The sequence below is a fragment of the Salvelinus fontinalis genome, chromosome 2, assembly GCF_029448725.1.
Source record: "Salvelinus fontinalis isolate EN_2023a chromosome 2, ASM2944872v1, whole genome shotgun sequence".
NCBI classification, from domain to species: Eukaryota; Metazoa; Chordata; class Actinopteri; order Salmoniformes; family Salmonidae; genus Salvelinus; species Salvelinus fontinalis.
This window is the reverse complement of record NC_074666.1, coordinates 86,365,921-86,510,099: the sequence shown is the minus strand read 5'-3', so window position 1 is coordinate 86,510,099 and position 144,179 is coordinate 86,365,921. Positions and strand designations below refer to the sequence as shown.

General features: G+C 40.8%; 8 protein-coding genes and 1 pseudogene across 11 annotated transcripts; 7 read left to right on the top strand and 2 right to left on the bottom strand.

Moving 5' to 3' along the window:
- The first annotated feature begins 3,884 nt into the window (after positions 1 to 3,884).
- Positions 3,885 to 4,432, top strand: LOC129867542 (UNC93-like protein MFSD11). Its single transcript, XM_055941017.1, has 3 exons — positions 3,885 to 3,924; positions 4,008 to 4,133; positions 4,236 to 4,432. Exons 1-3 carry the CDS (start codon positions 3,912 to 3,914, stop codon positions 4,430 to 4,432), a joined length of 336 nt encoding a protein of 111 aa, XP_055796992.1. The 5' UTR covers positions 3,885 to 3,911.
- A 13,389-nt stretch (positions 4,433 to 17,821) lies between these two features.
- Positions 17,822 to 29,208, top strand: LOC129830349 (lysine-specific demethylase 8-like; annotated as a pseudogene).
- A 15,471-nt stretch (positions 29,209 to 44,679) lies between these two features.
- Positions 44,680 to 49,114, top strand: LOC129830324 (uncharacterized). Of its 2 annotated transcripts, none has more exons than XM_055892827.1 (11): positions 44,680 to 45,008; positions 45,401 to 45,441; positions 45,651 to 45,748; positions 45,861 to 45,987; positions 46,088 to 46,254; positions 46,383 to 46,534; positions 46,623 to 46,767; positions 46,863 to 46,956; positions 47,076 to 47,154; positions 47,563 to 47,639; positions 47,769 to 49,114. In XM_055892827.1, the coding sequence occupies exons 3-11, from the start codon at positions 45,694 to 45,696 to the stop codon at positions 48,886 to 48,888; spliced, it is 2,016 nt and encodes a 671-aa protein (XP_055748802.1). In that variant the 5' UTR covers positions 44,680 to 45,008; positions 45,401 to 45,441; positions 45,651 to 45,693; the 3' UTR covers positions 48,889 to 49,114. The 2 variants fall into 2 exon arrangements, with proteins under 2 accessions (XP_055748802.1, XP_055748793.1); XM_055892818.1 differs by having other exon boundaries at positions 44,680 to 45,237.
- A 6,363-nt stretch (positions 49,115 to 55,477) lies between these two features.
- Positions 55,478 to 64,460, bottom strand: LOC129830332 (UNC93-like protein MFSD11). The gene is made up of 13 exons (XM_055892841.1): positions 63,902 to 64,460; positions 62,905 to 62,960; positions 62,637 to 62,744; positions 62,394 to 62,473; positions 60,326 to 60,422; positions 60,156 to 60,214; positions 59,817 to 59,964; positions 59,576 to 59,625; positions 59,351 to 59,416; positions 59,142 to 59,267; positions 58,865 to 59,039; positions 58,596 to 58,731; positions 55,478 to 55,688 (listed from the first exon to the last, which is right to left on the bottom strand). Exons 1-13 carry the CDS (start codon positions 63,989 to 63,991, stop codon positions 55,533 to 55,535), a joined length of 1,347 nt encoding a protein of 448 aa, XP_055748816.1. The 5' UTR covers positions 63,992 to 64,460; the 3' UTR covers positions 55,478 to 55,532.
- On the top strand, positions 64,455 to 68,194 carry LOC129830339 (ubiquitin domain-containing protein UBFD1-like). Its single transcript, XM_055892853.1, has 7 exons — positions 64,455 to 64,560; positions 65,360 to 65,647; positions 65,759 to 65,967; positions 66,097 to 66,162; positions 67,391 to 67,496; positions 67,589 to 67,671; positions 67,825 to 68,194. The coding sequence occupies exons 1-7, from the start codon at positions 64,545 to 64,547 to the stop codon at positions 67,933 to 67,935; spliced, it is 879 nt and encodes a 292-aa protein (XP_055748828.1). The 5' UTR covers positions 64,455 to 64,544; the 3' UTR covers positions 67,936 to 68,194.
- Positions 68,195 to 93,189: 24,995 nt separating this feature from the next.
- On the top strand, positions 93,190 to 95,074 carry LOC129830302 (recQ-mediated genome instability protein 2-like). The gene is made up of 2 exons (XM_055892784.1): positions 93,190 to 93,557; positions 93,651 to 95,074. Exons 1-2 carry the CDS (start codon positions 93,266 to 93,268, stop codon positions 93,800 to 93,802), a joined length of 444 nt encoding a protein of 147 aa, XP_055748759.1. The 5' UTR covers positions 93,190 to 93,265; the 3' UTR covers positions 93,803 to 95,074.
- A 96-nt stretch (positions 95,075 to 95,170) lies between these two features.
- Positions 95,171 to 97,766, top strand: LOC129830311 (stannin-like). Of its 2 annotated transcripts, none has more exons than XM_055892796.1 (2): positions 95,171 to 95,419; positions 96,056 to 97,766. In XM_055892796.1, exon 2 carries the CDS (start codon positions 96,167 to 96,169, stop codon positions 96,428 to 96,430), a length of 264 nt encoding a protein of 87 aa, XP_055748771.1. In that variant the 5' UTR covers positions 95,171 to 95,419; positions 96,056 to 96,166; the 3' UTR covers positions 96,431 to 97,766. The 2 variants fall into 2 exon arrangements, with proteins under 2 accessions (XP_055748771.1, XP_055748779.1); XM_055892804.1 differs by lacking the exon at positions 95,171 to 95,419 and adding an exon at positions 95,444 to 95,591.
- Positions 97,767 to 101,347: 3,581 nt separating this feature from the next.
- Positions 101,348 to 112,148, bottom strand: LOC129830286 (zinc finger CCCH domain-containing protein 7A-like). 2 transcript variants are annotated; one of them, XM_055892750.1, is made up of 23 exons: positions 111,976 to 112,148; positions 110,931 to 111,043; positions 110,520 to 110,559; positions 110,211 to 110,414; positions 109,940 to 110,098; positions 109,754 to 109,834; positions 109,608 to 109,661; positions 109,455 to 109,491; positions 106,962 to 107,353; positions 106,566 to 106,845; positions 106,196 to 106,221; positions 105,928 to 106,072; positions 105,437 to 105,595; positions 105,096 to 105,301; positions 104,223 to 104,323; positions 103,839 to 104,020; positions 103,464 to 103,537; positions 103,204 to 103,340; positions 103,008 to 103,113; positions 102,758 to 102,866; positions 102,500 to 102,633; positions 102,222 to 102,385; positions 101,348 to 102,109 (listed from the first exon to the last, which is right to left on the bottom strand). In XM_055892750.1, exons 2-23 carry the CDS (start codon positions 110,996 to 110,998, stop codon positions 101,920 to 101,922), a joined length of 3,048 nt encoding a protein of 1,015 aa, XP_055748725.1. In that variant the 5' UTR covers positions 110,999 to 111,043; positions 111,976 to 112,148; the 3' UTR covers positions 101,348 to 101,919. The 2 variants fall into 2 exon arrangements, with proteins under 2 accessions (XP_055748725.1, XP_055748734.1); XM_055892759.1 differs by having other exon boundaries at positions 106,599 to 106,845; positions 111,976 to 112,147.
- A 553-nt stretch (positions 112,149 to 112,701) lies between these two features.
- On the top strand, positions 112,702 to 115,722 carry LOC129830295 (phospholipase A2-like). Its single transcript, XM_055892771.1, has 4 exons — positions 112,702 to 112,832; positions 114,212 to 114,380; positions 114,992 to 115,098; positions 115,545 to 115,722. The coding sequence occupies exons 1-4, from the start codon at positions 112,796 to 112,798 to the stop codon at positions 115,691 to 115,693; spliced, it is 462 nt and encodes a 153-aa protein (XP_055748746.1). The 5' UTR covers positions 112,702 to 112,795; the 3' UTR covers positions 115,694 to 115,722.
- Positions 115,723 to 144,179: the final 28,457 nt, after the last annotated feature.

The window sequence follows — 144,179 nt, the reverse complement described above, 5'->3', positions numbered from 1 at the left end:
AGTATGACAATTCGGTACTTTTTCCACCAATATATGTATCACACATTGCATACTAAGTGCCTGTTAATGTTTTGGTTGCTTGTAACTGTTTATAAATAAAGCAAATGTCTTTTGTAAACTTTTTTTTAAAATTGGTTAAAGTAACCTACTTTATGAGTCCTCTGTGGCAACGAGAACGTACAAACACAATCTGATTTTTTAAAATTAAACCAACAGGTGCGCTTACTTGTGCTTCTTCGGTTTGTGTCTCCCAAAGTGTTGGTAAACGTCACTGGGCAAGTGCAACACTTTCATTTTTACTGGGAATTGAAGTTCTAGATTGCACATTCAATAAATATCAGAGGTTTTTGTGTGGGACAACAACGTGCAATACACATTATGCTCAGGAGATGGTGCTAAAATACAACTGTAGGCATCAATTTAGATCAGAATGAAGGTAACAGTAACGTTGATCATACAATATAAAGCACTCTAATTAAACTCCTATTTCAACTATTCCTTTCTAAAGACTGTCAGGTAGCACCTATACTGTTGCGATTCTCCTTTTCTAATATGCAGGAAACGGATATGTTAACTCAGTCCAAGCAGAGACGTTTGCATCATGATAATGCACTTCTCTTTTTTTCCCACCATGGCAATAGATTGCGTGTGCTGTTTTCTATTGCAAGTTCTTTCTGGTACTGTACGTCATATAAAGCGATTGAGTCAATCATAATAATAAACATGTTAACAATATTGAAAGGACAAGATACTCCATCAAGGATTTTGGACACACTGACAAACAGAACATATAGCTCTATCCTGGCAACTCTATGGGGCCTGTAGCTGTTAGCTCTATCCTGGCAACTCTATGGGGCCTGTAGCTGTAGGCTCTATCCTGGCAACTGTATAGGGCCTGTAGTTGTAAGCTCTATCCTGGTAATTCTATGGGACCTGTAGCTGTAGGCAGAATCCTTGTGGAGATACAGAACACTTTCAACCTGTGTGTTAAAAGTCCTTCTCCATGGCGCTGTGTGTCTTTGAAAGAGAAAGCTTGTGCTTCAGGGTGTGTGTTGCACAGCGTGATTTCATCCACAGAATCATCTCGTTGGTTTGACATGCTGGATGAAAGTCTCACACATGGGAATTGATGGAGAAGTCATTAGTACGTGAAATGCTGAATAATTTGTTTTCAAATCCCTCTATCACTCTTTCATTACAATTGCTTGCTAAACATGGGCTGAAGATTAACACAACGATACCTATTTGGATGCAATAGCAATGCATATTTTTGCATAAATTTTCTTCAGACTTGATTTCTTTCATGCTCTGATTATTATAATACGTATAAAATAATTCATGGTAGAGAACAACACAAGGTATTATACCAAATGTGGGATCATCCCAGCAGGTGATCCAACATTAAATTTACACTATACATACAAAGTAAGTGGACACCCCTTCAAATTAATAAATTTGGCTAGTTCAGCCACACCCGTTGCTGACAGGTGTATAAAGTTGAGCACACAGCCATGCAATCTCCATAGCTAAACATTGGCAGTAGAATGGTCTTATTGAAGAGCTCACTGACTTTCAATGTGGCACTGTCATAGGATGCCACCTTTCCAACAAGTTAGTTCATCAAATTTCTGCCCTGCTAGAGCTGCCCCGGTCAACTGTAAGTGCTGTTATTGTGAAGTGGAAATGTCTTGGAGAAACAACTGCTAAGCCGTGAAGTGGTAGGACACACAAGCTCACAGAACGTGACCGCCGAGTGCTGAAGCACGTAGTCATTAAAAATCATCTGTCCTTGCTTGCAACACTCACTACCGAGTTACAAACACTGGGAGCAACATCAGCACAAGAACTGAGATTCGGGAGCTTCATGAAATGGGTTTCCATTGCCGAGCAGCTGCACACAAGCCTAAGATCAACATATGCAATGCCAAGTGCCGGCTGGAGTGGTGTAAAGCTCGCTGCCATTGGACTCTGGAGCAGTGGAAATAAGTTCTCTGGAGTGATTAATCACGCGTCACCATATGACAGTCTGATGGACGAATCTGGGTTTGGCGGATGCCGGGAGAACACTACCTGCCCGAATGCATAGTGTAAAGTTTGGTGGAGGAGGAATAATGGTCTGGGGCTGTTTTTCATGTTTCTGGCTAGACCCTTTACTTGAAGAGAAATCTTAACGCCACATCATACAATGACATTCTAGACAATTATGTGCTTCCAATTTTGTGGCAGCAGTTTGGGGAAGGCACTTTCCCATTTCAGAATGACAATGCCCCGGTGCACAAAGCGAGGTCCATACAGAAATGGTTTGTTGAGATCGGTGTGGAAGAACTTGATTGGCCTGCACAGAGCCCTGACCTCAATCGCAATGAACACCTTTGGGATGAATTGGAATGCTGACTGTGAGCCAGGCCTAACTGCTCCCAAACTCACTCTTATGGATGAATGGAAGCAAGTCCCCGCAGCAATGTCCCAACATCTAGTGGAAAGCCTTCCCAGAAGAGTGGAGGCTGTTATAGCAGCAAAGGAAGGACCAACTCCATATTAATGCCCATGATTTTACAATGAAATGTTCGACGAGTAGGTGTCCACATACTTTTGGTCACGTAGTGTATATTTCACTTCTTTGTGAATATGCCTAATCCAATCCAAAATTCTCTACATGCCTCTGGAGTCTGCTATTCTCTTATACATGCCATTAATTCCTAACACATTTGTAAATTGAGATGTACCCATTTTTTTGTTTTCGGAATAATGATTTGTAAATTGTAAGTAGATCAAATGCCATAGTAATTACACAGTATTATAAACTGTTATCAATATGGGTACGGCAGATCAAATCAAGAAGGAGCACATGACCTGGATGCATGTTAAAGAGTATTGAGTCTGTCTTGTCAGTTGCTGAGCTTTGGACAAAGGTTACCATGGTTATGATGTCTGAAATGGAGCTTGTTAATGATTTACATAAAAGGGAAATGCCGGGGTTATGTTCATTATCTCTGATCGCAAGCAAAGCAAACATTTTACAAATGGGAGAGCTAAATGAGAATTCTTAGGGCAGATGAACCGAATTGTTTGATAATGTTAGTTTGTGCCAAATAAAATAGACACATTTTCCCTGAATAGTTCCCCGATAATGCATTTTGATCAATTCAAATGTCATCAAATAGCAACCATCTCTATTCATTACATCTGCACTTCCTAATCAGCCTCTCTCACTTACTCTTTGTATCCCTTTCATCAGTGCTTTGGACAGCTCAAGGACAATTCCTTGTGGAGAACTCCGATGCTTCCACCATCAATAGGAACACAGGGATGTTTTGGGCCCTTTTACAGTGCAGGTATATTAATAGTATATTTTAATGGTAGGGTACATAATAATGGCAGTCATTTCCATTATTTGGTGACCTACACAATGTTTTCTTTTTCAGCATGTTATTTGGCAATCTTTACATTTATATTGATTGGAATGGAAGGATAGAAATATCAGGTATGTGCATGTGAAGATCATCCAATGGGAAAATATGGCACTGTGTTGGTGTCTCTGTTTTAAATGGTGGTTATTCATTCTGCTATGAATTTGAATATCACAGTATTGAAAATAAATATTGTTTGTCTTGCTAATTTGATCATTTTCCATCTTAATGTTTGGCAGGTATAAGCAAAGAGCCAACTCTGCAGTACAAGATGCAAAGTCAGAATTTAGTAAGTTAATGTAGCTTCATAGGCACATTTGTTATTATACAATCAATCATTGATCTATTCCTTTGGGTTAAAGGACACCTCCGTTACCTTGTTTATGTTGTTACACTGTTTTACTATCCTGTTAGTCATCCAAAGCAATTCCTTGTGTGTTTCCTTCAGAGACAATCCTGCAACTACTTAAAACCAAAACCATATTGCTCCTGAGCTGTTGCATGGCATACAGTGGTAAGTAGATTGTACTGCACAACCAAAAGTCCAGACATTTCCCTCAGAGGAATAGTGTTTTTAGCAGTGTGTTGTCATCGTAGGTCTGGAGCTATCTTTCTACAGTGGTGTGTATGGGACATGTATCGGGGCTACAACAGAGTTTGGAGCGGCAGCTAAAGGCTTGATTGGGATCTCTGGAATCGTGGTGGGGATTGGAGAGATAGTTGGTAGGTTTGTGTTGCCCAGTGTAACTTTTACCCATCACTCTTATGTTGGTGTTACAATCTAACAAGGAACTAGTTTGACAGTAATCTGATGTGATTTGTCAGGTGGAGGCGTATTTGGACTAGTATGTAAGAAGAACCGCTTCAGACGGACATCTGTGGTCTTCCTGGGGATGGTCGTCCATTTTGTTGCCTTTTACTTGATCTACCTCAACATCCCAGATGATGCCCCTGTGGTTTTAAAAACTAGCACACTGAACAAGCCATATCTGACACCAAGGTATTGTTTTAATATAATATAAATACATCTTCAAATTCATCCAGGTAACCCCTGGGAGAGCTTGATACAGCTGATCGTTTACTAAAACATATGTACCAGCAATTGATACTGTGGTGCGCTGGGTGTAGTTCATTGCAGTATAGTTGATTAATAACTTATGGCTGTTTAGGTATGCATAGGCCGATGTACACTACCGGTCAAAAGTTTTAGAATACCTACTCATTCAAGGATTTTAAAATCTTTTTTAAAACTTCTACATTGTAGAATAATAGAGAAGGCATCTCAACTATGAAATAATACATATGGAATCATGTAAACTCAGAAAAAAAAGAAACGTCCCAATCTTTCAAAGATAATTTGTAAAAACGCAAATAACTTCACAGATCTTCATTTTAAAGGGTTTAAAAACGGTTTCCCATGCTTGTTCAATGAACCATAAACAATTAATGAACATGCACCTGTGGAGCGGTTGTTAAGACACTAACAGCTTGCAGACGGTAGGCAATTAAGGTCACAGTTATGAAAACTTAGGACACTAAAGAGGCCTTTCTACTGACTGAAAAACACCAAAAGAAAGATGCCCATGGTCCCTGCTCACCTGCGTGAACGTGCTTTAGGCATGCTGCAAGGAGGCATGAGGACTGCAGATGTGGCCAGGGAAATAAATTGCAATGTCCGTACTGTGAGGTTTCTAAGACAGCGCTACCGGTGAGAAAGGACGGACAGCTGATCATCCTCGCAGTGGCAGACCACGTGTAACAACACCTGCACAGGATCGGTACATCCGAACATCACACCTGCGGGACAGGCACAGGATGACAACAACAACTGCCCGAGTTACACCAGGAATGCATAATCCCTCCATCAGTGCTCAGACTGTCCGCAATAGGCTGAGAGAGGCCGGACTGAGGGCTTGTAGGCTTGTTGTAAGGCAGGTCCTCACCAGACATCACCGGCAACAACGTCGCCTATGGGCACAAACCCACCATCGCTGGACCAGACAAGGCTGGCAAAAAGTGCTCTTCACTGACGAGTCGCGGTTTTGTCTCACCAGGGGTGATGGTTGGATTCACGTTTATCGTTGAAAGGAATGAGCGTTACACCGAGGCCTGTACTCTGGAGCGAATTCGAATTGGAGATTCATCGGACTGAGCTTGTTGTCATTGCAGGCAATCTCAACGCTGTGCGTTACAGGGAAGACATCCTCCTCCTTCATGTGGTACCCTTCCTGGAGGCTCACCCTGACATGACCCACCAGCATGACAATACCAACAGCCATACTGAGTTTAGTAACCAAAAAAGTGTTAAACAAATCAACATATATATTTTATATTTGAGATTCTTCAAATAGCCACCCTTTGCATTGATAACAGCTTTGCACACACTTGGCATTCTCTCAACTAGTTTTATGAGGTAGTCACCTGGAATGCATTTCAATGCCTTCTTAAAAGTTAATTTGTGGAATTTCTTTCCTTCTTAATGTGTTTGAGCCAATCAGTTGTGTTGTGATAAGTTAGGGGGTTATACAGAAGATAGCCCTATTTGGTAAAAGACCAAGTCCATATTATGGCAAGAACAGCACAAAAGAGAAACGACTGTCCATCATTACTTTAAGACATGAAGGTCATTCAATACGGAACATTTCAAGAACTTTGAAAGTTGCTTCAACTGCAGTCGCAAAAACCATCAAGCGCTATGATGAAACTGGCTCTCATGAGGACCGCCACAGGAACTTAAGATCCAGAGTTACCTCTGCTGCAGAGGATAAGTTCATTAGAGTTACCAGCCTCGGAAATTGCAGCCCAAATAAATGCTTCAGAGTTCAAGTAACAGACACCTCAACATCAACAGTTCGGAGGAGACTGCGAATCAGGTCTTCATGGTCGAATTGCTGCGAATAAAGGACACTAAAGGACACCAATAATAAGAAGAGACTTGCTTGGGCCAAGAAACATGAACAATGGACCAGTGAGAATTTGTCCTTTGGTCTGGTCCAAATTGGAGATTTTTTGGTTCCAACAGCCGTGTCTTTGTGAGACGCGGTGTGGGTGAACGGATGATCGCCGCATGTGTATTTCCCATCGTAAAGCATGGAGGTGGAGGTGTTATGGTGTGGGGGTGCTTTGCTGGTTACACTGTCTGTGATTTATTTAGAATTCAAGGCTCACTTAACCATCATAGTGTCACGACTTCCGCCGAGGTCGGCCCTTCTCCTTGTTCGGGTGGTGTTCGGCGGTCGACGTCGCCGGCCTTCTAGTCACCATCGATCTATTTTTCAGTTTCGTTTTGTTTTGTCTGTATTGTAGACACCTGGTATCAATTCCTTCCATCATGTTCCCTATTTAACCACTCTGTCTTTCATTGATTTTTGTCCGTGATTGTTTGTACGTTAGGTGTTGATGTCGATACGTGTTCGTATTTGTTTCTTTCCATTGTATGGAATTGTGCACATATTTTGAGTAAAGACTCTGTGGTTTTCGCTCAGACCTGCTTCCTGCGTTTGACTCCAAACATTCTCCTCACACAACCCTGACACATAGCTACCACAGCATTCTGCAGCGGAACACCATCCCATCTGGTTTGCGCTTAGTCCAACTATCATTGGTTATTCAACAGGACAATAACCCAACACACCTTCAGGCTGTGTAAGTGCTATTCTACCAAGAAGGAGAGTGATAAAGTGCTACATCAGATGACCTGACCTCCACAATCCCCCGACCTCAACCCAATTGAGATGGTTTGGGATGAGTCAACCCGCAGAGTGAAGGAAAAGCAGCCAACAAGTGCTCAGCATATGTGAGAACTCCTTCAAGACTGTTGGAAAAGCATTCTAGGTGAGCTGGTTGAGAGAATGCCAAGAGTGTGCCAAGCTGTCACCAGGGAAAAGGGTGGCTATTTGAAGAATCTCAAATATAAAATATATTTTGATTTGTTTAACACTTTTTTGGTTACTACAAGATTCCATATGTGTTATTTCATAGTTTTGATGTCTTCACTATTATTCTACAATGTAGAAAATAGTTTTAAAAAATGAAGAAAAACCCTTGAATGAGTAGGTGTTCTAAAACTTTTTGACTGGATAGTGTATCCCTTGTGTGGTTATACTGTAAGAATAACTAGAGTGAAGGACGATTGAAGGCCTTCTTGTGTCGGCCTATTTAGCCACACAAACATGCATTATTGTTATTTTATAGCTGTATGTACCAATTATTTTATTACATTAGTATTCGTTAAGAACTCACAATCTAAGACACAATTCATACATTATTGTGACAGAGTAGTAACACAAAGTCCACTCTTTGTATTACTTTCAACAAGTTTTTGTTTTCTTCTTTCCTTTGCCAGTCCATTTTTGCAGCATTTGCCTTCTTCTACAGTGGCTACTTGCTGTTGACATGGCAACTGCTCATTATGGTCATCCTGGGTTTCACTGGAACACTCTGCTTCTTCATGGTGGAAAGAATACAGAACTTCTCTGTAGACCTACAACAAGAGTATTAGGACCTGACATTTCAACACTGGCACAGTCATGTATGTCAGACTTACATTTCTAGGTTTTTTAACAGGAAAGATACCTTGCACCTTCTGTATATAGATCAAGGTCGTCTCAGCAGGTGTGTTGAAGTTAAGCTTGAGGATACAGGGGGAGGGGGAAGCTCTCTGACACACTTCTTTTCTACAATGTGCATCACTACATTAGAGCTTTTACTCTACTAATATTAGATTGTTTGATTTTCTTGTCATCTGGTGCCCTTTCCACCATAATGAGACCCCACTCTCATTTAGCATGTCTATTCAATAGAGCTATGAAACTATCCTCCTGGCCTCCTCATAAACACACAATCCTTCCCAGATCATCTAACTGCGTTCCCATCGCAGTCTCAGGCAGCTGGCCCATTTCCATCTAATAGTCAGACTAATCGCCAAGGGAGGAATTACAACTAAATTAAGGACTACACAAATGTTCTAGTTTATTGAAGGCTGTAAATGGATGAGCCAAGCTGAGGCTATCCTCCCTATTGTGTTGTCAATATTTGTTGAATTTTGTGCTGCTCCATACCACTTAAATGAGACTTTATGGACATTGATCGAGGGAGTTTGATGAAATAGCATATTCTGAGGAAATACACTGTGCTTAAAGTCATCCTCCATTCTAATTTTCACCTCATTTAAAACCTGATTTCCTTAACATAAGGTTGTCCAAGTATGACATAACACAGCGGGGGGGGGTTCCTCTTTTGTTCTCTATTGCTTCCCTACTTGCTTCCCTAAGGGGTGAGGCCGACGACATCACGTCTGACCATCAAACCAACTCTTTGAATGCCCTACTCCCTGAAGGTTGCAGTTGTGTCTAAAAAAAACAACATTGTTTTTACCCTTCAGTGTGTGTACTTTACTGTATACTTGGGACATCGCTTTTCAACAGAAAAAGTTCAAAATTCGCTGGAGGACATCTTTAAGCATGGGTCTGTTGACTCAGTCTCTGATGTTAATTGAAAAATAATAGCAGTGGGGTAGAGGGGAATTGTCACGCCCTGGCCTTAGTTATCTTTGTTTTCTTTATTATTTTAGTTAGGTCAGGGTGTGACATGGGGGAAGTATGTGTTTTGTATTGTCTAGGGGTTTTTGTATGTTTATGGGACAGTGTTTAGTCTAGGTGTATGTATGCCTATGGTTGCCTAGTTTGGTTCTCAATTAGAGACAGCTGTCTATCGTTGTCTCTGATTGGGAGCCATATTTAGGCAACTATAGTCATTAGGTAGTTTGTGGATGATTGTCTATGTCTATGTGTAAGTTGCCTGTGTCTGCACTTGTCATTATATAGCTTCACGTTTGTTGTTTAGTTTTAAGTGTTCTTCATCTTCTTTGATTAAATATGTGTTCATTTCACGCTGCGCCTTGGTCCTCCTCTCTTTCACGTAACGACGATCGTGACAGGAATTGATCTAATCTGCATCACATTTTTCTGTGTTGTCTTATCATGTACTTTGTACTTGAAGCATTTATGCACATCATTAGATCAAAACAATATTGTGTATTTGTCTCACACTTCCCTTGTGAATAGAGTATGACATCAACATGTATCTAATCTGCAGATCATTAGCCATCACAAACAATATTCATTTCACTTTTGGAAATTGTATATTAATTTCTGGGTGCAGTAAAGCATGTATTAAATAAACACTGACTTCTATTTAAGTAGCAAGTCATATTTATTTTACGGGGCAGAACGACAGATTTGTACCTAGTCAGGTCAGGGATTTGAACTTGCAACCTTTTAGTTACTAGTCCAACACTCTAACCACTAGGCTACCCTGCCACCCCAATATAACCTGGGCACAGGAGGTTGGTGGCACCTTAATTGGGGAGGACAGGGTCGTGGTAATGGCTGGAGCGTAAGAGGTGTAATGGTATCAAATACCACTTCCGGCGCCGACAGAGATGGTCGCCTCGCTTCGCGTTCCTAGGAAACTATGCAGTATTTTGTTTTTTTACGTGTTATTTCTTACATTGGTACCCCAGGTAATCTTAGGTTTCATTACATACAGTCGGGAGGAACTACTGAATATAAGAGCATCGTCAACTCACTATCATTACGACCAGGAATGTCAGGCCTCTCCCGAAGCGGATCCTGTGTTTTGCCTTCCACCCAGTACAATGGATCTGATCCCAGCCGGCGACCCTAAACAACGACGCCGTAAAAGGGGCAAACGAAGCGGTCTTCTGGTCAGGCTTCGGAGACGGGCACATCGCGCTCCACTCCCTAGCATACTACTCGCCAATGTCCAGTGTCTTGACAACAAGGTTGATGAAATCCGAGCAAGGGTAGCATTCCAGAGAGACATCAGAGACTGTAACGTTCTTTGCTTCACGGAAACATGGCTCACTCGAGAGACGCTAACGGAGTCGGTGCAGCCAGCTGGTTTCTTCACGCATCGCGCAGACAGAAACAAACATCTTTCTGGTAAGAAGAGGGGCGGGGGGGTATGCCTTATGATTAACGAGACGTGGTGTGGTCATAACAACATACAGGAACTCAAGTCATTCTGTTCACCTGACTTAGAATTCCTCACAATCAAATGTCGACAGCATTATCTACCAAGGGAATTCTCTTCGATTATAATCACAGCCGTATATATTCCCCCCAAGCAGACACATCGATGGCCCTGAACGAACTTTATCTGACTCTATGTAAACTGGAAACGACACACCCTGATGCTGCATTCATCGTAAATGGGGATTTTAACAAGGCTAATCTGAAAACAAAACTCCCCAAATTATATCAGCATATCGATTGTGCTACCAGGGCTGGTAAAACCCTGGATCATTGTTATTCTAACTTCTGCGACGCATATAAGGCCCTCCCCTGCCCTCCTTTCGGAAAAGCTGACCACGACTCCATTTTGTTGCTTCCAGCCTACAAACAGAAACTAAAACAAGATACTCCAGCGCACAGGTCTGTTCAACGCTGGTCCGACCAATCTGATTCCACGCTTCAAGACTGCTTTGATCACGTGGATGGGGATATGTTCCGCATTGCGTCCAACAACAACATTGACGAATACGCTGATTCGGTGAGCGAGTTCATTAGAAAGTGCATCGGCAACGTAATACCCACAGCAACGATTAAAACATTCCCAAACCAGAAACCGTGGATTGATGGCAGCATTCGCGTGAAAGTGAAAGCGCGAACCACTGCTTTTAACCAGGGCAAGATGACCGGAAACATGACCGAATACAAACAGTGTAGCTATTCCCTCCGCAAGGCAATCAAACAAGCTAAGTGCCAGTATAGAGACAAAGTAGAGTCGCAATTCAACAGCTCAGACACAAGAGGTATGTGGCAGGGTCTACAGTCAATCACGGATTACAAAAAGAAAACCAGCCCCGTCGCGGACCAGGATGTCTTGCTCCCAGACAGACTAAATAACTTTTTTGCTCGCTTTGAGGACAATACAGTGCCACTGACACGGCCCGCTACCAAAACCTGCGGGCTCTCCTTCACTGCAGCCGAGGTGAGTAAAACATTTAAACGTGTTAACCCTCGCAAGGCTGCAGGTGCAGACGGCATTCCCAGCCGTGTCCTCAGAGCATGCGCAGACCAGCTGGCTGGTGTGTTTACGGACATATTCAATCAATCCTTATCCCAGTCTGCTGTTCCCACATGCTTCAAGAGGGCCACTATTGTTCCTGTTCCCAAGAATGCTAAGGTAACTTAGCTAAACGACTACCGCCCCGTAGCACTTACTTCCGTCATCATGAAGTGCTTTGAGAGACTAGTCAAGGACCATATCACCTCCACCCTACCTGACACCCTAGACCCACTCCAATTTGCTTACCGACCCAATAGGTCCACAGACGACGCAATCGCAACCACACTGCACACTGCCCTAACCCATTTGGACAAGAGGAATACCCATGTGAGAATGCTGTTCATCAACAACAGCTCAGCATTTAACACCATAATACCCTCCAAACTCGTCATCAAGCTCGAGACCCTGGGTCTCGACCCCGCCCTGTGCAACTGGGTACTGGACTTCCTGACGGGCCGCCCCCAGGTTGTGAGGGTAGGTAACAACATCTCCACCCCGCTGATCCTCAACACTGGGGCCCGACAAGGGTGCGTTCTGAGCCCTCCTGTACTCCCTGTTCACCCACGACTGCGTGGCCATGCACGCCTCCAACTCAATCATCAAGTTTGCGGACGACACTACAGTGGTAGGCTTGATTACCAACAACGACAAGACGGCCTACAGGGAGGAGGTGAGGGCCCTCGGAGTGTGGTGTCAGGAAAATAACCCCACACTCAACGTCAACAAAACAAAGGAGATGATTGTGGACTTCAGGAAACAGCAAAGGGAGCACCCCTCAATCCACATCGATGGGACAGTAGTTGAGAGGGTAGTAAGTTTTAAGTTCCTCGGTGTACACATCACGGACAAACTGAATTGGTCCAACCACACAGACAGCGTTGTGAAGAAGGCGCAGCAGCGCCTCTTCAACCTCAGGAGGCTGAAGAAATTCGGCTTGTCACCAAAAGCACTCACAAACTTCTACAGATGCACAATCGAGAGCATCCTCTTGGGCTGTATCACCGCCTGGTACGGCAACTGCTCCGCCCACAACCGTAAGGCTCTCCAGAGGGTAGTGAGGTCTGCACAACGCATCACCAGGGGCAAACTACCTGCCCTCCAGGACACCTACACCACCCGATGTCACAGGAAGGCCATAAAGATCATCAAGGACAACAACCACCCGAGCCACTGCCTGTTCACCCCGCTATCATCCAGAAGGCGGGGTCAGTACAGGTGCATCAAAGTAGGGACCGAGAGACTGAAAAACAGCTTCTATCTCAAAGCCATCAGACTGTTAAACAGCCACCACTAACATTTAGTGGCCGCTGCCAGCATACTGACTCAACTCCAGCCACTTTAATAATGGGAATTGATGGAAATTTATGTAAAAATGTATCACTAGCCACTTTAAACAATGCCACTTAATATAATGTTTACATACCCTACATTACTCATCTAATATGTATATGTATATACTGTACTCTATATCATCTACTGCATCTTGCCATCTTTATGTAATACATGTATCACTAGCCACTTTAAACTATGCCACTTTATGTTTATATACCCTACATTACTCATCTCATATGTATATACTGTACTCTATACCATTTACTGCATCTTGCCTATGCCGTTCTGTACCATCACTTATTCATATATCTTTATGTACATATTCTTTATCCCTTTACACTTGTGTGTATAAGGTAGTAGTTGTGGAATTGTTAGGTTAGATTATTCGTTAGTTATTACTGCATTGTCGTAACTAGAAGCACAAGCATTTCGCTACACTCGCATTAACATCTGCTAACCATGTGTATGTGACAATTAAAATTTGATTTGATTTGAAATACATGGTTTCCATGTGTTTGATGCCATTTCATTAGCTCCATTCCAGCCATTATTATGTGCAGTCTTCCCTTCAGCAGCCTCCTGTGAACTTGGTTAATGCCATGACTGGCGTTTCCCCTAAATCAGTCACCCATGCAATGTTGGACTATTCATTTCCTAAACAATCTGGTAAAACCAGGCAATGTATATTCAATTATCTAACAAAAGTGTTCACAGTGTTAAACTATTTTCAATTTGCTTCAGTCCACTGAGCATGCTACAGTTTGTGCAGGTTATCCAGCCAAATCAAGCCTGGCTGCAACAGTCCAAATAAAATCAATGCAACATTGATAGATGGATCTTGTGAGGCTAGAGCTCTGGGAGGTCGTGAGCAGATGTGACTGGGTAAAAGAGCCATGGGTTGGCTGGGTTTACACAGTGTGGGTGTACTGTGACAAGATGTCACCAACAGGACATTTCTTTCATGAAGTTCAGTTTTTGTAAAGGGAAGACCTTCCATTTTTCACTGTCATCCATGCTTTTATTTGCAAACTATGACACTTGAAATTAAGGATGATTAATATACAATTATATTACTATAGCATGGAACTAAATGGCATGTAAAATAATGTTCAACTATTTTAATTTAAAATCCCAAATGAAATCCCATGCACGGATGCTCCTCGTCTTCAGAAATGACTGCCAAAAAAGCAACCAAATACCCAGGGCTTTACAATGATGGTGAAATTTGGAGAAAGTTTGTGATTAAGTGCGTTAAAACCTTCCTAGAAGTAATGGGCTGAAGGAGGGATGTGTCAGAATGCTGCATTTTGGCACTTTAGCAAGCCTTTATTCATATAAAAAATGTGATATAACATGCTTTTAAAATGATATATTGGTGCACGATTTCTACTTAAAATATCAAAGGGACACAAAAGGCACTCTTTTTGTGGAACGACCCTACTTACTTTTGAAAAACGTAATCCTTTTCGTTCCTATGTAGAATATAAGGCTTTCACAAGAGCCTATCTGCCTATCTTCACAAGAGCCTATCTATCTTCACAAGAGCCTATCTGCCTTTTGGGGGGATGGTTTTCCATGACATGCTTGATTTCCTTCTCCACAGGTCATTGTCAGGTATCTTTTGCTTCAGAATAAGAATATGATTTCAAACTACAGGCAGAAGTTCAACCTTGAAGTCAGAAGTTTACATACACCTTAGCCAAATACGTTTAAACTCAGTTTTTCACAATTCCTGACATTTAATCCTAGTAAAAATTCCCTGTCTTAGGTCAGTTAGGATCACCACTTTATCTTAAGAATGTGAAATGTCAGAATAATAGTAGAGAGAAGTATTTATTTCAGCTTTTATTTCTTTCATCACATTCCCAGTGGGTCAGAAGTTTACATACATTCAATTAGTATTTGGTAGCATTGCCTTGGGTCAAACGTTTCGGGTAGCCTTCCACAAGCTTCCCACAATAAGTTTTTGGCCCATTCCTCCTGACACAGCTGGTGTAACCGAGTCAGGTTTGTAGGCCTCCTTGCTCGCACACGCTTTTTCAGTTCTGCCCACAAATTTCCTATGGGATTGAGGTCAGGGCTTTGTGATGGCCAGTCCAATTCCTTGACTTTGTTGTCCTTAAGCCATTTTGCCACAACTTTGGAAGTATGCTTGGGGTCATTGTCCATGTGGAAGACCCATTTGAAACCAAGCTTTAACTTCCTGATGGTGTCTTGAGATGTTGCTTCAATATATCCACATAATTTTCCAACCTCATGATGCCATCTATTTTGCACCAGTCCCTGCTGTAGCAAAGCGCCCCCACAACGTGATGCTGCCACCCCCGTGCTTCACGGTTGGGATGGTGTTCTTTGCTTGCAAACCTCCCCCTTTTTCCTCCAAACAAAATGATGGTCATTATGGCCAAACAGGTCTATTTTCGTTTCATCAGACCAGAGGACATTTCTCCAAAAAGTACGATCTTTGTCCCCATCTGCATTTGCAAACAGTAGTCTGGCTTTTTTATGGCGGTTTTGGTGCAGTGGCTTCTTCCTTGCCGAGTGACCTTTCAGGTTATGTCGATAAAGGACTCGTTTTACTGTGGATATAGATACTTTTGTGCCCGTTTCCTCCACCCTCTTCACAAGGTTCTTTGCTGTTGTTCTGGGATTGATTTGCACTTTTCGGCACCAAAGTACGTTCATCTCTAGGAGACAGAACACGTCTCCTTCCTGAGCGGTATGACGGCTGCGTGGTCCTATGGTGTTTATACTTGCGTACTATTGTTTGTACAGATGAACATGGTACCTTCAGGCGTTTCGAAAATGCTCCCAAGGATGACCCAGACCTGTGGAGGTCCACAATTTCTATTCTGAGGTCTTGGCTGATTTCTTTTGATTTTCCCATGATATCAAGCAAAGAGGCGCTGAGGGAGGCCTTGTAATACATCCACAGGTACACCTCCTAACCGACTTGCCGAAACTATAATTTGTTAACAAGAAATTTGTGGAGCAGTTGAAAAACGAGTTTTAATGACTCCAACCTAAGAGTGTGTGTAAACTTCCGACTTCAACTGTACATCATATAGTCATCAGTGAAATTGCCTAAATATTCAGAGTTTTAATACTCATTAAATACTCAGAGATGCTGATAATGTTGGTTGGGGTGACAAGATAAAGAATCAAGATGCCTTCTGACATGGCACTAGTCCTGCTGCTGCCAGAAGGTGCTATTATTCCTTGCGTCTTTTGGCATTTACCTATGGCCACTCTCCGCTGGGCGTAAAAATCTAATTTTTCCGCCTTTAAGCGATTAGTGATGTACAGGTCAGCTGTTTGTTCATCCGCAATTGCTAATAACCCACCTGCAACTGCCTGACTATATGTGATAAAGTGAAAGTGTGTGGAGTAAACAGTGGTATAAAGTACTTTAAAGTACTACTTACTTAGTTTTTTGCAGTATCTGTACTTTACTTTGCAATTCATTACTTTTACTTCACTATATTCCCAATGAAAATAATGTACTTTTTACTCCATACATTTCCCCTTACATCCAAAAGTAGTCATTACATTTTGACAGGAAAATGGTCCAATTCCCGCACTTTTCAAGAGAACATCCCTGGTCATCCCTACTGCCTCTGATCTGGCGGTTAATTTCTCCACCATAAAACGCCTCCAACATCATATTAGATACGTTGTTTTAGAAAATTTGGAATTACGTCCAGTTGGCCTCACAACAGCAGACCACGGCATCTTGGTAGGCTATTTGTTAATAAACTTGTCTCTAATTAAATGCAGTTTCTCTTCATTACTTGTTGCCCTAGAAGACTAAATAAACCCTTGCTCATCAGATACTATGTTATAGCCTAGCCCACATAGATAGAATGAAAAAGGGGGCATATAATACGAACGTCTAGCAACCCAAAGGCATTGAGTTCGAATCTCGTCAACGCGAACATCTAGCAACCCAATGGTTTCAAGTTCCAACCTCATCACAGACAACTTTAGCTAATTAGCAACTTTGCAACTACATACCTCTTTTTAACTACTTAGCATGTTAGCTAACCCTTCCCCTAATGCGAACATCTACAAACTCAAAGGTTGCGAGCACGAATGTCATCACTGACAACTTTAGCATTTTAGCAACTTTGCAACTAATTACTACTTTTTAGCTACTTCGCAAATTTGTAACATATAATACGAATTGTAATTCTTAAGAGGATTACATATCATACGAAATGGATGATAGACATCCACAAATGAATACATACAATACGAAACGTAACATGTCATAGTATTTGGAGTATGTCAGATTTACGTACAGAATGATTCGAAATAATCTGAGACAAGGTTGCTTGTGACTGTTGAATTTGTATAGTGCCTCACAATCATTCCACATAACATTGTTCTGACACGTCCGTCTCTTTATTTTCAACTCTCCATTTTGTAGCTACTCTCTTATTGAATTAAACTCCGACATTGTCCTTTTTGCCTCATTGGATGGACGTTAACTATTTGTGCCCAGGTTCCCAAAAGCGTTTGGCAATTGCTGTGTATTTGGCGATTGCCTACAGTTAATCCCTCAAGTTTGTGTTTAATTACTAATGCCAGATAAAAATAAAGGAGAAAAAAATGAAGGCCCTAGACATGAATTGCACAAGAATGATACATTTATGGATTTTTTAAAATGCATTTTTTTCTCTTTATTCAACCCGTACGTGCATCACCACCAGGGATACAGTCAAATATATTTAAGCAATAAGGCACGAGGTTGTATATGGCCAATATACCAAGACTAAGGGCTGTTCTTAAGCACGTTCTTAGCCGTGGTATATTGACCAAATACCACAAAACCCAGAGGTGCCTTATTGCTATTATAAACTGGTTACCAACGTAATTAGAGCAGTAAAAATAAATGTTTTGTCATACCCGTGGTATACGATCTGATATACCACAGTTGTCAGCCAATCAGTATTCAGGGCTCGAACCACCTAGTTTATAATTATAACTAACCAGTGTTCTATCGGTGATGGGAGAAGGGCTACTATGTCACCAGCCGCTACTACAGCTGGAGGCTAGATCAAACTGTCCACTCTTCAGACTTTAGCAAGGGAAGCTAGCAGGATAGATGTATTTCGCTTAATAACGTTGTTGTTTTTTATGAAAAATGTGCTTCGTGTGCAAAATAATGTGATATTACTGTTTGCATGATCGAACCCTATCATCACGTCGACAAGGACCATCAATAATGTATTCGTTTTCTATACGGAGCTATTTTATTGCAACACCAGCGTCTACATATGTCAATAACGGTAGCTAAAAGTGTTTTGTGAATTATCTAAATTATTAGAGCGTTTACTATTTATTTGTCCAAATGTTATAATATTGCCTACCTGGTTAAATAAAGGTTAAATAAAATAAAAAATTAAAATAATCTCATTGTCGGGGTATTAAAGATAACATGTGCCCAGTGATGATACGTTTGCTTGTGGAAAAGCCATACAGTATTTCTATAGATATCTGATCCACTCTAACAATATTTGGGGATAGGGGTCTTTTTTTCTTGCTCTTACCGGACTCGAGGTTCAGGGGTCTCGCTCCCTGAAAGTCTCTGTCTCTTCAAATTTAACTCAGTGACATTATGTCACACGTGAGGAAGGATATGGAAAATTATGGTATTAATAGAAGTATTGTGTATTCATTAGAGTTAACAGATAGCAAAGGTTTTGCAGGTAGGCAGCCCTGTAATAAATACCATTTAAAATAACACAAGCATATTGCTATTACATTGTTATAACTAACTTCTTTCTAAGCAGGGTTTCTCACACACTTATAAACAGATACAGAGACCCACACACACACACCCAAGGACAGAGGGCTGACGTAAACCTTTCATAAACACTGATAAGGAAAGGCTTTGATCAAAAGAGTGCTTGGGTCCGCATTTCACGAAATAATGAGACACACACACATAACCAAGGACAGAGGGCTGACTACGCACACACAAAATCTCCTGCTTAGCTGAACATTTGATAACAAAGAACTTTTGCTATAAGACTCAGAAGGATGACGCCCAGCTCATCAGGACCAATCTGAGAAGACAACAACCTGTCCAGAACCAACCAAAGGACCAGAACTTCCAGACTCAACCTACTTTCTGTGTTGTATAAAATGTCTATGTATTTCTGTTATCTGGGCTTTTTTTGGAGGTTCTCTATGAGCCGAAGGAACGAGACCGTATACGCTTGTACCAGATATCTTCACTCTGAATAAAACTGTCACTTGTCATACAATTTACCACCTTGTCCGAATCGATCCTTGACCGGCTCGCCCTTCTCCATATCCAATTATCAACAGAAACTTGGTAGCAGAGGATGGTTTTCTAGATACCCGGTCCAGAGTGGTTGATATGGATGTGAGGGGGCGAGTTGGTGAAAGGACGGTTCACGGAGGACAGGTGAAATCTTTTGGGGGGGAGGACAAAAGTTCTGCTCAACTCGGGATACTGATCTTCTGGTCGACCATAAACAAGGTAAGCAAGACCTGTTAAATCAAACTTTGCATATTGTCGTATAGTCTATCCAAATTTCGATCAGTAAGTACCGAGTCTGGGTAAGAATTCTTGTTTAAATTTATGTGCATAGATGACATGTGAACGACAGTGAAGTGAACATATGTGGGAATAATTTGTAAGTCTTAAGCGCTATTATATAGTCCGGCTTGTGACCGGTGAGGAATAGGCTTAATTTGTGTTAAAAGCGCTATTATATAGTCCGGCTTGTGACCGGTGAGGAATAGGCTTAATGTGATAAAAAGATCTATTCGTATAGTCCGGCTTGTGACCGGTGAGGAATATAGTAAGCACTATTCAATAGTCCGGCTATTCAGTCGGTGAAGGGTAGGCTTAAAATTGGGATAGGCACTATTCAATAGTCCGGCTATTCAGCCGGTGAAGGATAGGCTTGTTCCATCCCCATTCATATAGTCCGGCTGTGATCGGTGACGAGTGGGGTAAAGTTTGTCAAGACCTATTAGTATGGTCCGGCTTGTGTCCGGTGAGGAGTAGGCTAGACTTATTCAATAGTCCGGGCGATTGTCCGGTGAAGAATAGTCTATTTGTGTTTGTAGGCGCCAGGTTGAAAAATGTTCAATGTTTAAGTGTAATGTTTCCAATGTCTAAAGTCTAAGTGTTCAACGTCTAAAGGGTAATGTTCATAATGGGAAAAATGTAAATGTTTAATGTAAAAAAATACACACTCATAACTCTTAGAGCTGTACAGAGAATGGACAGAAGATGGCAGTATTGCAGCACTCAACGGTCTCTTAGCAAACGGGAGCCTGTTTGAGTGCTGATGACAGAAAAAACTTAGAACCAATTCGGAGTAGAGAGAATACATTTAATAACTTATTTAGGTTAAATTTACAGACTAATGATATTATTGTTATGGATTGGCTGACATGCGATATAAATTTAGCGAAGTATATGGTAAGTTTACACTTTGAAATGGAAAGAGTTGAGAAGTTGATTTTACTTATAGGATAGTTTTGCTGCTAAACTTAGTTGGAGTAACTAGATGTTTTGCCTAGAGGCATGAATAAGACAGTCATTTTTGGTATTATATTGGCTAGTTGCTGCGTTCTGAATACAGGTTGAGCGCTAGTAAACGCATATCTTTATTTGAACTCTACTAATCTATTTGATAAAAGTACTAAACCTGTATATTTAACATTTGATAATGATTTACCGGGTGTGGCCGTATTAAATTATGCTAGAGAAAATTGGTTGTGTCATTTAGAGGGAAAATGTGTACATTATAGCTTTGAGATACTTTTCAAAAGTTGCTGAAAGTTATGGGTTTTGGTTTAGGTAACACCAGAGAATTCGAACAATAAGTAAACGTATTCTAAACGTGATCTGTTTTCATTATGGGGAACAAAGAACGACTCGCAACCTAGTATGGCTGGCATGAGAGTTTTTAAAGGGACAGTGTACGTTTATCACAGTTGTATGGTTAGTACATGAAACATCGGGGAAATTTAAAACGAATGATTTAAGGGTATTATCATAATTATTAGGTTTTGTTTTTGTGGTAAACGTTTTGGGTTAAGGGGTTTTCCGTGTTCCGAGAGACAAGATAATATTAGGTGTTTTACTTTCTGAGTTTTATTTAGACAAGGGACTTTGTTAAGATAAAGGGTTCTTTTAGTAAATCTAGATATAGTATGAAACACGAATGTAAGGAGGTGATGTAACCTCTTGACCTGTCTTCATTGCATTTTCGTGTGGATTGATCACCCACAGGGGAAATGTAGTGAGGATAATGAAATTGTGGTCATTTGGGAATACTAGTTTTGAGGTAAATTGATATAATAGAGTTTATAACTCTTGACCATAATTGTAGTTTTAACCACAGAGGAGTCAGGATTCTGTTTTTAAACATTGGCGATGACGGTTTTGAATGGGCTGTTATTGAATTGGTTTGAACAGGAGATATTTTAAGCCTATAGGGCATGGAAATAAAAGTGATAGAGAGCTTATTAGTAAAGAAAGGAATTTATATGGTTAGCATTTGTTTTGGTCATAAGAAGATAGAGATAGGTTTATTAAGGTTATGTAAGGACTTTAGAGATTGACACTATAAGACATGTTGTTAATTTTAAATCCATGATTTTAGATAAAGTCAAAACAGTGAGACACTTAGTTAATGTTTGGGACCAAGCTACAGACAGATAAGGGAAAGGGCAGACAGAGTGGCCCTCCCCGCACTGCTGAGACCTTGAAGGTTTGAGAGCAGAGAAGGGAGTTTTGGAAGGGGCGCCAGGACAGAGATAACAGAATGGGTAGATAACAGTTACTGAATGGAGACAAAAGGGAGAATTGGACATGTGGAAAATGAAAGGGGCGCTCCTACATAATAATGTAGAACATAAGAATATTTTACTAAGTCATTATTTAGAATAGGTAAGGTTGATACCTGGCCAGAGCCAGGTATCAAACGGGGGAGGGGTACATTGTGGTCTAGGATAGGATGGTGCCTATTGGATAATAAACAAATTTAAAATTTAAAATTACTAGCTAACAAATGGGTATAGAAGTTAAATATATAATCAGATAAAACAAATGAGAAACTGGTGGTTAACCAAACCTGTATGTCCAGGATTTTATGCGTTACAGATGAATTAAAGGAGAAGGTGATTCACTCGACCTGGGGGCATATCGCACTTGGAGGGTGAGACACACTGACACTGCCGAATGATCACAGAGTTAAGGAGAAGAACTGTTGCTAATAAAGCTCAGGGGTCAACTCCTTAATGAAGAATTCCCTGACCCCGACCTTTCCTCACTGTGTACGTTCATAGAAGTGAAAGTGTTGCTTGATCTCTAGCTGATGATGTGTTCTCTGGGAGAGGATGGGGCTTTACAGGACTGTTTGTGGTCCTGAGCTGTCTGTTTAGGATACGATGGGGATGTTACCATCGCAGTACTGCCAGAACCACCACCAGTTTCGACGGACCAGGGTTCAGCCGGCCTCCTCCACCACTTCAAGACCAAGTCCCACACCACCACCTAAGCTCTCCAATCTGGTACAGGTAATAAATGTAAAAGACATCTCAGATAGTGAACAATTGGGGACTGAAACTGGTTATGAGGAAAGGGAGAATATGTGGTTGGCCTACAAAACAATAAATAGAAAGGACTGTGTCGTATGTGGACATGCCAGACCTATTCTGGCTGCTCACCCATTTGCCCTAAGTAATGGGGAAGGTTGGATGTGCATATTGGAAAGTTTAAGCCAAATTCAACCCTGTGTAAAACTCTGAGTCTTGTGTTCCCAGAAGTCCCTCCCCAGAGGACACCATGGGGGGTTAAGGCATATGGGGGATATTACAGCTGTAACACTGGTACAGGTAGGGGTATAGACTATGGGAGGCTCCCTACTGCTACCTGCATCACTAATGCCACTATTAACTGGAGGTGTTGCTGATGTATGGTGGATGTGTGGACCTGCCAGGCGGTTGACCCCATTTTGAAAGGAAATTGTCGTTGCACAGGTGCTTTGGCCAGTCTGATACCACCATTGCCTATTATTGAGGTTATAGCTAACCAACTTCTGGGAGTTGCACATGACACAGAGACTCGGTACCAACCCAGGAGACGGCAGAACCGTGACGCTCCTTGGTCCGAGGGTACAGATAACATGCACACCAACCTGTTGGGGTCCCAATAGGGGTCCCCCCACGAATTCCAGGCATTAAACAGAAATGATGGTCTGTGGCATCTGATGCCCACCATTGGCCCAGCTATTGGTGATACTAAACAAAATGCCTGGATCAATTATCTTTAATATAATCAACAATGATTTGTCAACTACACCCACACTGCACTTAGGGGGATGGCTGAACAATTGGATGCCACCTCTCGAACTGCTAGACAGAATAGACTAGCACTAGACATGATACTGGCCAACCAGGGAGGTGTATGTAAAATGATTGGAGAACAGTGTTGCACGTTTGTCCCTAACAATACTAGTCCGGATGGGAGCATTTAAAAAAAAAAGCTCTGAGTGGGTTGGCAAGGTTATCGGTGGAGATGGAGGGTCTTGCAGGTGTGGAGGAGAGTGGACTGTTCCCCTGGCTGGGTGGTTGGTTTGGTAAGTACACTACAATGATGGTTACTGGCACTACAATGATGGTTGCTGGATTTCTGACTCTAGTTGTTGTTTTTCTTATGCTCATGTGCTGTGCTGCCTGTATCATGCCTTGGTTGAAGAAGTCTGTTACAGATCTGGCAAGGACCTCGGGTATGATGCCGTTGCTTGATGCTCCAGTTGGAGAGGCTGATACGGAATCAAGCTTTCGCAGGAGAGTGGGCCTGACAGAGGAGGACCCTTGGTTTGCTGTAGTTGATGTTGTCGAATGAATAAAAAAGTGATGTTTGTCCTCCCTGTTGTGAAGGTTTGAAGTTCCCGGGTGGCGACGAGCCCACCTGGTACAGGTTGTATAGAGGGATGGACCTGAGGGTTTAACATTTTCTCGTTTTTTGGTTACTAATGTGTGGTTGGCCACTCCAGGTGTAGTTATTGGAGTGGTCTCCTTTTTGGTCCTTGCTCATTTACGACTCAACTTACATTGATGCTATTGGTGTCCCTAGGGGGTGCCAGATGAATATGAACTGGTGGACCAAGTGGCAGCTGGGCTTGAATCTTCTGTTTGTTGGTGGTGCACCATTAATAAAAATGTTGACAGAATTAACTATATCCATTTTAATGTCCAAAAACTAGGCAATTGGACCCAGCAAGGCTTTGAGGCGGTACATGGCCAATTGGAGGCTACCAGCTTGATGGCCTTCCAAAACCGCATTGCAGTAGACATGCTACTCTCTGAGAAGGGAGGTGTATGCTCTATGTTTGGTGAACAGTGTTGCACCTTTATACCTAACAACACTGCCACTGATGGTAGTCTTACTGTTGCCTTAGAGGGTCTTCGTACACTTAATGAGAAGATGAAGCACCACTCCGGGGTTGACACCTCTATGTGGGACTCTTGGATGGATGCGTTTGGGAAATATAAGATGCTTGTTTCCTCCATACTGGTATCTATATCTGTCTTCACTGCGATACTGGTGCTTTGTGGATGCTGCTGCATTCCATGTATTCGAACGCTGACCACTAGGATCATAACTAATGCTATTGATCCCAACCAGGCAGAGAAGGGACAGATGTTTCCTATGCTTGCCCTGGAGGATGCTGAGCCAGGCTATTGGACTGATGACTAATTAAACGCCATTCATAGCTTATGTCACGTCTCTTTGGAGACGTGAAGAGAGGGAATCAAAACTTTCTCTCTGAGAAAGTTTCCCTGGTTGTTTACTTTTGCTTTTCTTACTTTTACCTTTTTCTAGTTTATGTCACGTCTCTTAGGAGACGTGAAGAGAGGGCATATGAAACTTTCTCTTCAAGAAAGTTTCTGCATATAATACTCCTGCTTGATCCCATGTTTATGTCACGTCTCTTAGGAGACGTGAAGAGAGGGAATCAAAACTTTCTCTCTGAGAAAGTTTCCCTGGTTGTTTACTTTTGCTTTTCTTACTTTTACCTTTTTCTAGTTTATGTCACGTCTCTTAGGAGACGTGAAGAGAGGGCATATGAAACTTTCTCTTCAAGAAAGTTTCTGCATATAATACTCCTGCTTGATCCCATGTTTATGTCACGTCTCTTAGGAGACGTGAAGAGAGGGAATCAAAACTTTCTCTCTGAGAAAGTTTCCCTGGTTGTTTACTTTTGCTTTTCTTACTTATACCTAGTTTATGTCACGTCTCTTTGGAGACGTGAAGAGAGGGAATCAAAACTTTCTCTCTGAGAAAGTTTCCCTGGTTGTTTACTTTTGCTTTTCTTACTTATACCTAGTTTATGTCACGTCTCTTTGGAGACGTGAAGAGAGGGAATCAAAACTTTCTCTCTGAGAAAGTTTCCCTGGTTGTTTACTTTTGCTTTTCTTACTTTTACCTAGTTTATGTCACGTCTCTTTGGAGACGTGAAGAGAGGGAATCAAAACTTTCTCTCTGAGAAAGTTTCCCTGGTTGTTTACTTTTGCTTTTCTTACTTTTACCTAGTTTATGTCACGTCTCTTTGGAGACGTGAAGAGAGGGATTTGTAATAAATACCATTTAAAATAACACAAGCATATTGCTATTACATTGTTATAACTAACTTCTTTCTAAGCAGGGTTTCTCACACACTTATAAACAGATACAGAGACCCACACACACACACCCAAGGACAGAGGGCTGACGTAAACCTTTCATAAACACTGATAAGGAAAGGCTTTGATCAAAAGAGTGCTTGGGTCCGCATTTCACGAAATAATGAGACACACACACATAACCAAGGACAGAGGGCTGACTACGCACACACAAAATCTCCTGCTTAGCTGAACATTTGATAACAAAGAACTTTTGCTATAAGACTCAGAAGGATGACGCCCAGCTCATCAGGACCAATCTGAGAAGACAACAACCTGTCCAGAACCAACCAAAGGACCAGAACTTCCAGACTCAACCTACTTTCTGTGTTGTATAAAATGTCTATGTATTTCTGTTATCTGGGCTTTTTTTGGAGGTTCTCTATGAGCCGAAGGAACGAGACCGTATACGCTTGTACCAGATATCTTCACTCTGAATAAAACTGTCACTTGTCATACAATTTACCACCTTGTCCGAATCGATCCTTGACCGGCTCGCCCTTCTCCATATCCAATTATCAACAGCCCCCAGCTAGCTAAGTTATAACATTAGTGGTTTTCAGACCAGATTGATTGTGCACTGTACCTTTTGATTGGGTCTAACAATTCTCTCTATTCCACAGCACTAGTCTATGGCAGAACTGTGGTCAGCTATCTCTGCTGCTTTGCCTGTGACGGAAGCAGAATTTCCTCTTGACTTCAGTGAAAAAGTTGAGCCCAGTGTGGTGGATGTGCTGAAACGTTGCAGGCAGCAGCTGTACACCGGGAGCGGTCGATGGAGGCAAAACGCTCAGATCATCTTGGACTTTTCCTGGGAGAAGCTCAACACAGGAACGTGGCGTGATGTGGACAAGGAGTGGAGGTGTTTTGTATTCATATGGCTGCCTGTTCAAAGTAGCTGCCCTATGCAGTGATGATGCCTCACCAGCTACAGTGCAGGAGGCCATACGGACATGTGACTTGGGCCTGCTCATGGGGGCAACCATCATGGACAATATTTTACAAACCTTTGTAAGGATCCTACAAAATGAAATCGGGAAGAGGCACTCCAATGAGGAGAATCCTAGTGAAGTAGTTAGTGCCAAGGTGGATTTCATATCTTATACTGTGTATGTTGTGGCCTGTTGCTTTCTAACCAATCAATGTGAGCCTGTGTCATATCCCTTTTGTTCTTTCTCATAATTTTCTTAAAGGCTATTTTATTTTGCTTTGCATATTGCTTGTTCTTCAAGTCAAACTGTGTGTTAGTTTATGCTATGTTAAATTCTCTTTTCTTCTCAACAGAAAATGAAGGTTGACTGTGTGTCAGTGCCTGTGGTCAAGCAGACTCTGGCAGTACCAAGGATACACTGTCCATCATTGGAGAGCTTCAAGAAAGATTACTTGGATCCCCAAAAGCCAGTCATATTAGAGGGTATCATAGATCACTGGCCAGCCTTCAAAAACCACCCTTGGAGGTACCTTTTTCTATATTTTGTGTCCTTCTCTAGTCCCTTGTCCTTACCTTCTCATAGTCCCCTAGACACCTGTGTTGATTTTGTTTTCTCCCTTTGCAAAGCATAGAATACCTGCAAACTGTTGCTGGTTGTCGGACTGTACCTGTTGAAGTGGGCTCAAGATATACCGATGAGGAATGGTCACAGACACTCCTTACAGTCAATGAATTCATCGATCGCTATATTATTGTGAAAGTAAGTACTTCCTCATGAAAAATATTACCCCAAGAATAAACCAAGGATAGATGCTTTTCACTCAATGCCTATTCCCGCTCTCTCTTACTCACATTAGGACGCATCAAGTTTGGGATATCTTGCTCAGCACCAGCTATTTGATCAGGTTGGTCATTGCCCTGTCCTGTTTTTTACATAACAAATCTGGGTGAGGATGTCAGTGTTGATATATACTGAACAAAAATATAAACACAACATGTAAAGCGATGGTTTCATGAGATGAAATAAATGATCCCATAAATGTTTCACATGCACAAATAACATATTGCTCTCAAATGTTGTGCAGCAATTTGTTTACATCCCTCTTAGTGAGCATTTCTACTTTGCCAAGATAATCCATCTATCAAGAAGCTGATTAAACAGCATGATCATTACACAGGTGCACCTTGTGCTGGGGGCAAAGGGTCACTCTAAAATGTGCAGTTTTGTCACACAACACAATGCCACAGATGTCTCAAGTTTTGAGGGAACATGCAATTGGCATGCTGAATGCAGGTATGTCCACCAGAGCTGTTGCCAGAGAATTGAATGTCCATTTCTGTACCAGTAGCCGCCTCCAACTTTGTTTTAGAAGTTGTGATACCGGCCACCAGGACAGCTGATGAAACTGAGGAGTATTTATGTCTGTAATGAAGCCCTTTAGTGGGAAAAACTCATTCTGGTTAGCTGGGCTTTGCTCCCCAGTGGGTGGGCCTATGCCCTCCCAGGCCCACCCATGGCTGCGCCCCTGCCAGTCGTGAAATCCATAGATTTGGGCCTAATGAATTTTTCAATTGACTGATTTCCTTATATGATCTGTAACTTAGTAAAATCATTGAAATTGTTGCATGTTGCGGTTATTTTTGTTCACTATAAGACTAAAATACAACATAAATGTATATTTTACTGGAAATGTAGGATACAGGCTTCTATAATCCTTGCCTCCATTTTGGTATTGTACAAATTACATTTAAAGCATACAAGTTTTTCAGTTACAAAAACAGTATTTTGTTCAATGTACTCTTCTCCAAGGTCCCCGAGCTGAAAGACGACATCCGTATCCCTGACTACTGTTGTCTTGGTGAGGGAGAGGAAGATGACATCACGATCAATGCTTGGTTTGGGCCAGGAGGTACAGTGTCCCCCCTTCATCAAGACCCTCAACAGAACTTCCTGGCTCAGGTGAGTCCAACACATCCAGCGAGTAGGATCAGACTCACAGCAATTTGGACCCTGCCAGAGATATGTGTGATACTGTATTTTGGCAATCATAATTTGGTGACTGCATGGTTTCCCTATTGTGTAACAGTTGGTTGGGAGAAAGTACATTCGTCTGTATTCCCCTGAGGACACCGAGAAACTCTACCCTCACCAATTGCAGCTCCTACACAACACTAGTCAGGTTAAAATTCAATTTTAACTCTCTTCATGCACCAGGTCTATGATCTTAAAAACAATCTAGCATTTAAGTGATCTACCTAAACTGTTAGTGCTGCATACTTTGAATGGGTGAAATTAGTCAAGAGTTTGCCATTTAAACACAAAGCTTTCTTTAATGCAGGTGGAGGTGGAGAGTCCAGACGTGGAGCGATTCCCAGAGTTTGTGAAGGCTCCCTACCTAGAGTGTGTGTTGCAGCCTGGGGAGGTCTTGTTCATCCCAGTCAAGCACTGGCATTACGTGCGTTCTTTGGAGCTCAGCTTTTCTGTTAGCTTCTGGTGGTCATGACCCATGATGAAGGATTCAGGTTGTTTTTAGTCAGAATTTTGGTTATTGCAGTGGTCTTGTAAAATGCAAGTCCTGTGCTCACGTATGTTGTGACTTAGGTCTGAATGTTATTTTCTTAATCATTAACATGTCTGTCCTTTCATTGCTTCAGCCCTCTAAGCCTCGCCCACCAAATGTTTTTAAAAACACCTGATTCTATAAACAAATTCATGGTTAAGTGTCAATGGTCATTTAAAAAGCATTAAGGTTGGAAACAAGTCTCAATTTACATAGTTCACAACTTACAACGGCGATTCATTTTGAAGAATTATGGGAAATTTGCTCAACTCAATTAACTTGAGTAGAGGAAAATAGCCTATCACATAATTAAAAGTATCCCACCTCATATCCATGACAAAGGAAAGCCAGTTGTGTTCAATCTATCAACACTTGAATGTGATTATGGCACACATTGAATGCCAAGCTACCTGCATGATTGGCGCTTGCTTCCACTCATTACTAAATTAAATGAAGGAGCAGTTAGTGTATGCTCATTTCCTACTGCATATAAAATATGGAGTTGTTACCCATTTAGTTTGATAGGGTATGCTTTTTCAAATTAGCATATTTAATTGTTCCCAAATTATTCCTGCATGCATCCGTGAGGTTATGACCTCCTGGTCCTCCGGGTCTGAGCTGTAGACCGAGGAGTGGGGGCGGGGGCCGTGTTCTCTTTGGCTGCTGACTGAGTCTTGCTCTGAGAGGACGGAGGTCTATACACATCTATAGGGAAGGGAAGGGAAAATTAAATGATATGAATGACTAGATAAGATAGGTAAATATGTTTTTTCTTAGTCTGAGTCGAAAACAGATGAAAGGGATATGTATACACAGACCTTTATACAAACTATGATAGATTGTATAGACTATCATGGTACCACTTGTGTTGCAATTCTTTGATCAGCGCAACATTATTACCTGGGATCTCATGTGGCCAGAAGTCCTCACAGGCAGGGCATCGTGGATCAGTCCTTCTTTTGAAGTATCTGGCGACACAAGGGGTGTGGATTTTGATGCCACATGTAGGATTTTTACACATCTGGCACTGAGAGGTAAAAAGACCAGATTATTACAAAAAATGAAGCATGAAACCAAATGCATTGCCTAGAAAGCCAGGCTATATCAGTGGTGTCAATCCCATTTTAAATTCAGTCAACATATTTTGAGTAGCAACTACACCATTCATGAGAAGCATATTCAACAAAACATTAGACATGCAACATTAAACATTCATGTCTACCTTCTAGCAAGTTTGAACAGAGAGTAGAGGACTGAGAAAAGTGAGTTTGGGAATCTGACAAAAAGCAGATGTTACACCAATTTGGATTTGACATGGGGTCCAATTTAGCTAGCAGGAGATACATTAGATGCAACTTATTTACTGTAATTTAAATTGAAGTTGTATCACTTTACCTGCAAGGCCACATTGTGACAGATATGGCAGACCTTGACCTGGTCTTGATACAACATACGAATATATGGCTCCAGCTCCATTATACATCGAGTGGAGAGAAAGTAGTCACCATTTTTCTGAAGGAAAGACAAACACAGATTGCAAGTCAATCAGTGGCTCCAGAAGCAAATGCATGCATAGAATGTGTCTTCAGAGACAGCACCTCTTTCAGCCACTTATCCTGAACAAGCCTGTTCAGTACATGTTCCGTTTCTCTTTTCTTTAGCTTCTTTGTTTGGAGGCTGTCGGCACAGTTAAGAATGTCCGTGGAAGAGGCGGTTCCATTGTCAGAGTCCAATCAGGTCCATCTAAAAAAGGACATGCCGGTTATTACAGAGATATTCAAATGTTATTTAATTCTTAAGTCTTATTGTCAGTCATTTACCATTTACTAAAAACAGCATAATCACTGTTTTTCGGAATAATTCCAACTCATTGTCTACATAATCAGTTGACATCCTGGTCACATCAGTTTCAGCCATGTTCACCTGAACAGGAGAAGATGTCAGCAGGAAAAATAAGAGCAGTTCATGATGACAGTAGTAGTAGTAAAAGAGCTTTGTGAATGAATTTGATTAGTGTCACTGACCAAAGCATGATACTGAAGACCATCCTCCTCAGACATCCCTTTTCTGATCTGCATGAACATGGGCTGCAGCTGGGCATTGATAACCTCGATGAATTCATCGAGTTTATCATGAGCATAGTGTGCTGTATAAAAAGGGGTACATGCGAGTGGCCCTCAACAAAAACATTTTTGGACAGTTTCTCAGACCTTTCTCAGATTAAGCCTATTCCTGGACCTAAAGGCACTTTCAATAGAGAATCTCTATTGTGTCTAGAAAACTGGACTTTTGAGTTTAAGGGTTTACCATACAAAAAATAAACAGTAGAGGACCGGGGGGCAAAATAGTATGCAGCTATGCTGTTCTTACCACTGTGAGCCTCACAGCAATGCCGGTGGAGAGCCCTTGCCTTGGCACCATCAATGATCCCATTGACCATCATGGTTTGCAGGAACCTTTTATAGCTTTCTCCCAGTGGTCGAGCCATGGTGCAAGGAAAGCCCTAGAAAAAACATTCAACAACGATTTTGAATAAGCAGCATTTGAGGGTGTGAGATTCCATTGGACCCCACACAATGTGGTTGACCAATAATTGCTAGTGCTTCGATAAGCCAATTTGCCCCTTTGCATTATAGGCTGACGTTAGCTCACAGATGAAAGTGGTTAGCTACACTGAACAAAAATATAAACGCAACATGTAAAGTGTTGGTCCCATGTTTCATGAGCTGCAGTAAAAGATCCCAGAAATGTTCCATACGCACAAAGCTTATTTCTCTCAAATGTTGTGCCGAAACTTGTTTACATCCGTTAGTGAGCATTCCTCCTTTGCCAAGACAATCCAACTGACAAGTGTGACATATCAAGAAGCGGATTAAACAGCATGATCATTACACAGGTGCACCTTGTGCTGGGGACAATAAAATACTATTCTAAAATATGTAGTTTTGTCACAACACAATGCCACAGATGTCTCAAGTTCTGAGGGAGCGTGCAATTGGCATGCTGACTGCCGAAATGTCCATCTGAGCTTTTGCCAGAGAATTTCATGTTAATTTCTGTACCATAAGCCACTTCCAATGTCGTTTTAGAGAACTTGGCAGTACGTCCAACCGGCCTGACAACTGCAGACCACGTGTACGGCATCGTGTGGGCGAACTGTCAACGTTGTGAACAGAGTGCTCCACGGTGGCTTATGGTATGCGCAGGCATAAGCTACTGACAACAAACACAATTGCATTTTATCGATGGCAATTTGAATGCACAGATACAGTGATGAGATCCTGAGGCCCATTGTTGTGCCATTCATCCATTGCCTCATGTTTCAGCATGATAATGCACGGCCCCATGTTGCAAGAATCTGTACACAGTTCCTGGAAGCTGGAAATGTCCCAGTTCATCCATGGGCTGTATACTCACCAGACATGGCACCCATTGAGCATGTTTTGGATGCTCTGGATTGACATCTACAACAGTGTGTTCCAGTTCCCGCCAATATCAAACAACTTCACACAGCCATTGAAGAGTGGGACAACATTCCACAGGCCACAATCAACAGCCTGATCAACTCTATGTGAAGATGTGTCACACTGCATGAGGCAAATGGTGGTCACACCAGATACTGACCGGTTTTCTGATCCACGGGGCAACAGATGCACGTCTAATCCCAGTCATGTGAAATCTATTAGATTAGGGCCTAATGAATATATTTCAACTGACTGATTTCCTTATATGAAGTGTAAATCAGTAAAATCTTTGAATTTGTTGTATGTTGCATTTATATTTTTGTTTAGTATAGTTATCTCTAGCTGTCAAACAGCTAGCTCGCTCAGGGTTCGTCTGTAGCTCTCCGGTAGTAATAGACAAAGTAACTCACACACACAAACCTCATACACACGCAGACTCATGTACTCACACTGATTGTACATAATATTAGGAACACCTTATCTTTTGTCTTACCCATTCACCCTCTGAATGGCACAGATACACAATCCATGTCTCACTGATTGAAATGGATTTAACAAGGGATCATAGCTTTGAACTGGATTCACTTGGTCAGTCTATGTCATGGAAAGCGCAGGTGTTCCTAATGTTTTGTGCACTCAGTTTGTGTGTATATAGATATCTCTCTCTCTGACACACATACTCACAAACACATCCAACGTTGCGAGAAGGAGTTAGCAGCAACCCAATATTTGCGACCGAAGTGTGGGTGTGTCGAAAAGAAAGGAGTGGGTGTGTGGAAAGCACTCTGCTATAGGTTACACCAAAGACAGAAGAGTATGGTTTAGAAACTGTGTTGTCAGACGGTTTTCATTGAGCAGTGTTGTTTATTTATTTTTCGTCTCTTACCACGCCGCTACCGTACATTTGACCTACAGTACCGTGTGAGTTTGGACTTTTGTTTTGAAGCCAGAGGATGAGTCTTGAGTCGGATTTCACTGTTATAAACAAATAATTTTACATTCAGTTTTTTTTTTATAAAAATGATTGATGATTGGTGTACTGTTGCTTTATGGGTTGTATGCGTGTGCTTACTGTGACTATCACCCTGATATTGGCTACTAGGTAGCTACTTCCCACGCCGTTGCCGGACAGTAGTGCTTGTCAAGCAGGAGCGAAGGGCACTGTATCCCGGTGTCGTTGCCGTTCATGCCCTTCCTATTGAGTAGTAGACTATGTATGTATCAAGGTGACATCTAGATGGTTATTGTAAGCGCTGCGTTAATTGAATCCGGTATCAGGATAAATAAAAAGCAAGGTCTGCTAACTTTCTTTAATTATGTTTAATTAACGCAAGCAATAAATGGCAAATGCAATTTTTGTATATACGGGTTCACTGTATCACCGCGCAGGGTTGAACAGGGAACTCTGGAATGTGCGCAAACAACAGTTATTATACTATGACAGCCAACCGTTTGCCTATCACAGTAGAGGCTGAGCGTGGTTTAAACTTTGCTCAGCTTATCGCTGGCACTCAGACTTGTCCCAGTCTTTTGGGTGCTCTCCGGTGTCCGCATCTGGTCTTTGGGTAGATTAGATCTGTCTTGTTCCGCTCCCCAGATGCTACACTCAAACAGTTCCTAATATGGTATTGTCCAGTGTCCTACCCTCCCTGGTTGGCCTGGAGATATGCACCCCCCCCCCTCTCCAGATTGACCACAGCTTTTGTAGCAAGTCACTCTATGTTGCTCAGTCTTTACACACATACACACACACACATCTGCATTGTTTGTGTGTGTGTGTAACAAAGCAATATTCATCTTCAAACAATATGGTAGCGGGCCATAATGCATAAACATAAATCCTAACATTATTAATATTAGTTATTTCTTGTGTAGGCTGCTATCAAAGATATGTATAACTAACACAAGATACTTCATCTGTGTCGTTTACAGTGGGAGGAAATTAAGAAGAGTGGGCAGAACAAGTAAGGAGGTGAGAAAAGCCAAGTACAAGCTAGTGAGATCCTATTGGCGCGTTGTAGCATGTATTTGCATATTTCCGTCAGGCACTTCACAAAGGAGGCATTCCCTATGTGCACAAACTCAATTCTACCTTGCACTCCTAAACAACACATTTATCTTTTACTTTGGCAAAGTGCCAAGTCTATAAAACTTAATGCACTGTGTTTGTTTTGGTAACAGAAACATTGTATTGGGATCAGATGTTTCATCGATGACAACATTTGCAGAATGTCGGCCCAGTTTCACCTTGTTCCATCCTCTCCCACTACCTGCGTTTGGACTTCCTCAACACCACATGTGGTGGTGAGAAAACATTCTAAATGGATGCTTCAGCTTTATAGCCGCTGTGACGTGTCTGGGTTACCCATTCTGGCTGTGCTGCTATCTTACATTAAATAAAAAATGGCCACGTTACCTACCGCCGGCGACAAGACCGTGATACCCAGTAGGAAGCAGGCACGCCGATACAACGTCAACCAAAACGGTCTTGAGTGGCAACAAATCTGCCCACTTAGCTGATTCACTTTCCATAAACCCACTCCTTTTGACACACCCACTCGCACATACCCCGGTTGTCATATTGGGCTGCAGCTACCCATACTTGAGCGAGAAACACACTTTTCATGCCACTTCAATAAAGATGTGACTTTTTCGTAGCAGATTAGGAGACTGAGGTTAAGGTTAGGAAAAGAGTTTGGGAAAATGCTCTCCTAATCTGCTTTGTATCAAAGTGGGCTGAAAAGATTGTGCCCCACACTTGAACGCTGTTGTCCCATGTACAGTTGAAGTCGGAAGTTTACATACACTTAGGTTGCAGTCATTAAAACTCGTATTCAACCACTCCACAAATTTCTTGTTAACAAACTATAGTTTTGGCAAGTCGGTTAGGACATCTACTTTGTGCTTGACACAAGTAATTTTTCCAACAATTGCTTACAAACCGATTATTTCACTTAAAATTCACTGTATCAAAATTCCAGTGGGTCAGAAGTTTACATACACTAAGTTGACTGTGCCTTTAAAAAGCTTGGAAAATGTCAGAAAATTATGTCATGGATTTAAAAGCTTCTGATTGACATAATTTGAGTCAATTGGAGGTGTATCTGTGGATGTATTTCAAGGCCTACCTACAAACTCAGTGCCTCTTTGCTTAACATCATGGGAAAATCAAAATAAATCAGCCAAGACCTCAGGAAAACAATTGTAGACCTCCACAAGTCTGGTTAATCCTTGGGAGCAATTTCCAAACGCCTGAAGGTACCACGTTCATCTGTACAAACAATAGTACGCAAGTATAAACACCATGGGACCACACAGCCGCCATACCGCTCAGGAAGGAGATGCGGTCTGTCTCCTAAAGGTGAACGTACTTTGGTGCGAAAAGTACAAATCAATATCAGAACAACAGCAAAGGACCTTGTGAAGATGATGGAGGAAACAGGTACGAAAGTATCTATATCCACAGTAAAACAAGTACTATATCGACATGACCTGAAAGGCCGCTCAGCAAGGAAGAAGCCACTGCTCCAAAACCGCCATAAAAAAGCCAGACTACATTTTGCAACTGCACATGGGGACAAAGGTTGTACTTTTTGGAGAAATGTGCTCTGGTCTGATAAAACAAAAATAGAACTGTTTGGCAATAATGACCATCGTTATGTTTGGGTAAAAAACGGGGAGGCTTGCAAGCCGAAGAACACCATTCCAACCGTGAAGCATGGGGGTGGCAGCATCATGTTGTGGGAGTGCTTTGCTGCAGGAGGGACTGGTGCACTTCACAAAATAGATGGCATCATGTGGCAGGAAAAAAATGTGGATATATTGAAGCAACATCTCAAGACATCAGTCAGGAAGTTAAAGCTTGGTCGCAAATGGGTCTTCCAAATGGACAATGACCCCAAGCTTACTTCCAAAGTTGTGGCAAATTGGCTTAAGGACAACAAAGTCAAGGTATTGGAGTGGCCATCACAAAGCCCTGACCTCAACCCTATAGAAAATATGTAGGCAGAACTGAAAAAGCGTGTGCGAGCAAGGAGGCCTACAAACCTGACTCAGTTGCACCAGCTCTGTCAGGAGGAATGGGCCAAAATTCACCCAACTTATTGTGGGAAGCTTGTGGAAGGCTACCCGAAACATTTGACCCAAGTTAAACAACTTAAAGGCAATGCTACCGAATACTAATTGAGTGTATGTAAACTTATGACCCACTGGGAATGTGATGAAAGAAATAAAAACTGTAATAAATCATTCTCTACTATTAATCTGACATTTCACATTTTTAAACAATAAAGTGGTGATCCTAACTGACCTAAGACAGGGGTTTTTACTAGGATTAAATGTCAGGAATTGTGAAACACTGAGTTTAAATGTATTTGGCTAAGGTGTATGTAAACTTCCGACTTCAACTGTTTATAAAGACATTAAACGCTGGGCCGTTTCTTTACCGTTTTTCACACTGCGTATTCATATACTGTATTCTTCACATTGCTCATTCTAATAGTTTTTATTTAACTAGGCAAGTCATTTAAGAACAAATTCTTATTTACAATGACGGCCTAACCCGGCCAAACACTAACCCGGACGATGCTGGGCCAATTGTGCGCTGCCCTATGGGACTCCCAATCACGGCCGGTTGTGATACAGCCTGGAATCGAACCCATAGTGACTGTCTGTAGTGACGCATCTAGCACTGAGCAGTGCCTTAGACTGCTGCGCCACTCGGGAGCCCCATAATATACTGTATCTACTACTGTACATTGCATTTTGTTAGCGACACTGGATTCTCGACATAGCTCACTGTAATATATCTAATGCTGTATGTTACATATCATTATTTATAAATGTATTTTTGGTTTATATACAGTGCCTTCAGAAAGTATTCAGACCCCTTGACTTTTTCCACTTCGTTAGGTTACAGCCTTATTCCAAAATAGATTCAATCGTTTTTCCCCCCTCAATCTACACACAATACCCCATAATGACAAAGCAAAAACCGGTTTAGAAATTTTTGCTGATTTATTTTTTTTAAATAAAACTGAAATATCACATTTACATAAGTATTCAGACCCTTTACTCAGTACTTTGTTGAAGCACCTTTGGCACTGGTTACAGCATCAAATCAAATTGTACTTGTCACATGCACCGAATACAACATGTGTGACGCTTGGTATTCAGGCCAAAGAGTTCAATCTTGGTTTCATCAGCCCAGGTAATCTTGTTTCTCATGGTCTGAGTGTCTTTAGGTGCCTTTTAGCAAACTCCAAGCGGGCTGTCGTGTGCCTTTTACTGAGGAGAGGCTTCCATCTGGCCACTGTACCATAAGGCCTGATTGGTGGAATGCTGCAGAGATGGTTGTCCTTCTGGAAGGTTCTCCCATCTCCACAGAGGAACTCTAGAGCTCTGTCAGAGTGCCCATCGGGTTCTTGGTCACCTAGCTGACCAATGCCCTTCTCCCCCATTGCTTAGAAACATCTCATGGATGATCAAAGGAAACAGGATGCACCTAAGCTCAATTTCTCTCTCATAGCAAAGGGTCTGAATATCTGTTTTTAATTTTTAATAGATTTGCTCAAATTTCTAAATACCTGTTTTTGCTTTATCATTATAAAGTATTGTGTGTAGATTGCTGAGGATTTGTATTTATTTAATCAATTTTAGAATAAGGCTGTAACGTAACAAAATGTGGAAAAAGTCAAGGGGTCTGAATACTTTCCGAAGGCACTGAATGCATAGATTGCATATTGATTACGATGACCACGTTTACATGCGCACCTATATCCCGTTAAATACAGGATCCTCAAGTATTCTGTTTTTGAGTTGACGCATATTAACATCATATCCTGTTTTCAATAACCTGAAAAAGCTTATATTGCAGTTATGACAAACCCTGGATAAGATGCCTAGGATAAACTTATCTTAGATGGGATTCTGTGGCATGTAAACATCTTATCCCGTTTACTGTTTTTTTGACAGATGTATTCCTAAATATTTAACGAGTGGTGGGCCGTCAGGGCCTGCAAGGCCTTCTCTGCTGGCCTAAACATCATCAGAATATAATATTTTTTTAAATATATTTTCCCACAAATATGTATTAAATTATTCCCCAGAGTAAGAGTTATACTCTTCATTTCATAGCTTTCCTCTTGGTTGCACTGCTTCCAGCCCCAGGTTGAGATTTGGAGGGCTGGTCTTTATGTTAGATCTTTTATCCAATAATATTCAGCCATCATGTGTTGCCAGGGGTCTAAAATCTGCCCTCAGGCCTTCAGAATCAACAGTGCGGGCGCTTGTAGCTTATAGTGAATGGAAATGAAAATTTAGTGTCAACCAATCAGCTTTAGAGTTGGCTATTGTACGCCTGCTGGCTGGCTCCAGTGTTACACAGGAGCCAGCTAGCAGGCGTAGTGCATGCACGTCTTTTGATTGGATTACCAATATTGAGAGGCAGGTCCTATGGAGATCTAGGAAACTGAATTCGATAAACAAATTAATTTGCGTACTACTAAGCTGTTTTTTCAACCCACAATGGCGGAAGGAGGAGAAGATATCGATTTGGTCGAGGATATAATTATAACGCCATTCTCAAGACGAACTTTTCAAGAAAAGTTAGACATTGTAAGGAGAGGTCGCCCGACGCCACAAAGCCTGTCACAGGCGGGAAAGGGGTTCGTTCGCTCGCCACTTTCAAAGTTTCAACTACGAGCGCTGTCAATGGCTCACAGGCTCCTTGGCTCCGAGAAGCACTGCAAACTGTACTGCTGGGAATGCCTATTATTTGCAAGTGATCGATTTGGTGTTTGGAGCCACACTGGCTTTGCAAACTTGAGTTGTCTAACCAAGGCAGCAACGAGACACCAAAGTACGGCTGGGCACTTACAAGCAATGGTGCTTTTGAAAACTTTTGGGGACACCGGAGTGGATCTACAGCTCAAAGAACAAGCGCGCAGGCCAACGGAGCGGAACAATGAAAAGGTGAAGGGAAATATTGAAAAGACTCATTGATTGTGTCATGTTTTTGGGTAAACACTGTTTACCCAAAAATGTCAATTTCAAGGTAACGCAACGCCTGGTTATACTGCGTTTCTGTCTAAATGTATAGTGTCTAGAGCCATGGCATCATAATGATGGTAATAAGAGGTGGATTAATTTGTGCGGGACTGTGTAGTACCTCACTGAAGGCCCAGGCCCCAGGCCCACGGCACGCCACTGTATTTAACACAGTCCTTTACAGGAATATTTTCTATTTCTTTATCATCAGAGTCAAATAAACATCAGATTTCACATTTAGAAACATTCAGTTTTAATCCTGATGCAATAGAAAATGCAGTTATAGCATTAAGGGCATGGGCGACCTGGTCTTTGTCTCTTAAGAAAAGAGTAGTATCATTAGCCAGTTGGGAAATTTTGATTTCTTTGTTAAAAATGGTTAAGCCATACAAATTTACATTATTCAGAATATCTAGAGATAGAAGTTCCACCACCAAAATTAATAAAAATGGCGAAATTGGGCATCCCTGTCGTACACTTCTGTTGATACTGAATCTTTTTTGAAGTATTAAAGTTTAGTAACACAGAACTATTTATATATTTTGTAAAACATGCGAATTACTTTGATAAAATGTTCACCAAATCCAAAACGTTTAAGAGACCTAAAGAGAAATTGATGTTCAATTGTGTCAAAGGCTTTACAGAAGTCAAAAAATAAGACAACCACATCTGAGTCAATTGCATCTGAATAATCTATAAGGTCCAAGACTAAACGAATGTTAGAGCTTATGTGACGGCCCTTCATAAATCCTGTTTGAGTCTCATTTATAATGGTATCTATTCCTTTCTTTAATCTTTTGGCATGAACCAAAATATTTAATAAAGTAATTGGTCTCCAATTGTCAATGAGAGAAGGGTCTTTATCGGGCTTCGGAATCAATGAAATAAGGCCCGGTTTCATAGTGGAGACCATTTCCCCACTTTTAATGAAATCTTGAAACATATAAAAAAATGGGTCTTCTAGTAACTCCCAAAACTGTCTATAGAATTCAACTGACAGGCCGTCAGGGCCAGGTGATTTCCCTTTTTTCATTGAATTCAGAGCCTCTCTAATTTCTTCAATTGACACAGGTGAATAGCAAACTGAGTGGAAATCATCCTCAATTACAGGGACATAATTCTGAATGTGGCAAATGTAGCTTTCACAACCATCTTCCTGAAATTGAGAGCTGTAAAGGTTTTCATAAAAGGAATTGACAAATTATGATATTGTAATGGGATCTTTGCATAAAACATCGTTAATTTTGAGTGCAGTTATACATTTTCTTTTGTAGTTTCTCTTTTCAAGTGCAAAAAAGTAACTAGTGTTTCTTTACCTCTCTTCAATCCATTTTGCTCTTGACCTTACAAACACACCCTTTGTCAGATCCGTGTAAAGCTGTTCTAATTCTAGTTGTAAAGACATTAATACAGACTCCTCTTCTTCAGATAGATTATCTTTCTTTAGAAAACTGTCAAGCTTGCTCATCATCTCTTTTTCTCTAAGGATCTTTAATTGCATCAGCTCTTGCTGGCCTGCTGTTGCCTGTGCACGTGCTGAGCGCCTGCTGCTGACGTCACTCATAACGCACTTTTGCTGCCAGGCACGTGTGCTGTGACTGAGTGTGTGACAGAGAAAATCTTTTTGTGTCATTTAGAGGGAAAATGCGTGCATTTTAGAAGTTTCAAAAGTTGCTAAAAGTTCTAAATAAAATTTTGAAAGTAGCTAAATTTGTTGCTAGGTGCTGATTGAAAATAAAGTTGCCAGGGTAGTCTGAAAAGTTGCTAAATCTAGCAACAAAATTGCTAAGTTAGCATCACTGCTTCTACTTGTCAAAAGTTAGCTAGCTAGCTTAGTTTAAGCGGGTTGTACGTGAGACTTGCACGCAGTGTTGCCAACAAATTTTCAGGGGAAGATGCTAGAGGCAGGTCGATTGGTTGATAAAAGTTGCTAAATGACGTTATTACGTAATAACGTAAAGCTGTGTCATTATGTAGAATACACAATAACGTTATTCAAATTGACTGGCCATCTCGGCGAAAAATATGATTTGACATTTGTTAGTTTAGATTTGTTTGTTTATTATCATATATTTTTATTTCTAAAAGTACTATAAACACAACATATTTTATATGATCACATATTTGTATTTTTAAACACAACACATTGAATTATTGAACAATTACATTTTATTTATTTTCTTTTTAACTAGTAAACCTACACATTCTGAACAAATATAGTTTAAAGCAGTGTATTGATAGTTAGTTAACATGCTACCTAACTGATCAACAATTATAGGTACAAGCTAATAACAGGGTATATATGCTATCTTATTGAACAAGGAACTTAACTCAAATAATGATGTGTGCGCTAGGCATCTCCCTCCAGCTCTCTCCAGGTTGCTGTGCTGCTTGGCTGGCTAGCTGCTCAATGGTTTCCTCCAGATATTGCCACTGTTCTCGCACACACTGCAGTACACACTGTCACCATCAGCTGTGTGTCTCCACCAGTTCCAGAAAGTCCACTCCTTGCATACGTACTGTAAATATGATGAATCATAGATTGGCACGCAAATCCTCTTCATCTTCACTGTCCAACTGCATTGTCACGGAGCCGAAACCAGCAGTAGAGGACGGAGTGGCCTTAAAGCTGTATGCTGCTGTGGTACCAAACTGCTGCAGATCTTCACTTGGTAGTTTATGCTGGTAACAGGTATCACCAGCCAGCTTCAGTCCATACCGCACCACGAGTATGGAGTTGAGAGTGTGCAGTGACATTCTATTTCTTAACTTTGACTTGATCACACTCATTTGAATGAACAGCCGTTCAACCTCCGCATTTGAGTGTGGCAAGGAGAGGGCAGCGAGTGTAGCTTTGCACAGTTCTTCAAATGGATTTGACCCGGAAGAGTCCGTGTGGTTATTGACTTCACTCCAAAACTCGACTGTATTTTCAGTTGAGTCCCACCTAAACAGATAGATGTTTCTCCATTGGGAAACAATTTTATCAATTGTTTGGGGCTGGTATGTCACGTTCCTGACCTTATTTCCTTTATTTTGTCTTTGTTTAGTATGGTCAGGATGTGAGCTGGGTGGGCATTCTATGTTATGTGTTTCTATGTTTAGGTTCATTGTTAATTAGCCTGATATGGTTCTCAATCAGGGGCAGGTGTTTTTCATTTCCTCTGATTGAGAACCATATTAAGGTAGGCTGTTCACACCGTTTGTTTGTGGGTGATTGTCTTCCGTGTCAGTGTTTGTACCACACGGGACTGTTTCGTTTGTCTAGTCTGTTCCTGTTCGTGCGTTCTTCGTTATATGTAAGTTCTCATGTTCAGGTCGGTCTACGTCGTTTGTTATTTTGTAATTTATCAAGTGTGTTTCGTGTTCGTCTTGTTTAAATAAATTCAACATGTATTCATCACCAGCTGCGTTTTGGTCCGATCCCTGCTCCTCCTCAGACAAGGAGGAGAACATTCGTTACATGGTATCCCAGTAGCTCAGCTACTTTAATAATTTCAATGGTGCCTTTATTGTGCGTTTCCTTAACACTGAACAAGGCCATGTTTCGCAAGGCTTCGAGGTTGTCTGGGAGCTTTGCTTGCAGCTCCTTGCTTAAAGCAACAATGTAGTTGATGCACTGTCTCCGAATGCCCTTTTTGTCCTCTGGCGCAAGACTGAGTTGGTACACCGTGCTCTCGAAAAGGTACCCAAGGTATGGTGATGGACTGAGATGTCCATCAATGGCATCCTTCAGGACATCAATTTTTCCCATATGGTTGACTACTCTGCTGCAAATTGATGTTAAGAGGTGTACCAGATTGTCCAAAAGCTTGACAGGATCTGTTTGCTCTCCCTCAAATGACTTCACTGCAACTTGTACATCGGACAGGATTATCTCAAGAATGTCAGGTAAACATAATTGGTCTTGTACATGTACATTTAGCAACGCTCACTGGCCTTGGTCAACTCAAAGTGGAGTTTCAGTTCTTCCCACTGGCTCAATATACGAGTTACCGCAGGCTCAATAGATAGCCAATGTGTGCACACACTTTGGTGATCTGCAGGGGTTTCTGGACACAATTAATGGTGGCATACACTGCTTTGTACGCCTCGCGCCGTTTTGGGGAAATCGAAAACCAGTTGTAGGTTTCCCTGATTAAGTACTCAACACTCCTAGGGATGGTTTCTTTGGATGCTGCACTGACAGCCAAATGTAAAGAATGGCACACACAGAGGATGAATACCAAATTGGGCAATGCACATTCTTCCTTTGAAATCTTGTGCACCCTGTTGTGCACCTCAGTCATCACAGACGCATTATCAGTGCCAATACCCTGAAGATTCTCTTTTTTAAGGTTACACTTCTCAAGAAACTCAACTACCGCCTTTGCTATTGATCTGGCATCACCCCCCCCCCCCCCCCCCCCCCCCCTGACATCAGTGGCCTCATCCAAAAGGAGAGTGAACTTCTCATCCCCCACATCTGATGTTACTCTTTTGAGAAAATAAGGAGCCAGTACTCCCATAATCATTTCTGTGCACTTGGTGCGGTGCATTTGGAAGTTTGTTGCTGCCACAGAATCTGAAAAGGCAGCTTTGCAAGCCATACCTAAATGGTCGCATGCTAGCAGCGAACAATGGCCATTGCCATAGTAGCTTCTGCTCTTTTGCAGTTATCCACTTTCTTAACCAACTGTGGTAATGTAGACTGCGTTGTGGGGTTGTACAGTTTTGATTTATTTATATGCTTTGCTGTAAAAACAATGTTTTTTGATGTCATACATTTTTACAAGCATATCTGATTTGCAGTACGCACAGTATGCCCAACAATCATCCCCAATTACTGGCTTCAGCCACCCTTTAAATTCAGGTACAGACTCCCACTCTTTTCTGTACTTCTGGCTGTACAATTTTGATTGAGACATGTTGATTGATGTTGTAAGTTCTGTTCAAGATCAAACATTTGTGACCAACTATATTCATTGAGTTTGTCTCGTCGAACGCATACTACTGCTGCTGCAGTCAGCCAACAATGATTTGCAATTTGCTGAAATTACTGCTGGCCTGATGCTGCATGTGCACGAGCTGAGCGCATGCTGCTGACGTCACTCACAATGCACTTTTGCAGCCAGGCATGTGTGTTGTGACTGAGTGTGTGACAGAGAAAACTCGTTTTTGTGTCATTTAGAGCAAAAATGCATTTTAGCGTTTGAGTCACGATTCAAAAGTTGCTAAAAGTTCCAAATACATTTTTTTTAAGTAGCTAAAATTGTTGCTAGGTGCTGTTTGAAAAAAATCTAAAAACTTGCTAAATCTAGCAACAAATTGCTACATTTGCATCACTGCTTGCACTAGCCTACCACTTCCTCTGTAGTTACGTTTACGGTGTTTCTGGAAAACCATCTTGAAGCCAAGGTGCTACTGCCCCCAGGCGGACTGGTAGACCAAAAGCGTCTCAAGCAAAAAGGTAAACAGTACAGTAGCTATGATTTAAGATTGGAAACTATGTGGCTCGGTGTTCCATGTCTTTATCTGAAAACGGACTTCCCGGCAATAGATCAAGTTGCAAAAAGATTGCAATATTATTACGTTGTCATTGATGGAATTCGAAGTTGGTAATCAACCATAAAACAAAAACAAAGCGTACGTGCGTGCGATATGGTCATACAAGGAAGGGGGTGAACTTCCCATGAAAGGTGTGTCCTATTGGATCTGTAATTTCCAGTAAGCAATTCGTAGTTGTCAAAACAGCAGCTCTTTCTATTTATGTAAAGTGACAAATGATTGTTACCACTGTAGATCGTATGAAGACTATATACTGTATTATAGATTCATTGTTTTTTGTTTGTTCTTTTAAAGGAATGAGTACTTCCTCAAAATTATAATTTATCATTGTGTGGGTGAGTGACTTTCGATTTGCTATATCTCTATGTAATCAAGGGAATGTAGTGGGAAAGTTAGGTCTATTAACAAAAGCAACAACTGCAGACCCACAAAAACCGTATTACTGTATTAATAGTCACTTCTTCACATTTAGCCTACATGTAGCCTATTTTAATGTGCAGGAATTTAAACACTAACATGAAACATTTTCTCTTTCTGATTTCAGATTGAATTATACTGTGTGGTTTACTCTAAAGTATTCAGCAACAATGTTTCTATTGATTATTATAGTTACAAACTTTGGGACTTTGATAGCTGATGATGGTAAGCAGTCTTTTGAATATAGCCTATAAACATGTAAGTAGATTTAACCACAGTATTTTTGCCTGATCATGATTAACTTTTGACAAGCTTTTTGTTTGTTAATTACTTGTAGCAATGAGTGACAGAAATCTTCAATGCTTCAACGATTATGACAAAAGTATGGTTTGTCATTTTACAACTGACAAGTCTAAGTGTGCTGAATACAACATGACATTGAAATTATTGGGCTCACAAAATATGTAAGTATATGATTGTTTAAGTTTTCTATTGTCGATGTTAATCTCACCAAGAAGTCATATTTCATTTCAAAACTGCATTATAATTCAACTTATTTCCCAGAGGCCAGAATGATTGTACTTTCAAGGAAAAGGAGAGGTCCAATGATGTTTCCAAATGTGGATGCTCTATTGATCCAATGGTCCTTATTATTGGGGAGGAGTTTAATGCAACACTTTGGAATTCTGGGAAGCGCCTAAATTCCAAAGTCCTCTGTATCAAATGCAGCAGTGAGTTGCATCTACATATGCAGATTGCTATTTGGAAATGAATTACTGTTATAAAGAATATTGCATGAAATTAAACCATTCTTTAATTGATTGATATGTCAAACCATCCCTATCATTGCCCTATACAGTAAAACCCAAAACTCCCACCGTTCAAATGGTGAAACCAACAGAAAATGGGAATTTCCTGGTCAAATGGAAGACAAACTACCCTGATGATGCACCATTTTCTAAGGACTTGATTGCCGAATTGAGCTACAGAAAGAAAGGAGAAACAGATGAGGTAAAGGAGGGTGATATACCGCCATCCCCCTTTTGCTGTCACATCACAAAGACAACATTTCTTCTAGCTCTTTCCTTTCTTCTTACAGGTGTCCAAAAATGACTCAACAACTTCCCATGAATTACTTAGCAGAGACTTGGAGCCAAACACCATTTATGCTCTGAAGGTCAGAACCTATACTGACATGAGCGGCCGTTTCAGTGACTGGAGTGAAGAGTTGGACTTCACCAACCGTAAGTGATTAAATGAGATGTATCATCCATGGGTTTTCAAACCTTAATTTCACTTTCACCTTGTAGCTCATTGTATATTCTTCTCTGCTCCACAGCTGCATCATCTCGGAAAGTACTCCAGATTGTCATTGTTTTCAGTTCCATTGCTGTTATCATCATTACAAGTGCTTTGTTTTGGTGCTGTGTTAGGTAAGTTGTCCTGACATGTCTGTAGGTGACAGTATGTCTGTTTCCACAAACATTTGTTATCATACAGCTTCATATTGGCCCTATAGGCTTTCAAATCCTCCTATTTCCCCCCTCTGCAGACTCAAAACCAAGTTGTGGGATAATATTCCTAAATGTTCAAACCCAGACCTTTTGTATATGGTTCCAGGAGTACCTAAGGTGAGGCTCTATCTCCAATTATAAACTGGGTGTTTTGAGCCCTGAATGCTGATTGTCTGAAAGCCGTGGTATATCAGACCGTATACCATGGGTATGACAATTTTTAAAAATATATAACAATTTTAGAATCGTTACATTCGTAACTAGTTTAGAATAGCAATAAGGCACCTCAGTGGTTTGTGCTATATGGCCAATATACCACAGCTAAGGGCTTTGTCCAGGCACTCTGCGTTGTGTTGTGTAAAAGAACAGCCCTTAGCCGTGGTATATTGGCCATTTACCACACCTCCTTAGGCCTTATTGCTTAAATATTCTATGTTTAAATAAACTGTAGACCTTCATTACTTTCATACTGTAATTCCTTCCATTTGTGTATTTGCATTTAGTGATGTTTGTTCTCCACCACAGGTATTCTCTCCTCCCAAAATACCTTTATCCTCCATCTATGTTGATTCTTCAAAAATGGACACTGAAGGAAAAACATGGTGAGCGTATAGATGCACTATAATGAAAAGGTGTCTTCGGGTTCAGTCCTATTCGCGTGGGCAGTCAAGTCCTTGAATGAAAATAAGCTTTAATTCACTGTAAGTTGCCCGCTTGTCTTTTCTCTACAGGCCAAACCCCTCAATAGTAGATGGGAGCAGTGGAAGAGGTAGTGGCTCAGAGCTTGACTCATCATCTTCCCTGGGTTATGCCCACACATGTTCCATGAGCCCGGAGCCTAGTAATGTGCAGATCATTAGCCATCTTCAAGAGGCCCTGAGCAAAGTCTTTCCCAGCCTTGTTCCTTTGGACGGGAATCCTCAGTCATTGCTTTTAGCCCCTCCTATGACAGATGATGGTACACAAATGAACTGCCCTGAGTCAAATAGAGACATTGGTGTGTGTTCATCTGACTACAATCCTCTTCATTTCATGAGTGAGTCTGGAGGCTCTTGTGGGTTATCTTGTTACAACAATATTACCTACTCCCCCTCAGTGCCCCTCAACTCCATTCAAGAGTTAACAACAAGTAAGACATCCTCATTTCCTACGCAGCCTCTGCTCTTTTGTAACTCCTCCTACCATTCTGGTGAGGCTGAAGTGTTGAAAAATGCCCATCCACAGCTGTTTCTTGGTACTGGTCAACAAGATCTTAACTTGTCCACTAACTGTGCACCCCTCTTGCAAACCGACTTTTCATATCACCCGTGTGATGGCGCCAGTCATGATTCAGAGACAACCACATCGGCAGAGGACACCAGTCTGATCTACGGCTCTAATGACAGCAATGTGTCCAAACCTCACAATGTTATCAGTGTCGTTCCTGGATATCAGAGCTTCAGTGAGGCGGTCGGTAAGGACAATGAGAGAGGAACTGATGCCTTCATGGATGTGCCACTGCCACTTAAATGTTTAAAGGATGTGGACAGTAGCGAGCCACTGATTTACGATGTGAATCCATGTTACCACAGCCTGCCTGACCCTGGATGCTGTCTCCCCCCGAGTGATGTTGATTATCAGACTTTACAGAGCCTGGGACAAAATAGTCCACATCAGTGGGTTTCAGACAAACTGCTGAACAAGTGTTTGGAGACTGAGATCCATCAAAGCTCCATGGGGAACATGCCTCTAAATGTCATACCCAACTCACAGGGAGGACAATGTCCGATACCTGGATGTCCCTTTCTTACTGCTTTCTGTTCAGACCAAGCCATGCAAATAGACAATGACAGCTCTTATCATTGTGTGTGATTATACGGTAGACACTTTTGCACTTCACTTTACAATTTCTTTTATTTTGGGGACTTGAGCTCATATATATGTTTTTTCTATATTATACAAACAGTTTGAATACCATTCTGCCATGAAAATGCTGTAGCCTCAAGTCCAGAAATGTTCCACATTTTGGATGTACAGCTTCTGTAAATAAACATTTGTGTGTGGGAAACTGCAACAGTTAATTGTTGAAGAGATAGAACATGTCTTGCCTTTGCCTCATCTGTCTGAAACATGTTGTTCATCATCTGGGATCTATTTCAGTATTTCAGTTGAAATACTGAGCAATAACATCTAGATTACACATCAAGGTCGTCAAACTAGTCTCCAGCCTCTAAAAGTGACTTCTCTTCTAATGGCTTCCCAAAATAGTAAAATAGTCAGACAGTTTCATTGCATCTGATGTTTGATAGGCTAAATAGTGTTAACAGTACAAGCCTCATGCAAACATTGAGGTTGAATATCTGATGAAAAAAGTGGTTGGTCTACTTTCTTATTCTGCGCTGTTCCTTGAAACAAGTACATTGCAGCTTCCATGGAAATACACGCCCACAAAGTAGAGCCATCCTCTGATGTCATTGATGTGTTGCGAATCAGGTTAAACAAAGAAATTGGCTTTGTTTAGGGTTATTTTCTGAGGATTAAGTTAATGTTTTTTAGTGTTTATTGTAGAAAACAAAGACTTTTTTCTCTTCAAAGCGCTTTCAAATCAAATTTTATTTGTCACATACACATGGTTAGCAGATGTTAATGCGAGTGGAGCGAAATGCTTGTGCTTCTACTTCCGACCATGCAGTAATATCTAACAAGTAATCTAACAATTTCACAACAACAAAGGAATGAATAAGAATATGTACATATAAATACATGGAAGAGCGATGGCCGAACGGCACAGGCAAGATGCAGTAAATGGTATGGAGTACAGTATATACATTTGAGATGAGTAATGTGGGGTATGTAAACATTATCTAAAGTGCCATTGTTTAAAGTGACTAGTGATACATTTATTACATCAAATTTTTAATTATTAAAGTGGCTAGAGATTTGAGTCAGTATGTTGGCAGCAGCCACTCAGTGTTAGTGATGGCTGTTTAACAGTCTGATGTTGCGCCTTCTTGACCACGCTGTCAGTGTGGGTGAACCATTTCAGTTTGTCCGTGATGTGTACGCCGAGGAACTTCAAACCTTCCACCTTCACTACTGTTCCGTCGATGTGGATAGGAGGGTGCTCCCTCTGCTGTTTCCTGAAGTCCACGATCATCTCCTTTGTTTTGTTGACGTTGCGTGTGAGGTTATTTTCCTGACACCATACTCCGAGGGCCCTCACCTCCCTGTAGGCCGTCTCGTCATTGTTGGTAATCAAGCCTACCACTGTAGTGTCGTCTGCAAACTTGATGATTGAGTTGGAGGTGTGCATTGCCACGCAGTGTGATTACAATTGCGTCGTCTGTGGACCTATTGGGGCGGTAAGCAAATTGGAGTGCGTCTAGGGTGCCAGGTAGGGTGGAGGTGATATGATCCTTGACTAGTCTCTCAAAGCACTTCATGATGACGGAAGTGAGTGCTACAGGGCCATAGTCATTTAGCTCAGTTATCTTCGCTTTCTTGGGAACAGGAACAATGGTGGCCCTCTTGAAGCATGTGGGAACAGCAGACTGGGATAGGGATTGATTGAATATGTCCTAAACACACCAGCTTTTTCTAATCCGTGATTGACTCTAGACCCTGCCACATACATCTCGTGTCTGAGCCGTTGAATTGTGACTACTTTTTCTATATATTGATGCTTAGCTTGTTTGATTGCCTTGCGGAGGGAATAGCTACACTGTTTGTGTTCGGTTGAATACAAATGCCCTGATTAAAAGCAGTGGTTCGCGCTTTCAGTTTTACGCGAATGCCGCCATCAAACCACGGTTTCTGGTTGGGGAAGGATTTAATATTCGCTGTGGGTACAACATCCCCGATGCACTTGCTAATAAACTCGCTCACCGAATCAGTGTATACATCAATGTTGTTGTTCGACGCTATCCGGAACATATCCCAGTCCATGTGATCGAAGCAATCCTGAAGCGTGGAATCAGATTGGTTGGACCAGCATTGAACAGACCTGTTTTAGTTTCTGTCTATAGGCAGGGAGCAACAAAATGGAGTCGTGGTCAGATTGGCCGAAAGGAGGGCGAGGGAGGGCTTTGTATGCGCAAATTAGAGTAACAATGATCCAGTATTTTTCCGGCCCTGGTCGTGCATTCGATATGCTGATAAAATTTAGGGAGCCTTGTTTTCAGATTAGCCTTGTTAAAACCCCAAGCTACAATAAATGCAGCCTCAGGATATGTGGTTTCCAGTTTACATCGAGTCCAATTAAGTTATTTCAGGGCCATTGAGGTGTCTGCTAAGGGGGGATATACACGACTGTGATTATAATCGAAGAGAATTCTCTTGGTAGATAATGCGGTCGGCATTTGATTGTAAGAAATTCTAGGTCAGGTTAACAAAAGGACTTGAGTTCCTGTATGCTGTTATGATCACACCACGACTCGTTAATCATAAGGCGTACACCCCCGCCCTTCTTCTTACCAGAGAGATGTTTGTTTCTGTCGGCGTGATGCGTGAAGAAACCGGGTGGCTGTACCGACCCTGACAACATATACAGAGTGAGCCATGTTTCGTGAAACAGAGAATGTTACAATCTCTGATGTCGCTCTGGTAGGCAACCCTTGCTCGAATTTCGTCTACCTTGTCAAGAGACTGGACATTGGCAAGTAGTATACTCGGGAGTGGTGGGCGATGTGCCCGTCTACGGAGCCTGATCAGAAGACCGCTCCGTCTGCCCATTCTGTGGCGCCTTTGTTTTGAGTCGCCGGCTGGGATCCAATCCATTGTCCTGGGTGGTGGTCCAAACAGAGGATCCGCTTCGGGAAAGTCGTATTCCTGGTCATAATGTTGGTAAGTTGACGTTGCTCTTATATCCAATAGTTCCTCCCAGCTGTATGTAAAAGACTGACGATTTCCTGGGGTAACAGTGTAAGAAATATTACATAACAAAACAAAATACTACATAGTTTTCTAAGAACACGAAGCGAGGCGGCCATCTCTGTGGGCGCTGGTGAAGCTTGAATAAAGATTACCTGACTAGTGACACACATAGCGATGGTTTATCATGCAGAAAACTGTGAGGCGTTTGCCATAGTTTAACCATCAATAATAATATACGGTTGGAATGACTGAGGCATTCAGCATAATTTCTTTCATGGTATTGTGGCGATTTTGTGACAGGCTGTTTTTGAACAAAGGCCAAGATAGCATTGTGGAGACACCGGAGGGGATGGTGAAAGGCCATTTTCACAGAGCCACAGGTCTGCTATGCCAACTTGTCATGCTTATATTGAGCAAGCACGCAGGAATGCATGGTGGCATTCACAGCTATGTCATACTTCGAATGCTTTGGACAGGACATGCAAGTGATGGAAATGACTTTTCACAGGCTTGAAAAATTGAATTTTGTTGAGGATTAAAAGGCAGCTCAAAGGTTGTCTTGAAAATATGAATTTATTTAAATATTCTGTCATGGGCACCACTTTCTGTTATTGCCATTTAATAGCTCAAATACCTATGTACTTCTCTGTTGCAGAGAACGTTAAGCTTCGGTCCAGTTAGTGTTAGAAATACCAGGTGCTCAATGCACATTTCAGGACTTATACCACACATTCTTCTTTATGTTTGTTTGCAAAGGATCAAGTTGCACAATTGACTAAAAAATAGCACAAATGAAGAACACTTTAGGATTCTGATTATAATGCAATCAATACTCAATTACCTGTGAAGTACTGTGGGACCTCTGGTGCCCTCACTGGTCCAGTGCTTCTCTAAGGTCGTCATCCACCCATGATTTATGGGCCCTGCTCTTGAACTTTGCTTGGAGAACAAATGAACTGCAGTGATGTCACATCTTCCTGCCAGTGATCAACATTAATGTCCTTTTTAGAGGGAGAAAATATACATCACTTTTATGGAGTACTAACAATGAAATCACTTTTATCCGGTTCTTTTTAGCTTTCTATCTAAATTGTTGCAAGTGTAATGTTGGACATAGATGCATTTTAAGGGGAGCAATTGCAATGGAAAATATTTTAGGCTGAAAGTCTGCATCACCTTTAATATGTACCCAGTGGTGTAAAGTACTTAAGTAAAAATACTTTAAAGCACTACTTAAGTAGTTTTTTGAGGTATCTGTAGTTTACTATTTATATTTTTTGTCAACTTTTACTCCACTACATTCCTAAAGAAAATAATGTATTTTCTACTCCATACATTTTCCCTGACACCCAAAAGTACTCATTATATTTTGAATGCTGAGCAGGACAGGAAATTTGTCTAATTCACACGCTTAAAAAGAAAATCCCTGGTCATCCCTACAGCATCTGATCTGGCGGACTCACTAAACACAAATGCTTTGTTTGTAAATTATGTCTGAGTGTTGGAGTGTGCCCCTGGCTAACCATACATTTAAAAAGCAAGAAAATCGTTCCGTCTGATTTTCTTAATACAAGGAATTTGAAATGGTTATACTTTTATTTTGATAGCTAAATGTATTTTAGAAATTACATTTACTTTTGATACTTAAGTATATTTAAAACCAAAATACTTTTCTACTTTTACTCAAGTAGGATTTTACTGGGTGACTTTCACTTGAGTCATTTTATATTGTAATGACCTGACTAGATCATAAAAGAACGACTGTCCAGACAGAGGATTGAGTTTACGAATGGACGGTTTATTAAACCAACTTTACACAGGCTACTGTTTGGCCGTAGCCCACACCAAATAAATGAAAGATAACCCACAAGCCAATCGTGACCTTCTCTTGTGAAGCCCAGACGTAAGAGAGAGAACAAAGGCAAAACCTGGTCTTAACTTCCAATGCGCCATCCCCCTGCCCAACCCCCCTCCACGCCACTCCGCCAACCGCCAGGATGCCCGGCATCAGAACATTCCAGGCATTCCCGTGATTGGCAGATAGCAGGTTGATTGACATGTCGGACCCCGCGAACACAACCACCTATTAGCCTAACACATAACACACAGCTGTCTGTGCGGGTCGCTACAATATTAAGGAATCTTTACTTTTACTCAAGTATGACAATTCAGTACTTTTTCCACCAATGTATGTATCACACATTTTATATGACGTACAGTACCAGAAAGAACTTGCAATAGAAAACAGCACACGCAATCTATTGCCATGGTGGGAAAAAAAGAGAAGTGCATTATCATGATGCAAACGTCTCTGCTTGGACTGAGTTAACATATCCGTTTCCTGCATCTAAGAAAAGGAGAACCGCAACAGTATAGGTGCTACCTGACAGTCGTTAGAAAGGAATAGTTGTAATAGGAGTTTAATTAGAGTGCTTTATATTGTATGGTGAAATAAAGGTGAAATAAAAAATAAATGTTCAACGTTACTGTTACCTTCATTCTGATCTAAATTGATGCCTACAGTTGTATTTTAGCACCATCTCCTGAGCATAATGTGTATTGCACGTTGTTGTCCCACACAATAACCTCTGATATTTATTGAATGTGCAATCTAGAACTTCAATTCCCAGTAAAAATGAAAGTGTTGCACTTGCCCAGTGACGTTTACCAACACTTTGGGAGACACAAACCGAAGAAGCACAAGTAAGCGCACCTGTTGGTTTCAATTTTTTAAAATCAGATTGTGTTTGAGTCCTCTGTGGCAACGAGAAGGAACAAAGTAGGTTACTTTAACCAATTTTTTACAAAAGTTTACAATAGACATTTGCTTTATTTATAAACAGATACAAACAACCAAAACATTAACAGGCACTTAGTATGCATGACTGACAACATTTTGAAGTGTAAAATGTAAAAAAAAAAAAAAAAAATGGAAGTAAAAGGATAACATAAATGTTAATGCATATATATGTATTTTTTTAACTACTCTACTACTACAAAATAAGTTGTACAGTAATTGTATTATTACAAGGCAATATATATATATATATTTTTAAATCACTGGATAGCTCTTGTAAGCTTTGGCATGGTGGATGTTGAGAATTGTTATGGACAAAATTGTTCAAATTTAGTCTATCTATACACATTTCAACACAGCATTAAATTTGCCGGTACACATCAATATCGTTTCCCGTACATACTGTAGCTAGCGTGTTTTTGTCACTAATAACATAATTTCTGAAACTGTAAGATCATTGTATAAGCCTCAATATTAACATTTCTTCTGTTTAGTATGCATCTTAAATTCTAACAAACATCTAAAAACAATTCCATAACGTTATGAAATGTATGATGCATTATAACACTACCACAGAATTTGCAACAATGAGACTCTTAAATTACAACCCTGAGAGAAATGCATAAAAACAGCTAATACATCAGGTGAGTGGTTACAACTTATATTACACATACACAATCCTATTGGAAAAGTTTAAAAAAAATTACATTTACTCATGTTATAATTAGTGTGTTGTGCAAGATAAGTTAAAGCTAAGACATTGAAGGTGCAAGGTATCTTTCCTGTTAAAAAAACTAGAAATGTAAGTCTGACATACATGACTGTGCCAGTGTTGAAATGTCAGGTCCTAATACTCTTGTTGTAGGTCTACAGAGAAGTTCTGTATTCTTTCCACCATGAAGAAGCAGAGTGTTCCAGTGAAACCCAGGATGACCATAATGAGCAGTTGCCATGTCAACAGCAAGTAGCCACTGTAGAAGAAGGCAAATGCTGCAAAAATGGACTGGCAAAGGAAAGAAGAAAACAAAAACTTGTTGAAAGTAATACAAAGAGTTGACTTTGTGTTACTACTCTGTCACAGTAATGTATGAATTGTGTCTTAGATTGTGAGTTCTTAACGAATACTAATGTAATAAAATAATTGGTACATACAGCTATAAAATAACAATAATGCATGTTTGTGTGGCTAAATAGACCGCCACAAGAGGGCCTTCAATCGTCCTTCACTCTAGTTATTCTTACAGTATAACCACACAAGGGATATACTACCAGTCAAAAGTTTTAGAACACCTACTCATTCAAGGGTTTTTCTTCATTTTTACTATTTTCTACATTGTAGAATAATAGTGAAGACATCAAAACTATGAAATAACACATATGGAATCTTGTAGTAACCAAAAGAAGTGTTAAACAAATCAAAATATATTTTATATTTGAGATTCTTCAAATAGCCACCCTTTTCCCTGGTGACAGCTTGGCACACTCTTGGCATTCTCTCAACCAGCTCACCTAGAATGCTTTTCCAACAGTCTTGAAGGAGTTCTCACATATGCTGAGCACTTGTTGGCTGCTTTTCCTTCACTCTGCGGGTTGACTCATCCCAAACCATCTCAATTGGGTTGAGGTCAGGGGATTGTGCAGGCCAGGTCATCTGATGTAGCACTTTATCACTCTCCTTCTTTGTAGAATAGCACTTACACAGCCTGAAGGTGTGTTGGGTCATTGTCCTGTTGAAAAACCAATGATAGTTGCACTAAGCGCAAACCAGATGGGATGGTGTACCGCTGCAGAATGCTGTGGTAGGCATGATGGTTAAGTGAGCCTTGAATTCTAAATAAATCACAGACAGTGTAACCAGCAAAGCACCCCCACACCATAACACCTCCATGCTTTACGATGGGAAATACACATGCGGCGATCATCTGTTCACCCACACCGCGTCTCACAAAGACACGGCTGTTGGAACCAAAAATCTCCAATTTGGACCAGACCAAAGGACAAATTCTCACTGGTCCATTGCTCATGTTTCTTGGCCCAAGCAAGTCTCTTCTTATTATTGGTGTCCTTTAGTGTCCTTTCTTCGCAGCAATTCGACCATGAAGACCTGATTCACAGTCTCCTCCGAACTGTTGATGTTGAGGTGAACTCTGAAGCATTTATTTGGGCTGCAATTTCTGAGGCTGGTAACTCTAATGAACTTATCCTCTGCAGCAGAGGTAACTCTGGATCTTAAGTTCCTGTGGCGGTCCTCATGAGAGCCAGTTTCATCATAGCGCTTGATGGTTTTTGCGACTGCAGTTGAAGCAACTTTCAAAGTTCTTGAAATGTTCCGTATTGACTGACCTTCATGTCTTAAAGTAATGATGGACAGTCGTTTCTCTTTTGTGCTGTTCTTGCCATAATATGGACTTGGTCTTTTACCAAATAGGGCTATCTTCTGTATAACCCCCTACCTTATCACAACACAACTGATTGGCTCAAACACATTAAGAAGGAAAGAAATTCCACAAATTAACTTTTAAGAAGGCATTGAAATGCATTCCAGGTGACTACCTCATAAAACTAGTTGAGAGAATGCCAAGTTTGTGCAAAGCTGTCATCAATGCAAAGGGTGGCTATTTGAAGAATCTCAAATATAAAATATATATGTTGATTTGTTTAACACTTTTTTGGTTACTGAACTCAGTATGGCTGGTGGTATTGTCATGCTGGTGGGTCATGTCAGGGTGAGCCTCCAGGAAGGGTACCACATGAAGGAGGAGGATGTCTTCCCTGTAACGCACAGCGTTGAGATTGCCTGCAATGACAACAAGCTCAGTCCGATGAATCTCCAATTTGAACTCGCTCCAGAGTACAGGCCTCGGTGTAACGCTCATTCCTTCGACAATAAACGTGAATCCAACCATCACCCCTGGTGAGACAAAACCGCGACTCGTCAGTGAAGAGCACTTTTTGCCAGTGTTGTCTGGTCCAGCGATGGTGGGTTTGTGCCCATAGGCGACGTTGTTGCCGGTGATGTCTGGTGAGGACCTGCCTTACAACAGGCCTACAAGCCCTCAGTCCGGCCTCTCTCAGCCTATTGCGGACAGTCTGAGCACTGATGGAGGGATTATGCATTCCTGGTGTAACTCGGGCAGTTGTTGTCATCCTGTGCCTGTCCCGCAGGTGTGATGTTCGGATGTACCGATCCTGTGCAGGTGTTGTTACACGTGGTCTGCCACTGCGAGGATGATCAGCCGTCCGTCCTGTCTCCCTGTAGCGCTGTCTTAGACATCTCACAGTACGGACATTGCAATTTATTTCCCTGGCCACATCTGCAGTCCTCATGCCTCCTTGCAGCATGCCTAAAGCACGTTCACGCAGATGAGCAGGGACCATGGGCATCTTTCTTTTGGTGTTTTTCAGTCAGTAGAAAGGCCTCTTTAGTGTCCTAAGTTTTCATAACTGTGACCTTAATTGCCTACCGTCTGCAAGCTGTTAGTGTCTTAACAACTGCTCCACAGGTGCATGTTCATTAATTGTTTATGGTTCATTGAACAAGCATGGGAAACCGTTTTTAAACCCTTTACAATGAAGATCTGTGAAGTTATTTGCATTTTTACAAATTATCTTTGAAAGATAGGGACGTTTCTTTTTTTGCTGAGTTTACATGATTCCATATGTATTATTTCATAGTTGAGATGCCTTCTCTATTATTCTACAATGTAGAAAATAGTTTTAAAAAGATTTTAAAATCCTTGAATGAGTAGGTGTTCTAAAAATTTTGACCGGTAGTGTACATATACCTAAACAGCCATAAGTTATTAATCAACTATACTGCAATGAACTACACCCAGCGCACCACAGTATCAATTGCTGGTACATATGTTTTAGTAAACGATCAGCTGTATCAAGCTCTCTCAGGGGTTACCTGGATGAATTTGAAGATGGCAAAAGCAGGCGCGCTTTGCTCAGCATAAACACGCCCCAAGATGCTGTACAGTTGAGTGTTGAAACAGCTATCACCGAGTCCAAGCAGGAAACTACACAGCAATGCGATGGAGATACTAGGAAACAGATAGGAGACGCTCAACTGTGAGGGGGTTACAACAGGTCGTTTTCAACTGACATGATTTCTGATTAATATAAAAACAATATACAGCCCTGCTTTAATTGTTTTGTTTTATATTAAAACAATACCTTGGTGTCAGATATGGCTTGTTCAGTGTGCTAGTTTTTAAAACCACAGGGGCATCATCTGGAATGTTGAGGTAGATCAAGTAAAAGGCAACAAAATGGACGACCATCCCCAGGAAGACCACAGATGTCCTTCTGAAGCGGTTGTTCTTACATACTAGTCCAAATACGCCTCCACCTGACAAATCACATCAGATTACTTTCAAACTAGTTCCTTGTAAGATTGTAACACCAACATAAGAGTGATGGGTAAAAGTTACACTGGGCAACACAAACCTACCAACTATCTCTCCAATCCCCACCACGATTCCAGAGATCCCAATCAAGCCTTTAGCTGCCGCTCCAAACTCTGTTGTAGCCCCGATACATGTCCCATACACACCACTGTAGAAAGATAGCTCCAGACCTACGATGACAACACACTGCTAAAAACACTATTCCTCTGAGGGAAATGTCTGGACTTTTGGTTGTGCAGTACAATCTACTTACCACTGTATGCCATGCAACAGCTCAGGAGCAATATGGTTTTGGTTTTGAGCAGTTGCAGGATTGTCTCTGAAGGAAACACACAAGGAATTGCTTTGGATGACTAACAGGATGGTAAAACAGTGTAACAACATAAACAAGGTAACGGAGGTGTCCTTTAACCCAAAGGAATAGATCAATGATTGATTGTATAATAACAAATGTGCCTATGAAGCTACATTAACTTACTAAATTCTGACTTTGCATCTTGTACTGCAGAGTTGGCTCTTTGCTTATACCTGCCAAACATTAAGATGGAAAATGATCAAATTAGCAAGACAAACAATATTTATTTTCAATACTGTGATATTCAAATTCATAGCAGAATGAATAACCACCATTTAAAACAGAGACACCAACACAATTCCATAGATTCCCATTGGAATAAGGGTACAGTGAGAAAGTACTGTCAATTAATTAGGAAACTAACATCATGCGAGACGAGAGCAAAGGCTGGCCTTCCTCCTCATTGAGCATCTCCTCTTCTGTTGGAGGAGTCTTTCTCAGAGCCAGGAAGCTGAGTGTTCCCAGCACTGAGGTAACCATGAGACCTATAAAGATAGTCTTTCTGCTCCTATCTGAGAGGGACATCAAGAACAAAGGAAACAGTGTCAAACGGAGAACACACACCATTACTAAGTAGGGCAACAATATTGGAAGGGTATGAGTCATAACCTTAATGAAAACAAAGATGCAATTGCAAGTTTTCATTAATGTTAGCTCTATTTTCTCCATATTTTCCCATTGGATGATCTTCACATGCACATACCTGATATTTCTATCCTTCCATTCCAATCAAAATAAATGTAAAGATTGCCAAATAACATGCTGAAAAAGAAAACAATGTGTTACAATTACACCTTCTGCTCTAGGTCACCAAATAATGGAAATGACTGCCATTATTATGTACCCTACCATTAAAATATACTATTAATATACCTGCACTGTAAAAGGGCCCAAAACATCCCTGTGTTCCTATTGATGGTGGAAGCATCGGAGTTCTCCACAAGGAAGTGTCCTTGAGCTGTCCAAAGCACTGATGAAAGGGATACAAAGAGTAAGTGAGAGAGGCTGATTAGGAAGTGCAGATGTAATGAATAGAGATGGTTGCTATTTGATGACATTTGAATTGATCAAAATGCATTATCGGGGAACTATTCAGGGAAAATGTGTCTATTTTATTTGGCACAAACTAACATTATCAAACAATTCGGTTCATCTGCCCTAAGAATTCTCATTTAGCTCTCCCATTTGTAAAATGTTTGCTTTGCTTGCGATCAGAGATAATGAACATAACCCCGGCATTTCCCTTTTATGTAAATCATTAACAAGCTCCATTTCAGACATCATAACCATGGTAACCTTTGTCCAAAGCTCAGCAACTGACAAGACAGACTCAATACTCTTTAACATGCATCCAGGTCATGTGCTCCTTCTTGATTTGATCTGCCGTACCCATATTGATAACAGTTTATAATACTGTGTAATTACTATGGCATTTGATCTACTTACAATTTACAAATCATTATTTTCCGACAGCAAAAAAATAGGAACAACTCAGTTTACAAATGTGTTAGGAATTAATGGCATGTATAAGAGAATAGCAGACTCCAGAGGCATGTAGAGAATTTTGGATTGGATTAGGCATATGCACAAAGAGGTGAAATATACACTACGTGACCAAAAGTATGTGGACACCTACTCGTCAAACATTTCATTCCAAAATCATGGGCATTAATATGGAGTTGGTCCTTCCTTTGCTGCTATAACAGCCTCCACTCTTCTGGGAAGGCTTTCCACTAGATGTTGGGACATTGCTGCGGGGACTTGCTTCCATTCATCCATAAGAGTGAGGTTGGGCGCAATTAGGCCTGGCTCACAGTCAGCATTCCAATTCATCCCAAAGGTGTTCATTGCGGTTGAGGTCAGGGCTCTGTGCAGGCCAAGTTCTTCCACACCGATCTCAATAAACCATTTCTGTATCGACCTCGCTTTGTGCACTGGGGAATATTCATGCTGAAATAGGAAAGTGCCTTCCCCAAACTGTTGCCACAAAGTTGGAGGCACAGAAATGTCATTGTATGATGTAGCGTTAAGATTTCTCTTCAAGTAAAGGGTCTAGCCAGAAACATGAAAAACAGCCCCAGACCATTATTCCTCCTCCACCAAACTTTACACTATGCATTCGGGCAGGTAGTGTTCTCCCGGCATCCGCCAAACCCAGATGCGTCCGTCAGACTGTCATATGGTGACGCGTGATTAATCACTCCAGAGAACTCGTTTTCACTGCTCTAGAGTCCAATGGCAGCGAGCTTTACTCCACTCCAGCCTACACTTGGCATTGCACATAGTGATCTTAGGCTTGTGTGCAGCTGCTCGGCCATGGAAACTAATTTCATGAAGCTCCCGACGAACAGTTATTGTGCTGATGTTGCAACCAGTTTGGAACTCGGTAGTGAGTGTTGCAAGCAAGGACAGATGATTTTTATGCACTACGTGCTTCAGCACTCGGCGGTCACGTTCTGTGAGCTTGTGTGTCCTACCACTTCACGGCTTAGCAGTTGTTTCTCCTAGATGTTTCCACTTCACAATAACAGCACTTACAGTTGACCGGGGCAGCTCTAGCAGTGTAGAAATTTGACAAACTAACTTGTTGGAAAAGTTTAATCCTATGACGGTGCCACGTTGAAAGTCACTGAGCTCTCAGTAAGATGATTCTATTGCCAATGTTTGTCTATGGAGATTGCATGGCTGTGTGCTCAACTTTATACACCTGTCAGCAACGGGTGTGGCTGAAATAGACAGATCTACTAATTTGAAGGGGTGTCCACATACAGTCCTTTGTAATATAGTGTATATGACTTTATACCAAACGGTCATGTAAATCATGACAGTTCAATGTAATTTGTGCCAATATGTAATGATGTGAAGGATTCTGTATATTCTGTAGTAATGTTAACCAGATAGCAGAGGGAACAAAGGAGAGATCCCATGAAACCGGACTTACTGGCTGCTCCTATGCCGATTAGTACTGAGGTGAAGTAAAAGGACCATGTTGATGGGGTGATGAATACAGCTACGTAACCACTATGGAAAAGAATGGAACCATAACAAACAACAGCACGTGACCTTGTTATTACTAGACAACTACTTCAGACAGAAATATCAATCAACTACTGACCTGCAAATAGAAAATGAATGGGGGGGGGGGGGGGGGGGGGGTAATTCCTTTAGAATTTTTGATACTCACCTGTAAAGAATTCCACTGAAAAACATTGTAAACTGTGGTCCAATTATTGCAACAACAGTTGGAGCTAACAAATTTGAAAAGGAAAAAATTCCATAGATGATTCCAAGGCTGTTGTACAAGGACAGAAAGAAAACAGTACAGAGGAAAAAGTTTAGTGTCTGGTATAAGGGTCAATGATTCTGAAAGATGCACATTATCTCCCCCACTCATTTCGCTGGGATAATGTAGTTTTCCAATATTTAGCCTATGGTAACACCATCCAACTCACCTGTGATAACCACTTCCAGTGAAGGTATCATTGTCCAGGCTTTTAACTATGGTTTGCTTTAAAATAGAGGAGAAATGGGATATTAATGTGAATCATATGAACCTAGATAATATGTTCTCAAATATTGCTGCCACCACTACCAATGTGCCCTGTGGAGATTGACCTTTACATTTATTAATTTCAGGAATTCCTTTGGCATGACAATTTATTGACTGATGAAGAAATTGGAAACACAAGATGCGCCTGACCCAGGACTCCAACAATGCACCACTGACAAGGCTACTGAGGACATCATGTGAGCTGGAAGATGCACAGGAAAATAAACTGATGCAATTTATCATGGGGTAAAAGTTCTTAAACTTGAGAGTCAAAGGCAATGGACTTGAAAAAAGCAAAGCATGACTGCAAAATGACAATTCAAATTTTATTGGTCGCATTCACATATTTAGCAGATGTTATTGCGGGTGTTGCGAAATGCTTGCGTTGCTAACTCTAGCAGTGCAGTAATACCTAACATTTCACACAGATCTAAAAGTAACAGAATGGAATTAAGAAATATAAATAGTTATGTACCATGAATGATAAACAATTATAACATGTCTAATGTAACCACTTTTAAGATATCAAACAGCTACCAAATGTAGATAGCAGTTATCAACGGGTTGTCTCAAGTGAAATTGACTATTTAGCAAACAAAACAACTGATCAGTCAATATATTACAAACATGTCAAATGACAACAGATATTATATTTCTGATTAATTCGAGTATGTAGCCTACATGACATGTAATTTGAAGGGGAGAGGTCAAACAGCTGTCAATGTCAGATAAATTAGCTAGTTAGGAAGTTGCTGGTATCTGAAATATCATTGGGTAGGTGTGAATTTTCTCCAGTGATATTGATTCTAGCAAACAAAACAAATTACCAGTCAATATAGTTGGAATAGGCAACGACTTCAGCTTAGGTCACACAAGTGAAAGTGTGTTCTTTGACTTACTTCAATGTTTCCACAGGTGGTGAAAGCAGTGAAAATGAACAGAAATCCTAGTCCCAGAATGACAACGTTGTAAATCCTGAGGTCTGCCATGATTATATTATTCTTGTACCACCTCTTGGTAGATGTCCCAGGTCGCTACACAGCGCTCAATGCAATGAGATAAGATTATTCCAACAGTTACACTTCTTGCGTCGACCAGACATTTCTGAGATGGCTAAGCAAATACAAAAAAAACATAGAATCTAGCTAGAGACACCCACGCCTTTGTTGGACAAGCACTTTTCGGCTACTCTTCTTCAAAAGTCCATATGGTAACTTTTCTTCCGCACGCTCTCTCTGTCAATAAGTTATCAGCACGAGCCAATTCAGCATAACCCTACCATTAGCACATTTGGTAGATTGTTGTAGTTAGTAGGCTATGTATCTAATAGCTAGCAAGCGAAGTTCCTCGTGATCGCATATAATACGGCCAGGCTTTATATCGTTGTTGTGGGGGGGACAAATGCCAAATGACTTTCATTAGAAACCAAGCAAACAGTTGAGATTTATCAAACGCTTTATAGGCAATGGAAGCCCCGTAGGACCAATACACGTCAGCGCGTTCGTTTCCCAGCAGTCTCACTTCATATTGTACACAATCATCATGGCGACCCAGGATGGTAGGTATTCAAAGAAATATAATGCTATGCTTGCCACATATCTATGCGGTGCAATTTATCAATTTTCAATTCATTAATTTGGGATTTTAATCGTATTTCTGGTGTTGGTGCAAATTGAACATGTCAATTGGATTTGAAATCATATTTTCTTCATAATCCAAGGTTCGCCCGGTTATCCTGGTCACTGGCTAGCTGCTAGCCAACCATATTTAGCTAGATAACGTTAGCTCTTTCGATTTTGTTACATAGCCAAAATAACTAGAGCTACTGTTACATAAGTTGTAATTTGATTCTAGAAACCTAGGACAAGTGTAATAGTTGTAGCTATCGCCATGTTATTTTGTAGCTATCAACCTTAGCTATATTAGGCATTTATAAGCTAACAAGTTATGTTAACTAGCTAGCCAACTCTATCTGACTGCAAATGTAGCTTGGATGTGTCAGCTAACTTAGCTAGCATGACTAGGTAGCTAGCAAGTTAGCGCTATTTGCAAATAAGCTACAGTAGCTCGCTAAGAGCCACGTGAGATGTCAGATTTAGCTAACGTAGCTAAACGACCCACAGAATACCAAATAGGTCAACCAGCCAGTTGCTTGCTGCTGCTTTGTCATAACAAACGAGCTGCATGAAGTCAAACTTGCTAGTTATTACTTGGCTGAGAAGACCTAATGTGACAAACAATTCCCAAACATTGAGTTTTGACCAACTCTATGGTGTTGACATAGCTGTGCCTGGCTGATAATTCTTGTGGAGTTGAGAATTCTCAGCTAAGCTATGCCTTTCATAATCCTTTCATAGGAAATGAAGAAGTCGTAATGGAAACTGAAGCCACTTTGAAAGAGCCACAACCACTGTGTGAAAATGTTGGCGAAGGGAATGCTGAAGTATCGGAAACTGTGTCTCGGACAGATAATGCCGGGGAAAGCTCTTCAACTCAGGACTCTACTGTCAGCAATGGAGATGACAGTGATGAAGGAAAGGAGATGGTGGATCTAAAGATTATTTGGAACAAGAATAAGTATGATCTCAAAATTCCTTTAGATGGCACTGGAGCCAAACTGAAAGAGCGAATCCATTCACTCACTGGTAAGTAGTTGTTTAGGCTTGCGTACTAACTACTTGGATATGTATAACAGTCACAGTGTTGATTAATGTCTCTCAACCACTCTCTCTTTTTCTCTCTCTCTATGTTAATAGGTCTTCCACCTGCTATGCAGAAAGTGATGTACAAGGGACTGCTACCAGAAGACAAGACGCTACGTGAAATTAAAGTTACAAATGGTGCAAAAATAATGGTGGTTGGATCTACAATAAATGATGTACTAGCTGTAAATACTCCAAAAGAGGTTATTCAGCAGGAAGTTAAAGCTGAAGAAAACAAAAAGGAACCTTTGTGTCGGCAAAAAGTAGGACTTTTCAACGTCTTTTGATTTCCATATTTGTAAATAAACAACTTCTTTGCCCAAGGTATGGTCACAGGTTATGATATTTTTTATTCAACTGTGAACTTAAAATAATAATGTATTGAATTTCAGCAACACAGAAAGGTGTTGGACAAAGGCAAACCAGAGGACATAATGCCATCTGTTAAAGGAACAAAGGTGAGTATTTTCAACAAAACCCTAATGATGGTTGGGAAAGTATGCTTGTAATGGTTGTTTTACACTGAGTATACCAAGCATTAGGAACACCTTCTTTTTTTTTCTTCTTTTTTTTTATCCCATTTTCTCCCCAATTTTCGTGGTATCCAATCGCTAGTAATTACTACCTTGTCTCATCGCTACAACTCCCGTACGGGCTCGGGAGAGACGAAGGTCGAAAGCCATGCGTCCTCCGAAGCACAACCCAACCAGCCGTACTGCTTCTCAACACAGCGCGCCTCCAACCCGGAAGCCAGCCGCACCAATGTGTCGGAGGAAACACCGTGTACCTGGCCCCCTTGGCTGGCGCGCACTGCGCCCGGCCTGCCACAGGAGTCACTGGAGCACGATGAGACAAGGATATCCCTACCGGCCAAACCCTCCCTACCCCGGACGACGCTATGCCAATTGTGCGTCGCCCCACGGACCTCCCGGTCGCGGCCGGCTGCGACAGAGCCTGGGCGCGAACCCAGAGACTCTGGTGGCGCAGTTAGCACTGCGATGCAGTGCCCTAGACCACTGCCCCACCCGGGAGGCAGGAACACCTTCTTAATATTGTTGCAGACCCCTGTCCCTTGCCCCCAGAACAGCCTCAATTCTTTGGGGAATGGACTCTACAATGTGTGCACAGGGATGCTGGCCCATGTTGACTCCAATGATTCCCACAGTTGTGTCAAGTTGGCTAGATGTCCTTTGGGTAGTGGAATATTCTTGATACACATGGGAAACTGAGTGAAAAACCCAGCAGCGTTGCAGTACTTTACACAAACCGGTCCACCTGGCACCTACTACCATACCCCCTCAAAGGCACTTAAATCTTTTGTCTTGCCTATTCACCCTCTGAATGGCACACATACACAATCCATTTCTCAATTTTCTCAAGGCATAAGAATCCTTCTTTAATCTGTCTCCTCCCTTTTTTCTACACTGAATGAAGTGGATTTAACAAATTACATCATTAAGGGATCATAGCTTTCACATGGATTCACCTGGTCAGTCTATGTCATGGAAAAAGCAGGTATTCCTAATGTTTTGTATACTCAGTGTATATTGCCCTGTTTATGTATTTTTCTTAGAAATTTCCACTGGAACACTGTATCACAGTCAGGAGCTTGGAGATGGGTCGTTGTGAATTACTTCCTTGTTCTTCCACTAATGACCAGCAAGTGATCTCTCATTTGTTACACAGGAACGCTTACCAACAGTGCCTTTAGCCGGAATGTACAACAAATCTGGTGGAAAAGTTCGTCTCACCTTCAAACTGGAACAAGATCAACTGTGGATTGGAACTAAGGGTGAGATGACCCCCTGGTTTAGTTGGATTTTGTGTTAAAAGTTGAAAAAGTGTTATGGCACTCACCAATTATCTGTGTATATTCTCCTACAGAGAGGACAGAGAAAATCCCAATGGGCTCCATCAAACATGTGGTGACTGAACCCATTGAAGGCCATGAGGATTATCACATGATGGTAACACGTTTCCTTACTACAAACTGCACAAGCCAGATTGACAGTTGATGTAATGTATGTTTTTTTCCATAAACACATAGCTACTTTTGACAAAATACAAAGTAATGTATCTTATTTATGGTGCAATTAATATTCTCTCATTCACTTTCCTAGGCATTTCAGTTGGGTCCAACAGAAGCCTCTCAGTATTGGGTCTACTGGGTGCCAATTCAGTTTGTTGATGCAATCAAAGACACAGTCCTTGGAAAGTGGCAGTATTTCTAATGTGCCTCTATTATTGACAGTGAAAAACTGTGATCTAGAACAGGAACATATGAAAATGGGGATCTGGAGACAACAAGGAATCCTAAGGAACTTAACATTGAAGCAGATTAGAGAAGCAAACTGAAGGATGCCAATGGACAATTCATATTATTTGGGGTTTCAAGTGCACTATGAGGCATCATCATATTCCTCAGCCCAGTTCATCATCCATTTTTTTGAGCAAACCCAAGGGAAAACAATAAAACTAAATGTACAGAGATTGCTGATGCATTTCTCAGTTATTCTTAAATACATGCTATTACTTTAAGGGGGAAAAAGAAAAAATCTGGACTAGTATGTGGTAGCCTATGTTTATTTATTCTATGGATCAACACAAGCAAACTTGCCAAAGTTGAATACAGTTTCTAATGGTCTCAAGATATTGGTTTACTTGTAGTCATGATAAATGTTCATGTTAACAGAAATTATTGAAACATCTAATGGAATTGAAGAAGATTCCCTCAGCAGAAATAGATCACTATATAACTTGAAGTAGTAAGAAACTTACTCATGTAAGTTTTGCTATTTACAATCATCATTTATAATTGAGGGGGGATTTCTGTTGATTTTTTTTTTTTTTAAAGAGTGGGTGATGTGGTAGGGTGTGGAATAGTCTCACAGATGATTCAGAATATGTTTCTGTTAAGCATCAGGCCAGACATTGAGCATTACTGCAATCCAGTGTCGTGCTATCATGAGATCTCTGTCACATGCAAAGGGAATTAGTATAATCACATGGTTTAGATCAGGGATGGGCAACTGATGGGGGCCACAAAAAATCTGAACTCAATCATGAGGGGCTGCAGTTGCTCGTGATTCCCCTCCCCCATCACCACATTAGCAGCCTCCCTCTTGACAGCGGATATTATGTAATTTTGCTTTAGTTTATTTAGTACGGTTCTACACATTTTGCCATGGGGAATAGAGAAAATGTTGCTGTTTTAAAGCAAGTTTGCTGCAATTCTACACAGTTTGTCATGTTTCAGAGACAAGATCTTGCAATTATATATCACATTTTAATATAATTTAAAAAAAAATGCAATGGGGCAAAGAGGAAAACTTGCTGTTTTACAGCTAATTTCCTGTAATTCTACACATTTTGCCATAGGTTGGACAGAGAGAAATGTTTTTTAAATTATATCTGAGTAAGACTGACTAACAAAATCAATGGGGGCCTCCCGGACGGTAAATCGAACATGATTACTAAGTTTAGATAATGTAGCTGGCTGCTAGACTAATTTACCAATCTACATTTATTTAGCTGAAATGGGCTATGTGAGTGACTATCAGTGACTGACATAGCAAGAGAAAAACTAATGCTCAACCAAATGTTGAAATTGCACCTTGTGTATTCTACTATTCTAGCTTGCAACAGCAACTTGAGACACCCACTGAGTTAAAAATAAAAAATACATTTGATCCGAGGGCTCATCCCTGGTTTAGATGCACTATGCTATTCCTACAGGAGAGGGCCACAATGTCACACTTTTACATTTCTTGTTGATAGCAATATCAACTGCCGTGGGTATAATTTTTCAGAAATGCAAAGGCCTTAATGTATTTATATACAGATAAGAACCAGTAACTGCAACATTCAAATACTTTATTTTATTTAAAGTATTTAATAAATATACAAATACTAAAAAGCATATGAAGTCCAAGTTTGCTTTGCATTTGCCAATGTCCATTCAAATTTCCAAAGCCTAAAAATATATTTTTTCAAATCTGCAAAAAATATACAGACACTTTAAAAGCAAATAACTGAAATAAGTTGTTTTGGACTGACGTTGTAGTGATATTAACTGGTTATACCTTAGCTAGTAATAAGGTCATCAACTGAGCAGATACTGAACTAAATGTCAATTAAGCAACCAGCTTATAAGAGCATATCAGTGTTGTCTGGCATTAAAAAAACATATCATATTGCAACTATCTCTTGGAGTTGTCAGAGAACCGTCAATTTAAACATTGTACTTGACATACTTACAATTATGAATGTTATAATGATAATATTACATTGGTTACAGTTGTTATAATAATACTGCCGTTTCCAGTCTATGAATATTAAGTACTTTTTATTGACATCGACATGGCTAGAGAAAGACCTTTAACCCAGGTGGCTCCAAGTTTCCAGTAAAGATCATCACCATTTGGAATACTCTAGTAATTTTAGTGACATTTTGCTGGCCTCTCATTGGGTTATTATTCATACTTGGTTGTATCTCCTCAGACCTTATTAATATAAAAAAATTCACCTAACTGGTCAACAAATGCAGTCCAGTAGTCTTACACATTTTCATAATAATGGTTAAATCTGATTGCGCAAACAGCCCTCTCTTGTCAGTATATTTGTGACATCGTACAGGCTGGTTTAATGGCTCTTTCAAAATACCAAACGTTGTCATGTAGAATCTCTGAAACATGGTCAATGATTTTGTGTTATATTAGCTATACAGTAGTGAATAAATTATACAGAAGAAATATATAAACGCAACATGCAACAATTTCAAATATTTTACTGAGTTACAGGGCATATATTGAAATAAATTCATAGATTTCACATGACTGGGTAATACAGATATGCATCTGTTTGATATCTTAAAGGCATGACTATGAGCCTCGGGATCTCGTAACTATCGCTGTGCATTCAAATTGCCATCGATAGAATCAATTTTGTTTGCTGTCTGTAGCTTATGCCTTCCAATACCATAACCCCACCGCCACCATGTGGCACTCTGTTCACAACGTTGACATCCGCAAACCGCTCGCCAACACGACACCATACACGTCGTCTGCGGTTGTGAGGCCGGTTGGATGTACTGCAAAATTCTCTAAAACAATGTTGGAGGCATCTTATGGTAGAGAAATTAACAAGCGATTATCTAGCAACAGCTCTGGTGGACATTTCTGCAGTCAGCATGCCAATTGCTCCCTCCCTCAAAACTTGAGACTTGTGGCATTGTGTTGTGTGACAAAACTGCACATTTTAAAGTGGGTTTTTAATGTCCCAGGCACAAGGTGCACTTGTGTAATGATCATGCTGTTTAAACAGCTTCTTGATATGCCACACCTGTCAGGTGGATTGATTATCTTGTCACCAGAGAAATGCTTACTTACAGGGATGTAAAGAAATATGTGCACAAAATTTGAGAGAAATATGTTTTTTGTGTGTATGGAAAATTTCTGAGATCTTTTATTTCAGCCCATGAAACATGGGACCAACACTTTACATGTTGCGCTTATATTTTTGTTCTGTGTAGTTAAAAAATGTCCCCAAACCACTACAGGCAGCAGTGTTAGCAGCACTTATTCAACAACCAATGTTTGCCTAACTAGTGTGTGCCATAATCCATTATCAACAGTCTCCCTCATCTGTATAAAGTTCCAAAGCTCAAACAAAAGGTTGATATGAGTGTTGGACATCTTTCTTTTTACAGGCCAAAGAGTACCATCCAATATGCCACGTTACAAACCTCATATGTTGCCTAGGTTAGAGACGCCGTACCAGGTTTTTTTCATGTGTTATGGGGAAAAAGCTACAACAATTTTGAGTACGTTGATTTTCCTCAGGTAAACCAAGAAAAAAATACATTAACTGATTGTCAGTTACAAAGGAAATGTACTTCTGTTCATGTTATTAATTTATGGGTTAATACTTAAAGTATGTTGATTGAGCTTCACTGCTTGAAATGTAAAGGAATAAAAACAATAATTGTTTACATGTATGATGTTTTGTAATTCTTAGAATAGAAATGGTCTCAGTGGGATGCCGTAGGCTAGGGACATTTCTTATGTCTTGTCCTGTAGAGATCATGCACACTGAAAGGTGATCTAATCAGTATTTCAAAAAGTTTGTAAGACTTTCACCATAAAGATATGCAGGTTAATATGAGACAGTAGAGCAGTGAAGTTCTAATGGGTAACATGCAGACATAAAATAGTAAAAAGTTTAACATTAGATGCAACATGTTTTATAACAGGTGTTTGTCACTGGTTTCCACCATAAAAACGTTTAGGGCGCGGTTGGGAAGTGACCTCATGAAACCTTTCCATCTCGTCACCTGACAGGACACACCCTTGTTTAATTTTCTTAACCAAAAATAATGTTAAGTTGCAGATTGAGATTTGATGGCATGAAAGTCTACAGTAGCTACATCTGGCTTGAATAGTTTGAAAGGCACAATTGTCTACCAAATGGAATGCTCAAGTGTTTATTTCACAACACTCATCAGACCAAATACTTTTCACATGATAAATGGAAGCACGACAGCCCAATGTCTGATTTGTATGTGACTGTTTCAGCATGAGGTGTTTTACCATTGCACATTTAGTTATGGGGACTGCACAAGCTCAATGAGTGATACACACGCCTCTTGGAGGGAACGCAACACCCTGCTACACTCAATTCCCCGTGGAGTGAAAGAGGTATGGGATTGCAGGTGCGGGTAAGAATGAGAGGCAGAGAAGTTTCACCATTAACAGGGAATATATTCCTTCACACAGGAATTTTGGGGAAAAGGGGCTAGACGGAACCAAAGCAAAAGTTAAAGAGCCCCCTCTCCTACCTATCTTAGCACCACCTATTTAGCCAGCAGCATACCACCCTGCATACCACTGCCGGCTTGCTTCTGAAGCTAAGCAGGGTTGGTCCTGGTCAGTCCCTGGATGGGAGACCAGATGCTGCTGGAAGTTGTGTTGGAGGGCCAGTAGGAGGCACTCTTTCCTCTGGTCTAAAAAATATCCCAATGCCCCAGGGCAGTGATTGGGGACACTGCCCTGTGTAGGGTGCCATCTTTCGGATGGGACGTTAAACGGGTGTCCTGACTCTCTGAGGTCATTAAAGATCCCATGGCACTTATCGTAAGAGTAGGGGTGTTAACCCCGGTGTCCTGGCTAAATTCCCAATCTGGCCCTCAAACCATCATGGTCACCTAATAATCCCCAGTTTACAATTGGCTCATTCATCCCCCTCCTCTCCCCTGTAACTATTCCCCAGGTCGTTGCTGCAAATGAGAACGTGTTCTCAGTCAACTTACCTGGTAAAATAACGGTCAAATAAAAATAAAAAAACCTGGCACGCTAACCAAAATACAGGGGATGGTCTGCCTAGGTCTTACCTAGTGTGCATAGAGTACATACTACGGGTATATGTATGCCCACAGGCCTCTTGCCTAAGCACTCAAGGTGCCTTCCCCTTTCCCCTTGGGAACAAAAACAGAATAATAGTAATGTAACTTGAACAATTTATATAATCAAAACACAGTCCTTGAGACAAAAACATACCTCAGCAGGACCGGCTACAAAAATATTTCACAAAAACTGTCTGAGCAACAACCAACACAGGACATCAAAGAAGCTCTCTCTGAGCAACACCCAACTCTGAGCAACACCCAACACTGGGCAATACCCAGAAATTATTTTTCTGAGGAAAGGAACACTGGCTTTTATACAGCTGGAGAAGGAGTCTAATTGTAGACAGCTGTATCCCCTGACGACAGGGCGGGGTCAGCTCCAATTAGCAATGGGGCCGACCATTCAGCTGCTTGGGGGAATTCAGGAAGCCATTTCCTGAAATACATACACATACGTACAAACCCACAACAACACAGAAACTGGGGAATGTAACAGATAGTTACAGTGTCATAGAAAGTATCCACCCTTCTTACACAGTTGTCACATGTTCGGTGGCTTACAGCCAGGGCTTTCAATGCATTTGAATTATATACATTTCACACTGAACTACTCAATTATTGAAAGTGTGTTGTTTTTTTAAACATACTTGCATGGTTGTGGTTAATTCAGATTAGTACTTAATCATAATGTTCACCAGTCTCATTACAATTAGTAATTGTTTTTTTTGTGTTTAATAATAGATTCTAAGGAGACAGTAACGCATAACAACAATTTTTTTTCGCATAACCTTAACTATCAGCTAGACAGTCTTGCATTTCTCATGAAGATTGTTATGAGATTATCACAAAGTCCTAGACCTAGACCAAGTGGCATGACCTCTCCTCCTAGATGCACATTTTCTGATAGCTTCATCAGAGACACCTTACCTAACCTAACCCACTGTTGTCTAAGGACGTAATCCTTCTGAACCCACGAACATACAGCAGTAGCCTATTGTATTTTGTCAATGTTGTCAACCCTTTACATCTATGTCAACCTTTTTAATGAATATCCTTGTAGCTTTTGGAACTGCCACCTTGACAGAATACACTTTTACTAATGTCTAGGTCCCTAGACTGATGTGTTGCGCATAACTTGAAATTCCAACAGTTAGAACATTGGAAGATGTTTGAGGCACGATATTGTGTAACCAAAGTGGTGACATTAATGACTATCTAGCCTAAATTGTTTTGCGATAAACATATTACTGTGAAATAGTGTAATATTTCATCCCAATGAGGGTCTTAGTGCGTATGTTCTATTCATGCTCCATGGGTCCTAAATCATGTTCTCTGGTACTGTAACTTGAGTTTCAGTGTCACATTCTTGTGTGACGTTCACAACCTGCATGGTGTTGTTCATAGTTTTATAAAGTACAAGAACTTGGTAACCTGTAATCACATACTTAACAACCCTCATACAAATAGGGTCTTGCAATGCATTGTTTTCTCTCACCAAGGATAATGCATTGTTTTCTCTCACCAAGGATAATGCATTGTTTGATTGTGTTTCTTGATCCAGTTTGTTCAAGTTAATACCTATAATTGTCATCCACAATCACATTGTTTTCATTTCAAGCACCTACTGGAACTTAGTGTACTGTACACGTTACCTACACATTACTTTGGATTGACGTAGTTTTCTATTTACTTATAAACTCCCAGTATATTTGTCACAGAATGCCCCTTGAAACCCCCCATGTTAACCACACTAAACCACCTTCGGCAAAAGAAGGCAAAGAGGATTAGCAGAAAAATGACATGTCAATAATGAGCAGTAAAGCAGTGTCAATTCAAAGTGATGTTAGCTCTCTATTTATTATGTAGAGTAGAAGCTGAAGACGAACACTCAACAAATGTTAATGAGGTACATATTAAGAGATCATCAACTTAGAAAAATGTTAAGAAAGTCACACAATCTATAATATTCCTAGATGTTCTGTTTATTATATGACTGAACCAATGTTTTGGCACAGAGTGCCTTTGGCAGTGTCATAAATGTTCAGTCATACAATCAAATAAAAACTAGGCTTTATAGAGTGTGCACATTTCTTTATTTTTGGCCTTATGTTTGTTTCATATAAATATACTCTAGCCTAGAGAGAAAAGAGATGCTGTGTTGTTGGATCAATATTTACATAATTTATTGACACATTACAAATTCATTATAATTTTATTGTATCATACTGTATTCACAGAGTGTACAAAACATTAGGAACACCTTCCTAATATTAAGTTGCACCCCCTTTTGCCCTCAGAATAGCCTCAATTCGTCAGGGAATGGACTCTACAAGGTGTTGAAAGCATTCCATAGGGATGCTGGCCCATTTTGACTCCAATCCTTCACACAGTTGTGTCAAGTTAGCTAGATGTCCTTTCGGTGGTGACCATTCTTGATACATACCGGAAACTGTTGAGCATGAAAAACCCAGCAGCGTTGCAGTTCTTGACAAACTCAAACCGGTGCCTGGCACCTACTACAATACCCCATTCAAAGGCACTTAAATATTTTGTCTTGCCCACCCTCTGAATGGCACACATACACAATCCATGTCTCAATTGTTTCAAGGCTTAAAAATACTTCCTTAACATGTCTCCTCCCCTTCATCTACACTGATTGACAAGTGACATCAATAAGGGATCATAGCTTTCACCTGGATTCACCTGGTCAGTCTATGTCATTAAAAAGCAGGTGTTCCTAATGTTTTGTACACTCAGTGTACATGTATGTAAAAACATGTACGGGAATAATTACTTTTTGAATCCTTTTGTCAGTTTATTTATCCAGATTTGTATAACTTTTATTGGTATAGCTTGTTTGTCAACTTTGGTTGTCCTTAAATCCAAGTGACATCTCATCTTAATCTGTGTTTTATGTTGGGTTGCGTGTTGTGCACACCTTCCCCACCCTTTTTCAGATATGTTTCTGGTGGGTGTCTCATATGTCACTCACTTATCCATTCTCACTCAGTGGTACCTCACATCGTCAGCCAGTCAGGTCAGGTGAGCCCTTCATTGTGCTTTTACTATTGTGAATATGATCAAATGTTCATTAAAAACTTCAAGGATTCAGTTTTCACTTTGCAAATGATGAATAGCTAGATGAACATGAGGATTTATTATTGAAAGAGATTTGCTCTGCCAAATGATTGTATGTCATATATTTTGACAGATTTTCCATACCTATAATGGTGTTTCATATTAGCTGTAACTGATAGTCAAAGGCTTTTCCCCTGGATATGATTCATGAGAGTACATGCCTGGGGATAGATAGAGTTACCCTGTCTTTACAGTGAACTTTTATTACAGTCATCTTTATATAGGAATAGTTCAAATCATTTTTGGTCTCAGGAAATTGTCTTTTAATCATTAAATAACTTTTAGACAAAGTTTTGGTTACTTATTTGTTTTCGAACACACACAAGATGCCCTTGAAAACAGATGACTGCTGTAGAGGCTGCATGGGTGGCATTGTACTGTTATCACAACAGGTGACCAAACTATCGCTAAGTGGGTGAAAAAGGAAAGGCAAAAGACAATGAGAATAGAAATAGCTAACAAACCATCTTTTCAGTGACTTGCCCAAATCAAGAGATTCTCATGTAAGATCTATGTCAATATTTAGCAACAGTACAACAATTTAACATGAATATAATCTCTGTAAGGTGTCCGTTTTATTACTGCTTTTTTTAAATAATGGATATTGTCACTTAATATATTGGAATTGTTGACATTTTGATGAATGCCGCAATCTGTAGGATGTGATTGAGAGTTCTGTTTGTGTTCTGAAAAAGGATGCCTCGTCCATGGGAACAGAAGTGAGCAGTGGCTGATGCGGAACTTCGGATCCTTCTCTACCTTGGTTGACTATGAAGACTTCTTTGCACCGAATATTCATTTCAGTGGTGTAAGTGTTTAACTTTATGGGGGCTCTTAAGAAAGCAGGGACTGTAATGTCGGGAAGATACAAGATGTCATTAAGATGTTATAGGATGGTACAGGAAGTTCATGACCAATCAAGACCAATGTTCTCTCTCCCATAGCTATCAGTCCTGGCACTGCTGAGCCCGGAACAGAAGGCTGAGTTGGTTCTTCACCCCGGAAATGGAGGCCTGGACAATATCACCATCAGCCTGGTCTTCCAGAGTCTGCTTGGGCCTCTAATAAACAATGCTCACCTGAATCAGTCAATGTACAATGCAACAATGATGTCCAACATGATTGCTGGCAATGTCACAGGACCACATGAACTTGATAGAGTAGGTTATGTGTCTTTTTTTATTTTATTTTTTATTTGGTTCCCAATTAGCTTTTGCAGAAGCATCAGCTACCCGCCCTGGGGTCCACAAAAAAAAAAAAACCTGACAAGAAACAAAACACTGATAGACAAGGACAGTCACACAAATTTCAAATACAAAGATATAGAAACAATACAACAACAAAAACTATGTGTGCGTGTGTTTATCGGTCTCTTTTCTGGGGTGGCAGGTAGCCTAGCGGTTAAGAGGGACTAGTTAAAAAATCTGTCAAAGTGCCTTTGAGCAAGGCACTTAACCCTAATTGCTCTGGATAAGAGCGTTGCTAAATGTTAACGTCAAACAAGGCTATTTATTTTGCTGTCATCAACTCCATGTACAGTATGAGCCAACTAATGATTACAAATCTGTGGTTGCAGACTCTAAACGACTTCCTGCCATTCCTGAGGCCCTTGGGTAGTTTCATCAAGACTTTGATGGGCAGCATTCAAGCGGTATGTGTTGTCTTTTACAATCTCACAAGTATGAACAAATTATTTCCTTTCCTTTTCCTTTTCCAATCTGAAACAACGTACTATGTACTATGTACTGTCTCCCCACAGAGGAATGTGAGCTCTGAGAGACAGCATGTTCTGGCCCAGGCAGTAGTGAACTGGATCCTGGCAGAGCTGGCTGGACACATCTCCCCCAACTTCACACTGACAAATGAGACCATCCCCAGCCAGACTCCCTCTCTCAGCAACTTCAACATGACCAGCCTTAAGGACTGGTTTCAGCTTGTGGTCCTCCCTGCCCTGAACCGCTTCCAGCTCAACAACCAGACTCAGATCCCACACAACCTTACTGCTGTATTCAACCAAGTTTTGTGAGTTTAATAAATATTTTATGTTATAAGCCTTGTAGACTTTGTAGACTTTGTCTAGTTCAGGTATTCCCAAACTGGGCTACACGTACCCCCAGGGGTACGCACAATGCCATCGGGGGTACGCCAAATAAAAACGTGATTCACCTTTAAAAATATATATATTTTCCAATGGGGCTATACATTTGGGTAAGGTTTTTTTCTCGCCTGAGTAGCCTCGTTTCATTGCCAAAAATAAAATTCAACCATCTAGTGCTCAGCGAAATAACAACACAATGTCAAATGCAGGTAGCCTAGTCAAATAATTAACATCCAATCACATTAACCATTACTCTCTTGCGGGAATTCCACTAACGGTCCGTATGTAGCCAAACGTAGCTGATGTTCATGTTGATATCTGTACTGATGGCGCAAAAGCCATGACAGGGAGACAATGGAGTGGTAACACACGTGCAAGCAGTTTCTCCCGACGCCACTTGGGTACACTGCAGCATCCACCAAGAGGCTCTTGCTGCCAAGGGAATGCCTGACAGCTTGAAAGACATTTTGGATACTACAGTGAAAATGGTTAACTTTGTTAAAGCAAGGCCCCTGAACTCTCGTGTATTTTCTGCACTATGCAATGATATGGAAAGCAACCATGTAATGCTTTTACAACATACAGAAGTGCGCTGGTTATCAAGGGGCAAAGTATTGACATTTTTTTATGAATTGAGAGACAATCATTTTCACTTGTCTGACCGCTTGCATGATGATGAGTTTCTCACAGGACTGGCCTATCTGGGTGATGCTTTTTCTCGCCTGAATGATCTGAATCTAGGATTACAGGGACTCTCCGCTATGATTAAGAAGTTGGAGCTCTTTTCTGTCTGCATTAACAGGGACAACACACAGGTCTTTCCATCATTGTATGATTTTTTGTGTGCAAATGAACTCAAACTTATGGACAATATCAAATGTGAATTAGCGAAGCACCTGAGTGAGTTGGATGCGCAATTACGCAGGTACTTTCCCGAAATGGATGACACAAACAACTGGATATGTTATCCCTTTCATGCCCTGCCTCCAGTCCACTTACCGATATCTGAACAAGAGAGCCTCATCGAAATTGCAACAAGTGGTTCTGTGAAAATGTATTTTAATCAGAAGGCACTGCCAGATTTCTGGATTGGGCTGCGCTCAGAGTATCCTGCCTTGTCAAATCGCGCTGTTAAGACACTGATGCCCTTTGCAACAAAGTACCTATGTGAGAGTGGATTCTCGGCCCTCACTACCTAGGAAGAAACCTAGAGAGGAACCAGGCTATGAGGGGTGGCCAGTCCTCTTCTGGCTATGCCGGGTGGAGATTATAACAGAACATGGCCAAGATGTTCAAATGTTCATAAATGACCAGCATGGTCAAATAACAATCACAGTAGTTGTCGAAGGTGCAGCAAGTCAGCACCTCAGGAGTAAATGTCAGTTGGCTTTTCATAGCCGATCATTAAGAGTATCTCTACCGCTCCTGCTGTCTCTAGAGAGTTGAAAACAGCAGGTCTGGGACAGGTAGCACGTCCGGTGAACAGGTCAGGGTTCCATAGCCACAGGCAGAACAGTTGAAACTGGAGCAGCAGCACGGCCAGGTGGACTGGGGACAGCAAGGAGTCATCATGCCAGGTAGTCCTGAGGCATGGTCTTAGGGCTCAGGTCCTCCGAGAGAGAGAAAGAAACAGAGAAAGAGAGAAATAGAGAGAGCATACTTAAATTCACACAGGACACTGGATAAGACAGGAGACGTACTCCAGATATAACAAACTGACCCTAGCCCCCCGACACATAAACTACTGCAGCATAAATACTGGAGGCTGAGACAGGAGGGGTCAGGAGACACTGTGGCCCCATCCGATGATACCCCCGGACAGGGCCAAACAGGAAGGATATAACCCCACCCACTTTGCCAAAGCACAGCCCCCACACCACTAGAGGGATATCTTCAACCACCAACTTACCATCCTGAGACAAGGCCGAGAATAGCCCACAAAGATCAACGCCACGGCACAACCCAAGGGGGGGCGCCAACCCTGACAGGAAGATCAAGTCAGTGACTCAACCCACTCAAGTGACGCACCCCTCCTAGGGACGTCATGAAAGAGCACCAGTAAGCCAGTGACTCAGCCCCTGTAATAGGGTTAGAGGCAGAGAATCCCAGTGGAGAGAGGGGAACCGGCCAGGCAGAGACAGCAAGGGCGGTTTGTTGCTCCAGAGCCTTTCCGTTCACCTTCACACTCCTGGTCCAGACTACACTCAATCATATGACCCACTGAAGAGATGAGTCTTCAGTAAAGACGTAAAAGTTGAGACCGAGTCTGCGTCTCTCACATGGGTAGGCAGACCATTCCATAAAAATGGAGCTCTATAGGAGAAAGCCCTCCCTCCAGCTGTTTGCTTAGAAATTCTAGGGAAAATTAGGAGGCCTGCGTCTTGTGACCGTAGCGTACGTATAGGTATGTACGGCAGGACCAAATCGGAAAGATAGGTAGGAGCAAGCCCATGTAATGCTTTGTAGGTTAGCAGTAAAACCTTGAAATCAGCCCTTGCCTTAACAGGGAGCCAGTGTAGGGAGGCTAGCACTGGAGTAATATGATAAAATTTTGGGGTTCTAGTCAGGATTCTAGCAGCTGTATTTAGCACTAACTGAAGTTTATTTAGTGCTTTATCTGGGTAGCCGTAAAGTAGAGCATTGCAGTAGTCTAACCTAGAAGTAACAAAAGCATGGATTCATTTTTCTGCATAATTTTTTTACAAAAAGTTTCTGATTTTTGCAATGTTACGTAGATGGAAAAAAGCTGTCCTTGGAACAGTCTTGATATGTTCGTCAAATGAGAGATCAGGGTCCAGAGTAACGCAGAGGTCCACAGTTTTATTTGAGATGACTTTACAACCATCAAGATTAATTGTCAGATTCAACAGAAGTTCTCTTTGTTTCTTGGGACCTAGAACAAGCATCTCTGTTTTGTCCGAGTTTAAAAGTAGAACGTTTGCAGCCATCCACTTCCTTATGTCTGAAACACAGGCTTCTAGCGAGGGCAATTTTGGGGCTTCACCATGTTTCATTGAAATGTACAGCTGTCTGTCATCCGCATAACAGTGAAAGTTAACATTATGTTTTTGAATGAAATCCCCAAGAGGTAAAATATATAGTGAAAACAGTAGTGGTCCTAAAACGGAACCTTGAGGAACACCGAAATTTACAGTTGATTTGTCAGAGGACAAACCATTCACAGAGACAAACTGATATCTTTCCGACAGATAAGATCTAAACCAGGCCAGAACTTGTCCATGTAGACCAATTTGGGTTTCCAATCTCTCCAAAAGAATCTGGTAATCGATGGTATCGAAGGCAGCACTAAGGTCTAGGAGCACGAGGACAGATGCAGAGCCTCTGTCTGACGCCATTAAGAGGTCATTTACCACCTTCACAAGTGCATTCTCAGTGCTATGATGGGGTCTAAAACCAGACTGAAGCATTTTGTATACATTGTTTGTCTTTAGGAAGGCAGTGAGTTGCTGTGCAACAGCTTTTTCTAAACATTTTGAGAGGAATGGAAGATTCGATATAGGCCGATAGTTTTTTATATTTTCTGGGTCAAGGTTTGGCTTTTTCAAGAGAGGCTTTATTACTGCCACTTTTAGTGAGTTTGGTACACATCCGGTGGATAGAGAGCCGTTTATTATGTTCGACATAGGAGGGCCAAGGACAGGAAGCAGCTCTGTCAGTAGTTTAGTTGGAATAGGGTCCAGTATGCAGCTTGAAGGTTCAGAGGCCATAATTATTTTCATCATTGTGTCAAGAGATATAGTACTAAAACACTTAATTGTCTCTCTTGATCCTAGGTCCTGGCAGAGTTGTGCAGACTCAGGACAGCTGAGCTTTGGAGGAATACGCAGATTTAAAGAATACACTGACGTCAAGTAGGCCACTCCTAGTTGATGAGCATAATTGTTCCTAATGCTACTATTATGGGTGTTTGTTCTTTCATTGTTGCTTATTATCGTAAAGATAGACTTAGCGATATGATGTAGGTGGACAAATTAAACAGCATACACTCTTCGAAAAATGGTGCTATCTAGAACCTAATAGGGTTCTTCTGCTGTCCCCATAGGAGAACCCTTTGAAGAACCCTTGTTGGTTCCAGGTAGAACCCTTTTGGGTTCAATGTAGAACCTTTTCCACAGAACCCAAAATACTTCTACCTGGAACCAAAAAGAGCTATCCTATGGGCAAAGCCGAAGAACCCTTTTGGAACCCTTTTTTCTAAGAGTGTAGTGGGTCAATTTCCGCAACAACTAAGAGTGTTGAAGCGCAAAGCTCAACTCCCCACATGTTTTGGTCCCGTACCTACGGGGCTCTAACAGCGTGAAGCAAACCCATGTACATGCACAGACACTGTGTGTGACTGTGTGGGAGCGAATTCTTGCATCGCACTCATCATCTGCAGTGCTGCTAGTGGCAACATCATTTTGCTGAGTCTACCTTTAACTTAAAAATGTTCTTGCACTGGGGACTTCCAATTCCAAAAATCCTTTTAAATTGTATTGACTTCATGATGACATGTCTTCCCCTGTCACAGGTATCCCATGCAGCAGAAAATCTGTCTGTGATTCTGAGATGTGTGCCCCATTCCAACCTGAGCCTCACTGGAGGAAATCTGAAACTATTGGTCACAGAGCTATCCAAGACACTGACAGGACCACACACGATGATGGTAAGAATATCAGAGAGTCAATTAACATCAAGACAAATGTCATGTTACTGTGAAATTTGACTCATATTGTGAAGTCCTTCCCTTTTAGAATGGCAGTTCGGGTTGGCCCAACCTCACAGACTTGTTTGGCCAGCTTCCGACAGATGGCTTCAGTGCTGAGAACCTTGGTGATGAGAACTTCATCCGCTTCTGGTTCCTGATCAGACTGCGGCTCCTCCTACCTTCAGTGTCAGAGGAGAACCTATCCTGCCTCAGCACTAGAGACTTCAGCTGTCAATCCTACCAAGCCCTGTATGTACAACACAAAGACAACTACAAATACATTTTTCAGTTCATAGACATATATAGAAATGTTACATATGCTATTGATAATACCAAAAGTGTGTATTCTGAATCCTGATTTTCTCATTACTTACAGTGTCATGGGGCTGAGCGATCAAACTTCTCAGTGGTTGGTACTAGTTCATAATTTTGACCTTTTGAACTTACTGATTCATCCAATGTCATTTGTAACCAGTTTGAATCCATGTTCTTATTCCACTGTGTAGGTGGATGTCCTGCCTATGCTGAGCCCCAGGCAGCTGGGGGAGGTGGCCTCCACCCCTGGTCAGCTCAGAAACCCTGGAGATGTCCACATAATACTGATTCATGTGCTTCCCAGAGATCTGGGCGAGTTCTTTGACATTGTTACTCCAGCTGTTGAGGTATGGATGAGTGATGTCCATGGTCAATTCTTATACCACTGCCTTATTCCCTATATACCTTTGCTTAGTACAATCACCTCATGTGTTTCTGTCCTTCAGGGTCTTCACCTTCCGGTGGATGTGCGCCAGGTGCTGCTCCAGCAGGTGTTTGACAATGCCAACCTATCAGATCCCTCCATCAAAGACCCTGAGGTGCTGGTGTGGTTGGGCCAGAGACTCCGCCCACTTTTACCCAACCTAACAGAGGAGCATGTGGCCCCCCTCTTCAACATCATCAGACACAGAGACTGCAACACCAGCCAAGAAACGTAAGATCAGCACAGTGTATCTTAGAAACACTAATCATTTCCAATAATGTGATGCACGTTTGCAACTGACCTTCGTGTACACTACATTACTGCTCTTAGTTGTGCTTGACAATGCATATCAATGGGTGCTCTTTCTGGTTTCTGTCATCTACAGAGTGGCGTTGCTGAACTCTATCCTACCATCACTGTCCAACGGCACACAGGCTGCTGTCCAGCATCAAATAATCATGTTTCTCAGAGGTATTCACCTAGTCATCATCTCCAGTGGTGTGAAGTACGGCTGCAATCCCGTTAACGGGATCGATATGACAACAGCCAGTGAAAGTGCAGGGCTCCAAATTCAAACAACAGAAATCTCATAATTAAAATTCCTCAAACATAGATGTATCTTATACCATTTTAGAAATCTTCACTTACCTTTGCTGATCTTCGTCAGAATACACTCCCAGGACTCCCACTTCCACAAGAAATGTTAGGTTTTTTCGGTAATGTCCATCATTTATGTCCAAATAGCTATTTTTGTAGCGTGTTTGGTAAACAAATCCAATGTCAGGGAAGCGCGTTCACTAAAACCTGGCGAAATATCCAAAAGTTCCGTAACAGTCCGTAGAAACATGTCAAACGATGTATTGAATCAATCTTTAGAATGTTTTTAACATAAATCTTGAATAACGTTCCAACCGGAGAATTACATTGACTTCAGATGAGCGATGGAACAGAGCTCCCTCTCATGTGAACGCGCATGGTGAAAGCATGGTCAGGTCATGGCAGACCTGACTAATTCCCCTCTCATTCGGCCCCCCTTCACAGTAGAGGCATCAGACAAGGTTCTACAGACTGTTGACATCTAGTGGAAGCCGTAGGAAGTGAAAACTCATCCATATCTCGCTGTGATTTCAATAGGATCTTGGTTGAAAATCGACCAGCCTCAGAATTTCCACTTCCTGTTTGGATTTTTTCTCAGGTATTGGCCTGCCATATGAGTTCTGTTATACTCACAGACATAATTCAAACAGTTTTAGAAACTTCAGAGTGTTTTCTATCCAATACTAATAATAATATGCATATATTAGCAACTATGACTGAGGAGCAGGCCGTTTACTCTGGGCACCTCTGTGCACCTTTCATCCAAGCTACTCAATACTGCCCCTGTAGCCATAAGAAGTTTTAAGTAAAAATACTTGAAAGTACTACTTAAGTTGTTTTTTGGGGTAACTGTACTTTACTTTTACTTCACTATATTTCTAATGCATATTATGTACTTTTTTATGTCATCACATCATGCAAAACTCATCATACCAGCTGTATGTTTGCCTGCTTGAACAGCAATAGCTCAGATGCACATGAAACATGAAATGACCCCGGAAATGAATAAACAAAGTTCAAGAGATGCAGAACAATTATCTAACATTTAAAATAGGGGAATCTTTCCAGACAGCTGGGTGATACAACAACATATTACAATCGTAGCAAGTACATCTTTCCTCAACAAAGTACGAGTTACCAGTAACAGTAGTAGTATCTCACTTTACTTCTCATGATCCTTCTCTCTATAATTCTCCCTAAATGCATGATAATATAGAAAAATGGGTTTTATATACCATGGTCTGAGGGCTGCAGTTTTGGGCTTAATGCTGGACCAAATGAGGAACGAGTTAATTTACAGTATCTCATTGTTCGCAGAATCAACTCCACTACGTTGCTATAGGAACAACAGCTTCTTCATGTTCCTGAGACAATCCTTCCTCAACTTTACATTCCCAAAGTTCACCAACTCCCTCTCCCTTATTCCACCACAGTGGGAATCTGAGGTACAGTACATTGAACTTGTTTCAGCTGCACTTCAACTTTTGGAAAGTGTGTTCTGGCCTAGAGTCACTGTGTATCCTATGCTATCTGTGTTTCCAGCTGCTCAATACCATGCATCTCTCAGAGCTCGGCACCTTCCTCAGGAAGCCAGAGGTGGTGGACAAAAAGACTAAGCTCTGCACAATCTTCCGAAACTACAAAAATACTCCAGAGTTCTTGGAAACCGTAAGAACACACACTGCTGATTTGTGGTCACCATTTTCAAGCACTCACTGAGTATCCCTTTCTTAGGATTTACTGAAAGAAAAACCTCTGTTAAATGGTGCATTCTCTCAGTCCTTTGACTTTGATCATTATCTGTCTGTAGGAGAATCTTCCGGATGATGTGAAGCGTCCAGTCCTGCCCTGCGTCTGGCCTTTGGCTCTGGCCACTGATGACAAGGCTGAGGCTGACTGCTGGTTTGACAACAGACTGAGGAACTACCTGAAGTTCCTCAACAGAAACCTGCTCCAGTCCTCTGACACACTCAACGCCTCCTGCTTACCCTGAGTACAATCCCTGAGTACTCTGAGCAGTGTTTCTGGATGAAACTTGGGACAGTCCTTGTCCATCATACAGATTCTCATCACCCAAAACTTCCAGGTGATTCACTTTTTAATAGGTTTATTGCTAGTGGCCTATTGGTTGTGAGCATCATTCACAACCATGATTCATGCTTTAAACCATTCCATCCTCTCTACTTCCAATGTAGAGGATATTTCATAGTTAATGTTCTCTTTCTTCAGATTAACAATACAGACAGTCTAATAAACCTGGGCTCTTTAGTGGGAGGTCTTCCTACCAAAACACTCACCGCAATACCCGCGCAGCAGGTTCTAACAACATCCTCCAACCCAAAATGTGTTACCAACATGCTGACTGCTCCAACAATTGTGCAACAGATCTATGTTAATAAGGTATGTACTTGGCTAGCTAACAGTAGCTAGACTAACTGATGTGAAGTAGGCGTTATGAGTTTCCCTCCCAATATTTCTACATGCCTCATTTAAATGTGTTATGAAAAAATCTAGAGTAATCAATCATAATAACAGTATTCATTTTAAAATGTTGACATGTTTTTGTATTACTTATTCAGATCATCACAGTTGACATGAAACCAACAGAACTGATGGTCAATGTCCCAGATGAAATGGCAACCGAAATTCCCAGGAATCTACTGAATTTCCCAACAACTGGAAATCAAACACTCACTGCTCTGAACATCATCAAGAAAAAAATGGAAACCTCAGCAGGTATTGGGGGGTTTGTAGTATTCATAAGCCATGTAGACCTTCAACATTTACACGATTATACAGTGGTGAACATGTGTATTATACGTCTATAAATGTGTCTGCACCTCTGTTTCTCTCTGTTTCATTTATAGGCTGTGCTGTTCTTTGATACAGTAGCAAATGGATTGGATGAGCCTGATGAGTAAGTGTTACAGTGTTTAGAGAATGTTGGTCCTGACCAATAGCTGAGCAGAAATCCTACATGTATCATTTTCACATGGGGATACATTTTTATTATGTACTTGAACAAAAATTGGTTAAAAAATACATTTATAGTTCCTGTATTAACTCTAATGAATGTACTGCATTGATTTCTTTGTAGCCTTTCTGAGTACGTGCTTCAAGGATTCACTTGCTCTCGTGTCCAGACTTTCACCAAAACAAAAAATTCAACATCTCATCAGAGCTTGCAGACGTAGGGCCGGTCGAAGAAAGGTGGTTCTCAAGGAGACACAGGTGAATATTAAAAATACTACTTTTTCTACATAAACTAAAGGGCCCAACTCAATCAAAACCGGTAGCCAGGCCTCCAGATTACATTGTTAATGTGCCTGTATGAATTATAACTGTTTTAATATATTTTTCATGGCTACATGAATCCAAGCATGTATTCTCTCAGCACAAGCATGACAATAGTTACTGGAAACCCAGTAACTGAATATATATTGAATATGTTTCTCTGTATTCAATGAGCTTATTTTACAGACATATGAGAAAGTAACATTTTGTTTTACAGCTAACTTGCATGTGGAACAACATCAAAGGTGAAAGTCCTCAAGATTTTGACAACTATCCATCAGATATGTTGCTGTATTACAGGTAAGATGGTCATGTCACTGACATTGTAAAATGCATTGTAAATGACGGTATCTAATTTTAGATTAACTATTTACTGTTCGTTTATTACGCTGACATAACCAAATGAAAATGCCTTATAAATGGAACCATAAAGACAATGTAAACTGTTTGTATCTTTCTCCAGCTACACCAACATACAACAGACCGACTGCAGATCCTACTTCATTGAAACAGGAAGAGCAGACTTCTCCGTCCTGTCCAGCACGTTGGATGGAAGAAACAATGCCAAAAGTGCCTGGTGAGTTATGTATTCAAGACGAAAGACACAAGTTTCTGACTGAATGTTTAAAAGCAGTGATTATGACGACATTTGATTTATTCCAGAACATCAAAGGGACACAGCTCAGTCGAGATAATCTCGAGGTCCTGGGCAACATGGCATGTACTCTGGATGAGAACTACATTCAGAGCTCTGACTCTTACATCCTGGAGAAACTAAAGAACTGCAATGACTTCTCAGATCAGCAGATTAAAGCTATGGAGACTGTTATCTGCAGTGGCAACACCACATATGGGTATGTCACATTGCTGATATCGGAGCTGTGCTGATTTCAAATGAATGCATTTTTGTCTATAGATTTTTTCTTATTAATAAGTCTGTCTTTATTCTTATCTGTTCAGAAACTGAAAGCACATGGACTGAAAAAACTCACTTAGAGCAGCTTGACATTCTTCCACTGTACTTAACAGAGAACTTCTGGAAACACATCAGCGCGGTATACTATACATGACAATTGCATAGCACTTTGACAATATGTTGTATTCAAATCAAATTGTGTTTGTAACATGCGCCGAATATCAAATCAATGAATCACATTTATTTTTAAAGCCCTTCTTACATCAGCTGATATCACACGGTGCTGTACAGAAACCCAGCCTAAAACCCCAAACAGCAAGCAATGCAGGTGTAGAAGCACGGTGGCTAGGAAAAACTCCCTAGAATACAACAAGTGTAGGCCTTACCGTGAAATGCTTACTTACAAGCCCTTAACCAATAATGCAGTTTTAAGAAAATAGAGTTAAGAAAATATTGACTAAATACCTAAAGAAATAAAACAATAAAAAAGTAACACAAATAACAATAATGAATATACATTGGGTACGCTACCGATTCAATGTGCTGGGTACAGGTTAGTCAAGGTCATTTGTACATGTAGGTAGGGGTAAAGCGACTATGCATAGATAATAAACAGCAAGTAGCAGCAGTGTGTCAGGGAGGCCATTTGATTAATTGTTCAGCTGTCTTATGGCTTGGGGGTAGAAACTGGTAAGGAGCCTTTTGGACCTAGACTTGGCTCTCTGGTACCGCTTGCCGTGCGGTAGCAGAAAGAACAGTCTATGACTTGGGTGACTGGAGTCTTTGACAATTTTTTGGGCCTTCGTCTGACACCGCCTAGTATATAGGGCTTGGATGGCAGGAAGCTAGCTCCCTTATCTTTTGAATAACATCATTTGAGTGACATCCTTTGAGATTGTTACCTATCTCAATTTGAAAAACTCTCATTTACCTTATATGCGTTTCTTATTTCTTAATGTGTTCTCTTTTGACTGAAACAGCAAGTTCCTGAAGAAATTAATGAAAAAACTACGAACAAACAAGACAATGAAGAGGAAACTGAAGAAGCTGTTCAAAGAATGCATATGTCTTTGAGATCCAAACGAAGCACTGGTAGGTTTAAATAATATCAGGTCAATATAGCTGTTCTGTGGTTTTAATAGTGGAGGCTCCTTTATGACATGAATGATCACATTTCTTTTCAATACTTGTCTATTTAGTAAATGCATGTCCAGACTCCCTTGGTAACATTACTCAAGTGACCATAAGCAATGACGCGTTCCCTTTTGGGTATGACACCACCACGTTCAACCACTGTCTGAGCGCTCAAGTAGTAATGGACAATCTGGCCACCCTGACTGAGAAGGTAGATGATGATGACATGCAAAAGGTCCTTTTGGACAAGCTACACCAGGTATAAAACTTTACTGACACAAAACAGGAAATCACAACAGATTTCAAACTCACAGCTTGCCAAGAGGTGGTCATTCAGTAACAGTTCTTTATGGTGTGGTCTTGTCCACTAGGCGTACCCCAAAGGTCTCTCAGACCAGCAGGTTCAGGTGCTTCGGTCGGTGTTTCGCGTGGCTTCAATGGAGCAGATTAACAAGTGGAACATCACTACAGTGGACACACTAGCAGCACTGATGGACAATGGCAATGGAGAATGGGACTCCGACAAAGTAGGGATATTTAACTTTACACCAACAATGTCTTTAAATGGTGTTAAAAAAACAACATGATAAACATTTTGCTTCTAAAAGGTGTGCATTTAAATGTATCTTTCATCTTCCTTTTTCCATTTCAGGCCAAAGTTATTGTCACCAAGTTCTTAAGTGCTGGCAATTTGCTTGGTGCCTCTGAACTGAATTCAATTGGAGGGCCTAACCTGTGCGCACTGGACCTCAGTGTGTTGCAAGGCATCAGAAATGACAGTCTCCGGTAAGATCATCAACAGATCTTGCTGTGTGAGAGAGACACCTTGTGGTCGAGTCACTCCACTTCACATTTATCTTTGTTGTGCTCTTGCAGTGGTTGACCTTAACAGAGTATCGAGGCCTAAATGCCCCTTAAATGATGTTGGAACATTTTCATATGCTTTTTTTGTTTGCGTGTTCATAGTTAGTGTTTTTCTTGTGCAGAACAGAACAGAAATGGAACACAACAGAGATGCAGATGCTCTGGAAATCACTAACTGTTCCTCAGCACATAAGAAGGCCTTCTTTGCAGTAGCTGAGAACGCCTTTCCTATCAACTTCGTCCAAATCCGCGCCACTGCAGATCAGCTAACACCCTACCAGCTCATTCAGACATACCTGGGTAAGGGCTCCCTTTTCTGCATACATACATGGTTTCTTGGATGTCCTGTAATAAATGTGATTTAAAAGATTTAGTTCACTCGGGCTGTGACATTAGAGAACACTTGTGCCACCCCAGTCCTCATTCTCACCATGTTCATTACCCTTTTTTAGGAGGTCCCAGTATCACCTACATACAGAGTCTGTCTAGGGTCAATATTAGCATGGACATCAACACTTTTATTGGTTTGGATTCAGCTGTTGTTCAGGTATGTGCTCATTCCCGTAACCATACCATTCATCAATGACCTGTGATGGCAGTGACTCATATTCATTGTCATCTATCATTTTTTTCTGTAATTCTCTGCCTCTAAATAGGCTCTTAGTGTGAGTGAAGTGTCTGGACTCCTCGGCTCCAACCTAAATGACCTGAAAACCTTTGAGAATAACACTGTAGTGCAGAACTGGGTCTCAAAGCAGTTACAGCCCGAGCTTGACAAGCTGCGTATCAGTCTGACTGGAGGAAGGGTGGATTCAAACACCACCCCCATGACAACAAATACTGCCATCACCATCATCAATACAACTTCCGGTAAGGTGTCAAATGTTGCATTAATGGTTCGCATGCTTCGCCAGTGCTAAATCCATTTTAAAATGTGATTCCATTAGAACGTGTACAAATAATTAGCTTTCAATGAGGGAAATTAGTCATCTGTAATGTACCGTAAACATAATTATACTTATAATGTATAGGAATGTGTTTGGGAACAGACAGTAACAGTAATGACAGAAGACATGCAGATCTTAACCTTGTTATTCTGTTCTCTCTCCTTATCTTTTAGGCCAGAGCAGAGGCACATATCCAGCCCCTCTGCTTTTCCTGTTGGGTCTCTTGTTCATTGCAGTGCAAATGTAGATTCTAATATTGCAATAGAAGCATTATAATTTAGACCAGGTTGCATAATTATCATATCACATCTCTTTTTGTAATCTATTTTTAAAGAAGACATTAAAGCTGACATTATATTTGACAGCCAAATGAGTGCAGTATGCAATAAATATGCCATATAATATATAGTGCTTTATCAACTCCATTGCTACAATTGTATTTTCTATTGGTTAATCATTAATATTAACATAACTACTGTAGGTTATTTATCAACTACTTAATTATTATTTTTTATATATCATTTTTGTTTATTTCATTTTGTATGTTGGGAATGGGAAAGAAATGCACATTAATATGAGGGTGTTCTGTTGTGTGTTTTACTAAGAAGAGACACTTTAACCTGCCAGAAATGCTTTTCTCAAAGAAAGGGAGAAAGATGTGACTTTTCAATTAAAATGAAAAAGTGTCCAATTTGATTTTCTTGTTTTATATTTGCTCGTCAATGTCATTATTATTTACGGACCATGGTTTTACTTTGTTAAGTTGATGGTTGACAATAGTGATAGGCCTAAGAAACTGCAGGATCAAAGAAATCAAATGGGTACGATAAAACGTGTGTTCCCTATGCCCATCATCAGCAAGTGAAAATACCAGAGAAAAAGAGGCCCAACTCGACGGAAAATATTTCTCCCTGCAGCAGGTGGCTGTATTATTTTCTATTTGAGGTTAATTTGGTTGAATATAACTTTCTTAGATTGTTACGAGTGTACTGATATAAGTAGGACACGTGACATCCCGGAAACTTTGAGAAAAAACACTTTATATAGGAATTATCTCGAGATAGCTATGCATATTCATTGTATGAGACTAGTAGCACAGTCTCTCTCCAATGAATACAGGCAGTTTACGTCAACAATCCTCATAGAAATGTATCCACCAATCCAAAGAAAGGATAGGCGGGAGCTAGACAGCCCTCCGTGTTGCTTTGTGAAAAACAACTCCCATTGTCATGTATAAATAAGAAAAAAATGCACGTAGAGGTGTGGTATATTGCGAATGTACCACGGCTAAGGGCTCTGTCCTATATTGTCCATATATCACAAACCACGGAGGAGCCTTATTGCTATTATAAACTGGTTACCAACGTAATTAGAGCAGTAGAACTAAATGTTTTGTCATACCAGTGGTACACATTCTGATATACCATGGCTTTCAGCCAATCAGAATTCAGGGCTCAAACCACCCAGTTTATAATCTTTGATAATATCCTCTGTTAGCACCACGTGTGCTTTTATTTTGAAATGTTCAAATATTTTATTGTATTTTTATTATTAACGACAAATCGATATAACAAGTACATGGGGGAACACAAGTCTATATATAAACAATACACAAAAGACAAATATTGAAATCAACATCCCGGAAATTGGTCACAATTACGTCAAAGGTCACACGAAATATTTTTTATAACTAACTCGTTTGAAAGTTTTCACTCGCAGATGGCATGGACTCTGGACAAATTTCAGGCGAAAAGAAGAAAAGTCCTCCTATCAAAGTTCTTTCCAGCCAACTCCGAGAGGGAAAAGATAACCGATTGAATGGCAAGCTCGAATTTAATATAAAAAGACTGGGACAATGGAAAAACACTGCACTTGTAGTCTCTGTGGTTTGGATGCAAGGGACAATACTGGAAGTTCGGTCGGATCACAACACGGTCCTTCTTTTGGACGAGACAGGGACATTCGTTGTCAATGGCGTCAACAACATTCCTAAGGGCAACCCATGCCTACTTCAGGGTGAGATGCACTTTTATTTTCCATCTAGTTGCAGTTAAAATATGTACAACATTTAACAAAATCCTTGATTTGTTACCCTCTGATTTTACACAGGTAACTATGTCATGGTGATGGGGATGATCCAGGCCCTCTCTCCAGAACCTGTCCTTCGCGCGGTAAAGATGGCAGACCTCTCTGAACGTGCTGCGATTCACAGAAAAATGTGGAAGTTGGAGGTGGAAGACCTTCAGCAGACGCTCACGTAGAAAGAAGCATAAGCAGTATGTTGCTATTAATGCCTGTTTGTTTTCATTTATTTTTAGCAAAATGTAAATATTGCTACTGGTTTTGAGTGGTTTCTGGCCTGCCTGATATTTCATTGCCAAAGGTAATGTATCATAGCCTAGAAGTACGTGCCCATCACGTTTATAATAGAAAGGCTATAATATATGCATATAATGCACTAACACTGTTTTACGATAGGCTATAATTAAGCAATAAGGCACGAGGGGGTGTGGTATATGGCCAATATACCATGGCTAAGAGCTGTTTTGTCATACGCTTAGTATACTGTCAGCCAATCAGCTTTCAGTGCTCGAACCACCCAGTTTATAATATATGCATATAATACACTAAACATGTCAGAAGTGCTGGAGGAGGGTTATGGTGGAAAAAAAGCTAGTCCGGGCAAGAAAGCACAAACTCAAACAAAAGACAAAGAATTTAAATTAAAGAATGAACAATGATCTCATTTGGTGATAAAATGATCTCATTTATTTGTGCTTATGTCATGCATACACATTGAAAAAGTGCCATTAAGTGAATTCTACAGAAGCACACAATTGTATGCGATTAATGAAAATAAATAGCGCCAATACAATCAGTGACACCCTTGTGAATCCATGGAATTGGGAATGCTCAAAGGTGCCTGGATTTCAATCAAAACATCCTGAAATAAGACTTTTTCTGCAGCATAACCACTCATTCATTCAACCTAAAGGCATTTAGGCCTAAGACAACAAGTGGATCTACGTAGGGCAGTTTGTACGATAAGCTTGATTACTTACCAGTAACCATCACAATAAGACTGTATTAACAGGTAGTCATGTTGCAGTTTGATTACATATAGATCCTATGAAAATGTACAATCACAATATCGACCAGTCTTACCTCTAACCCCACCACCAACATTGTGTGGACTTTACTATTCAAACTGACTGCATATATATATATATATATATATATATATATATATATATATATATATACACACACACACAATTATATAATAAGATCCTTAATTTGAAAGTGCAATATTGACAAGTTATCTAGTGGACAAAGGTAATACATTTATATAGATCACTCGAAAAAGAAAAAAAAGCAATACGCAACATAAAAGTATTTAACAAATTGAAATGTAATCTTGATATGTAATACTGTTTGGTTTATACTGTCTGTTAGGTTTATGTACTCTTGTTTGTATATTTCTGTTTTTTTGTATTTGTTGTGTTCATAATAAAAAATACATGTAAAAAATACTTTACAGTAGCTCGAGCCAACTTTCAGGAACAAGCGGCCTGTATGTATCACGTGATATTTTGGCGTCTGGAGTATGTACCAGTATTTGCATGAGACCAAGAAGGTAACACGGCAAATCTATGAGCTCCTATAACTATTTCACTTTTCAAAATTGTGTCCATAGACAAACATTAAGTGATATATATATATTTTTTAATGTACATGTTGTCAATGAAGATAATATAGCTACTACTGTTGCTTTAAAATAGAGATTGACAGCACAAATAACATTTGTTTCTATATATTGTGCATCACATGGTCTCATTTCCTGCACTGAAACAGGGGCCTTGAAGTTCGGTTCTTTCGTGAGTAGCTACTAGTGTATTTAATACACTGTATTAGCATATTTTTTTGTTGTTGAATTAAATCGGTTCCTTTAGGAAGAGCCATGGATTTTATATGTTGATACAGGCAGGGCTGTTGCTGCATAGCACATTGATGAAGACACGCGATCGCGTTGTCTGTCGCAATGGAATTGTAAGGAATCTCATCTAGTGTGTCTTGATTCTCCTTCCGACCCGATGTATCATGCATGTACATACATAAATGAGTATTACTGTGCAATGATTCGGCGTGCACAGTTGAAACATGCGTTAGCGTTGATGGCATAAAGGCGTTCCGTTCATAGTTCATTATTGCATACGCTGTTATGCAGAATATAGCGTATAGATACTGTATGATTACCTACCACAGGGTGGTAGGCTATCAACTTAATGTTGTATCAATACATTATTTCAAGCCTTTTGCTTCTTTGGTGGATTTGGAGCTTAGTTTCTGTGTTGAGTCCTATTACATAGATCAATGGTTGAGTCAGCAGATGTCTGCCGAAAATTCTTCGTAGACAGATTCAGATGTGCAGATACAAGCACTGACAACAGGGTTTATTTTGTTATTTTTTGTTAGTTAAATATTCAACATTATTTGCTTTATGTGACACTCAGGTCTCCCAAGCAGTACCGTAAGACACCAAAATCAACAAGGGATCATACCACGCTGTCCTTGTCAAGTACCGTGTTCTGTGACAATGCTCTGAGTCCCCTTCCTGTTGCAACATGTACATCACAGACCACAGCCCAACTACTGGGGTGGTGACAATCGTAGTGATCCTCATTGCTGTTGCTGCCCTCGGTGTTCTCATCTGCGGATGTTGGTGCTACCTTCTCCTGCAGCGGATTGGCCAGTCTGAAGATGAGGAGAGTATTGTAGGAGAGGGCGAGACCAAGGAGCCCTTCCTGATGGTACAGTACTCCACCAGGGGCCCTCACGTCGAGCACAAAACCAAGCTCGCCCACAACGGCACTGAGAATCACACTTAACTGAGTCATTAAGAAACCGTGTCATCACCTGATATTAACCAAGAGGATTACCTCATTCACATTTCCTGCTGATCATCATCTTTCATCATGCCATTGAAGGATGATTAACGGACTGCAGCTCAATGTCAATCAATGTTATGAGTAAATTTGATATTTTTGTTTCTCATTCCACTGTGGATCTCAGTCAGGATGTGAGGTTGTGAACAGTTCGTTGGTTTGTTTCTTAAGTATACATATTTTGAACACAAAAATGTACATCTGATTGGTGTTGATAGTTTTTGTTAACTCAGCAATCCACTACTGAATTGTGACGGTAGACACTAGACAGCGCTCTGAACAAATGAGTTTGCAAAACCTGCTTGTTGGAAGAATGTATGACAAATTTATAACAAAACAATTTACTTAATATCAAATTGCTCAAATGATTTGAAATTAGCTTATTTTGCATAGTTGAACTTGGTTTTGTTTACCTTCTGTATTCAAATGTGAGTTAATAGCCATTTTAATAATTTGCTAAATGCCAAATTTGCCCAAAGATACAAAGTGTGTGTCACTAGTGTCACTCCCTAGTTTATGTTTGTTGTTGCTGCTACTTACTAAGTAATCTTGTGTACAAAATACTGTTTATTTTCTCCTGTGGTTGCATAGGCAACCACTCAACTAAAACCAGTCATTGAAAGGGCAATTCTCCTTTGATAAACCATCACATTTCACAAGCACAACAGGGTCCAGGGTCTGAGTTTTAGTGAGGTCCGCACTCTAAAATACTATTTGGAGAACAGCAAAAATTTGGCCATGATTATTACACATTTAGATAGCTGGCTAGACTAATTGAACAATCTAATAAAAAATATTGACATGGGCTAATTGAGTGAAAAATAAGAGGGAAACTGCTGATGCACAACCAAGTTGGAAATTGCACCTTGTGTTTTCTACTATTCTAACTGTCAACAGTAAGTTGAGACCCCAACTGTTCCTAAAAAAATGGATTATTATATATATTTTTTAATGTTGGCAAGGTCCGTACCTCGGTGTCCTCATTTGTAGCTACAACACCGAGTAGCTGCTTCAACTGACATGGGTTGAGAAGTCCTGCCAAGAAGCTACCAAGAGCCAATGACATATTTTCTATATTCAGTTGCAACATAGGAAATCCTGAAGGCCCGATTCTATGGTAGCTGAGCAGGTTGATATTTGATGAAACAATGTTATAAAGTATTATGACATGTAAATAACATTATGAAGACTATTGTTCTCTTTGTCATTTGATGTACCATTGCATAATTTCTTGACTTGCTAAATAAAGGTAAAATTAAAAAATACAAATACAAATCAACTTTAAATGTTATATCAGTCCATAGGCCTTATGATTCCTTTTAGATTCATTCCTTACAGGTGTATGTATTGTTGATAGTTATTCGTATTGCTGTTTATAAGATGGTGAAATATCCAAATAATGTGACAATTTGTAGATTTTTAAAATGTTGATTTAATCGTAATTAGTCATTATTCTACATAAAGTAATCCATAATGTCAGTGAAAATAAAGTTCTACAATTTTTTTTGAAATTAAATAACTAAAATATAGTAATTGCATAAGTATTCACCCCCTTTGTTTAGGCAAGCCTACCCTTCCTCTGACCCCGATACAAACATCTGTAAGGTCCCTCGGATAAGTATTGAATTTCCAGCACAGATTCAACGACAAAGACCAGGGAGCTTTTCAAAAGCCTCATAAAGAAGGGCAGTGATTGGTAGATGGATAACAATAACAAATCAGACATTTAATATATATCTTTAAGCATGGTGAAGTTAATAATTATACTGTGGATAATGTACTAAACCACCCAGACACATCAAAGATGCAGTTGTCTGGCAAGTGTCTTCACTGACATGTTAAACATCTGAGTCTGTAATACCAACATGTTTCAAGCAGACCACCATAGTCCCTGTGCCCAAGAACATTAAGGTAACCTGCCTAAATGACTACCGACCCGTAGCACTTTGTAGCCATGAAATGCTTTGAAAGGCTGGTCATGGCTCACAACACCATTATCCCAGAAACCCTAGACCCACTTCAATTTGCATACCACATCAACAGATCCAAAGATGATGCAATCTGGATTACACTCCACACTGCCCTTTCCCACCTGGACAAAAAGAAAACCTATGTGAGAATGCTATTCATTGACTAAAGCTCAGCATTCAACACCATAGTGACCTCAAAGCTCATCACTAAGCTAAGGACCCTGGGACTTAACACCTCCCTCTGCAACTGGATCCTAGACTTCCTGACGGGCCGTCCCCAGGTGGTAAGGGTAGGTATCAACACATCCACCACGCTGATCCTCAACACAGGTACGTGCTCAGTCTCCTCCTATACTCCCTGTTTACTCATGACTGCACGGCCAGGCACAACTCCAACACCATCATTAAGTTTGCTGATGACACAACAGTGGTAGGCCTGATCACCGACAGCAATGAGACAGCCTATAGGGAGGTCGTCAGAGACCTGACCGTGTGGTGCACCCCCCTACGCTGTTGCTACTTTCTGTTATCTATGCATAGCCACTTTAATAACCCTACCTGCATGTACATAATTACCTCGATACCGTTGCCCCCACACATTGACACATTGACTCTGAACCAGTACCCCGTATATACAGCCCCGCTATTGTTATTTACTGCTGCTCTTTAATTTTTTTTTTTTCTTTTCTCTTACTTTTTGTGTAGGTATTTTCTTAAAACTGCATTGTTGGTTAAGGACTTATAAGTAAGCATTTCACTGTAAGGTCTACACCTGTCGTACTCGGCACATGTGACAAATAAAATTAGATTTAATGATTAATTAGCGTTTTACACTGATAAACTTGGATTAACTAACACAATGTGCCATTGGAACACAGGAGTAATGGTTGCTGATAATGGGCCTCTGTACACCTATGTAGAGATTCCATTAAAAATCAGCTACAATAGTCATTCACAACATTAACAATGTCTACACTGTATTTCTGATCAATTTGATGCCATTTTAAATGGACACATTTTTTTTGCTTTTCTTTCAAAAACAAGGACATTTCTAAGTGACTCCAAACTTTTGAACAGTAGTGTATATTTGTTATCTATTTTTCATTCATCTGTAAATGTTAGAATTTCTACTCCACATTATTTTATGTAGAGCGTAGGCAAAAAAACAAATCCATTTTAAACCCACTTTGTAATACAATAAATTTGAAGAAATCCAAGGAGGGTGTAGAGACTTTCTATAGGCACTGTATATTACATGGGTCGCATTCCCCTGCTCAGACATGGCATGCATCAACCAATGGTATTGACTGACAGATCGCTACAACATGACCAGAATTATGTGGACACCTGCTTGTCGAACATCTCATTCCAAAATCATGGGCATTGATATGGAGTTGGTCCCCCCTTTGCTGCTATAATAGCCTCCTCTCTTCTGTGAAGGCGTTGGAACATTGCTGCGGGGACTTGCTTCCATTCAGCCACAAGTGTATTAGTGAGGTCGGGCATTGATGTTAGGAGGTTAGGCCTGGCTCGCAGTCGGCGTTCACAATTCATTCCGAAGGTGTTTGATGGGGCTGAGATCAGGGCCCTGTGCAGGTCAGTCAAGTTCTTTCACACCGATCTCGGCAAACCATGGGCCTTGCTTTGTGCATGGGGGCAATGTCATGCTGAAACAGGGAAGGGCCTTCCCCAAACTGTTACCACAAAGCTGGAAGCAAAGAATTGCCTAGAATGTCATTGTATGCTGTAGCATTAAGATTTCCCTTCACAGGAACTAAGGGGCCTAACCTGAACCATGAAAACAGCCACAGACCGTATTCCTCCTCCAAGCTTTACAGTTAGCACTATGTATTCGGGCAGGTAGTGTTCTCCTGGGATCCGCCGAGCCCAGATTTGTCAGTCGGACTCTTAGGTGGTGACGCGTGATTAATCACTCAAGAGAATGCGTTTCCACTGCTCCAGAGTCCAATGGCGGCGAGCTTTACACCACTCCTTCCGACGCTTGGCATCGTAATCTCAGGCTTGTGTGCGGCTGCTCTGCCATGGAAACCCATTTCATGAAGCTCCCGGCAAACAGTTCTTGTGCTGACATTGCTTCCAGAGGCAGTTTGGAACTTGGTAGTGAGTGTTGCAAGACAGATTATTTTTTACGTGCTATGCGCTTCAGCACTCGTTGATCCTGTTCTGTGAGCTTGTGTGGCCTACTACTTTGCGGCTGAGCCGTTGTTGCTCCGAGACGTTTCCACTTCACAATAACAGCACTTACAGATGACTGGGGCAGCTATAACAGGACAGAAATTTGACTGACTTTTTGGAAAGGTGGCATCCTATGACAGTGCCACGTTGAAAGTCACTGAGCTCTTCAGTAAGACCATGCTACTGCCAATGTTTACCTATGTAGATTACATGGCTTTGTGCTTGATTTTACACACCTGTCAGCTAGGGGTGTGGCTGAAATAGTCAAATACACAAATTTGAAGGGGTGTCCATACTTTTGTATATATCGTGTGTGGTTAGCTGATACGTAAAATACCTATCCAGGCGTTGTAAGATCTGGCTGGTGTTAGCAACGTCTAGCCAGAGGAATGGCCCATTTTGTGTTTAGCTGACACCTATCCAGGAGTTGTAAGATCTGGCTGGTGTCAGCAACGTCTAGCCAGAGGAATGGCCCATTTTGTGTTTAGCTGACACCTATCCAGGAGTTGTAAGATCTGGCATGCATCTGCAATGTCGTCAGGCAGGAACTCAACTATTGTCATCCCACAAACCATTGATCAAACTTTGCAAAATGTCTTCCATTTTAGACTTCATGACAACTAAGCACATTACATAGAATGTCAACCTACATTTTTTAGGCTGCTACCCCAATGAACAAGTACAAAATCAATACTTGCAACAACAAATCAAGATTTTATTTTGGTTGGTTGGCATATTCCAAAACCAACAGGCATAAATGCAACAAATTATGCAAATTATGAAAAAGACCTACGTGAACATAATTTGTGAAAGGACGCAGAATTCCCTTTCAAACATTCCAATCTTCAGACTTTTGAATCGTATAAAACAAAAAAAGGAACCTTTCTTAAAAACTCTAATACAAAAACAAGCCTTTTAAGTGACCTTTCGACATAAGAGCTGTTCTGATGGTGTCTACCCCTGCTTTGGCTTCTCTGAGCAGGTCATCAATCCATTTTATGACAAGCAATCTTTGTGATGCGTCAATGATTGCTACGTTACGTAAAAGGCAATGGTGCATCTCTTTATCTGTGATAAAAGGAACACCGCTATGATCATTTGGAGCACATGGCCAACTGTACTTTCCATTAAAATCAAGCTGTGATCTGCATCTCTCCTCTTAATGGTACAGACTAGAGCCTCCCAAAGGCTTACCTGAACCTGTAACTCTTTTACTTAACACTGCAAAATATATTGCATCCCAACATAATCATTGTCATCAAATCATTACTTTATGTCTTTAAGCAGAAAACTATATTTGCCAAAGTCATTGTCATTTGGGGCTATAAGATGGTCTTTTCTTGCTTTGGCCAGTTTCATCAAAAGAAACTCTCTGCGCTCCGTCCATTCCTTTAGTTCCTCGTTTCCATGAGCCAGCTTACACAACTCCTCCTCTGTGCAAGTGCCTTTAAGGTATCTGTGGAAATGGATGCAGTATCAGAAATGTCAGTCACCAATAACACCATTTCCAGTAATCAAATTAGGCACCAGTGACCTAAATAAACATTGAATTAGCATAGAAACCTTACCTCTCACAAACTCTGAAGGTGCCAGTGGGGAAGCGATACTGCCAGCAGTTCTGATCGTCTTCAGAGTTAAACACTTTCTCTCTGTGTTTTTCTGAGGTGATGTGCTGCTGCCACTGCCTGTCACTGTTGCAGTTCTTACCACAAAGCCAACAGTGGTTGCCAGCCTAGCATAACAGATATCATCAAGATGACATTAGCATGTTGAAGGTTTGTGGTCACTTACAGCATGTTGAAGGTCATATAACCATCTGGGCGTGGTTAAAACAAAGATTGCTTACCACGTCCTCAGCATAGTCTGTGGGCATGTGGATCTGCTTCCCGTTCTCCTTGATGGCGCTGTTGGAGGCCTCCTCGCTCCAGCCAGGCTTCTGAGACTGCAGCCAGTGCTCATACAGCTGCTCCATGTCAGGAACTAAATGGACACACACAGTTTAGTATCTGATTAAGTTTGTATTAGTCATCATAATATATTTACTGTACATCACATAGGCATGAACTGCTGTACAAAAACTACAGTCTATCTGTAACAAACTCACTGTTGTTCTCTTTCATGTATGTCCACAGGTCCCTTTCCTCTGTGCTGTGTGCAAATGTGCAGTTGCCGATGTACTGGCACTTTTTGCCAGTGGACACGTGCATACAAATCTGTAAGTAAAACACACACAAAACATGACCACTTTACACGAGGACAAAACATGATTCTCTCTGGGAGATTGCCATACGAGTCAGCTGAGTATGTGGTCAGATCAGTTGCCCTGGGAGCATTTTCAGCCCTCCTACGCCTACCTCAAACTGAGATGGGATGGGCTTCTTTGTTGGGAGAGGGCGGATCGTTGTCCACTTCTTGCGTTCGATGGAACTCACCAGCACCACTCGTTTGTCTTTTGACCACCTGTAACACAGGTCAGATGAAATTCACTATGCTGACCAGGCTCATTATTCAAATTGTCCTGAAATGGTTTCAGGGGAGAGAACTACTCACGAATGCCTGGCTTTGGCAGTGCAGTACTTCTTGTTCTTGTCTGCCTCACTAACTTGGCCGTTTCTCCAACACTGTCCACACACAAACTGCATCTTCAGATTTGGGGGTCCAAACCTCTTCAGTGGTGTGGTGAATTGCTGGAATGACACAAAATAAATGGTGTGTGTTAGGTCATGTGGAAAATCTGCAGTCAAATGAACATTAGAAATACATTTAGGAAATAAAGCATGTTCTGAATATAGTGTACAATGACTGTTTACCAGGGATCCTTGGGAGCCTGCCTCCATGTTCCAAAACCTATTGGCCTCATGGACTATATTTTCAGGAGTGATACCTATATGATCATAAACAGATTGCAAATAGTTTTAAGAGGGATGTTCACTTAGAAAACCCACAAAAGTTACCAGAAGGTCCTTAAAATACTCTTTCCGGCTGTATGTAATAACACAAAAAAACGTTCTGGGCTAATAATGTAAGAAATAACACACAAAAACAAAATACTACAAAGTTGCTTAGGAGCTAGAAGCAGAGGTGCCATGTCTTACAACTGGTAAAAGTAATCTTGTTGAATTACCAATAACATTCTTTGATTAGATGCTATTTGAAGGCACCTTTAATAGGTGGTAAGAGCTTACCTAGCTGGTGCTGCATCATCCACACCTTCAACTCGATCAGGCTGTGGGCATAGAAGCACTCGTCTTCCCGCACGCAGCCGTAGCGCACCTCATGCCGACAGATGTCCATCTGGTTCTGCGGACTGTACGGACGGATTTTGGAGTAGCGCACAGTGTTCTCCCTCAGAATGTGGACCAGGCACCTGGAAGCACAACAACTCATCAAGTTCACAACCCCACTGTGCAGGGCATAGAATCATGTTACAATATACACTAGTGGGCTTAATTACTAAAGGAACCAGAGCGGTCAGCCACAAACCATCACTTACAAGGTAGACCGCTGCTTAATTCACTTAAAAACCTCTGCATCTCTCTTAGCATGTGTAAACAAGTGAAATGGCTTACTTCTGATCTTCAAAGGCATGTTTTGTCACGGGGTGAGAGCAAAGAGATGGGTTGTCCTTATTGGTTTTGCTGATTATTCTGGGTTTGTGATCAAAACACACCTGGAGATCAGATCAGATACATTAGAGGGATGGACAACTCTTACAAGACACTGTACACAGAGTAGAGGTTTTAATAAAGGGCACAGCTCCCACTCATAAAACTGACGCTGAAGGTTATACCAGAGGCAGTAATATGACAGTCAACGTCAGTGTTGTATCAAGGTAATTCCACGGTAACAGAATGATGGCAAAAACAACTAACCGTAATTTTGTTACCAAACTTTGTATCTTCAAGTAAATGTTTAATTTTATTTTTTATCAGTGGAAATTGTTAAAAGTTGTCCTAGTGCATAGATTTGTATGGTTTAACTTTGTAATCATTGGTTTTTGTTTGGTATACTTTTAAAACAGAAATGAAATCGTAGTCTCAGCATCATTGTTACCGTGAAATTGTATTGCTCATGAGAAGAATGAGGATAGAGGATGTGGTTACAGTCAGGTTATATCAGGGGAACTTCAAGACAAACGTTCTCTCTGTAACACAGTGGTGCTCCACTCCAGTCAGATGTCCTCAGTCCTGCTGGTTTTCATTTCTCCCTGACACTTAAAAAAATGGATTGTCTAGAGTCCACACACTATTACTCTGGGGTTATTAAAAGGCAAAACCAAGCATCCACTGCAGCACTCAAGAACCAGAGTTGTGCACCCTTGCTGCTCTAACACAACAATGGCAATGCAGTAAGACAGACTCAGCAACTTATCAATGAAGACACCCCATTACAGGAGGAACACATCACACATTTGTTTTTTTACATTAAAAAGCCCAACTTACTCCGCAGAGGAACATGAATATGCCGTGATGCTCCTGTAGGATCTTCGGGACAGTCAGATTGATCTTACTGGTGGGCCCAAATGGATCAAAGAGAAAGTCTCTGCAGATGAAGCCTTTGCGCTCCAGGGACCAAACATCAATCTCCTCTTGGCAGTAGGCAAATGTGCAGTGACCAGGGTACCTGCACCCCTCTCCAATGGCGACATCTACAAGGTCATCGTTTTAGTTAATAATCTCCATAGGCAGCTGAACACTGGCACAGACGGACCATGAAGCACATTGGAGAAGTAGTATTGGTGTAGCAGTAGTATTATTATAGTAGTAGTATTTTCAAGGCTTACCTTTGCAGATGTAGTATGGCCCAACATACTGGGATTTTGTCGGTCTGGGTCTGATCAGCTTCCATGACTTGTCTGGTTGATTTTTTATCCTTCCAAGTAATATGTCCTTCTTGCATTTGTGTTCTTCGGTATAGAGTGTGAAATCCAACACTCCAAGCCCTAGTGATAGGATATCAACATGAGCTTTCACATACAATAATTATCATGTCCCATACCCATTTATCAACCCAGTTTCATACTCTTAGATGTCACACAATAAGCAAAACAGACTTATTCATATACACTGAACAGAAATATAAAAACGCAACATGTAAAGTGTTGGTCCCATGTTTCATGAGCTGAAATAAACCCCTGGCCAGTCATGTGAAATCTATAGATCAGGGCCTAAATCATTTATTTCAATTGACTGATTTCCTTATATGAACTGTAACTCAGTAAAATCTTTGAAATTGTTGCATGTTGCGTTTATATTACATAAAGCATGTTCTTACCAGTTTTGACATAGCAGTTTGAGCATGCCTGTTTGAATTCATGAGTATCAGCCAGGGGATTTTTGGCCAGATCCACAACAGCAGGGAGGGGGGTTACATCCGGCATCCCCAGGGCCATTCCCATTGGCTTATCATGGTCGGTCAACTGGAAGGGGAACAAATATCATGATTTATTTAAAAAATAGACAAGAAAAACTAAACATATAACACACAATGTAATGTTGTGTAAATATCAGTGGGACATGAAGACTAGACTAGCTAGACTCACCTGCATGAATGGATGCTGACTATATCCTAGATTTGGGGGGGGAAAGAAAAATACATCAGAGAGACAACATTGACAAAACGTTTATGAAAAGTAAATAACAAAAAATAGAATTTCAGTTGATTGTTTTGTCAAAATCCAAATTTATTAGCAATTGAGATTTCACTATTCAATAAGAAGTTATTTACATTTTAGTCATTTAGCAGATGCTCTTATCCAGAGCAATTAAGGTTAAGTGCCTTGCTCGAGGGCATATGGACAGATTTTCGAAGCAGCTTACTGGTTACTGGCTCTCAAGCGCTAGGCTACGTGCCGCCCCAGATATAAGACATAAGGATAATAACAAATGTTCAACACATTCGAGAGGTATTACCGTTAAACTGGCTGTATGCAACTCCTTGCATACCTGTCTGAGGCTCTGACATAGAGAGACTATCCAGTGAGTCCAATGGAGAGGAGACCCCGAAGGTGTCCAGACCTAAAGAGTACCCGCTGGCTTGTGGCTTGTGGTAGGGAGGAGGCAGAGTCACTGTGCACTGTGATGCCACATGCATAAAGGGGTTCATGTGAGATGGCATAAGGAAAGGACTAGACATGGAATTTGAGGGGGCACTGGTTGGAAAAGGGATAGGGCCCTTCATGGTGGGAATGACCTAGAGAGAAAACAATACACTCTACATTAGATATTGTTTTAACATGATAGTGAAAAGGCCAAATTGAAAACAAAAACTATAATTGAATGTGCAAAAAATAAATAAAGTTTTCCTACATTAGCAGCAATCTCCCATGAACGTACAATGGGAGATTCTGTGGGGCCGGGGCCAGCTTGGTCCAGCAGATCATCCAGGTCATCTCCAATAATTTCCGCATCGAAGTCCGAGTGAGACTTTTGCATTGGCAAATGATAAGACTGTGTAGGGCTGGCTCTGGCACCATTGACCAAAGTAGGCATGGGCTTGGAAATGGGCAGGGGCACCGGAACATGATTGGGCTCTGGGGTGTGAACCTCAACAGGCGAGACCGAAGGGATGATGCTGACAGGGGGAGATTCAGCTTCTATTCTCTCATTCCGAGGGGGGTGCACCTTCATTGCTGCCAATGGGTCTAGGCTTGGGCGGGCTGGGTCTGGACCGTCAGTTTCCTGAGGGGGCTGATTCACTTCTACAACACAGGTGGGAATATGGAAAGTGCAAACATTATTTTTAGCAACAAGACATTCCACATTTAAAAAGGTCCAATGCAGCCATTTTTCTCTCATCAAATCATTTCTGGGTAACAACTAAGTAACTTACTGTGATTGTTTTCAATTCAAATTAGTGACACAATTTAAAAATAACTTATTCGCAAAGAGAAATTTCTCAAGTAAGTAATTTTGCTAAGACTGTCTGAGTGGGGAGTGGAAATGGAAAAAAAGCTGTTATTGGCAGAGGTTTGGATCGCTCCCTTATGGACGGGTTGGTTGTTGATCAACAAAACTGACGCATGCGCAACTATGGGGCAAAACAGACAGTATTGGCTTATTTTGTCACAAAATGTTAATTGAAAACAAATACATTTGCACAATGAGCAATTGTTGTCTCAAATACACTGAACAAATATATAAAATGCAACATGTAAAGTGTTGGTCCCATGTTTCATGAGCGGAAATAAAAAAAAATCCCAGAAATGTTCCATATGCACAAAACGCTTCTCTCACAAATTTGTTTACATCCTTGTTAGTGAGCATTTCTCCTTTACCAAGATAATCCATCCACCTGACAGGTGTGGCATATCAAGAAGCTGATTAAACAGCATGATCTTTACAAAGGTGCACCTTGTGCTGGGGACAAAAGGCCACGTTGTGTCACACAACACAATGCCACAGATGTCTAAAGTTGAGGGAGTGTGCAATTGGCATGCTGCCTGCATTAATGGCTACGGGGGGGGGGGGGGGGGGGGGGGGATTTCTGTCTGTGATAAAGCCCTCTTGTGGGTAAAAACTCAGTCATTGGCTGGGCCTGGCTCTCCAGTGGGTGGGCCTATGCCCTCCCAGGCCCACCCATGGCTGCACCCCTGCTCAGTCACGTGAAATCCATAGATTTGGGCCCAATTTATTTATTTAAATGGACTGATTTCCTTTATTTGAACAGTAACTCCGTAAAATCTTTGAAATTGTTGTACAATGCGTTTATATTTTTGTTTGCCATATCAGGATAGACATGAGTCAAAACAAGACATGGTATCAATAACAATATACAACGAGTTGAAGTGAGCTTACTACAATTCCACACACGACAGCTTCTTGTCAGTTGTTACTAGCCATATGACCATTCAGAATCATAACAACGCACGCCTTCCAGCCACGTCAATGCAGTGCATCACTTACGTGATGTCAGCCAACCCATCTATTGGTCTATTAACTAATTTAGCAAGGCAGGCCAAAATTCCATCCCACCAAAACAGCCTGAAATTTCAGGCGGTCTTTTCAAACAGCTCTTACACTAAAAAGGCATTATAATGTACATCATTTCACAGTATTATTCCAACCTCGTGGTTGAAATATACACGGAGTATACAAAACATTAGGAACACTTTCCCCCCTGTCCTCAGAACAGCCTCAATTTGTTGGGCCCATGGACTCTACAAGGTGTCGAAAGCATTCCACAGGGATGCTGGCCCATGTTGACTCCAAGGCTTCCCACAGTTGTGTCAAGTTGGCTGGATGTCCTTTGGGTGGTGGACCATTCTTGATACACAGGAAACTATTGATTGTGAAAGACCCAGCAGCGTTGCAGTTCTTCACACAAACCGGTGAGCCTGGCACCTACTACCATACCTTGTTCAAAGGGTCTTAAATATTTTGTCTTTCCCATTCACCCTCTGAATGGCACACATTCACAATCCATGTCTCAATCGTCTCAAGGCTTAAAAACAATGGCGGCTGCTGAGGGGAGGACGGCTCATAATAATGGCTGGAACGGCGCTAATGGAATGGCATCAAACACATGGTTTCTACCATTCCACTCCAACCATTACCACAAGCCCGTCCTCCCAAATTGAGGTGCCACCAACCTCCTGTGCTTAAATCCTTCTTTAACCTGTCTCCTCCCCTTTTTAACCCCCTCCTCCCCTTTCACCTGGATTTACCTGGTCAGTCTGTCATGTAACGAGCAGTTGTTCTTAATATTTTGTATACTCAGTGTATTCAAAACACAGGGAAACCACATTTGACTGCACTGGGCCTTTAAGTAAATTACTCAAACTAAATCACAGAATCTCTTACCAATTTCTATATCTTCCACAGATGTAGATCCATGAGACTGAAACAAATAAAAAAGAACGCTTAAAATCTTTACTTGCTGGTACACCACGTTCATTTGGTGCAAATAATCTGTATTGTGTGCAGATTCCCACAAAGAAATGGAATTCCCTTTACCTTGTCATTGGATGCACCTGAATAGCTTAATCCAGGCAAAACATTTAAGGCAGGCTGTTGAAAGAAATGTCTCACGGTTAGATACCAAGCCACATACTGAAGTAGCCCATGTGCCATAATTCATACTCCACATAGTACACACTCACCTTACTCCTGACATAGGCTTTACGGATTTTCAATCCCAACATTTTGGCCAGGTCCTGAGTCAATCCTATGACATTGGGATCCTGAAAAAACAACCACATATTGACAATAAGGATTATGAACTTAAGACAATAAAAGGAACAATCTACAGAACTTTACCACATGGTATATTTCCTCTGCGGTCTCACCTGAGGCACTGCAAGGGAGCACTTCGCTACAGTCTCATAGGCCTCTTTATGCCTGCCCATCTCTTTCAAGGCTCTGGCTTTCCTATAAAGAGCTCTATGGTTTCCCTCATTCAATTGAAGAGCTTTCTCACAGTCTACTAGTGCTTCATCATGCAGACCCTGAAATACAATTCCCAAAGTATACCACTGTTTGAACAGAAAATAAATGGAGAAATAATACATCAGTCATAAATGTAAGACAAAACACACCACTTTCTTAAACTTGACCTACCGGTACAATGTTCAAGTAAGCAGCAGCTCGATTGGCATACAGCTTTTCCAACGTTCCAGTAGGTACACTGATGTCTTCCGAATCTGCATATTCTGCTATGCTCAAGGCCTCAGTGTACATTTCTATAGATCGCATCCATTCCCCTTCATTGAACACATCATTTCCTTCACCAAACAGATTCTTCACAAGGTCCTGAATGAACACCTGAAAAAAACAAATTCAACTTTTAAATACCAAAATATGAGGTGCATTCTGAGCTTCATATGTCATGAATGTAGGTGCTGCCATTTGGCTTGATTGCATAATCACCTCATAGCGTTCCTGAGTTCCAGGATAGGGCAGAGTTGACCTAGAAACAAACAAGTTCAAACTTAGATCTCCTTCCGTTGACACTGAAAACATGAGCATATTCAAGTGTTACACCATTCAAGGACATCATGGAGTAATCTTTTCCCAAATAATACAATTTCAATATTACTCACATTGAGGCACAAGATCTAGAAATGGCTAAACAACATCTGCCTGGAACTGTACAACAAGTCAGTTACCACTATGCAAACACTTAGGCTGTCTCCTGCGAAAATTAATTGTAATTCTCTTCCCCCAAGACCATCCATTGGTGGCTGACAACAGCTCTGTAGCCTGATTTCCCTATGCGCTCAACCAATCTGCATTCCCTGGGTACACTGACTTGGACTGGGGAGTCCTGATCATACTCACTGGATGAACTGCAGCCCATTCTGAATATCCTGCCAGCGACCGCTTCGGTCCTGACACAGGATTGACATGTTCACCTGTTTCTTTAGTTCACCTGTTTCTTTAGGTCCTGGTCTCTGTCAACACAATATGTATTTAAAAAAAAGTTAGTTACCTTTCTAGTTAACATGTTTTAAGCCTACTCTGAGTATAATTCTATTATTGTCAAACCCGTTTTGTCGTAGGCCTTGCATACCGTAAGAATACGTACAAACATACATTTTCATTAAGTTACTCACTCATTAACTACTCAAATAAAGACGAGACAAGTCACATCATGAATTTGTATAACGTTAAACAGGTGAAAATTACTTTTCAGGCTTCACGTGCTCCTGACTCAACAAAGCATACGACAGCCTCGAAAACCCATGGCTTTAAAATTCGTCATGCTTTGAACTTCCTGTCTGTCGTCTTTACAAGCTAATTAGTTAAAAGTAATCGGTCAATATTTCGAGAAGATAAAAATCGAACTAGCTAAAGTGAGTCTGCTTACGACTGACGAGTCTGGCTATACAAATCTACAGTAAAGTAGTTTGAAGAGTTTATCCTGGATGAACGTTATAAAGTGTACATTATCACAAGTTAGCCCCATATCGAACATCTCCTCTGTTACCCACTGACATATGTAGCTAGCTAGTTAGTTAGCGTCTAGGTCGAACAAATACCTCAACCTAGGTAGGCTAGTTTAACTAAATTAGACTAACTGATCTGGCACGAGAAAGATGTTGATATTCTAAACACAAACCGTGTGCAATGTGATTGCTAGATAGCCATGGCTATAGAGTTTACAGTTACATGCTTGTCAAAGATAACGTTCACTAGTAGAGTACCTGTACATGTTTCTACAGTAACGTTAGCTAGCTTCCTAGCAAGCTAGTTATCAATATGTCGGGCGGGAGATGCAAGAGCGCTAGCTACAGTACATGACTGTTAGCGGTGTAGCTAACAGCTAGATAGCAAACTAGCTAGTTAGCCATCTTACAAATAATGACATTTAAAATATGCTCACCCTTAAGAAATATTTAGATGTAAAAAAAAAGTCCACATCTAAATGAGTACAGCTTAAGATGAATGACTTGTTCCCTGGCCAGCATCAGTGATTTCTTGAGTGTTGGGGACACGAATCATGATGTGGCCTGGTCTCTGGCATGACGTTTTTTTAATGTTTGTTAGATTCCATTCTTATTGGAGGAAACAGGGCCCCCTGTTGACCACAAATTGTGTTCTGACTTTTTACTTTAGTAAACTATGAAATTACAGTACTATGTACATGAGGTCTTGAAATGTCAACAAATAAATATAATTCATATGAATTATTAATGGAATATAGCATGATATACAACCTTTTGACACAGTTGACTTGCTGGGCCTTTATGAACATGTTTTCTGTGAGGAATTGCATGCAATACGGCTGTTGACATGGTAAAACAATGACCACAGCCATTCATTTATTGATCAATTAGACCCACTTCTAGTATTCTACATGGCATAAGTCCTGAACTGAAGTTCTTGGTCTTCCAGAATCTGAACAAAAGTCAACTAAAGTCCTTGGTCTTTCAGAATCTGAGCAAAAGTCATTGAGCAATTGGCTTTAAGTAATACTAAATAATGGACTCTGGGGTGGTTCTAACAGAGAGGGAACTCAAACCAAGTTCAGATCAGTATTCAAGGATTAGTTTACAGCAGATTTCTCCGGGAGGAGGAGGGAATGATGCTCAGGAGATTATTCAAACCAGACTCAAAAAAAAAAAAAAGTCCACTGCACTGAATGCCTATGTCCACCAGAGTGTAAATAAGCATCAGTGCATGCAGACTCCCTCTTGCACACCATGCCTGCGCTTTATCGGATACTTCTACTGTTCTCTGGTAAATTGCTGCTTGAATTTCTTTACCTTTCTAACACATTTTCAGGGAATAATTAAGAGGGATTGAGAGGGAGTGAAGTAATGTTAAAGGACAATGTTATGAGTGCCTTCAGGGATCTAACATGAAAGGAACTTAGATCTGTTATAGCCTGATGATTCAACTCCTTAATTTCACACAACAATGCAACTGTATCATCTTGAAATGGTTGAATCTTTTATTTCCATAATCTTGTGATATTTCTATAGAGCTCATTTTATGGTTGAATTTTTACTTTAATGCATGTTTAATGATTGAACAAATCAGTACCAATGTCAATTGTCATGTCTTGTATGTTGACAACTAATATGCACATTACAAATTCATGTTAATTTGATCTGGGAAAAGAGGTTATAGAACTAGACCATAGTATAAGAGTGTAAAGGGAATTTCCAGCTGAGCAAAAAGGAGAGCAGTCCCATAAAAAGTGTGAAGTTGTTTTGTATTGTGGGAAAGGGGGTTACTTTCAAAAAGCTATGGTTGTCTAAAAATATCAGTGACAGAGAAATTGTAGTCAATCATAAACACATTTGGTTTAATACACGTTGCAAAAAGGAGACACCCCAGCATAGAAGCATAGAAAACGTTAAACGGGCCTTCTCTGAGAAGGTACTTATATATTAATCAGACAGTATCAAACGTTCTCTAAACATCATCCTGAGAGGCTTGTACGAAGTCAAAACAAAAGACAGTGACTTTGCCAGCTGCTACAGAATAACGATGTTCATAATGTCATTGTGTCCTCAGTCCTTGTACCTTGAGTAGCACTGGCGTCAATCACTATCAAACGATATGAGAACAATCCATAACATTCAGTGACAAGTCTAGTGACCATCAACCCGTACACGAATGAGTGTCACAAATAGAACACTGGAAATCATGTGTCTGACAGAAAGGGAAAACTTAAACATTTGCTAAGCATTGCGTTTATTACTCTTGAATATGAACTTTATTCGTCTTAAATATTCCCCATTACAAAGAGCATCTTTCTTGGAAAATGTGAGGGACTTTTACAGGCTTACAATTGCAATATTAGGTCGTCACTTCATAAATAGACTTGTAATAATACAGCATGTCCATTCCGACACTTTAAACACTTAGACATTCAGAATCATTTTCATATGAGAGACTAATCACAGAGCTACACTTCTCAATATTCACTTGATGACAGGACATATGACTAAAGAGACAGTATGAAGCAAATGGCACATACTAAGCAAGGCTGCTACATACAGACAAGTATATGTAAGTGCACATTTTGAACAAGATGTGTGTATATGTGATTGGTGTACATGTGATGCGCTGAGTTTCATGTTCTTCTTCTGTTGTTGTTGTTTTTGCAGTGGTAATAGCCTCTATGGCACTGCAGAGCCCCCCACGGACTAAGAGAGGGCTACTGGAGCTGGCAGGAGTCATCAAGTGCAGCACAGGCAGATCAGCCCTGGCCTATATGATGTATGGCTGCTACTGTGGACTGGGGGGTCAGGGCTGGCCCAGGGATAAAGCAGACTGGTGAGGCAGTTGTAATGATGTGTTATAAACATGTTATAAATATATATATTTTTTGGGGAGGGATAGTGCCATTTCATAACAAACTCCGATCATTTAAAGTACCACTGAATGAAAAACCCCTCCATTAACTTTTCAGTCTGGTAGGCCACAATAACAACCTGCATTATGCGATGCAGTTCAAACTGCAAAGTGTATCATTTTGGGTTTTCTTTTGAGGTTTTGCCCTCCTGTCAATTGGATATTTGGAAATAGACATGCACAACCAGCACTCCCACACCTAAAATCCTAACCATAACTTCCTTCTGTCCAGTAATCACAGACATGAACTCCAACAAAACCGTTAAACTACAGAACCTCCAGCCTCCAGATCTCTCACAGGCCTGCCTACTAACAATAGTTGGGCCCATCCTCTTTCATTTCCTTTTGTTTCAAATAGAGCTGTTGTTGGTCCAAGCTACAATAATATGGAAAAACACTGTCTCTGCCTTTTCAGTTAATAGTTTCTAGAAAAAGGGAATGTATTACTTATGTAGTGCATCACTGAGACAGTAAATAGTTCTTATAATGCCCTGTTTTAAGTGTTACAGTAGTGTATTTTCACCTTCATAAAGGTGCTGTCACAAACATGACTGTTGCTACGGAGATGCAGAAGTTGCTGGTTGCCAAACCAAGACAAGAAAGTATCAATGGACATGTGAAGACAGGACTGCAGAATGTGGTATGCCATCTCAGTGTTATGCACATGACTGAGACATAGAAAATACTACATGCTATGACTTTGTCATTTTTGTATAGTTTTGCTGTTGAAAATGAATGGGTCTTTTCAGTGCATGGAAAATAACAGATGTGTAGTTTATCTGAGTAGTTTACAAACACTGCAGACATTATAGGGGACGGGAGTGCTAGGAGGGAATGGGCACGAAAGGAATCATTTCTCACCCACATTTTCAGGTATTTTAAGCTCCCACCATAATTGCTAATCGCAAAAGCACATAGGACTAGCAACACAGTTCAGGATGTTTACGATGTTATTTTGAGCATCAAACATTTTATAACATTTCTAAACCTCAGAGTGTTTCCTTCATATCCTCCACAGACCACTCCTTTCACATCAGCTGTCATTTAAGGAAACTACTCACCCACTTAACCCTCTTTTCATTCCAGATGATCTCAAGGACAAATGTGAGAAGATTCTTTGTAAATGTGACAGGGAGGCAGCCAAATGCTTGAGAAAGGCACCTTTCATCCGGAAATATGCTATGTGGCCAGACTTTCTCTGTGGGTGTACACTGCCAACATGTAATATCTACTGATTCAATAAATGTACACTTGTTGATTTTTACATTTGCTGTGTGTCTATTTATGTTAATAGAATATCAGAAGGATCTCCTTCACAACATTATAATGACATGTAACAGCAGTAATACTTCAGGACATTTTGTATTGGTATCTCCTTTTTTCAATTTTTATGAAAAAGAAAAATATGTTTAAACCACTATCACAGTGTGACTATGTCATTAGATAAACAAACTGTGCGATGAGGCTCTCCAAATTGAGTATAATGACCAGAAATGACAAGCGCAGGTAACAAACTAGTGTACAAAACAGAGAGAGCTCAGTAGTGGTTACATAACATCCCAGGGTTTATTCTTAGGGGGTGGAATGTTGCAGCCAAGGTGAGATCAGGTAGCCTAAGTCCTTACAATAGTGTACTTATACCTGGGTGTGTTGTGCCTTACCTTATACTCCCTGAGGTTCTGCCGAGGTCTCTTTTCCACTGCTCCACTGCTCAAACTAACCCAGCATGATATTTCACCTCTTAAAAGGATTCTAAAAGCATCCTGAGGTTTTCACCTGATTTACGTTTTCAACTTAATGTTTACATTGCTGGAGCTCAGTAGCCGTAAAGTATAATGTACAGCACGTGACCAACAGATGGCACTGTTGAATGTTTACTGCAAAGCTAAGATGCATGTTCATGTTACAGTTTACAGCAACGATGCAAACACGTTCATACACTATTAGTAGCATACTGTATACTTACATCTAGCCTAATTAATTTCTATCTAAGGCAGACCTGGGTGAAAATACTATTTAGGGTATTTCAATTACTTACAAAAACACTTTATATATATTTTTGAAAATACAAGTAGTTGAATTGTCACGTCCGTCAACAAAAGTAGACCAAGGTGCAGCGTTGTGAGCGTACATATTCCTTTATTATATAAACGCAGACAAAAACAATCCAAACAATCGTGAAGGTAAAGGCTATAGTGCCAACAAACAAAGACAACTTCCCACAAAGACAGGTGGGAAAAAAGGGCTACCTAAGTATGGTTCTCAATCAGAGACAACGATAGACAGCTGTTCCTGATTGAGAACCCTACCCGGCCAAAACATAGAAACACAAATAATAGAACGAAATAACATAGAATACCCACCCCAAATCACACCCTGACATGAATATGTGACATGAATATTGCAATGTACTGTACTTGGAAATACACTTTATTTCATGTATTTGAAAATGCTTAAATACACAGACTTGTATATTTTCGAATACAAATATAAAAATACTCCTTGCATTTGTCCCCAGGTCCATTTGGTCCTAGGGGTATTTGAAATAACTGAGGATGGCTATTTATATGATTATTCAAAAATACTTTCAAATACTTAAAATTAAAGTAGCTGATTTTGCAAAATCATTTGAAAATATTCAAATACACAGAAATGTGCAAGTATTGAACCCAGGTCTGCTCCGAGGTAGATCAATGTTTTGTCTACGTTTGTGGCAGGTCACATATGACCAGCATAGGGAATGTCAAATTTGAGGCAACTGAAGTCTGTTTTATACTTTATTTGGGCATGTTTTGTCCTGCGACGCTGCATCAGAAATGAATTCCTAACTTCAAATGATTGAGAAGTTTGGAATGTTTTGGGAGTTCTGTTTTTGGGCATGGCTCTTTGAAATTATTAGGACAACAATAGCCTTAAAGAGATACAATTCATTAGAAACCCAAACTCCTGTAATAAGCTGGATATATCATACAGATGCTATGACTATAAGTAGTCTGTATAGAAGTCCTGCTTTAGTCTAATTTACAGCGGTATGTGTTCGTATTCTGGGAATGTTGGGCATTCTCCTTCGGCAGTGCAGAAGTAGCTCCACAGATGCTCATGAAAGGAATCTAGCTCCCCCTATGGGCAAAAGGAAACACAGGCTGCTTGACCTCCTTCAATACAGTCATTGGTATGATGCTTTTTCCCACGTCACTCCCACATGGCTCAACAGTGAGTTCCTTACAGAGATGGCCTCAGTTTCCAGACCTGAGTTTGAGGACAAAAGGTTAGGAAGTAAATCTGTTTGTGTGTTAATGGTGTGGTGGTGGAGGATGTTCCCCCAGCTGAATGGTTTCCTTGTTTCGTAATCTGCTGTAGGTAGTGTCAGCGAGTACTCAGCACCAGTAGGTGGTGTCATACACATAGTTAACTAGACCTGAAGGGAGAAGGGACAAGACAACACAGATGTTTATTGTGTCTGAATCATATTTCAATTCAATTGATAAGAAATAAATAGTTGTACTTTAGTTTGGCTGAACATTGTGTCTACTGTTGTACCTCATGTAATGCACAAGGACCCAAAAATAATTCAAAATAGTTTTCCAGTAAGTGTGAGCAGTAGGGTCAAGAGATAATTATTATGTCTGACTCCTATTTTGAACCCAAACTATATTGCACATAAATTCCTTCCCACTTATATGGCCCGATGATGATCTCTGTTGCTATATACTGTATGACACTACTTACCAGTAAACTCAGAAGTACAGCAGTCTTCATCATGTGAACTAATGTAAACAACCATATTAGTGTAATCTGATTACTTCAGTAAGTGCATCCACTTTTCACAGAGCACAGTGAAGTAGCTAAGTCTGCGTGTCCCATTTTCTATCTCACACTGGACATTCCCCATACGGAAAAAAATAACATTTAAAATATATTTTGTAGCTACATTTTGTGGGATGTATGTGAAATATTTGAAATTGGCCCCCCAAAATATTTCATAACTTTTAAATACATTCCAACATATACGGAATGTATAAATATAATGTATATATAAACATTTGCTTCACAATATATGTTAAATGCATCAGAAAATGAAATGTATTTAATATATTTCAAAATACATTCTAAAATACATTAAAGAGTGTATTTATTGATGTATTTGGAAATGTTTTGTAAAATATATTCCAACATGCATTTAAATGTATTTGTAAGAAATACATTCTTAAATTAAAATCTATGGCAAATACAAAAACAATTGCCAAATCATATTGCAACAAAATGGTGAGTGTCTTAACAATTAAACTTTAGTAGGCTCTTTAGTATCACATGCACTTTTGTCAGTGTCATTAAGACTATAGAACTAGCACTGTACAAGCTTAACCGTTCTTCTTCTTTGGTATTATGGCGGTCAGCAAACAAATGTTATAGGTGCATGCTGCCACCAACCGTATCGGCTCTAAATAAGCCTACTAATCTGTAGTATAAATTCATTACACATTCTGAAAAAATTGCTCTGTCAACTAACCCTACACCCATTAAAACCTCATCACTATTCCACTACTTTGGCCCTATCTGATCCTACACCAAGCCAGCAGCCTAGAAGGACAGGAAACTATCATTCAAAATACCTTGTAACTCTTTTGCAGTAAAATCTTGTACACCCAAGCACCCAAGTACTTCTCTGCAGCTGCAACCACAACATCTATCTTCTGTGATTTCCATTTCATTCCTACGGTATAGGTGACAACCATGGCCATGAATGCCAAGAAAACAACCGTACTGAAGCACGTTATTCCTATCACTCTCTATTGACCTCTGCCTACTTACAGGGATCCTCTTAGAATCCCTCACCCTGGCCCCATCTTCATCTACTACTCTCTTCACTGCTTCAGCATTTGACACCTTCTGCACTACTCTGATCCTGGTAACATAAACCTGCCTTTCTCTCAACTGACACATCTGAGACAAAGCAATGTGTACCCCTATCATGGGTACCCCTACAGTTTACACACACAACTTTTTACAATGACTGTAACGGCTGTCTAATTCCTCCTCCTCGGACAAGGAGGAGCATGGATCGGACCAACACGCAGCGAGGTATGTAGACATAATGATTTATTAAATGAAGACGAAACACGAAGAACACTTGAATAAACTACAAAACAACGTTAAACAGACCTGAACTTGTGAACATAAAAAACAATGAACGCACGAACAGGAAAGAACGAACGAGACGAGACAGTACCGTGTGGTGCAACAAACACAGACACAGCAACAATCACCCACAAACAAACAGTGAGAACAGCCTACCTTAATATGGTTCTCAATCAGAGGAAACGTCAAACACCTGCCTCTAATTGAGAACCATATCAGGCAACACATTTAACCCAACATAGAAACACATAACATAGAATGCCCACCCCAACTCACTCCCTGACCAACTAAACACATACAAAAACAAGGAAAACAGGTCAGGAACGTGACAACGACACTAAACATTCCTCCTGCACACTTCTCACATCTAGAAATCTCCCTCATACTCACAGCTGCCACATGACCATAACTTGACTTTATCTGGTAAAAACTCTGCATAAAAACTCAGTAGTACAGAGAGTGTCTTCTCTCTTTCACCACACTCTCCGCCGGGTCTGCATCGCACCAAACGGAGGGCGTCACAGACACCGGGAATCTTCAACTTCAGTTGGCCCTCCTCAACACTTAACGCCACTCCAGTTATCACTCCTTTCAACAGCGCCCTCCACCGGAGAGGAAAGCAAGTCACAGTTCTTGTCCTTCTGGATGGCAGAAACGCAAAAAATCAACATAATTCCACTTCGAGTCACTTTCACCGACCCAACATTCTCCAACCTCTTCTCCACTCAACCCAACAACACATATGGATCAGCCAGAAGGCAAGGACACATTCTCTCCAAAACTCTCACTTCCACTTAGCAAAAAAAAGTATTTATCCTCATCTGACGAGGCTCAAACTTGGCGGTCTTCCAGACACCTGCCACCACAGTTAATTCATCCTCAGTCTCGCCATGTTGAATTTCCTTCTCCAGCACTCTATATTTACTCGTAATATGTTCCACATCATTCCTTTTTTCCCTACCCACCTCAATGGGTTCCCCTGACTCCATCCCCAAGTCCGACAACCATTCAGGTGTACCCACCATCTTGCGACTCCACAGCAGTTTAACCTTTACAGAACGCAATTTAACAGATTAACTGGCATGACAAACCGTCTCATGGAATACTACACTCCCAAAAAGCCAAGCCTCCAAGTCTTTTAATAGGCTGTCGCCAATTATTGTACTTGACACATACCAAAAGCATACCAAAAGCACTAAGAAACATTTAAATGACAACATAAATGACTACACACATGATACATTATTGATCATGTAGTGACCGTGTGTGACACATAAACAAACAAACTTAACGATAGCATTGCAACCAACATCCAACTTAACATGTACTGGGTAGCTTTTGCATTCAATTGGACCTCCCTATTTCACACAACAAGCTTCCATTCCCCCTGTCATGGCGGATTTAACCAGTAATTACCAATGATTTATAGATACACTAGATGACTAATAGGGGCCACCGTGTCTCCATATAGGCAGTCCCCCACCGTTGTAAAAAATATTGACGAGTGCATTGCAACCAACTTCCAACTGGCAGAACTTAACGTGTACTGGGTCGTTCGAGGAAATTAGTGCCTTTTAAATGCATTTCATATGTTAAGTTGAAATGATGCAGCAATATTGCATTTTAAAAGGCTGGTATATGAAATGAAGTGCCCTTTAATATTGGTCACATGGAGAATTCAATAAATCAGATTTTCAATATGAATTAAGACTTGCTAAAGTGCAAATATTCAGCATTTTGACATATTCCCCTGTGCACTCTCTGTGACATCTAGTAACATTTTAACCCACCAACCCCAGAAAATACATAAACATGACATAATACAGGACAGTAATAGACTAATCAAATGTTGTTGGTCACATACACATGGATAGCAGATGTTAATGTGAGTGTAGCAAAATGCTTGTTCTTTTAGTTCCGACCATGCAGTAATATCTAACAAGTAATCTAACAATTTCCCAACAACTACCTTATACACACAAGTGTAAAGGAAGGAATAAGAATATGTACATATAAATATATGGATGAGTGATGGCCGTGCGGCATAGGCAAGATGCAGTAGATGGTATAGAGTACAGTATATACATATGAGATGAGTAATGTAGGGTATGTAAACATTATATAAAGTGGGATTGTTTAAAGTGACTAGTGATACATTTATAACATCCCATTTTTTATTATTAAAGTGGCTAGAGATTTGAGTCAGTATGTTGGCAGCAGCCACTCAATGTTAGTGATGGCTGTTTAACAGTCTGATGGCCTTGAGATAGAAGCTGTTTTTCAGTCTCTCGGCCCCTGCTTTGATGCACCTGTACTGACCTCGCCTTCTGGATGATAGTGGGGTGAACAGGCAGTGGCTCGGGTGGTTGTTGTCCTTGATGATCTTTTTGGCCTTCCTGTGACATTGGGCGGTGTATGTGTCCTGGAGGGCAGGTAGTTTGCCCCCGGTGATGCGTTGTGCAGACCTCGCTTCCCTCTGGAGAGCCTTATCGTTGTGGGCGGAGCAGTATCAGGCGGTGATACAGCCCGACAAGATGCTCTCGATTGTGCATCTGTAAAAGTTTCTGAATGACAAGCCACATTTCTTCAGCCTCCTGAGGTTGAAGAGGCGCCGTTGCACCTTCTTCACCAAACTGTCTGTGTGGGTGGACCATTTCAGTTTGTCCGTGATGTGTACACCGAGAAACTTAAGTGTCCACCTTCTCCACTACTGTCCCGTCGATATGGATGGGGGGTGCTCCCTCTGCTGTTTCCTGAAGTCCACGATCATCTCCTTTGTTTAGTTGACATTGAGTGTGAGGTTATTTTCCTGACACCACACTCCGAGTGCCCTCACCTCCTCCCTGTAGGCCGTCTCGTCGTTGTTGGCAGTCAAACCTACCACTGTTGTGTCGTCTGCAAACTTGATGATTGAGTTGGAGGCGTGCATGGCCACGCAGTCATGGGTGAACAGGGAGTACAGGAGAGGGCTGCGAACGCACCCTTGTGGGGCCCCAGTGTTGAGGATCAGCGGGGTGGAGATGTTGTTTCCTACCTTCACCACCTGGGGGCGGCCCGTCAGAAAGTCCAGGATCCAGTTGCACAGGGTGGGGTCGAGACACAGGGTCTCGAGCTTAATGACGAGTTTGGAGGGTACTATGGTGTTAAATGCTGAGCTGTAATCGATGAACAGCATTCTTACATGCATTCTTGTCCAGTAATCAGCATTCTTGTCCAGATGGGTTAGGGCAGTGTGCAGTGTGATTGCAATTGCGTCGTCTGTGGACCTATTGGGGAGGTAAGCAAATTGGAGTGCGTCTAGGGTGCCAGGTAGGGTGGAGGTGATATGATCCTTGACTAGTCTCTCAAAGCACTTCATGATGACGGAAGTGAGTGCTACAGGGCGATAGTTGTTTAGCTCAGTTACCTTAGCTTACTTGGGAACAGGAACAATGGTGGCCCTCTTGAAGCATGTGGGAACAGCAGACTGGGATAGGGATTGATTGAATATGTCCTAAACACACCAACCAGCTGGTCTGCGCATGCTCTGAGGACGCGGCTAGGGATGCCGTCTGGGCCTGCAGCCTTGCGAGGGTTAACATGTTTAAATGCTTTACTCACATTTTACTCATGCTGCGGTGAAGGAGAGCCAGGAGGTTTTGGTAGCGGGCCTTGTCAGTGGCACTGTATTGTCCTCAAAGCGAGCAAAGAAGTTGTTTAGTTTGTCTGGGAGCAAGACGTCGGCTGGTTTCCTTTTTGTAATCCATGATTGACTGTAGACCCTGCCACATACATCTCGTGTCTGAGCCATTGAATTGCGACTCTACTTTTTCTCTATACTGATGCTTAGCTTGTTTGATTGCCTTGCGGAGGGAATAACTACACTGTTTGTGAGATCCTTAGACCCCTTGTGAGACCATATGCTGACACATGCACATTTGTGGCCTGCTGGAGGTCATTTTGCAGGGCTCTGGCAGTGCACCTCCTTGCACAAAGGCGGAGGTAGCTGTCCTGCTGCTGGGTTGTTGCCCTCCTATGGCCTCCTCCACGTCTCCTGATGTACTGGCCTGTCTCCTGGTAGCGCCTCCATGCTCTGGACACTACACTGACAGACACAGCAAACCTTCTTGCCACAGCTCGCATTGATGTGCCATCCTGGATGAACTGCACTACCTGAGGCACTTGTGTGGGTTGTAGACTCCGTCTCATGCTACCACTAGAGTGAAAGCACCGCCAGCATTCAAAAGTGACCAAAACATCAGCCAGGAAGCATAGGAACTGAGAAGTGGTCTGTGGTCACCACCTGCAGAACCATTCCTTTTTTGGGGGTGTCTTACTAATTGCCTATAATTTCCACCTTTTGTCTATTCCATTTGCACAACAGCATGTTCAATTTATTGTCAATCAGTGTTGCTTCCTAAGTGGACAGTTTGATTTCACAGAATTGTGATTGACTTGGAGTTACATTGTGTTGTTTAAGTGTTCCTTTTATTTTTTTGAGCAGTGTATTTATTTCACAAGTCAAAAGTCAAATCATAGTGTAAAAGCAGGTGGACTGGTTCTACTCTTTTTGGCCATTTTTTTTTTTTTTATCGTGAAAAACTGAGCGGGTCGAGCATAACACGTCAACCCTGCTCTACCCATAACTAGACGAGCTAGAAATGTTTTAACAATTTAACAATTTTTGTGATTTTTTGCATTCAATTGGACCTCCCTGTTGCACAAAACAAGCTTCCATTCCCCTGTGACAATGGGGGCTCATGGCTGATTTAACTAGTAATTATCAATAATTTATATTCAGTGCCATCAGAAAGTTTTCACACCCCTTGACTTTTCCACATTTTGTTGTTAAAATCAATTAAATGTAGTTTTATTTTGTCATTGGCCAACACACAGTACTCCATAATGTGGAATTATGTTTTATCTGAATTTTTACAAATGAATTAAAGCTGAAGAGCTTAAATGTATTCAGTCAATAAGTATTCAATTCCTTTTGTTATGGCAAGCCTAAATAAGTTCAGGAGTGAAAATGTGCCCAACAAGTCATATACTAATTTGCATGGACTCACTCTGTGTACAAAAAGAGTGTTTAATATGATTTTTGAAGGACTACCTCATCTCTGTACCGACACATACAATCATCTGTAAGATCCCTCAGTCGAGCAATGAATTTCAAACACAGATACAACCACAAACCCCATTGACTTTTTCAAATGCCTCGCAAAGAAGAGCACCTATTGAATATATTGAATATCCCTTTGAGCGTGGGGGAAGTTATTAATTACACTTTGGTGGGTGTATCAGTACACCCAGTCACTATACAAAGGTACAGGCGTCCTTCCTAACTAAGGTTACCGGAGAGGAAGGAAACTGCTCAGGGATTTCACCATGAGGCCAATGGTGACTTAAAACAGTTACAGAGTTTAATGGCTGTGATAGGAGAAAACTGAGGATGGATCAAAAGCATTGTAGTTACTCCACAATAATAACCAAATTGAAAGAGTGAAAAGAAGGAAGCCTGTACAAAAACAAAAAATATCTCAAAACATGCATCCTGTTTGCAACAAGGCACTAAGGTAATACTGGAAAACTAACTTTGTGTCCCAAATACAGTGTTCTCGTTTGGGCAAATCCAATACAACACATTACTGAGTACCACTCTCCATATTTTCAAGCATAGTGGTGACTGCATCATGTTATGGGTATGCTTGTAATGGTTAATTACTGAGGGATTTTTCAGGATAAAACATTTACTGAATGGAGCTAAGCACTGGCAAAATCATAGAGGAAAACCTGCTTCAGTCTGCTTTCCACCAGACACTGGGAGATGAATTCACCTTTCAGCAGGACAATAACCTAAAACATAAGGCCAAATATACACTGGAGTTGCTTACCAAGATAGTGAATGTTCTGAGTTACAGGTTTGACTTAAATCTGCTTGAACATCTATGGCAAGACCTGCAAATGGTTGTTTAGCAATGCTCAACAACCAATTTGACAGCGTGTGAAGTATTTAGAAAACAATAACGGGCAAATGTTGCACAATCCTGGTGTGGAAAGCTCTTAGAGACTTACCCAGAAAGACTCACAGCTGTAATTGCTGACAAATGTGATTCTAAAATGTGTTGTCTCAGGGGGTTGAATACTTATCTAATCAAGACATATTAATATTTCATTTTTCATTTAAAAAAATTAATTTGTGTATATCAGTGACACAAAATGCCAATTAAATACATTTTTATCCCACTTTGTTACACAACAAAATGTGGGAAAAGTCAAGGGGTGTGAATACTTTTTGAAGGCACTGTATACACTAGGTGACTGATAGGGGGCGCTGTGTTGAAGCCAGTGTGTCTCGATTTTGCAGCTCCCCCACCATTGTAGAAAATATTTAAGAAACTATAGAAATGCATGTATTAATGTCTACATTCAGGTTTGCCGCATTTATTATATTACAGACAACTTGATGCATAGTTTTACAGTGTACTATGTGAGCTAAACATACAAATAAAAAATACAAATATATAAAACATTTTCCTTAAAGTATAATTTACAGATGACTAACGTTACTGTCCCCACGACAACATCAAAAATACTTAAATACATGTTATTTTGTCCGAAATACTGTAGAATTACATTAATTAATATGGAGGACTGCTCCGACAAGCCAATATGGCCGACTGGTGGCTTCAAAGCCTCTCAATGGCCAACACATAGCATCAACAATCCAGGGTTTATATACATCATGGGTAATTACCAGTTGAAGGGCTGTTCAAGAAGATTTTTCCCAGATGTGGTAAATTCCCACTTCCCACTTGGCTACGAACGCACCATAACGCCGCTAACCAACCACTGCAGAGCTGTATAATAATTCATTGGAAGCACAAGACATAGATCTACATTTTGACATATTGTGGAGCATTGTAAAATGTATTTTGTTTTGTTTAAATCACTAAAAACTTTTTAAAAAACGACACAAAAACAACTCGATTTTTTTTATTATTTAATCAAGCTGAAGAGGCACTTACTATATATTTTTTGGTGGGAGATAGGAAAATATGTTTTTTATGAAGTTGAACATGTGCTCGTTATGAAAGAATGTTAAAATTCGGTGAAGTCCTACATTTATTTTTACTCACCATCACAATTTAAATGATATCACTGCCAACGTTTTGGCTTGATGGCCCCAAAATATTATCTCCATTGATCATTATGTAAAGAGTAATTTAAGAAGCCAAATTAGGAACCACTTTGGCATATTGTCAGGCATTACATGCATTTGAGCAAATATGCAAATGTGCATTAGAAATACGTACATTTTAAATATATTAAAATGTATTTGTTTCCCGGTATGGGTCATCATGTAAAGCCCCTTGCAGCCTGCAGACAGTGTGGCCAGTGGTGAGTTGGCCTGAAATGGGAGTGGATGTTTCTGCACAGTGGCCAGATAGAGCTGAGGACTGGGAGAAACAAGAATCTAGGGCATGGTCCAAACAACACTCACTCAATTGTGTCCAGTCCTTCACTGGGTAATGAGCGATGAATTTATGGAAGTCATATGCTGTGGTCGTCACATGGCAAGGCAGGAGGAGAGAGGGTGCTTTTAATTCCTCATTTTCACGTTGGCCTGTTAACTTCCTTTCAGAAGCTCCTCACTTTCATTTGACTAAGAGGACATAATGTGGTGCGTCATTTACATAATTTAACTCCTCTATTCTTTTGCTTTGCAACCCAAGTGTTGAGTTTACTCTACTCATCCAATTTCTCCATTACATTACACAATATGTATATTCATATTACACACAATATGTCAAATAACAGTATTAGCTATAAGATTTTTCTTACCTGTAATTCAAGGTGGCACTGGTTCGTAAGATATTTTAACAAGACAGGAGCAAGTATGAGGAACCACAGTAGTTAAAATCTACTGGATTTTCTGAGAGAGGGCTGCTGCTGTGTGGGCCTCCTGTTTTACCATTTCCCACCTCACAGGCCATGCCAAGAAAAAAGCCTCTGACTGCCAAGGAGTTCATTTCTTGGAGCGGAGCAGCCCTTTGTGGGATATGTGGTGTTGCATCACAACACCTATTGTCACATGACCAAAGACAGGCTGAACTGGAAAACATTTCTCATGTGCTTCAATGTTTTGAATATTACTGTAGCTGTTTGGCAGGCTCTGCTGTTTCTCATAAAAGTGAACACAACAAGGTTTCACCATCTTGAAAAGCTGTTTACATATGACATTTTTCAAATTGGCTAATACATGATACTCTAATGGTCCCTATACCCATCAAGAGGTTGCTAAAACCTAGCCTGTGAATGAAAGTTTACAACATATGTGCACAGGTCGAGAGAAAAATATTAGTATTCAAGGTGACAGGCAGTGACACATTGCACCCTCTTGCCTGCATCTAGGGTGTAATCATTAGTCCAACAGTTGCGAACAAGAGTTTCTATTGGACACATTCAGGTATGTTTATCCCTGTTTGGTTCCGTTTGCTTCAGTATAAGAAACGTTTTTCGACATAATGAATACACCACTGATCACACGCAAACACAGTTCACTTTCATAGCAGCCACATTCAAACAGCATGATCACAAAAATTCCTTCTCTCATCTATGCGCTCTCCTCTCACCCTTTCCCTTCGCTGGACTTCAGTGCACAACAAATCAGCTGTCTGTGACCAGGCAAAAAAAACTTTCCAAGCCAAACTTTCATATCATAACCGCTGACACACACCCTACATCTTTAGCTGGTAAAGAAATAATAAAATGAAAGCTTACCTTCACTTGGAAGAGTTCCAGTGTTGGATAGCCAGCTAGCTAACATAGCATCCCTCTTTGTCAGTGTACCCAGTGGAAGACGGGAAATCGATATCCTCAGGCTACACCATGGTGCTGCCCTACAGAGTGCTGTTGAGGCTACTGTAGACCTTCATTGCAAAACAGTGTGTTTTAATAAATGATTTTGGTGACATGAATATATTTAGTATAGTTTTATCTAAAAACAGCAACTTTTTTGGTGTTTCACTATTTTTATTTTTAAGGATAGTCCTCCCCTTCCTCCTTTGAGGAGACTCCACTCATGTAGACATGAAGAGGAGCAGCTGTGATCATTAATGCTACCATCACCCAATAAACCTACCACTCAGGTCCACTCAGCCTGCTGAGTCACCATGTTGACCATCGTTCACATGGCAATTTACAGGCCTATAATCAACATATGACTGGAGTGTGTGTAATCTGATAATGAAGTTAGAGGGATCTGTCTCCTCTCTTTCATGACTTGGAGAGGAAGGACTTTTATCTTCACTTCTTTGGTGAGAAAAGACCAAGGGGAATGTGTGATTATTCACAAGGAAAGTGTCCTGACTTGCAGCAGAAGAAGGTGAAAATGCTTTGCAGCAACTGAGGGTTTTGCTATGTGCAGTGAAACATGTCTCAACCTGTCTTGTGGGATATAACTTTAGCTAAATAGGAGAGAAATGTAAGTTATTTTGATTAATTGAGGTTGGGTTAGAAGAGTATTTCTCATTAAAATACAGAGGGATGGAGCCATGCAATTCTGCTCAGTATAACCTGTATATGGATGCACCCATTATTTTAGAGGGTTCACAAAGTATGTGATGATGGGGGGGGGATTGGGACCCTATCTAGCTGGCTAGCTAAAGCAGAGCTATAGCTAGTATTACAGAATTTTTTTTATTTTTATGTATTCATCAAGAAGTAATCAATAGCCTACATAGCTTGATCAAACTCATTTACCAACATACCTCCTGCAAGTCCTGCTCATCACCAGCAGCTAAAATCGAATCAAACGCTGTGTGTCAATCAACACTCTATCTCCTCCTTCACTGGCGATACTGTCTGCACGCACTAGAGTATCGAGCATCCTGCCTAGCATATCTTTGCTCATGATGCACCTTGGAAGGAACCATTTACTAGGGGGGATGTAGGGGTACTCTTTGCCTGGTCCAGTCAGTGTGCTCGCGTTGCAAAATACCGCTGACAGGTCATTTAAGAACTAATTCATGCATAATAATAAAATGTTTTGTAACTATTTGAACAAAAACAGGACAAATATGAGGTGCCCTTGTGGCCCCCATGGCCATGACACCTCTATGTGGATACAGCATCCTATTTTTATCAGGTATCAGGTGCTCTATTTTATCGCACTTTTAACAAGAGACATTATACACGCAAACATAGATGGCCCAAATAGATTCTGCCAAACAAGAGGCCATACAACAAAGTTGTCCCCGTCCTCTACTCGTCTCATAATAGACATTCATTAATTTGGTTTGGCTGCAAAAGGCCTGCATGTGCTTCTGGTTAGAGGCTGTGCTGCACTGCATTAATCAGCAGAGGAGGCGTGGTTCAGCTCAGCCCGACCGATCTCCCCATCCCTCTTCCTTGACCCCATGACTTGTGAAAATTAGAAGTATGGTTCTGTGTGGACTAGCAATGATCTTCTCTCAGTCAGGAAATACTAAAACAAAGAATGCAGACTGCTAGGTCGCCACACAATTACCCCATAACAGAAAAAGAGGGAGCGAGAGAAAAAAACATTTGGCCATGGATCATGAAATGTCCCACTGGGCACAGATGTCAATTCAAATCAAATCAAATTGTATTCGTCACATACACATATTCAGCAGATGTTATTGTGGGTGTAGTAAAATGCTTGTGTTTCTAGCTCCAACAGTGCAGTAATATCTAACAATTCACAATAATACACACAAATCTAAATTAAAAGAATGGAGTTAAGAAATGTATAAATATTAAGACAAGCAATGTCGGAGTGGCATTGACTAAAATACAGTAGAATAGAATACAGTATATACATATGAAATGAGTAAAGCAGTATGCAAACATTATTAAAGTGACTAGTGATTCCATGTCTATGTATATAGGGCAGCAGCCTCTAAGGTGCAGGGTTGAGTAACTGGGTGGTAGCCAGCTAGTGATGGCTATTTAACAGTCTGATACCCTTGAGATAGAAGCTGTTTTTTAGTCTCTCGGTCCCAGCTTTGATGCACCTGTACTGACTTTGCCTTCTGGATGGTAGCGGGGTGAACAGGCCATGGCTCGGGTGTCCTTGATGATCGGGTGTCCATGCTCAGCCCCCTCTTGTACTCCCTGTTCACCCACGACTGCGTGGTCATGCACGCCTCCAACTCAATCATCAAGTTCAAGTTTGCAGACGACACCACAGTAGTGGGCTTGATTACCAACAACGACGAGAAAGCCTACAGGGAGGAGGTGAGGGCACTTGGAGTGTGGTGTCAGGAAAACAATCTCTCATTCAACATCAACAAAACAAAGGAGATGATCGCAGACTTCAGGAAACAGCAGAGGGAGCACCCCCCTATCCACATCAAAGGGACAGCAGAGGAGAAGGTGGAAAGTTTTAAGTTCCTTGGCGTACACGTCACAGACAAACTGAAATGGTCCACCCACACAGACAGTACGGTGCGCAACAGCGCCTCTTTAACCTCAGGAGGCTGAAGAAATTTGGCTTGGCACCTAAAAACCTGACAAACTTTTACAGATGCACAATCGAGAGCATCCTGTCGGGCTGTATCTCCGCCTGGTACGGCAACTGCACCACCCTCATCCACAAGGCTCTCCAGAGGGTGGTGCGGTTTGCACAACGCATCACTGGGGGCAAACTACCTGCACTCCATGACACCTACAGAACCCGATGTCACAGGAAGGCCAAAAAGACATTCAAAGGACAACAACCACCCGAGCCACTGCAGGTTCACACTTCTACCATCCAGATGGCGAGGTCAATACAGGTGTGTCAAAACTGGGGCCGAGAGACAGAAAAACAGCTTCCATCTCAAGGCCATCAGACTGCTAAACAGCAATCACTAACTCAAAGAGGCTGCTGGCCACTTTAATAAATGGGTCACTAGTCACTTTAAACAACGCACCTTTATATAATGTCACAGATTTTTTAACATATCTTACACTACTCATATATTATGTATATACTGTATTTTATACCATCTATTGCACCTTGCCTATGCTGCTCATCCATATATTTTTATGTACATATTCTCATTCACCCCTTTAGATTTGTGTTTATTATGTAGTTGTTGGGGAATTGTTAGATTACTTGTTAGATATTACTGCACTGTCAGAACTAGAAGCACAAGCATTTCGCTACACTCGCATTAACATCTGCTAACCATGTGTATGTGACCAATAAAACTTGATTTGATTTGATGATTTGATTTGATATTTTTGGCCTTCCGTGACATCGGGTGCTGTAGGTGTCCTGGAGGGCAGGCGGTGTGCCCCCGGTGTGCCCCCGGTGATGTGTTGGGCAGACCCCACCACCCTCTGGAGAGCCCTGCGGTTGCGGGCAGTGCAGCTGCCGTACCAGGCGGAGATACAGCCCGACAGGATGCTCTCAATTGTGCATCTGTAAAAGTTTGTGAGGGTCTTAGGGGCCATGCCAAATTTCTTCCACCTCCTGAGGTTGAAGAGACGCTGTTGCGCTTTCTTCACCACACTATCTGTGTAGGTGGACGATTTCAGATCGTCGGTGATGTGTACACAGAGGAATTTGAAGCTTTCGATTCAACGTCTACTCCACGTTGATTCAAAGTAATTTCATTGAAATGACGTGGAAACAACGTTGATTCAACCAGTGTGTGCCCAGTGGAGTAGGTCTTGCACGATATTCTATGTAAGTTGTGCCAGTCAGCATTTTAAATCCTATTTGATCTTTTCAACTGGGAGGATAGAACGCACTCCATTTGGTTTTATATTCAACTTACAGTAACATTTCCCTTAGACAAATGGCCTCTCAAAGGCAAGAAACATGATCAGTTGCAATGATGGATTGAACAAAGGGAGTCTTTCATATTATTTGTCACCATTTGATGTAAGAAAAAAGTAAAATAAGCACCATTGTGCAGAATGGAGCATGTCTGTCATGTGAATATGGAGCATGTCTGTCATGTGAAAATGGAGCATGTCTGTCATGTGAAAATGGAGCATGTCTGTCATGTGAAAATGGAGCATGTCTGTCATGTGAAAATGGAGCATGTCTGTCATGTGAAAATGGAGCATGTCTGTCATGTGAAAATGGAGCATGTCTGTCATGTGAATAGTCCTCATTTTTCAGAACCCTGTCAATACAGCATCCTTGAAACACTGTCAAGGGGTTCGTTGACATTCTGCCAGAGGGCCGAAGCATAGAGACATATTACCTGCCTCTTTTCCACAATGTTCCGACTACGGTGGACTCATAATAGCTGGCAGTGCAGCTTGTCATGACCCACAACAACATGGCTACATCCCAAAGTCATAACCCAACCAGCCAAAATATCTCTGAGTGATTTCTTAACCACTGAATCAACAGGAGGATCTTATTTTGCCTCTGTGTTTTTACCTGCCTATTTAAAGACAATAACAACACTACCTGCATTTATTTTCGGGCATCTTTGCCTAATGTAGATATATCTTTAGGTGCCGTACATGTCCATTGTGGTTGTTAATTAAGCTGTTCCTCCTGGGTCTGCATGCTAGAGAGCACTGGGCCAGAATGCAGTAACCAGGGCCTGCTACGGATTCATTTGGGGGCTTCTCTCCAAGGCCTGGCAGTCATATGAGGAAGCTGAGCTCTACTGCACAGAGCTGGTCTCCAGGGATGTCTGTCAAGGATTATGGATTTAACAAGAATCATAGATTCAGTTCATGTAAATCCTACTTATTGCTCAGTGAGGAAAAAATGTGCTATGCTGTGAATTGGAACTTTTAAAACGCCCCCCCCCACCCCGGTTTTGTTTGGGGATTGTACATGCACCTAGATTTTCAATAGCCGTGTCCAATTGTGTGGTTTGTCCATGCACTTGAGTGTGGTTAAAAGCCGTGCTTAGCAGCATGACAGTGAAATAAACAGTGCACATTCCCATATGTCTAGCAATTGGTCCACTTTTGATGACCCTCCTGGGTGTTCACATAGGTCACAGAACAACAACGTTCAAGTATGGTTTATAGATGTGATTACTACAATGAATGTTGTCCAAATATGCTCAATGCTAAACACATTTGGCCTTCACAAAGAAATCTCAGAAAACGAGACATGTGCCATGAGTCATATGATCCGCACCCCCTAAAGGCATATTCAGTGGTGTAAAGTACTTAAGTAAAGTCGTTTTTTGGGGTATCTGTACTTCACTTTACTATTTATATTTTTGACAGCTTTTGCTTTTACTCCACTACATTCCAGAAGAAAATGATGTACTTCTTACTCCATACATTTTCCCTGACACCCAGAAGTACTCGTTACATTTTAAATGCTTAGCAGGACTGAAAATGGTCCAATTCACACACTTATCAAGAGAAGTGGTCATCCCTACTGCCTCTGATTTGGCAGACTCACTAAACACAAATGTAAAGGATGTCTGAGTGTTGGAGTGTAACCCTGGCTATACGTAAATAAATAAAAAACATGAACATTGTGCTGTCTGGTTTGCTTAATCTAAGTAATTTTCTATTATTCATACTTTTACTTTTGATACTTAAGTGTATTTGAAAACCAAATACTTTTAGACTTTTACTCAAGTAGTACTTTACAGGGTGACTTTCACTTTTATTTGAGTCTTTTATATTAAGGTATCTGTACTTTTACTCAAGTATGAGAATTTTGTACTTTTTCCAACACTGGGCATATAATTTCTCGTGATTCAAATGGGACCTCGGCACGGTAGTTACACAAATGTAAATTGTTACGAACCCAATAACTAGCCTATTAATATTGTTTCACTTGCTTTGTCTAGGGGTTCTATGCCTATGTAACAGTATAACTTTACGTCGTCCCCTCGCCCCGACACGGGCGCGAACCAGGGACCCTCTACACACATCAACAACGGTTGCCCACGAAGCATCGTTACCCATCGCTCCACAAAGGCCGCGGCCCTTGCAGAGCAAGGGGCAACACTACTTAAGTCTCAGAGCAAGTGACGTAACTGATTGAAATGCTACTAGCGCGTACCTGCTAACTAGCTAGCCATTTCACATCCGTTACACCTAGTTACATGGTCTGTTACCTGAATCAATGTGTGCATTTATGTGAGAAATCAGCGTTTGATGACAGTGTTGGATGCACATGTGCCCAGGAGACAGCTACTTACCGAGTTAAGGGCCAGCTCCATCTTGACGTATTGGATGGCCATATATGAATTTTGTTTAAGTGAGAGCGACAACTTGGTAATATTTGGCTGGACACATTTCTATTGTCATTATTAAATTGTCATACCAAGAGAGCACAGCCTACAATCATTAGTCTTACTGTGTTAATCATGTTTGGTGTCTGATTCGAGCATAAGAATCAAGAGAATCATCTAAATTCCTTCCCATTTAGCTTCAAATGCATCACGATGTCCTCTGTTCGCCGGTTCTACTGAAGCTCTAAATATAACTGCTGAGGCAGAAAGGGTAATGTATCCCCCTCGCTGTGTGAGGGTGGCTTGTCATGTGAGATTTTTCAATATACTTTACCCAGCAGAGTTCCCCTGCAAGGTCTCTGTGTGTGTCCCTCTCTGTCTAACTGTCACGATCGTCAAAGGGAAAGAGGGAGGACCAAGGCGCAGCGCGTGGAAAGTACATCTTCTTTATTAACGAAAGAAGACGAAAACGAAACAAACACTATACAAACTACAAAAACAACAAAACAGACGACCGTGAAGCTATACAAACAGAAGTGCTGACACTAAACACTCTGACATAGACAATTCCCCACAAACAGCTAAAGCCTATGGTTGCCTTAAATATGGCTCCCAATCAGAGACAACAATAACCAGCTGTCTCTAATTGAGACCCAGTTCAGGCAACCATAGACTTTCCTAGAACCTACACTCAACCATAGACACAGCTAGACACATTCACTCAACACAAACCCATACACTACACCATATAACCACCCAAAACCGACAAAACACAAACATTCCCCATGTCACACCCTGACCTAACTAAAATAATAAAGAAAACAAAGAATACTAAGGCCAGGGCGTGACACTAACTAGTCCTGCTTCAAAATGGGACTTCAACAGTGCTCATCGTGAATGACAAAGGAATCTGACATCAGCAACAGTAGAGCACTCAATATGGCCTTATCTACAATAGGATTAGATGTGGGTGCGAGTCTTGGCTGTAAGGATTTCATTCCGTGCCCATTGCTTCACACGTGTCTTGATGTTTTGGACAAGGAAATATATATTTTTCCTGACTAACATTGTTATAAAGCATTCCCGAATGGAACAATTCCAAACCTTTTATATCATCAGAATGTGTAACACTTACATTGTAACAAGTGTTGTTTTGACATTGTTCTTACACTGTATTTAGGGTCAGGATTGCTGTAATTACAGTAATTACAATACTTGTTGTATTACTTACAAGTAAGATCAGCATCTGATGTATGCTGAAGGACTGAAACTAAATGTGTCATCCCATCTTGTGGTCCTGTTCAAGTATTATGTGCATTGACAAGAAAAGGCACATTTCATCTTGCTATGCCACCTGGTATTTTGTTTAAAAGCTCTGTGTGTGTGTGTGTGTGTGTGTGTGTGTGTGTGTGTGTGTGTGTGTGTGTGTGTGTGTGTGTGTGTGTGTGTGTGTGTGTGTGTGTGTGTGTGTGTGTGTGTGTGTGTGTGTGTGTGTGTGTGTGTGTGTGTGTGTGTGTGTGTGTGTGTGTGTGTGCGTGCTCTTGGCCTGCTAACTCTCACACCCTCAGATTGTTGTATCTGGCAGACTGTCAGTATGGAGAACTGCGAGCAGAGATTATTAAACAGTAAACTGGGTCTGTGTGCCCTTCTCTCTCTGCTCTGCCTTGTCTGAAGACCACTAAATAACACTAGGAGGACTCATGTGCATGAGCGTAGTGAAAGAATACATGCCACCATCTTCTATTCACTCATACATACAGATCCATTCATCCTATGATGAATAGAGGGAAGGTTCTTGAAGACACACATACACTGAGTGCACAAAACATTAAGAACACCCTTTGAATGGCACACGTACATTCGTGGCCAAAAGTTTTGAGAATGACACAAATATTAATTTTCACAAAGTCTGCTGCCTCAGTATCTTTAGATATTTTTGTCAGATGTTACTATGGAATACTGAAGTATAATTACAAGCATTTCAAAAGTGTCAAATGCTTTTATTGACAATTACATGAAGTTGATGCAAGGACTCAATATTTGCAGTGTTGACCCTTCTTTTTCAAGACCTCTGCAATCCCCCCAGGCATGCTGTCAATTAACTTCTGGGCCACATCCTGACTGATGGCAGCCCATTCTTGCATAATCAATGCTTAGAGTTTGTCAGAATTTGTGGGTTTTTGTTTGTCCACCCGCCTCTTGAGGATTGACCACAAGTTCTCAATGGGATTAAGGTCTGGGGAGTTTCCTGGTCATGGACCCAAAATATCGATGTTTGTTCCCCGAGCCACTTAGTTATCACTTTTGCCTTATGGCAAGGTGCTCCATTATGCTGGAAAAGGCATTGTTCGTCACGAAATTGTTCGTCATTGTTCCTGGATGGTTGGGAGAAGTTGCTCTTGGAGGATGTGTTGGTACCATTCTTTATTCATGGCTGTGTTCTTAAGCAAAATTGTGAGTGAGCCCACTCCCTTGGCTGAGAAGCAACCCCAAACATGAATGGTCTCAGGATGCTTTACTGTTGGCATGAACAGGACTGATGGTAGCGCTCACCTTGTCTTCTCCGGACAAGCTTTTTTCCGGATGCCCCAAACAATCGGAAAGGGGATTCATCAGAGAAAATTACTTTACCCCAGTCCTCAGCAGTCCAATCCCTGTACCTTGGCAGAATATCAGTCTGTCCCTGATGTTGTTCCTGGAGAGAAGTGGCTTCTTTGCTGCCCTTCTTGACACCAGGGCACTCTCCATTTGTCTTCGCCTCACTGTGCGTGCAGATGCAGATAAGTAACACTAGGAGGACTCATGTGCATGAGCGTAGTGACTCACACCTGCCTGCTGCCATTCCTGAGCAAGCTCTGTACTGGTGGTGCCCCGATCCCGCAGATTAATCAACTTTAGGAGACGATCCTGGCGCTTGCTGGACTTTCTTGGGCGCCCTGAAGCCTTCTTCACAACAATTGAACCGCTCTCCTTGAAGTCCTTGATGATCCGATAAATGGTTGATTTAGGTGTAATCTTACTGGCAGCAATATCCTTGCCTGTTTAACCCTTTTTGTGCAAAGCAATGATGACGGCAATTGTTTCCTTGCAGGTAACCATGGTTGACAGAGGAAGAACAATGATTCCAAGCACCACCCTCCTTTTGAAGCTTCCAGTCTGTTATTCGAACTCAATCAGCATGACAGAGTGATCTCCAGCCTTGTCCTCGTCAACACTCACACCTGTGTTAACGAGAGAATCACTGACATGATGTCAGCTGATCCTTTAGTGGCAGGGCTGAAATGCAGTGAATTTTTGGGGGGGGATTCAGTTCATTTGCATGGCAAAGAGGGACTTTGTAATTAATTACAATTCATCTGATCACTCTTCATAGGATTCTGGAGTATATGCAAATGGCCATCATACAAACTGAGGCAGCAGACTTTGTGAAAATTTATTTTTATGCCGTTCTCAAAACTTTGGGCCACGACAGTACACAACCACGTCTCAATTGTCTCAAGGCTTAAAAATCTGTCTTTAACCTGTCTTCTCCCCTTCATCTACACTGATTGACGTGGATTTAACAAGTGACATCAATAAGGGATCATAGCTTTCACTTGGATTCACCTATGTCTATATAGGTCAGTCTATGTCATGGAAAGAGCCGGTGTTCTTAATGTTTTGTATACTCAGTGTAGAGTACTATACGTTGATGTAGAAGAAGGTTGTACAATTAGAAACACAACAGTCTATGGACTGGCAAGGACCAGGATATATTGGTCACATCTGGAATCTTAACGGTGGTTGTGACAAGCCAAACCATTTTGTAGGTCATTGTGAATGTACATTGCTAATTCAGAAGAAAATTAGGTTCTCCAGTGTATTCCTCTCCTCTGACGTCAGTTTGTCATAGCAAGAGTCATTTGGGGATTCATTTTTGCAAAGTTTATCAGTTTATCACAGAATATAATCAACATAGTTTTGGTTTATGCACAGAAATGCATCAGAAAACATTCTACACCGTTAGGATTTGAGGGATCATTTAATAGAGATTACTCAAAGTATTACATCCATTGGGAAAAAGTCAAACAAGCTTATGCTATTATCTTATTATATTGAACATCAAATGTCTCAGATGAATATCTTGCAGTCCCTTTTAAAGATATCTCAACTTTGACAGTCATCATCTACTTCTTGAGGCACCAGGCACCTGATGCAGAAATTATACCAACAATTAGAGTTTCTACTATCATTATTAATCAGTCTATTTAATAGTTTATCTGTTGTTTTCTCGTCTTGTCATTCACAGTTTAATATTTTAAATTCTCATATTGCAATATTCATATTTCAATATTATTACCATAGGCATTCGCTGTGATGTTTTATTTCAAATCAATAAAGGCACAGATCCTTTCTGCCATGTCATTTAGACTGGAACGTTCCGTTGAAGGTATAGGGTGTCAATAATGACTTCCCCAGCTGTAACTGCCTCCCTCACGATAAGCAACGACAAACCTGTCTGGAAAGCCAGCAAATGCTGTGATTCAACACAGCCTGACCATATTCTTCACACACAGCGCCTTCACAGCAAGGGAAGGTGTTTACGACTTCACAGTCACATCTCACGATGCAAATTATTACAGTTTTGATTCCATATGTCCATGGCTAGGAAATGTTTACAATGATATAGATGTGTTTATTTACTGATATTTTGAGAGTTTATTTAGATGGGCTTAGTTATAGAGGGTTCTCCTCCACTGATATTCTACTATGAATGCAAATACAACAATGAAATCCCAAAGACTTTTGTTTCATGACCCATTCTGTCAAAATCATTCTGATTCCGTCATCAGTTACAAGGTAAATGTGAAGAGAGCTAAATATGTATTCTGCTCACTCACAGTATATCCCACATAGAAGGAAGTGCTCTCCTGATAGCAGTAGCTACAGGCTTGTGGACATACAGAGAGCATGATGGGTGTGAATGACCACTGACCACCTGTTTTATGTCTTAGCCCGCTTGCTGTGCAGCATATTTCATGAAGATGAGCAGAATTGCAAATGGCCTACTGAAAGTGTTCCTTTTAATCAAAATTCCATTGGTCTTTAATTTTTTTTTATATATTTCACCTTTATTTAACCAGGTAGGCCAGTTGAGAACAAGTTCTCATTTACAACTGCGACCTGGCCAAGATAAAGCAAAGCAGTGTGACAAAAACAACAACACAGAGTTACACATAAACAAACGTACAGTCAATAACACAATAGAAAAAGATATGTACAGTGTATGCAAATGTGGAAGAGTAGGAAGGTAAGGCAATAAATAGGCCATAGAGGCGAAATAATTACAATTTAGCATCAACACTGGAGTGATAGATGTGCAGATGTTGATGTGCAAGTAGAGATACTGGGGTGCAAAAGAGAAAGAGGATAAATAATAATATGGGGTGAGGTAGTTGGGTGTGCTGTTTACATATTGCCTGTGTACAGGCACAGTGATCGATAAGCTGCTCTGACAGCTGATGCTTAAAGTTAGAGAGGGAGATATAAGACTCCAGCTTCAGTGATTTTTGCCATTTTTTCCAGTCATTGGCAGCAGAGAACTGGAAGGAAAGGCGGCCAAAGCAAGTGTTGGCTTTGGGAATGACGAGTGAAATATACCTACTGGAGCGCGTGCTACGGGTGGGTGTTGCTATGGTGACCAGTGAGCTGAGATAAGGCAGGGCTTTACCTAGCAATTAATCTGTTCTCCCTCATCTAATTTACAAAACATTTTGGTAATCGAACTAAACCATCGGTTTGGTATTTCAATTAGTTGATCATGAATCCACAGCTGCTGTGACTGCACTACACTGCACAAAATTTTTCAGGGGCTTAGTAAATTTTATCCCCCAAAATCTATGATTTTCACATACAAATTCAGGTTTTACTTCAATATTTGTAATACCTTACTTCATTTGTATGTGCTCAAAAAGCATGACATTTGAAAATGTCAATTCAATTTAATATTCAGTGAATAATTTACTACAATTTCATAATATTTACTCTCAGCTTAATAATATATTTTCTTCGCAACAACTTGCCATGTGGCCTCGTTTTTAGAGAATTGTGGGTAATTCTAAATTGTTTGACTTTATGATACGTTTACAGAACTTTATATGCATGTTTCTGTATCAGTATTAAGCAGCTTGTTGTGCTATGAGGTATAATGGATCATGATGAACTGATATGAAAACCATCAGGCAAATTGACGTTCAACGATGAGACCACCCATTCCCACCATCAACAAGGTTACACAACCCTTAATGCTAGAGACACATGCAGCATCTTACAATGCCTGCAGTTCTACCTCCACTGACTGCTCGTGGAATGGGCACTGTGTTCAGCAATGGGTTAAAATGGCAAATAATCAAAGACATAAAAAAATATTTGACATGATCACTGAAAGTAACTGATCAAAAAGATGAAGTAGATGACCTAACTGTTTTGGAATTGTATATTATATATAGTAATACCTCATGTTGGAAAGTCATCTGGAATTTAACAGGAAAGTGATACACACACAGGGTCTGTGAGCGGACCTTGGTGCAAAACAACTTAATTGTGCACTCAAGGCCATCTGTGAGAAGCACAAATTGTAGGCATGACATTATGTGAACTCCCTACCAAAGGGCTTGTTCAAGCCAAGGAGATACATTGGTGAAGTTAACACAAACAAATATTGAGCAGTGGCTTGTGTTTGTGTCACATGCTCTGAGCACTGAAAGAGTGTGTTCTGGCCTTTGCCTCAGGACTAGGATGGAACAATCTGGGCTTTGAAAGAAGACATGGCTCCTTTCTTTAAAGGGAAATGCTAAGAAGTCAAAACTCCCCTGCGCTTATATTTAGAGGAATTTGAACGCCTCCTTGCATGTTGTAAATGATGCAAACCTCTCACAATTGATATAAAGCCAATAACCATACTGAATTATGATTTATGCAATGCAATCATTATTTATTCATCATTAGAATTGAGATAACAATCTACAAAATTATAATTTTTCTCCTACCTACAGTACATGTAATACTATTTATAAACATTACACTGTGGATCTAATTGCATATATGACAAATAAACAAAATACAGGTATAACCTTTTCTTTATCCTTAGGCATGAAATTAACAATTTGATAGAGATGTACACTCCCGATCAAAAGTTTGGGGTCACTTAGAAATGCCCTTGTTTTTTCCCTTGTCCATTAAAATAACATCAAATTGATCAGAAATACAGTGTAGACATTGTTAATGTTGTAAATGACTATTGTAGCTGGAAACGGCTGCTTTTTAATGGAATATCTACATAGACGTACAGAGGCCCATTATCAGCAACCATCACTCTTGTGTTCCAATGGCACATTGTGTTAGCTAATCTAAGTTTATCATTTTAAAAGGCTAATTGATCATTAGAAAACCCTTTTGCAATTATGTTAGCACAGCTGAAAACTGTTGTTCTGATTAAAGAAGCAATAAAACCGGCCTTATTTAGACTAGTTGAGCATCTGGAGCATCAGCATTTGTGGGTTTGATTACAGGCTGAAAATGGCCAGAAACAAAGAACTTTCTTCTGAAACTCGTCAGTTTATTCTTGTTCTGAGAAATGAAGGCTATTCCATGTGAGAAATTGCCAAGAAACTGAAGATCTTGTACAACGCTATGTACTACTTCCTTCACAGAACAGCGCAAACTGGCCCTAACCAGAATAGAAAGAGGAGTGGGAGGCCCCGGTGCACAACTGAGCAATAGGACAAGTACATTAGAGTGTCTAGTTTGAGAAACAGACGCCTCACAAGTCCTCAACTGGCAGCTTCATTAAATAGTACCCGCAAAACACCAGTCTCAACGTCAACAGTGAAGAGGTGACTCCGGGATGCTGGCCTTCTAGGCAGAGTTACTCTGTCCAGTGTCTGTGTTCTTTTACCAATCTTAATATTTAGTTTTTATTGGCCAGTCTGAGATATGGCTTTTTCTTTGCAACACTGTGGTCTACGTTAGTTCATGTTTCAACTTTATTGGTCCCAGAGGGCAATTGGTTTTGCAGCAAGGGGCACATATGACGTAAAAACATAAAAAACACATATGAATCACAAAGATACTGAATGTAAAGGTAGTACATACAATGCTAGTGCATTAGTCATGGGTTGGCAGCCATCAATATAAATATATCAATATTAATGTTCAACAGCAATAGTACAAAGTAAGGCCTACATAGAAGGTAAGTACATTTTCAAAAACATCAAGTCAACATCATCATCATCAAAAATATGGTGACCTAAAACTAAACATCAAAAATGATGATTACATTATCATCATCATCACCATCATCATCAGCCCATGTAATGGAATCCAAGACAATAAAGCTAGTTAGGACATTAATCCAAGGGTACTGTGAAATGTATAGAGCAGAAAGAGTTGGGTTAGTTTAATCTGATATATATTTTAGTTTAATCTGATATGTAGTTTAGTTTAATCTGATATGTATTTTAGTTTAATCTGATATGTAGTTTAGTTTAATCTGATATGTATTTTAGTTTAATCTGATATGTAGTTTAGTTTAATCTGATATGTATTTTAGTTTCATCTGATATGTAGTTTAGTTTAATCTGATATGTATTTTAGTTTCATCTGATATGTATTTTCTACACCCCCATAAGCACAACGATAGGAGATCAGTGCAAGAGCAATAAGGATTTTTAGGGGCATTATGATGGTGAAACTGAAACACAAGTGCCCCCAAAAGCCCCTTATTCTCCCTGCGGCGTTACATTTGAACTTCACTGGGCACCACCGCCTGCCACTATTTTGACTATTGACTACTATTCTGTCCCAACATAATCACAGTATCATACAAACAAACATAAAGTTGGTCTAATTGGTTTTAAGATGAGAGGGTGAGTCCCAGAAGCGGGACTTTGCGGGCCAGTTGGATTCTGATCAAACTCATCTCGCCCCCAAGATCCCGTGACTGAGACCACACTAAGGCCACCTGACATTCTCAATCTCATACACATTACAATTACTTATAGATACGATATTACATCATCCTCAGCTTTTGTCCTCAACTCATTTTCAAAGAGTGCAATTTGTGTGTAGGCTATTGCATAACTGACATTGGGTTATGGTCTAGGTAGGGGATTTGTCTGGCTATAAAACAGATTACACACTTCCACTCACTGTTATTGAGAATGTGTCAGTGTCAGCCTGCTATAATAATTAGTTAATTTAGCTACATCCTACATGACCTACAATAAGGCTGATTTCACAAGAACGGCTTTACAGTAGCCTGCGTATGTTATACAAATGATGTGATTACTGATTATGCAATCCTCATGATTTGAATCACTGTGCAATCGTTGAACAGTGTCCTTTCATAAACTACACACTTGATTAGGATCAAGCTGAC

Bases quoted from the DNA above. Each gene is read 5' to 3' on its own strand.
- LOC129867542 (XM_055941017.1), top strand. The intron at 4,134-4,235 runs GTAGGTTTGTGT...GTGATTTGTCAG, and splicing joins GGGGATTGGAGAGATAGTTG to GTGGAGGCGTATTTGGACTA.
- LOC129830324 (XM_055892827.1), top strand. From the start codon at position 45,694: ATGTTTCTATTGATTATTATAGTTACAAACTTTGGGACTTTGATAGCT. The intron at 46,255-46,382 runs GTGAGTTGCATC...TGCCCTATACAG, and splicing joins CCTCTGTATCAAATGCAGCA to TAAAACCCAAAACTCCCACC. The intron at 47,640-47,768 runs GTGAGCGTATAG...TTTTCTCTACAG, and splicing joins GACACTGAAGGAAAAACATG to GCCAAACCCCTCAATAGTAG.
- LOC129830332 (XM_055892841.1), bottom strand. From the start codon at position 63,991: ATGGCAGACCTCAGGATTTACAACGTTGTCATTCTGGGACTAGGATTT. The intron at 62,745-62,904 runs GTGAGTTGGATG...CTTGTACAACAG, and splicing joins ACTGGAAGTGGTTATCACAG to CCTTGGAATCATCTATGGAA. The intron at 58,732-58,864 runs GTATTGTTTTAA...TCTGTTTCCTAG, and splicing joins AAGCCATATCTGACACCAAG to TATCTCCATCGCATTGCTGT.
- LOC129830339 (XM_055892853.1), top strand. The intron at 65,648-65,758 runs GTAAGTAGTTGT...CTATGTTAATAG, and splicing joins GCGAATCCATTCACTCACTG to GTCTTCCACCTGCTATGCAG. The intron at 65,968-66,096 runs GTAGGACTTTTC...ATTGAATTTCAG, and splicing joins AACCTTTGTGTCGGCAAAAA to CAACACAGAAAGGTGTTGGA.
- LOC129830302 (XM_055892784.1), top strand. From the start codon at position 93,266: ATGGACTCTGGACAAATTTCAGGCGAAAAGAAGAAAAGTCCTCCTATC. The intron at 93,558-93,650 runs GTGAGATGCACT...GATTTTACACAG, and splicing joins CAACCCATGCCTACTTCAGG to GTAACTATGTCATGGTGATG.
- LOC129830311 (XM_055892796.1), top strand. From the start codon at position 96,167: ATGTACATCACAGACCACAGCCCAACTACTGGGGTGGTGACAATCGTA.
- LOC129830286 (XM_055892750.1), bottom strand. From the start codon at position 110,998: ATGTCAATCCTGTGTCAGGACCGAAGCGGTCGCTGGCAGGATATTCAG. The intron at 106,846-106,961 runs GTAGGAAAACTT...TTTTCTCTCTAG, and splicing joins CATGGGAGATTGCTGCTAAT to GTCATTCCCACCATGAAGGG. The intron at 102,634-102,757 runs GTGAGTTTGTTA...GTGTCCATTTAG, and splicing joins ATACATGAAAGAGAACAACA to TTCCTGACATGGAGCAGCTG.
- LOC129830295 (XM_055892771.1), top strand. From the start codon at position 112,796: ATGCCTGCGCTTTATCGGATACTTCTACTGTTCTCTG. The intron at 112,833-114,211 runs GTAAATTGCTGC...TTGTTTTTGCAG, and splicing joins GATACTTCTACTGTTCTCTG to TGGTAATAGCCTCTATGGCA. The intron at 115,099-115,544 runs GTATGCCATCTC...TTTTCATTCCAG, and splicing joins AGACAGGACTGCAGAATGTG to ATGATCTCAAGGACAAATGT.